Genomic DNA, 144179 nt, shown 5'->3' with positions numbered 1-144179 from the left:
GAGGCAACGCTGCCAGTATCTTGGGTACGCTGCCTCGATGTGCCGCGTTGGATTACAATGATTGTTTTTTGTAATTGTTTGTATTGAATTATGAAATTGATTGTTATTTAAATATAAACTAATATAACATTCGAAGTTTGTAAAAATTTAGCACTTAAGGAGGTAAAATAAATAAAGAATAAAAGTTTGTTTCCATACAAGTTCGTCATTTTTGAAGCTAGAACGATGAAACTTTTTCTTTGGGTTTTTAGGTTAGATTATTAACATTGTAGGCTATCCAAGGTCACTATATCACGCGGACGTTGTCTGGGGCACAGCTAGTATTATTATATATCTATGAAAATTTGCCACATCCATAGATCTGTGTTATACCACGGTTCATTGTTTAGATATCCAGTAAGCTATAACAAGTTAATAGTGCAAAAACACGTCGATTGTCGACTCCAGCGACTAATGGCCAGTCTTAAGCAATTTAGAAAGTTCTCTTTTTAACCATCACCGAATAGAGAGGAGAGTAAACCGTTACAATCTTTTTCTTCAGTATTTTTTACCCAAGTTACATGGTAGGGCAACTTTTTTGATACTTTTACAGTTTTTTATATATTTTTGAATTGTATGTTTTGACGTTCGGTTTTTTATATACCGATTTTTTTCGAATGTCATATTTCTTGTATTTTCGTTTTTGCTAATGAACTGAATATACATATTTTAACTCACCTAGAAACATGTCTCATATTAAACCAGATTAATACAGTCCTTCCATCACACCTACTTTCATATTTACAATACTATTAAAGATACAAATACATAAAAATCAAAACCTTGAATATTTCTGATAAAAACCATTGTCACCATATAACAAAAAAAACTTAACAAGTATTTCAATAAAATTTATCAATACCATCAAAGTGGTAACGCTTGCTTTTTGTAACGTTTGGTAATAATGAATGGGATCGCTTTGTGCAACGGTTGGACATGAGTTAACCGGTAACACGATAAGCTTTGACTGATTTCATGTATTCGTGTTACTGTTTGTGAATTGAATCCGAAATATTCAATATTGTTAAAAAATTCCAAACCTCCGTGTATATTTTTTATCGTATGCAGTCTAAGCTCTTAAACGTAAACTCAAATAGTGCATATATTCACTCTTAACTTTAAAGATAAGATTTTTGCATGAAAGAGTAATACACATCCATACTTACAAACTTCGACTTTATAATATTAATAAGATTAAGTTGATGCTTCAATTGCACTAGTGATAAACCATCTTCTTTACATGTCTTAGTTGACTGGATCATTCTATCTTCATTCTGTGTTCATATCTCATCTAAATATATTCAAATTCAAATTTAAAATTAAAAAAAAAAATATTCTTGTAGGACATTTTAGCCGCTTATGAACGTAATTTTTTTTATATTATAATTTTTTCCCTATCTATATAAACGGATTTAACTTTTTTAAGATACATATATTTGCGAAATTACTTTTAATAACTATTTATGTTAAATTTCATTTAAATTGAATAATCAAAAATTAGGGATTTTGTTAGCAATTTAAATGCAGTGCAAACATAATTCTCTACAAATTTTTAATGGACCATTTGCAAAGTGGTATAAATTCATTAATTTTTCTATACCAAATATACAAACCATATCGCGAACAAATTCCTCATAGTGTCCCATGAAAATGGAGTTGACAACCAGTTCTCAACACGTATATACGGCGTCATAGTGAATTAAATTCGTACATCACCTCGATTGAAACATTGAAATAACAAAATGTTTACTAAAAATATTATTCCTATCCGAAACAGAAGCATCATATACTACTTTAGAGTCCCTATGATCATTCTAATGATATGCGGCTTCAATTATAATGTATTCAGTTTGAGAAAGACTATTAAAAATTTAATTAAAATGTATACATTGATTCTAGTTGCCATCGTTATGTACGCTACAATAATTTGCTGTAACGATCAGGAAATATCTCAATTCTGGTCATTATTCGAGTACACATCATCCACAATTGTAGTTCTAGTCTTAAAAAATAATGTACATCCGTTTTTTAACAAATTACTAAAACTTGACCCATGTTTGCGTATAAATAAGACATACTACATCAGTTCAAGGAACAGGTTTATAATTATTATAATTGTTATATGGCTCATAAGGATCGTTTATACAGCATTTTATTGTGCTTCATACATATGTTATACATCTCTTGTGGCGTATTTGATCAATTTGTTTTCATTGTTGGCTCTCGATGCTAATCGCGTTTGGCGATTCGCTATCTACGATGAAATTAGACATCGATTGAAAACTCTACGAATGAGATTGCAAGAATACGACGCGAATTATTATTTGTACGTGCTGAATAAAAAAAGTGTAAAAGAGAACAAAATGAGATTCTGTTTGCAGTTGTATATAAATATAGCGGATACTATAGATGTAATGATACCGGAGTTGCACGCGTCTGTAAGTTATGTTTATTAATGATTTGAATACGTTTACTTTTTTAAGAATATTTTTTTTCTGCTATTCTATTCTATTTTAGAATAGAATAATACCTACATGAATAAAAATATTTTGATTTGATTTGATTAATTGTCATTATTCATGCATTTTTATCCCAGTTTAAGCCTGTAAACTAGGATAAAAACCCATGTAGGTCTATTACAGACTCTTATAATATGTCAAATCTACCGTCAGTTCGGTGTGCTTAGAGGTAAGAAACACTGTCAAAAAACTATTTTCTTATTATTTTCAAATGAGCTTGTACATGATTACAAAAATATAGATTCATTTTTAAATTCAATTAAGGAGAAATTCACTAAATTCTCCTTAATTGATTTTAAACTGATGGCCACTACCATCAGTATATGCTATTGCATTTTGGTAAAAGGAAATAATTTAAACATTGGCCGTAACCCGAACAGACAAATCCTCACAAGTAGCAACTGTTCACGAGTATGACGGATTATGTGTAATATAATTATATTTCCTTGTAGCTCTTCTGTAGCGTATTCTGTGGCGTACCAAAGCTCATAATAAACATGTATCACGTACTGCTGGTCATCGAGAATGATGTAAGTATTATATATTTCATTATTATACCTTCACGCCTGCTATCCTAGATAGAGTAGTCAGAGGTATTATAAATATATATATTATAATTCAGAGTTGGTTTGTTAACGGTGTTTCCATTACCAGTATAAAACTAAGTCGCTTCCGCTGTCTCTCCCCTTAGATCTTTTAAACTACGTAACGGATTTTAATGCAGTTTTAAGCAATAGATAAAGTGATTCAAGAGGAAGGTTTATATATATAATATATGTACGTCCGTATTAAAAAAGTTAAGAAGCCAAAAGATTTGTAATGCTCCCGTGCGAAGTCAGGGCGGGTAGCTAGCTGTAAATAAATAGACATTAACAAGGAAGAGGCATGCAACAATCATAGAATCGCTACGCACTCGTTCTTCTTCGTTCGTCTATCATATCATCAACAAGTAACACAGATCAAGGTCTTTTTATTAATTTCCAGTTGCCGTATGAATCACTCGGATTTATGCTAATACATATTTTCCAAATATCAATATTTCTATTCTCTCCATGCGTGGTGGCCGAGCTATACGTCTACGAGGTGGAGAAGATAAGGCTAATCTTGATGCATAGATTAATTCAGGAAGAAGGTAAGCTACAATAACATTTAAGGAAATAAAAAAAAACGTAAATTTATTTTAATTGAAAATTAAAATAATATTGATTTAATTTTCAATGAAAAAAAATTTGCTTAATGAAAGATATATCGTTACATGGTATAAAATAAAGTCGCTGTCGCTGTCTGTACCTATGTAAGCTTAAATATTTATAACTACGCAACGGATTTTGATTAAATAAGGTCATTTTCACCACTAGGCGATTGCTAGTTGTAATCTATATATGTATATATATAACTTAAAGGTGACTGACATAGTGATCTATCAACGCAAAGCCCAAACCACTGGATGGATCGGGCTGAAATTTGGCATGCAGGTAGATGTTAGGACGTAGGCATCCGCTAAGAAAGAATTTTGATTAATTCTATCCCCAAGGGGATAAAATAGGGGATGAAAGTTTGTATGAAACTTTGTCAATATTAAACCGATCGGGCTGAGACTTTGCATGCATAAATCTACTATGACGTAGGCATCAAAGAATTTTGATAAATTCCATCCCTAACGGGAAAATCACGCGAACGAAGCCGCGGGCAAAAGGTAGTGTAATATAAATTGGACTCCATTTTCCACAATCAGCCTCACATCTGAACCGTACCGTATGTGTAGAGCCCAGACTACTAAAGTAGCCAGCCAAGCTCCTCCCAGAAGCGCAGAAGTTTCCTGGTGTCTACACGGGCTTCACGGAGCGACCTCACCGATCTCTAGTTTATCTAATTTGTTTTTTTTTTTTCAGATGATAAAACCATTCGAGATATAGAGCTATTCCTCCATTATACAAGAGTAAGAAATTTCCGTTACAAAATCTGGAGGATGATTCCCGTTAATCTATCGTTTCCGTTGGAATTTATCAATTTATGTACCACCTATGTTATAGTTGTTGTTAATTTTACTCATTTGTATGGATAAATTATTAATATTATATAATTTTTGGAACTTGAGTTAGTTTAAGTAAAGTTTTCATAGAATTGGTATTTCATCAAACTTATGGCCGAATTGATGGTAAGTGGCAGCACTGGCTGCCGTCACCTATATATAGTACATCGACGAATGTATGTTCTCTTTACTTTTTTATCTGTAGTTATGTATATCTGTACATTATCGCATCCCTACCACTTATATTAATATAATAATAATTTATATTAATAAACAATTAAGCAATAATAACATTCTTTGTACAAGTTAAATAGAAATTATCATAATTAATTCAAGATTGGAATTAAAATTTCATTACTATAATTTAAAAGTTCAAAATATTACAATTCTTTTAAAACAAAGTATTCGTGTTCTTTTTTTGAAACCCTAAATCGTAAGAATTTGCGTGAAATTCTAACTAATCAACGATGTAGTAATAATAAATCTCAATACAATTCCTTAGAAAATTAAAAAACATAATGGATTTAAAATTCGAATTAGAATTCCATTAAATAATATAAAAATTCAAACGATTTGTTTTTTTTTTAAAGAAACTATTCGTGTTCTTTTTTTGAAAGCCTAAATAGTAAGAAATAGCGTGACATCGACAAGATAATAGTAACAAATCTTAGTACAAGTTTAATAGAAAATTAAAAATCATAAGTCATTCAAAATTCGAATTAGGATTCTACTACCATGATATAGAGTTTTTTTTCATATTCGTCCATCTCCTTTTCAATGATGGAACAGGCAAAGATCCTTAGAGCGTACAGCCTAATGATATAGTTTCTAAATTTTTGTTTTTTTTTAAGAAAGTATTCGTGTTTCTCTTTCGAAACCATAAATCCGTAGATAACAAAAGTTCTCATAGAAAACTCATTGAGTTATTGACAGCGTTTGAAGTGGGGAGTTTGATGAATCGACTGCACATCGCCGTAACGATTGTAAACTCCGAAACTTGAGAGCTTCTCAATTCATTGAATTATAAACCTCTTTGATATTTATACTGCTTATCCGATTAAAAAATTCTTGCGAGTTATTTTTTTTTATTATTTATATTAAAAAAATCTGGAGTTTGTCTGCATGTACCATTTGCAAATTATTAAATAGAATTAAACCATTATCAACATTTATAAAATGTGGTCTGTTAATGTTAATTTTTTTTCCAAGAAAAAAAAAACAAATTCATTAGCTTAGATTATAGATTAGATCCAACTATATATATTTTTTTAAATCGTATTATATTTTCAGCCAGTATCATATTTTGCTACAGAGTATAAACAAAGTGATTTTCTTTCATTTATACAACCTCAAACCCTTGCAATTGTAAAATATGATGGTTTCTTAAACAGTCATTAGTCAGTGTGTTTGTATGGTCGACAGATGAAGGGAGGGAGGCGGCGGAGCGAGAAGTCTTAATGTTACCTCTTATACGGTAATGATGGTATTGTAACTCATTAGGGATTGAAAGTGAACATGTCATTTTAAATGATTGCTCAGAAATGTAAAGCACCCGTTATACGATAAATAGACCGTTTTAATAAATTTCGTCTGAAACTTGGTCAGAATAAGAACTGTTGTAGTAATAAGAAAAACAGACTAGGTAAACGGAGAAAATATATTAATATAAACTACTGACAATTAGGAATAGAATGAAAGGAATTGAAGTATCAAAAACAAGAATGTAATATAAAAGAACTATAAATTTTAAATAGAAATTTAGAATATAAAATACATAACTGATTAGCCAGTTACAACAAGAACGAAATAATATAATTTTATGTAACAGACTTGATATATTATTTTTTATAGTATAATAAAAATTGCATTAAAAAAATATATACTATTAAATAAATGATTATAGATTTTTCCATAATACTATATTTTACTAACAATCTTAATTTTGGACACGTTGGTATATGGACGTATGTTTTTTTTTCATATCACTATAATGAAAACAAAATTAACAAAATAATTTATGGTAAATACTAAATACATTTTTCGTTTTTTTTTTAATATTGAAACCGATTATTTATAGCATAATAGTCGTTTTCTTTTGTATAATATATGCTTATATTTCTGTAAATAGCCCGCTAAGGGAAAATAAACAATCTAAAAATCCGTAGAATAAGCATCTTATGGATTCTTTATAGCAACATTAAATGTTGCAAGTAAATAAAAATATTCAATTACAATAACACAGTCGCTTTATATTCATACAACATTGTTTACCTGGCGTCGCTTGAGCAGCGCACTCAATATGTTGCTTTCAAAGATATTGAAACGTCTCAACTCTCAAGAGCAGTCGAGTCAAATACCGTTGTACGCGGAATGTCATTGTGATTTTATTGTATGAATTTTATATTAATTCCACTACTATGATTTTACGAAATATACCAAAATTTGCTATTCATTCATATTTGAAAACTGTGCTCGCGGTTTCACCAGCTTTTATAGACTACTAGCTGCCCGCGACTTCGTCCGCGTGGAATTTAACTTTATTTTTCTAAAATAAAAGTAGCCTAAGTTGTACGCAATTTTTTATACTCCAAGGTAATAAGGGTGATCTTATCCAGAAATAATTTATATGGCAAAAGAACGCCTGCCAAGTAAGCTAGCATAATATTGAAACTTTCTAATCCAAGATAATCTTTGATTGGAAAACCTTTTAAATTTACCTTTTTAATTATTGATTTTATTTATATTAGTAAAATCCTATTATTCCAATAATACTCCACTCTAATAATTATTATTTGCTACGTCATTGATAATTGAACCCTATTAACTCTAGACACAATGAACATTTTGGCTGCATAGATATACTCGTCGAAATTTTTGAATATCGAATCTTATATTTTAAAAGACTACCTATATGTGTAAATTTAAAAATGGAACGATATTTTGGCGGGATATCTGTTATTATGTTTGACAAATTACATTTGACGGCCTCGGTGGTCTAGGGGGTTAGCACACTGCTTTACTTCCGGTGGTCGCGGATTCAATTCCCCGCACAGTGCAAACATTTGTATTCATGAGTATAATTGTTTGTATCGGTCTGAATGTTTACTATGTATATTATGTATGTATTTACAAAAAAATATCTAAGTATTTATATCAGTTGTCTAGTACGCACAACACAAGTTCTCCTTACCGTGGGACTAGATGGCGTTTTGTTTGTCTAAGATAATTTTTTTCATTTATTTAATTGTAATTGCAATATATTATTTCCCTCATATTGCCGATACTACACTTTTTATATAGATTTATTACTTTTTATAATTTGCCATGTTTCAATCTCCGAAATGGCTGAACCGATTTTGACGGGCCTTTTTTGAGTAACTTAGGCTACTTTTATTTTAGAATATATTTTTATTTAAAAAAAAAAACTTATAGTTTTCACGTAGACGAAGTCGAACAGCTAGTAACAAATAAATGAAAGACTAAGAATCTAAATTCCTAACAAATCTGTTTAAAAAAAAAACGATTTCTCTATCAACGTAAACCCGTAGTAGCGAAGTTTCAATATACAATTTCTTCGGCAGCCCGTCAATATTTCAATAGTAAGAAAGTTCCGCGCTCGCATTAAGTGATTAGTCCCATTTGCGAATAACAGCTCCGAACTGGATTCAGTTCCGTTGCATTTGATTAATTTGAATAATTTATGAGACACAGTTCTGGTAAGTTAGCAGACATTTCGGTGTGATATGTTAGTATTGTTTAACATATACATATAAATACATGGGCATGTCTGCATGTACACTGTATAATGCAGTAGAGTAATCGTATGTCGAGTTAAGTGCGTAGCGGTTTCTATGTTGATTGTCGCATGCCCAATCCTTGTTAAAATCTACTTAAAACAACATTTATTTAAAAGAGCAACACACAAGTTTCTTGCTCATTCTTCTTGTGATGAATCTGCGTTTGGAATGAGCCGTAGAATAAAAAATTGACTATTCAAAAGTGCTTATATTGAGTTTATTTGAATAAAGATTATTTCTATTTCTATTTCTAGTGATATCCAAATTATAGAATAGAAAATCATTTATTCAAATAAACTTACGTTGTAGCACTTTTATATTTTCATCACAGGCAATTGTAAAATATAAAAAAAATCTATTAATGCTAAGATAGAACCACGACACTTCCGGTCTATAAGTAGGTAAACCTCTAAACAACAACGTCTTATGTACTCGTAATTTCACATATTCAAATTCAAAATATCTTTATTCATGTAGGTCTATTACAGACTCTTATGATATGTCAAATCTACCGTCAGTTCGGAATGATTCCGATATGAGAACTGACAAGAAACTCAACTCGTATTCTTTTCAAATAAATGTTGTACATGTTTACAATACTACAGATTCATTTTTAAATTCAAATTTGGGAGAATACAGTGACCACCAGCATATGGTATTGCAAAAGCACAAACATACAAATACACAAATTATAAGATATGCATACAGACTGACAATATAATCGGTATTGAGTCACAAACTCAGTTTATGACCACTATAACCCCATATAGATATCACCTGTCTGCCATTTGAGTTTACTACCATTTGCATTATGAGATAGTTCAGTTTATAATAAAACCTATTTATGCATCCTGATACTAGTATAAGTAACGAAATGAAATTATATTTATTCAATAGATGTTAAAAAATTAAAACACAACTCAATCATTGCAAGAATTACAAAAAATAAAAGAATAGAATAGAAAATCATTTATTCAAATAAACATTGCAACAATTTACAAAAATCTATAAAAAAAAAGTATTATACATTAATAGTAATAATATATTTATCCAATAATTACAAAATTTTCTCAACATTATTCACCGAGTCCAACTATTAATTTAGTCATATAATGATAAATGTTGTTAAATTATCCATAATATTTTTTTTATGGATGATAATGGAATGGATTTGTTTTAGAAAAAAATATTTTATTTTATAAAAATAAAGTTAAATTCCACGCGGACGAAGTAGCAAGTGCAGCTGGTATCAAAATATATAGCAATAAACTGATTTAATAAAGAAATGTAAGCACATCGTTAGTGAGTATCGTGTGTGGACACCATTAAACCGCGAAATGTATGACAATTCAATTTGTGCCCCAATCATATAGGATTACACGGTAATGGACAAAGAAATCCGACGATAGCTATGTTGGGGAACTTATTTTGTAAACTGTGCTCATAATACGATACTAAAATTGATTTAAAAACAAACAAACACTATTATTGAATTACAATATATGTACATTATTAAAAAAAAAAATCACGTAGGCCTATTACAGACTTTTATGTCAAATCTACCATCGGTTCGGAAATCTCAGGACAATTCACACAGCGCCATCTAGACCCAAGTTAGGCTAGCTAAAGCTCGTGTTATGGGTACTAGATAACTGATACATATACATAGATTTTATTTTTGTAAATACATACATATTATACATAGAAACACCCAGACCGATACAAACAATCTTACTCATGAATACAAATGTTTGTGCCGTGCGAGAAATCGAACCCGCGATCATCGGTCGTAAAGCGGTGTGCTACACCGCTAGACCACCGAGGTCGTAATGATTTCGAGATGAACAGAACTGACAAGAAACTCAGCTCGTGTTCTTTTCAAATAAATGTTGTACATGATTATAATAATAGAGATTCGTTTTAAATTCAAATTTAGGAGAATATAGTGACCACCAGCAAAAGCAAATAGTCTAATCAATATTCGTAACCAGAGCAGTCCAGTCCCCACAAGCAGCACCCGTTCACGAGTATGACGGAATATACGTATCTGTACTAATATAATTAGTGTAGTAATTTTATAAACGTGGTACTTTGTGCATGGATGGATGGATGAATGGATGTTTGTTACTATTTCATGCAAAAATGGATGGATTTTAATGAAACTTTACAATAATATAGTTTATACATCACAATAGTCTAGTATTATAGTCACTGTTTGAAGGGCCAGTCCCTTCAGTTCTGCTCTAATCACTATGACTGATTTCCTCTTATTAATTGTTTAACCAGTTGGTTATATATTCAATATTTTTTCTATTTGAGTATTTAATTGAATTAGTGCTACTTGGTGGTTTATATTCACACACTTAAACTTAAAAATGTAAAGTAATAATAAAATTATTTAAAAGAGATACACGCAAGTTTCTTGCTCATTCTTCTTGTGATGAGACTGCTTTCCGAATGAGCGGTAGATTAAAAAAAAGTAATGACTATTCAAAAGTGCTTCAATGTAAGTTTATTTGAATGAATGATTTTCTATTCTATTCTAATAATACAGACTATAAATTTCATGTGAGTGAAACCGCGAGTACAGTTAGTATAATAATAATAGCGGACAATCCACACAGCGCCATCTAGTTTCAACTTAAGAAGACCTTTTGTTACGGGTACTAGACAACTGTATTTATATATATAAAAAATATGTGTATAGGCAACACATATTTTTTATAAATACATACATAATATACATAGAAAGTACTCAGACCAATACAAAGAAACGTTTGTTAAAAATGTCTGTACATATAATTCTTATATGCTACACACTTTATTGCACAATAAATACATTTAAATTAACTAAAGATACACGATGCTTAAAAAATATATACATAAGATGTATAATTTCGGACTTATCCGTCCAGTGGTTTGAGCTGTGCGTTGATAGATCACTATGTCAGTCACGTTTGAGTTATATATATTTAGATATATTTTTTGTCAAATTGATTTATGTGCTACGAGGTTGCTATATACATATATACGTACTAGACAATTAAAAATAATACAAAAAAACAAACACATTATATAACTATAATATAATAACGTACCCCAATAAAACTGTTCTGTACATTATAACCACTTATATCAAACCATAAACCAGGGTTTTGTCCGGGCACCGGACTCGCGTAATAAAAAAAAACAGTTTTCTGTTATAGCTGTATAGGTATTCAACACGCCATGACGATGCGTGATTTTTTTATTGAAATACATTTTAATATAATAATAATAATAACAATTGGATATACAAAAAACACTTTACATCACCCTTCAAAAAGCTGCCATCTTAAATACCTGTCGTCAGTCACGTTTCTCGAGTTATATATATTATAACATACAGTTTTTGTCACAATAAGTGATTTACACACACTCTGCACTTACTTGGTTTCGGCCCGTAAGTCGTAGACAAACAAAACGTACTAGCCACGTCGATTAATAAACATAAGACAAAAATAATAATTTTTATTTGTATTATATATTACCAAAATGTTAAACGAGATGTAAAATATATATATATGGGTATAATAATAATAATAATATCTCAAGAAAGTTCACACAGCATAAACCGAGGTAAGCAGTAAATTGGGTACTAGACAACCGATATAAATACATGGATATTTTTTTTTGTTGTAATAATAAAAAAAAACACCCAGACCGTTTATCTGTTACAAATGTTTGTATATGTATTCAACACGCTATGACGATGCGTGATTTTTTTACTGAAATACATTATTGTCTATGTTTAGTTTTATGTCTCACTAGCTGTGCCCGCGGTTTCATCCGCGTTTATAGCCTATATGTTATTCTGATGTATAAGCTATATCACTGCAAAGTTTCATCAAAATCCGTTCAAAAGAAATAGGAGCCTGTTAGCGATTCGTGTCCTTGTTAATTTGTTATAATAATAATAATAATCTCAGGACAATTCACACAGCGCCATCTAGTCCCAAGGTAAGCTAGCTAAAGCTTTTGTTATGGGTCCTAGACAACTGATACAAATACACAGATTATTTTTTTTCGTAAATACATACATTACATACATAGAAGATACCCAGACCGATGCAAATAACTCATGAATACAAATGTTTGTGCCGTGCGAGAAATCGAACCCGCTACCATCGGACGTAAAGTCGTCTTGTGTTATATAGGTATTAACTTCAAATTTTCACTCATGAATACAAGTATCACGTCAAAACTGAACCTCTGATAAAGCTATGGACTAACCGCTGAACAACTGAGTTCGTTGAAATTCATCTGTCTTTTTTCTTTTTCTTTTTTGGTTTGGAGTTAGTATAAAAAAGCGGTAGAGTTATAGGATTTTCAATAAACTGAAATGATACAAGCACAGGCCGTTAACTATTCAGCATTTATAGAGGGCCGTTAACTCGGCCCAATCTGTTTAATTGCTGATGCATTTAATGGGTAATATATGGGATCCTATGTTTTAGAACTGGGATTTACTAGTTTCTGGTTTTATCCGGTATCCGCCATACTGTAATTAAAATGCCTTCAGGGTAACAGATTGAATTGCACTAAAATTATATTTACTAATAGGCAGGTACTATACGAAATGTAGATTTTCATAACATATTAAATGATTCTACAAAAATTTGTTTGTCGGTACGTTTGTCTTATCTATTACAGATGCGGAAAGTTTCTTTTGTAAGCTGTGTGTATATATATAACTAGCAATACCCGCGACTTCGTCCGCATGGAATTTAACTTCATTTTTCTAAAATAAAAGTAGCCTAAGTTACTCCTCATTACATTAGCTACCTGCCAATAAAAGTCCCGTCAAAATCGGTCCAGCTATTTCAGAGATTAACCGGAACAAACAGACCGACAGACAGACAGACAGACAAAAATTGTAAAAAATGTTATTTTGGTGTATGTACCGTACTTATATTCATATGTATGTAGTAAAAAACGGTTATTTCAATATTAGAAACAGACACTCCAATTTTATTTATATGTATAGATATTTTTATATTTATGTATCGTTTATTGGACAATGTAAAAATCTTCTATACATATACCGCAAAGTCATATTATAGTTTAAAATTGACAAGTTTCATATAAACTTTCATGTATTTTATTAATTAATATATAATTAAAATTAAGTGTAATAATAAATAAAAATTTCAGCCCGATCCGTTCAATGGTTTGGACTGTGCGTTGATAGATCACTATGTCAGTCACCTTTGAGTTATAATATTTAGATAGATCAGAATAATATATATTTATCACGATATAATCACATTTTGGTTTCTAACACACCGCTTTACGTATGGTCGCGGGTTCGAAAAAGGATAAACATTTGTATTCATGAAAGGATTGTTTGTGTCAAAATAAGTTTTTATTTTTAATATAATTTATAAAAAATATATATGTATTTTATCAGTTTTAGTACCCATTTACACAAGCTTTAGTGTGTTTTTGTGTAGATGGATATGCTGTGTGAATTGTCCTGAGATTATTATTACTATTTTTATCCAAAAATTCTCATCTCCCCTCTTAAGGAGAGGAGATGGCATTATTATTATTATATTATTATTATTATTATTATTATTATTATGTATTCAACACGCTATGACGATGCGTGATTTTTTTACTGAAATACATTATTATCTATGTTTAGTTTTATGTTATTCTGATGTATAAGCTATATCACTGTAAAGTTTGCGTGATTTTTTTATTGAAATATATTATTATTATTAAATATAATATATAGGCTATAAACTGCGAACACAGCTAGTATATGTATTATAAAGTTTTCAAAATAACATGCGCTAAAAACAACAGATGCAATAAAATCCACTAAGATGACCGTGATTCATGTAGTAGGTACGCAATCGCTGCTCCAGTACGCTGTAGTACGCTGTGATAAATAGCGTTCCCTTACTAGAAACCTCTCCTGCAGGTTGAATACTTGGTGATTTATCCGTTTTAATACCACTCTGACGGTACACATTTTGATATATCACCTACATGTGACTTTGCTTTAATGTTGCTACACGTTTATTAAGAAGCTGATATATAAATAAAAAACTTATTAAATATAATCCTATTAATATTATAAATGTCAATAAAAGTCCCGTCAAAATCGGTCCAGCCGTTTCAGAGGTTTGCGGGAACAAACAAACAGATAGATAAAAATGGTTAAAAATGTTTTTTTTTAACTAACTCTAATGCTGTTGGCCGTAGCTGGCCTTTACAGCTTCACCGGACGTTATGGGGCGAGTGCAGATGGCACTCCAAACCCGCGGAAGGACTTATGGAGCGGCTGAAGGCCAACTCCTGCCTGACGGATACGACTTTAGTCTAAGGGCATCACTAGGGGTTCGAACCTCGGCTCAGGTCGTCGTAATTTCGATCCCCGTTTGAATTGGACGGGGGATCGATCGGAGGGGTGTGTTATTTTGGTGTATGTGCCGTATTTATATGGTGTCTGAGATACAGGCTAGGCCTAGTGTAGACAGTACTGCACTGGACTTGATATTAAATAGTTTTATGAACTATTGTATATATTATATATGAATTAATATAGATATATATCCTTAGTTAAGTCCCTTTTGTATTTGTTTTTTTTTTGCACAATAAAGTTATTATTATTATTATATTCATATGAATGTAGTAAAAAACGGTTATTTCAATATTACAAACAGACACTCCAATTTTTTTTATATGTATAGATATGAAAATGTTTGTTTTTAATGTTTACATGTATATAGATAGGTAAATCGTTTTTGATTGTTAGTTGCCAGTACTTCCCAATTTGTGTAAACTGAACTGGATAGTAGGTAAAAATGTTAAAACAAAATACTGTTTATAAGCGACTAATGTCCTAAATGAATAAATTTTTAATTTATTTCTGACCAATATAAGTAGAAAACTCTGTAAAAGGTCGAGCAGTGAGAATAACCCAACAACTCAATAAAAAAAATTATCCTTCCAATCAGCATATACTTGTATTTCAAAAACAATGAAGAAGTCCCGAAGAGCCTGTGATCTTAATGCTAAACTTAAGGTGGCACTCGTTGAATTAAAGAAAACCCAAGACTTGAATAAAGTATTGTTAAAATAACATGATAGTGAAATAGAGATGAAATCTCTATTTGACAAATATGTGGCCCTGAAGGGGGAACTTGTAAACATTAATGTATTCTGTGAAGACCTACGCGTTGACGCATAGACTCGCTTGTTAATGAATATGATCACTGCAGGGACACATATGATAAATCTACAGCGTATCACTCACCTCGAGAGACACCTTAAGGAAGCTCAAGCACATAGTGAATCTATGTTGATTTATCAAACGTTTATAATAACACCTTGACCTGTATACAGAATTGTTATAATGTCACTTGTGACAAAAGTCTTTAATGTTGGTGACATAGTTTAACAAATACACCCACTCAAATAGTTGTACTAGTCAATTTAATTGTCAAGTGTCATAAATTAAAAAAATATATAAAAATAAACAAATTTAAAAAAGTCAGAAAAGTTAGTCTCATTAAATGTTTAAAATCTATAAATATTAGAAGACAAAAAAGACCTGTTACAAGAACTTCAAAATTGTAAAACAAATTTACATGATAAGGATTTAGAACAAAATAAATTAAACAGAAAATTCAAATGGTTTTATTATATAATTTAACAAATAAATATGGTGTGCTCAACATGAAATTAATAACTATAGTAAATCACTGGATAAATTAATAGAGTTGGGTACTTACAACATGGAGCTTCATATTGACAAGAAATGTTGTTGTGAGACACCTGAATCTCCTAAATCTTGTCAATATAGCCCTAATGGAAATAACAATGAATCAAATGAATGTATATAGTTTGGAATAATTTTAGACACTGCATATCGCGATTATTAAAATTTAATTCTTTTATATATGTTTTCTAAATAAGATTCATATATATATATATATATATATATGACGGCCTCGTTGGTCTAGCGGTTTAGTACTCCGCTTTATTTCTAATAGTCGCGGGTTCGATTCAGACACTCAAACATTTTTTTCGGGAGTATATATATATATGAAAATGTTGTGTGTTTTCATCCATAACATGTATGTATATAGATAAAAAAATCGTTTTTTATTGTTTAGTTGCCCATAACACAAGCTCTGCTACTTCTCAATTTGTGTGAACTGAACTGAGATATTATTATTATTATTAATGTTAAAACATAATATACAGTTTATTAAGCGACTAATGTCGGCAAATGAATAAATTTTATATTTTTTTTCAGACCAATATAAGTAGAAAACTCTGTAAAGATGGTCGAGCACCATCAGAATATAAAAAAAAATGTATAAACATGTATCTAGTTTATATATATATATTGTTAATAATAATAAGTAGCGTACTAGTAATTCTAACTTGAAGTGATGATCATTTTGACTACATACGCCTCGGTCCCCTCGTATTAAATGTTTACCATTATCATATATCCTGCACTCGCTTATAAAACACTCGTATTACGATTACCAAGGCTTCGTTAATCATCATAAAACCAGTTATTTCAAGATAACCCCGCCGACGTTAATTCACAATTAACCGTTAACAACTCGTCGCGTTACGGTTTAAATCTTTAATGTTGGCGATTAAAATTTCTCTAGTTTACGAGATATCGTGGGATTAATTAAAAATTGCTCATGCTATAGCATAGCTATCCTATCATAAGAGTCTGTAATAGAGCTACATGAAAATATATATTTAAACTTGAAATGTCGCTGCTTGCCATGGCTCAAAACATGTATTAATATTCTTTCTAGCTGTTCCTAGAATAAGAATTTTTCTAAAATAAAAGTAGCCTAAGTTACTCTTTATTATATCAGCTACCGAATAATAAAGAAAAGTCTAGTCAAAAAGAGTAACTTAATTTTGACTGGACCGATTTTGACGGGACAGACAGACAGATAAAAATTGTAAATAAAATATTTTGGTGTATGTATCGTATTTATATTCATATGCTGTAGTAAAAAACGGTTATTTCAATATTACAAACAGACACTCCAATTTTATTTACATGTATAGATTATCGTCTAATTACAGTTATCGCTAATAATATATGTATATATCTGAACAACTCACATAGCGCCATCTCGTCTAAATCTACGTAAATCTTGCTGTGGGTAACTAAAAACATGCTTCAATCACACTATTACACGCATTTATCCCCTGGTGTTTTGGCATCCATAGGCTACGGTAACCGTTTACCATCAGATGGGCCGTATGATTGTTTGCCAACGTAGTACAAAAATAAAAAAAAACTTAGTGACCAAAACTATTAAACTTATGAACACAATTATTTAGCTACACTACAAGTTTATATGAAGCAATCAAACCAACTACCGTCGAAATGTAAGACTATTTACTATTCACTGAACCATAAAAATATTTATAAAAATTCCGAAATAAAAAATTTATACACGTATACAAATACATTGTTTGTAACAATGTATTTGTATACGAACAAGCTTATAGGTTACAAAATAAATAAACTTTTACATCATCGTCTTGAGTCGAGATAAGCTTTACAATCTCATAACAACTTATAGCTACTCAGCCAGAAATCACCGAATAATATTTTACATTCAACAATTATAATAAAATGGCCCGCCGTCTGTTTATAAATACTTATTCGACACATCAAACTACGAACTCATTAGCACTAACACGTTGACTCGAGTTTACGTGCGCGTAAACGTTGCGCTAATCAGGGTTGGCAACCTTCAAATATTCTTCCCGTTATATTTTTTTTACCTAGAACCATTAACACAGCGACATCTAGTACCAAGCTAAGCAGATCTTGTGTTAAGGGTACTCGACAACTGATATAAATGCATAAATACATTTTTTTTGTAAATATATCAATAATGTGGACTAAAGAACCCATTGCTCACACTGTACTATGTCAGATCCCCTGGTAACTATTATGATATCTTTCTGATGAATTCGTCACAATAGGCTAAACGACCTGACGTTGTGCTCATCCTATTATCCTCCCCCTGTGCTCCGCCACCACATATGTACCATTAGCGCAGACGTGTCTACCATTCCATTCTCATCCATAAAAAAATACATAATATACATATGTACCACCATGACCAATACAAACAATCACACTCACATATACAATTGTTTGTACTGTGCGAGAAATCGAACCCGCGGCTATCGGAAGTAAAGCGTTGTCTAAAGAGTAAAAGACAGCCTCCGATAACAACTAGTCTACTCATATTTTTTTGTAGTACAAAATCTTCTAATTATTTAAATTATTAACCGGGTCTTAACACGAATAATTTTATGAACGCAGAATGAAGATTCTCGTTCATCTCTATAGGCCACTATGAAGAATGGTCTCGATTGAAATTAAAAAACATCCCAATTTCAACGAGAGGATGGCTAATCCTGCACCCGCATAAATAAATTCGCTCATAGAACGTTAAAATGCGCCTTAACATTATCATATAACGCGTCGAAGAAATAACTTGTACGCAGTAATGTTTTTGATAGGTTCTACTTGTAATGTGGCGAAAGATAAGGAGGGTAACTTAGATGGATCAGAAGTAAATGAATTAACAACTGTTCAAAGACATAAACTGATTTGTAAAGGGTCTTTTAGAAGCATGGTGATATAAACATATTAGGTATAAAGTGCCTAAAGAGGTTATTACATTATGAAATATATTTAAAATACAAGATATTGAATATTGTATTTCAAAAATCAATTAATCGTTTTTAGAAATGATAAATTAATATAGCTTTAAATATATACATTTTATAGATGGCAAATTAATATAGTTTCAAATATATGTTTTACAGATTCTAATATAGCTAAATATATATTTATTTGCTAAAGCGATTAAATATTTTTTTTTTAGTATATAAATTTTCAATTATAAATTTTACAGTATTTATGGTAGACCAATAAATAATAAAGACTTTTTTCGTCCAATGTTGTCTCTATTACCTTATTACTTTATTTGTGTGTATAAATTCTGATATAGTGTAATATTTGACAACAATACCCCTCTATTAAAAATAATATATGAATGTCGTCACTTCAATATAAAAGAAAATTAAAAATCTTTCAAATTTAGAACATTGTAAAGTTAGTTTTGTTAAAGTCGGCAATAAAATAAAATAAATTAAATTTAGAATATTATAAGGCTAGTTTTATTAAGATCGACAATTAAATAAAAATAATTTCAAATTTAGAACAATGTAAAGTTAGTTTTGTTATGGTCGTCAATTAAATAAAATAAAATAAAACATTTAAAATTTAGAACATGGTAAATTTAGTCCTGTTAAGATCGTCAATTAAATAAAAATAATATTTCAAATTTAGAACATTGTAAAGCTAGTTACACATTGTAAAACATCAAAATTAAACGAGAAATAAAATGGCGCGGTCGAAATGAGCGGTTCAAAGGCCAGTTCGCTTTGTGACGGTCACGCGTCGACGCCTCGCGTCACAACTTTGATGATATGCCTATTAAAATTTAATAATTCCATTCTCTTTGCCAAATGAGAGAGAATTCATCAAAGCAATGACACTTTTGATGTTTGAAATTAATTTCAGATTATACTTGTTAACTTTTGTTTGTATACCTAAAGTATTGTGTTATTAAAATGAGAAGGAATTTTATTATTTGTACACGTCTTTTATTCATCATAATCTAACGACAATAATAAAGAAATATCTATATGACGCGACATATTAATTAATTAATTAATAATAAAATAAAGTCTTAGACGTTACCTTAAAATGTTAACAGGAATAAATATTTCACTAGTTTTAGGAGAATTTGTATAATGATTACATTTAATTTTAATAACATATTGACGGCCTCGGCTGTCTAGCGGTTTGGCTCAACGCCTTATTTCCGGTGGTTGCGGGTTTGATTCCTGGTATGGTATAAATATTCGTATTCATAATTATGATTATTTGTATCGGTTTGGATATTTTCTATGTAATTATATTATGTATGTATTTAAAAAAAATATCTATGAACTGTATTAATCATCTAGTACCCATAATACAAGCTTTGCTTAGCTTGGGACTAGATGGCGTTGTGAGTTGTCCTGAGATATTATTGTTATTTCTATCATCTTCTAGCTATTTTTACGTGTAACCTTAACGCCAGATAAACAGACAGTTTTCGCCTTGTCACAATTTCACGTTTTATTATATTCATACATATATATCTACAATTATAGCCAAAAAACTATGGGATATATGGAAATATAACAAGGCAAATTAGCTCACTTTTCCATCATGTATAAAAGGTACAAAATAAATCACATATCTGAACACCGCATCCCCTGAAGGCGGTTAGTTTCCGAAAATACACAAAGAGAATTGAGTCTAGAAACTATGCTAATAATATTTTCACTAAAAAATACAATACTCTCGTATTACATCAAAGCTTTTCCTCGTCCAATACGTTTTGGATTTCGCCCAATGAAATACGAAAATTAAATTGCGCCTCCCTGGAGGGATCATTTTAAAGGTCTTCACGTGTCCAGTTTTTTCTTTTAAAATATCGTGTTTCATGTGTGCTCGGGGGTTTATGTTTGTCTTATTATTATCTATACGTATAAATAAAATTGGAGTGTCTGTTTGTAATATTGAAATAACAGTTTTTACTACATGCATATGAATATAAATACGCTACAGACACTAAAATATATTTTTTTTTACAATTTTTGTCTGTCTGTCTGTCTGCTTGTTCCGGCTAATCTCTGAAATGACTGGACCGATTTTGACGGAACTTTTTTTACAAGTAGCTGATTTAATAAGGAGTAACTTAGGCTACTTTTATTTCAGAAAAATACAGTTAAATTCCACGCGGACGAATTCGCGGGAACAGCTAGTGTCTTATATATTCTTACTGCTTTGCAGTTTCGCAGCGTAGGAAACCGTAGAAGCGCTGGGGTATTTCAAATGCTATATGGACCCAATTTACTAAATTATTCGATTTGTTAGATAGATATTTGTTTTGTTGACAAATTTCCAAAATGGTCTTCAAGTAATTTCTCTTCTCCAGCCAAATTGATGCACTTGTTTTTATTTAAGGAACGAAATATTAATGCTGACTGATATTGTAAACCTGATATTCTCTCCGTCAGACAAAGTGGTTTCTTTGTTTTTGTTAGAAACCAAATATTAATGTATACTGATATTTTGAATCTGAAAATTTGTAAATAAAATTATTGATTACAATAGAATACTCATCATAACCTAGTGGTATAGTAACTGATTATATTCGCATGGTTGTGATGGTATATTTGACATATCATAAGACTCTGTAATAGAGATATTTTGAAATTGTAATTGAAATTGAAATATCAATACGTATAAATAACTGGGAAATAAAGTTTTAGCTGAAAGAAAAAGATTTCAATTTAAAAATGAATCTGTATTATTGTAAACATGTACAACATTTATTTGAAAAGAATACAGGCTGAGTTTATTGTCAGTTCTCATCTCGAAATCGTTCCGAACTGATGGCAGATTTGACATATAATAAGAGTCTGTAATAGACCTACATGAATAAAGACATTTATGGTTGTTACTAAAAAACTTATGTATCTGACTGACTAAAATCAAATGAGGTTGAAACACCAACCACAATACAAAATTAAACTGAGAGATGTCAATACAATCTCTGCTAGGGTGGATTAACGTATTTCCAGCGAAATGGCAGGTGTTTTCTTTACCACATCAACAGTTCAAACATTGGACTACCAGATCTGGACTAACAGTCATTATGGTATATTATAATATATAGAATAGATGTAATAAATAATATAATGTTAATTAAAATTAAATTACTGAACAAGCCTTTGACTGGAATTGAATTGAATATTTCACCGTTTTCAGAAGATGAGCCAAGATTACTTGAGAATAGACAAGAAATTTGTTTAGTTCAAACTCAACATTTACTCAACATTTAAGTTTCAGATTTAGCATGAAGCTTGTGGGTTTTGTAATTATATAATGTAACGAAATCTTAAGAAAGACAGTCTATTTTTCAATGACATACACAGAACAAGATGTGACACAGGCAAAATAAACTAATATGGAAAAAATTCTAAAGATGACGTTACTGAATTTTGATATCACGATATCTTTTTTTATTATCTGGTGATCTTTTATCCTGAGAATAATAATATCATATCATCAATCTCTCATAACAATATACGAAATATACCATAGACAAAATCAAAACGTCCAGGTACATGCTAGAATGCATTTAAATAGAATATGTTTTCACACGACTTTATAAATTAGCATATGACAAGATTCATTGTTGCATTGATCCAGATGCATGCATGCAGAATGCAAGAATACGCCTAAATACATTTTCACACAACTTTGTTGGCATACGACAGGATTCAGCATTGTTACAATGATAAATACAATTTATATTATATTATTCATAATCTATAAACATATAGAACGTATATTCAACTCATTATATTATGTCCTTTGTTTACAAACAGCCTGTGAACAATACAACAGTTACAGGTCTAGCAAACCCTTTGCATTTTGGAACCAATTCAATCACATCGCAGGAATGAACAATAGGTCGTATCTTCTATGTCCCGACCAATGTAAATACTAAAAACATAGCTATACACCTTATTGCAATACAAATAGGATTGTAAATGGTGAGATTTTAAAGTTTATAACAGAAATTGGAGGTCTGTTCGAAGACAATTAACCTAACAAATCCGAGTGCTTGCAAATGGATTGGATTGCCTTGAAATGTACAGTCTCCATTATTGTATGGAGTCTGATGATATATATTTTACATATATGTCTTGAAAAGATAATATTTACTGATTTATTGATTTTTTTTTATTTTATTTATTCTTTATTGCACAGATAATACAAAGATATTATAATTTAGAGACAATGTGAGCAAAGGTGGACTTATCCCTAGAAGAGATCTCTTCCAGTCAACCTAAAACAGTGGGATATCTGTTGAGTGGTAATACCTGGTGCAAACAAAAAAAATGTCAATCGCTAGATGTTAATGTTAATAATATTATAATTTTTATTCTAGTCTCCCGATGACTGATGAGTTTTTGTGCAAAAGTTGAAACCTCTATTTTTCAAAGTTGGCCAAAATGTATTATTATTGAATGGTAAACAAATATCGGTCAAGTTCGTGGCGAATTTACTTATTTTACGTTTAGGACGTTTTATTACCACTAAAATGTCCTAAATAATACCTAACTATATCAATGTAATTTTTTGTCCGTAAGGAAATTTCAAGGCAATTTCCAGGGAAAATCAATACATAAAAAAAATTATTACAGCTTGTTACATTAGAGATTACCCCCTATAACCTCACAAATTTTATCTTTGAAATTTTATTATGAATAAAATTAATTACACAATAAATTGTACAACATACTAATACAATACTTGTAGATATAAGAATATTTCTAAAACACATTTTTATTCTAGAATATACTAGAAATTATATTATTTACCTTTCGATATTATCGAGGGTAAATGAACCTATAAAAATATATTAAACAAAACAATATTCTTTCAACAAAAACTTAACTGCAAGTAGCAATAACAAGAAGTCAAGATAAGTCTATAATGGTCATAATGAAACTATCTTCCGGATATTACTGTACGAAACTCGAGTTTCGGAGATAAAAGAACTGGGAAGCTGCGTTATTGTCACATTGGATAATCCTATTTGGCCTGAAGGTGTACTATTGTATTTGGATGCGATATTTAGATAATAATTGTCTTTTTTTATATTATATCACAAACACATTAGGAAAATAATGTTTATTAACGTGGTATGGTACATAAATATAAGTTAAGTTCGTGCCGATGACCCACCTAATGCCTTCATTTAACATTCCTTATATATACTCGCATAGTACATAGTAATAATAATTTCTAAGGACTATTCTAACAGCAAACCAGAGTCCCAAGCTAAGTAGAACTTGTGTTATGGGTACTAGACAACTGTTATAAATACATAGAAATAGTTTTTGTCTTTGTAAATAGACATATAATTACATTCGTCATACTCGTGAACGAGTCCTGCTTTTAGGGACTGGTCTGCTCTTATCATTACGACTGATTTAATCTTATTGTGTTTTTATATTTGAGTCTAAATAAATTAGTGCTGGTTGGTAGTTTGTATTCACACGTTTCGACTTGTAAAATGTGAACTTACAAGGATTGTTTAAAAGAGCAACACACAAGTTTCTTGCTTATTCTTCTTATGATGAGACAGCTTTCCGAATAAGCGGTAGATTTAAAAAAAAATTGTTGACTATTCAAAAGTGCTTACATTAAATTTATTTGAATAAATGATTTTCTATTCTATTCTATTGAAAATGTTATGAATTTCTATTATGAATAAAGAATCCGCGAACATCAGAAGGAAGGCGGTGTGCTAAATCACTAGACCACTACGACCCTCTGCCGATACATACTTGACCAGGATGGTAAGTACAAAAATAGTATAATTATATATCCTATCTTCTCTGTCTTATTAAAGTGGATCACTCCTCACTGATACATCGTTGTACTTGTTAAGGTTTACTCCAAATTACAGGCACAGAGACGTTATTATTGATCCACTCAGTGGCTCCTACAATAGGTCCGCAGAAGAACTGATCGTCATAGCCCGAAGATACTTTGGAATTTTTAGGACTGATGGCCATACAGAACCACAGCGGGGTCAACGCTCTCTCTGAAGGTTTACTCCAAATTAAAAAATAAATAGAAATAATCTTTATTCAAATAAACTTAAGGTTTGAATTAAAAAGGGAGATTAGAAAGATTATTTTGAACTACCTATGTCTACCTCTGTCTACGGTTTCATCCGCATTAAATTTATAGCCAATATGTTATTTTGATGCATAAGTTATATCACTGTAAAGTTTTATCAAAATCATATCATTTAGTGCGTGAAAGAGTAACAAACATACATCCATACTCACAGACTTTCGCGTTTATTAACTAGCTACTCAACACGGCTTTGCACGAGTGTACATGTATTATATATATGTAAACCTTCCTCTTGAATCACTCTATGTATAAAAAAAAGAAGGCTTCAAAATCCGTTATGTAGTTTTTAAGAGTTAAGCATACATAGGGACGGACAGACAGTGACAGCGACTTTATTTTATACTATGTAATGATAAAATAGTCATATGTTCATTATATCACTCCTACGGAATGAGTGATAGAATAAATATCATCACTAGAAAAAGAAACTTGCGTGTTGCTCTTTTAACTAACTATATTTATAAGAATTTAATTATGTATATAATAATAATAATAATCATCTCAGGACAATTCACACAGCGCCATCTAGACCCAAGTTAAGCTAGCTAAACCTTGTGTTATGGGTACTCGATAACTGATACAAATACATAGATATTTTTTTCGTAAATATATACATATGTATTATACATAGAAAACACCTAGACCGATACAAACAATCATACTCGTGAATACAAATGTTTGTTCCGTGCGAGGAATCGAACCCGCGACCATCGGATGTAAAGCGGTGTGCTAGACCGCTACATCACCGAGATCGTCAAATCATTTATATATTTAGAACCAATATAGTAATATTTTTCAATTAATAATCTCTTGTATAAATTATTCCAAAATTTTATCATTTTGTGTCGTATTGAATTTGTTACCCAATAAATGTATTCAATTTGCTCTCTACACGTTTTGTTATGTAGGTAATTTTGCAAGATGGATGCACATAGTGTAATTATGCTAAGTGCATCCGTATCTTGAACAAAAACGGGTGATTAATTGCAGTCAGTGTATCAGTCTAGACGGCGATTGTATTGAGAACGATAGCAAAATAGCGAAGTGATTCGGCAGTTTTGTAACAAACCGTATCTAAACTAATATTATATATAGGAAAGATTTTATTTCTGTTTGCAATTAATAAAATTAATAAACTCGGTAAATACTTGATGGATTTTACATGTTATTTAATATATGTGAAGGTATATGTTATTTCCTTTTTACATAAGCGCAATTGAATGTGCTGGTGAATTCTATATTCTCCCTAATTGAATTTAAAATTGAATGTTTTTTTATAATAATATACAAGGTCATTAGAAAAGAATAAGAGCTGAGTTTCTTATCAGTTATTCTTAGTTCGAAAGCAGTCCGAACTGGACGATAGATTGAACATATCATAAGTCATCATCTCAGCCCGGAAGACGTCCACTGCTGAACAAAGGCCTCCCCCAAAGATCTCCACGACGATCGGTCCTGCGCTGCTCGCATCCAATGCCTTCCAGCGATCTTGACCAGAGCCTTCCGGTCCGACCAGGACTTTACAACGGCCATCTGTCCTACGACATGTGCCCTGCTCATAGCCACTTCAGTTTTGCAATTCTTCGGGTTATGTCGGTCACTCTGGTTCTTCTGCGGATCGCCTCATTTCTGATTCGATCACGCGGAGAAACTTTAGCATAGCCCCTCCATCGCCCTCTGAGTGACTCTGAGCTTATTTATGAGGCTCATTGTTAGAGACCACATCTCTGTGCCATATGTCATCACTGGCAACACACATTGGTTGTAAACCTTCGTCTTGAGACACTGTGGTGATCTGGACGAAAAGATATATCGGAGCTATATAAAGATATATCATAAGAATAAATAACTCAAATAAATAAGATAGTGTGTAAAGTCTTCTTCATCATCAACGTCACTTCAAATGGAAGGGTTTCACCCTTCCATTTGAAGTCGGTTGTCATGCATCTATTGATCTCCATCAACCGTCATATTTCTGCATACTCTCACCCATCTTCTCTTCTGTGATCTTCTCTCTTTATTTCCAAAGTCTATCTATTCCAGTAAAATTATTAAATAGAAACTGTTTTTTTTATGGATGATAATGGAATGGTGCTCCTGCCTGCGCTAAAGGTTTACGCTTTTAGGGCACCAGCGCAGGATGATAAGATGAGCATGAGGTCAGGTCAGTTAGCCCATCGTGACAAATTCATCAGGAATTTATCACGATGGTTTCCAGGGGAAACCGCGTGGAGGTCAACCTGACATGGTACATTGCTAGTAATTGGGTGATGAGTCCACATTACTAATCATTACTAACCCTTCCCCCCCCAATAGAGACTGTTGTTTGTTCGTATATAGTTCAATCAGCAAGTTTGCAAACAATAACAAACTGAATTTAATTTATAAAATGTTGCTTTGTCAGGGGAAACCAATAAAATACAAAAACATAAAGGCTCGTTCGCACCGGGGACAGCATAGAAATCACTTGCATACTTCAATACAGTACAGTACAGTACAGTACAGTATAGTATGACAATTGAATAAGTGCGTTTTGCTCGTACCTCTGTAAACAGTATGTAAACGACGCTACTACAATCCAGTCAGTCCGTTTGTTTGCTTTTGGCAGCGGATTGGGTTTTAAACACACGGGTTTTTATTTCACTGAGCATTCTACATATCTTATTTATTAAGGGCGCTGAAACAGATGCAGTCGACGAACAAATCTAATTAAATATATTTGTAATCAACATGGATATACATCGGTTGTAATTGTAGAATATATCCCATTGAGTAATCAAAACTATGCTAAAAGAAGTTTTGTAATCAACATAGATATACATTGGTTGTAATTGTAGAATATAATATCCCTAGTAGTCAAAACTATGCTAAAAGAAGTTTCTTTTTTTATGGATGTTAATTTATTTATTTTAGTTATTTATTTAATCCAGGCTATTAATGGCCCTTCTTATAAATACCTTACAGACTAACATACATATGAAAGACATTAATGTTTAAGGCCGACAACGTACTTGCAATTCCCCTCGTGTTGCAAGTGCTCATGGGCGGCGGTAATCACTTACCATCAGGTGAGCCGCATGATCGTTTGTCCCATGTGTTATAAAAAAAAAATATAAAAATCTATATAAGTTGTCTGTGTGGTCACGGCACTGATGACTACCAACTGTCACGGTAGCACCGACACACCACACGCTTTGGCCAGTAGTCCTACTCGTACTAATATACAGGCCACAAACTCGCGTTATAACTCGATTCCAGCTGCTTCACCCTTAACGACTATGGTTTCTTGTGGGAACCGCGTGGAGGTCGACCTAACATGGTACATTGCTAGCAATGGGGATACTATACCCCATTACTAACAATTCCCAAAAAAAAGTAAATGACACCAAATTATTAATACTGTGATTAATTGTGATCTAGGTTAGTACCTATCTTAGTAAATTCATTGCTAGACACATTTCAATGCCGTATACTCCCAATAATAGATTCATCTGTATTCAACAAAGTTTTTTCTTTTACTTTCTTTTCGTGCGATTGGGATAAAATCGTTTGCAGTGTATTGTTTCGAGTCTTGATTTTGAATTTCATTAGTCCTACATGCTGGTAGAGTTGATCATAAAATTACTCCTTGTTATTCATGAAATGTTTTGACAAAATTGAATTTAACTTGTATTCTGCATCTATACTCCTAAACTCTTGTCTGACTCACTCTGTTGTAATAACCTAAGAGGTTATTGTAATCAAATATTTTTATACATACTGATTTTTTTACCAGAGATTTTTTAGGGATGATAATGGTTTGTTGCACTCGCCTGCGTTAACAGTTTACGCTGGTGGGGCACCAGTGGAGGATGAAAAGATGAGTATAAGAATAGAATAGAATAGAAAATCATTTATTCAAATAAACTTAATTTAAGCACTTTTGAATAGTCATAACAATTTGTTTTTTATCTACCACTCGTTCGGAAAGCTGTCTCATCACAAGAAGAACGAGCAACTTGTGTGTTGCTCTTTTAAATAATCCTTGTAAGTTTACATTTACAAGTCGAAACGTCTGAATACAAACTACCAACAAGCATTAATTTTTGGGTCAAATATAAAACACAATAAGATTAAATCAGTCGTAGTGATAAGAGCAGACCAGTCCCTACAAGCAGCACTCGTTTCACGAGTATGACGGATGAGCCAGCCATCACTGCGCTCGACCATATTTTCAGAGACTACAATGACCCGGCCCACCACGCCGCCACATGTCTGGACATTTTAGTGAGCATGACTACTCATTCCACACGACCACGTCACAGCTACAAAAATTACTATATGGTAGTTACAGTATTCGCACTTTACGATAGGTCAGGTCTGTTAGCCCATCGTGGCAAATTCACGAGAAATTTAACATCATCCAGGGGGAAACGCGTGGAGATCAACTTGACATGGCACATTACTAGCAATACTTTATTAATCCACATTACTAACAATCGTCGTGGAGATCTTTGGGGGGAGGCCTATGTCCAGAAGTGGACGTTTTCTGGGCTGCGCTGATGACGATGATGATAACTAACAATCTCCTTCAACCTCGTTTATCGGTCATTATATGTTACTCAGAGTTATAAATCAGTACAGAAAGTTTTATTATGCTGTCAACCATATTCGAACTCGAAACCTTTAGGGTAAATGTCATAATATAATAGTTAACCATTGAACCACCATCGTGATAAATTCCTGGTGTATTTGTCACGATGTGCTAACTGACCTGACCTCATGCTCATCTTATCATCCTCCACTGGTGCCACGCCAGCGTATACCGTTAGCGCAGGCGGGTGCACCATTCCATTATCATCCATTGATAATAAACACCTTGCAATACCCAAAATAACCAATAAAAAAAAATTACATAGATATCCCGAATCCAAAGTAATAACATGTATGAGAATGATATTTACTATAAAAAAAGTAACAAAATAATAAATATGAACCCCAACACCGTATAAAGCATTCGATCCATCATGTCAGCGAAACAAAATGTTTTCCAATATCACCCTAATGTTTAAAACATTTTCTCGGTATTGCTATCGTATAAAGGCGGATTTTTCAGTGTTGCCACACAATAAACTAGTGTCTTTTCATGGCTGACTGAGTAGGGCGCCATGTATGTTAGCTTTAACGTGTTTTTACAAATAAAAAAAAATATGCAGACATGTTTTATATCCGCTATTATATTTGCTATAAGTAAAATTGAAATATTATAATGGGACTTATCCGTAAACAAACTGTCCAGATTGCCAAAAAAATCATAGGAATTTATTTTATATTATTTAAATGATTTAAACGAAATATTTTCATGACGATCGGTTTAGTAGTTTTTGCGTGAATGCGTAACAAACATCCCTATTTTCACATTTATAATATTAAATTCAAATTCAAATTCAAAATATCTTTATTCATGTAGGTCTATTACAGACTCTTATGATATGTCAAATCTACCGTCAGTTCGGAATGATATCGACATGAGAAGAACTGACAAGAAACTCAGCTCGTATTTTTTTTCAAATAATAGTGGAACATGTTTATGATAAACACAGTTATTAAAATTCAAATTTGGGAGAATAGAGTGACCACCAGCATATGCTATCGCAAAGAACAAAAAATTTAATCAGTGTTCACAACCTGAACAGACCAGTCCCCACAAGCAGCACCCGTTCACGAGTATGACGGATGAGCCAGCCAACATTGCACTCAACCATATGAAAGGGAGCACATTGACCTGGCCCATCACGCCGCTACAAGATAGAACTTTATAGCGAGCATGATTGTTTCAATACTCCACTACGTCAATTATATTATTTACAGCATAGGCTGTTGCCGATCTAATGATTTTCACCCATTACAATATTAAATTTACATTATTTAATTTACAATATGTCATTACAAAATTTATAATAAGTTTCTTATTAAGGTAAATCCTTCTCTCAAATTCAAATTCAAAATATCTTTATTCATGTAGGTCTATTACAGACTCTTATGATATGTCAAATCTACCGTCAGTTCGGAATGACTACGAAATGAGAAGAACTGACAAGAAACTCAGCTCGTATTTTTTTTTTAAATAAATGTTATACATATTTACAATAATACAGATTCATTTAAATTCAAATTTGGGAGAATAGAGTGACCACCAGCATATGCTATTGCAAAAAAAAAATTCTAAACAGTGTTCGCAACCTGAACAGACCAGTCCCCACAAGCAGCACCCGTTCATAAGTATCTCTGTATATATAATCCGGATCTGTTTCTATATATAGATATATATATATCTATAGAGAATTCCAATAATATTACCCTAAGTCTGAGACCGTATATGCAACTATTGACTCAATACTAACAATAGTAGGCAGTATATTAGCGCATACTAATTGCTACGGGCTAATGATGTGATCACTGACTCGGAATCTATTAGTTCCCGAGTCATTACCATGTTTGTTATATACGTACCTTGTATTTATATATACAATAATTGTATTACAGTTGGAGTCCATGTAATCTATGTATAATACTTTATGGGCTGCAGCCCAATTGAGTGGATACAAAACGGCCCTCAATTTGTAAATAATAGGCGATATTTATATTAAAAAATCTATAATATTAAAAAAAAAATATTAGGGTTGTCAAAACCCTTTATTATCAACCCATGTATGTGGGCGTCCATCGAACGGAACAGGGAATTCTCTGTCCCTTGTTTTTGATCTGTGTATTTTTTTAGTTGAGTAATATAATTAGGTAGACCAGGGCCCCACAAATTCACAATCCGTCCCTGATTCCATGTAATTATGTATAATACATGGAAATGACCTAATTGAGTGGATAATACAATTAACGTGTAATTTGTAAGATAGTTTCCCGACTTGTATTGTAATTAAGTTGGACATATATATGTTAGTAAGGACCGTGGCGCAGTGGTTATCATCTCACCAATGTAGAGTTATATATGATGAGATGAGGTGTCGCTACAGAATTTATTGTTCACTAGCTGTTCCGGCGACTTGGAGTTTATTTTTCTAAAATAAAAGAAATTTTCAGCCATTTCAGATATTAGCCGAAACAAACAGACAGACAGACAAAAATTGTAAAAAGTGTTATTTTGGTGTATGTAGCAAAAAACGTTTATTTCAATATTACAAACAGACACTCGAATTTTATTTATATATGGTATAGATGAAAATAAAATAATAATAAAAAATAATACATAACTTTATCGGCTTTGAAAAAGGTCACTGTAAACAATAAATCCGCTTTGGAGTACCCATCATAAGTAGACAAATAAGAAGCTTATTTAAACCCTAACCCAAAACGTGGACCTTCAAAAATGAAATGAATACGATCACTTCCGTTTTCGTAACAAATCGTATCAAATCCCTTGATAGTATTAAACCTTTGACCGACCAGACGATTACCAATCATAACTTCATCGAATAGAGTTGATATTTCATTGATAGATAACAGTAAGGTATTTTCATAATATTTATTTGTCAACATGCCAAAATAGCCCTTTGATTTCTATAGATTGCGCCCTTCTTCATGCCAGAATACTTTCTGTGAAGGGAATAAAAAAGGGTGATATGGAATATCAATTTTGTTAAATTGGAGTTTCAGGTTACGTCGCAACGGTTGTCAAGTTATTAGAAACTGCTTTATATAATTACTAGCGACTCGCCCAGGCGTCGCTCGGGTGCAATGCTGATACTAAACCTAAATGCCGATACCACTGCACCTGTATGACCCAGCATAAATCTGTAACATCCTCAGAAATATTCAAATTCAAATTCAAAAATCATTTATTCATGTAGGACATTTTAGCCGCTTATGAACTCAAGTTTTTACATTATATATTTTTTTCCCTACCGTCCAGTTCGGTATATAGATCCAATTGAGAAGAACTGGCAAGAAACTCAATTGAATTACTTTTTTTTTTTAAATGCCAGTTTATTTAAATTGTATATTTATATAGGTGTCTATGTCTAACATTAAATGAAAATCCCGTGCATGAACAACTATTGCCATGCACGCTCGTCATTCAAGTAATCGTTTAGTGAGTAATAGGTCTTGCTCAGTAAATATGATTTAACAGATGTTTTGAATTTATTTAAGGGTAATTCCAATATATCCTTTGGTATCTTATTGTAAATTTTTATACCTATTCGCATAACAGACCTATTGACTTTTTTTAAACGATACTTGGGGACAGCAAGTTTGTCTTTAAATCTAGTATTAATATTATGAATATTGCTGATTTTTGGAAATAAGTCAAGATTTTTATGAACATATAGGATATTTGAATATATAAATTGAGAAGCAATGGTGAGAATATTTATTAAATTAAATTACATGCTTTGCAATGGCCATATTGATCTTTATTAAATGGACAAATTATTTAATGATCTTAATTGGATAAAAATTAACGCTGTATTGCTCAAAAGCACTTCGTAAACAAAACATTTTTCTCGTAAAATGTAAAGGATAAAAAATTGATATTGTAAGTTAACCTTAAGAGATAGACATATACCATCCTAGACTTTTTTGTTGACATTTTTAAGATGTACAATACTGTAGTACATTATTTTGATTTATCTTGTCGGGTTCAGCCAGCGTTTGCAATGTGAGGGCAAAAAAATGTGTGTATTTGCGAAATCACATTATAATAATAGTCTTTTTTTCCGAAAGTTGGGGTACATTTGCTGTTTTACAAAATGTCCCGCAACTCGGTGTGCCTTTTTTCTCCTCCAACTCCACTCTGCTCTCTCTCTGTTTTCCGTAACCCTGTTCGAGAACGGTTCCAGAGTCAGGTTGATATCATCTTTCCATCGTGTTATTTGGCGACCCTGTCTTACATCACATTAGGAACTTCTAAATTTATCAGTGTTTCTGTACAATATTATCCATGTATTATATATATAAACCTTCCTCTTGAAACACACTATTTATTTAAAAAAACCGCTTCAAAATCTGTTGCACAGTTTTAAAGATTTAAGTATACATAGAGACGAACAGACGGCGATAGCGACTCTGATTTATACTACATATGTAGTGATAGTGATGTAATGATGAAGTCAATTACTATGAGAGCATTATTGCCTTGTAGTTTAGTACTCTGAATTACGCTCGACAGCTCGTAAGTTCGAATTTGGTTGACATAAAAAAAATGTGTATCAATTTTTTAATGAGATAATAATGGAATCTTCAAAACATCGAAACATTAATATTATAAATATCATATTTGTATAATGTATGCAAATATAAACAACAACTTAAACGAATACATATAACTCAAAGATAGCAAACAAAGTCAGGCGTAACAGCTAATCTTTTGTTGCAGAAATAGCAACCCCATATTCGCTATGTCGATTTGGCAAATTGTTTCTAGAGAACAAATTCTTATTACATCTGAGTTTTCTTTCTTTCCTTTTCTTTCTTTTTAAATCCACCGGAGTTTCTCTCTCAAATATTTATAAATCAGTCGCTCGGGTATAAATCTGCGATGCAGTTTGTGTGTTAAGTGAAAATCCAAACTTATTTAGTCCGGTGTATATTTTGTACACGTATAACGTTTTGGTAAGTTCACAAAGAAGATTGTAAGGAACGTTTGCTAGTAAAATTGTTTTCTTTGATTCAACATTTTATTTTAATTTTTTAAACTGATATTTTGTGTTCTTTTCGTCCTGTGGTCTAGTGGTTGGGTTCGATTCTTCGCACGTTAATATTTGAATTCATGAGTATGATTGTTTGTATCGATCTGGGTGTTTTCTATGTAATTTATAATATAAGTAGCTACTCGCCCCGGCTTCGCCCGGGTGTACATGTATTATATATATAAACCTTCCTCTAAAATCACTCTATATATTAAAATAAACCGCTTCAAAATCCGTTGCGTAGTTTTAAAGATTTAAGCATACATAGGGACGGACAGACAGCGATAGCGAATTGGTGGTTTGTATTCACACACTTAAACTTAAAAATGTAAAGTAATAACAAAAATATTTAAAAGAGCAACACGCAAGTTTCTTGCTCGTTCTTCTTGTGATGAGACAGCTTTCCGAACGAGTGGTAGATTAAAAAATGTAATGACTATTCAAAAGTGCTTCAATGTAAGTTTATTTGAATAAATGATTTTCTATTCTTTTCTATTCTATTCTATTTTTTTATAATATGTAATGATATAATATTTCTGTACAGTTCACACAGCACCATCTAGTCCCCAAAACAACAAGATGACCGCTGTCATAGACCCCTGGGGGTCGATATAGACCACTTTGGGAATCACTGCTCTAAAGAAACTAATAGAATATTGTATAGGTATACATAATTGAACAAGAACAATCTTACTCCGGTACAGTTAGCATCAAAATTAAAGTCGCACGTGTAAAACCTAGAATTCAATTTGAAAATAGAACGTCGGAATAGAACAAAGGAGCTCTCGCTGTCAACAGCATTTCCTTTTGAAAATGGAATGCGGCGATCCGCGACCGTGTCCAATGACCGCCCGTCTGCGATGGAACGATTTTAAAATATACATGTACACTTGTAGAAAAAGGGAATTAGATTTTTTCATTGGACTGTACTTTTGTTCGGTAAGATGGCTTAATCAATTTATATTTTCTTGTAACTTACAGATGTATTACTTCCATTAAGTAATATGATGGCCTCAGAGGTCTAGTGGTTTAGCACACCGTCCTACTTCGGATGGTCGCGAGTTCGATTCCTCGCACGACACAAACGTTTGAATTCATGTTTATAATTTTTTTATCGGTCTGGATGTTTTCTATGTTTACTTAGCTGTGTTAGCGCTATCTAGTCCCAAGATAGCGCTGTGTGAAATTCTCCTGAGATATTATTTTTTTGCTTCATTTTATTTTGTTATTATTATTAGGTACCTTAATGTTTTTTTTTAATTGTGATTATTTCAAATAATATCTATACATGAGTTCTATAGTAACACTACTCATGCATAATACAAAACAAAGATCCTATTTTCCAATTACAATATTTGAGGTTACGTAAAAAAAAGACAAGTAGGTAAAAAACAACAGGTAGGCTCAGGCAGGCAGGTTAGGATTAATTCGTGGGTTCGATTTCTAGCACGGTACAAACATTTGTATTCATGAGTATGATTGTTTGTATCGGTCTGGGTGTTTTCTACGTATAATATGTATTTATTTACAAAAAAAATGTAACCATGTATTTATATCAGTTGTCTAGTACCCATAACACAAGCTCTACTTAGCTTGGGACTAGATGGCGCTGTGTAAAATGTCCTGAGAGATATTAATATTATAAATTCTTAATACTGCCCTGAATAAGACAGGATTAAAAAATGATAATAAATACTGAGCAACTTGAAGTAATGGAATTCGTAAAATAAAAAAAAAATAGCCGAGCGGGCGGCAAACATCAAACACTAATAATAGCAATATTTCAAAGTCTTGCTTTCAAAAGGAAACAATAAGTTTACGAGAGTGCATGAAAATGACTCGCGGCCATTTTCCCCCCCAAAGCAAGGGTTAAGCATTTAACCCTATTGGCGTTGACGTTAATTAATGTGCGCATTTCAAAGATTTTTCATTTGAAAAAATACAAATTCTTTGATGTGACTGTACCGATTCGAAACTAATGAAGGTGCTTATTGGATTTTTTCTTTGTTTAAAAATCAAAGGTTCTTTAATATTGTTCGATCGGATTTCATTTCAAGAGTTCCTATAGTCATTTTCCTATAGTTCCTTAGTTATTAGCACGCCAAATGAATGGCATTTTATATATTCAAATTCAAATTAATAAATCATTTATTCATATAGAACATTTTAGCTGCTCTCCGCCGTTTAACACGTCAAGTTTTTTGTAATTAATAGGGGTCAAAAGTGTCTCCAAATGGTTCGTGTAATATTACACTCGCCAGTTCACTTACTTGGCTTTGACACGCTACCGCATGTCTAGATTTTTTACCCTAACATTATTCTGCTTTCATATTTTACCTATACCTATATTTATTTGTTTAATATTGTCCAATCGGATTCTTTCATTTCAAGAGTTCCTTCATTATAATGGTCATATTAATGGTACATTGCATACTGAAATTCAAATTAAAAATCATATATTTATGTAGGACATTTAGCAGCTTATGAACGTAAAATTTTGTACTGGACGGTAGGGAAAAAATTAAAAATATAATATTTATAATTTTTTCTCAACCGTCCAGTTCAGTATATAGATCGAATTGAGAAGAATTGGCAAGAAACTCAATTGAATTTCTTACTTTTTTTTAAAAGCCATTTTATTTACAATGTATATTTATATATATCATATATATAAAGAGCAACACACAAGTTTCTTGCTCGTTCTTCTTGTGATGAGACAGCTTTCCGAACGAGTGGTAGATAAAAAAAAATTGTTATGACTATTCAAAAGTGCTTAAATTAAGTTTATTTGAATAAATGATTTTCTATTCTATTCTATTCTATTCTATTCTTATATAGGTGTCTATGTTTAACATTAAATGAAAATCCCGTGCATGAACAACCATTGCCATGCACGCTCGTCATTCAAATAATCGATTAGTGAGTAGGTTTTGCTCAGTAAATATGATTTAATAGATGTTTTGAATTTATTTAAGGGTAATTCCAGTATATCCTTTGGTATCTTATTGTAAATTTTTATACCCATTCCCATAAAAGACCAGAGATATCGTTTAGAAAAAGTCAATGATTTTTTTCTAAACGTTACTTAGGAATAGCAAAATCTAATCTTTCAATTTAGTATTAATGTTTTGAATATTTTAATTGTGTAATGCGTTTCCCTGGAGATCTAAGGCCAATAGGTTTCAGCGTGTGGGGATGAATTTTATTGCGACAGTCCTAACCAGTTCGCGCTAACCGATCAGTTAATCACCGATTGGACAATTTGGTTTATGGCTAACCAACATCATACATCTGATATTATTTACAATCCAATCACAATAACGATTGCATTGTGGTTTGTGAATTGATACGGTTTCATTTACATGCATTGCCACAATATACTCCACATATTGCCACAAATGTATTCACAGTTGTCACAATTTTGATGGTCTTCGTCTAGCGATTGAAATGCCGTGTTACTTACGATGGTCGCGGGTTCAATTCCTCGCACATTTATGACTATGATTGTATCGCTCTGGTTGGTTGTGTGTATTTACAAAATAATCCACATCTAGTTATTGCTCGTGTAAGAATTTATTTATGAGACAAGCACGATCGCCCAGGTGCTAGTACGAGTATCTTACGCATATGGCCCAATTCTTTAAGGATGGATCAGTGGCATTTTGTATGTAAGTTTACTCCAATTAGTAAACTTACATGAGCACCTACTTGAATTATTAGACAAGGGATGGGATGAAATATATCTTGACGGTATGGAATTAACCTGTGCGGTAACATGTCCGTCATTGGCACTCAATAACATTTAATTGACAGCTCAAGTGGGCACCGACTGAAGATGTGTGGAGTCATCTCGTACGTAGACATTATACAGGATGTTACCAAATTAATACGAATAATATCTGCTTCATTAATTCATTCATAATTTAATAGATACGCTCTTGTCGGTGGAGCTGTTGCCACTTTCCGCGATCTTTCATCGTGCTCTTTAATTCTTGAATTCTGGAAGAAGTAATAGAAGAAATATTTTTTTATTTTTTTTTTATTTTTACACTTTTTTGCACCAGTTACAGAAAATATTAATTACTATAAAAATATGTATAACACTGACGAGTACAAAAGGCGACCTTATCGCTAAGCAATCTCTTACAGGCAACCTTTAACCTCTAAATAAATATCTGTTTATTTAAACACAAATTACTAAATAAACATTATTATCCGGTGGTGTTGTTCCACAATGTGGTTGTGTGTGGCAAAAAGTTTCTAGAAAACCGCACTGTGGAGGACCGCCATTCATCCAGATGATCAGGATGGTATTTTAGTTTTTGGCGGGTGGTACGGTGGTGAAACTCAGCAGCTTCAGGTATTAATCTGAAAAATTCTCAGAAAACTCAGCGTGATAATGCACAGAGATGCAATTGCTCGCCGTAAAGCCAATGGACCGAGTCTGTCACAAAGACGTTGATTACAAATGATTCTGGCTTGCGGTTCTTAATGCAATCAAATGATGTAAATAGCTGATATTGTGGTGCTCCCGCCCAGAGATGATAAATTAAATAAAACATATATTAAATACTAGCTACTCGCCCGGCTTCGCACGGGTGTACATTTGTATTATATATATAAACCTTCCTCTTAAATCACGCTATCTATTAAAAAAAACCGCTTCAAAATCCATGGCATAACTTTGAAGATTTAAGCATAGGGACAGACAGCGACAGCGACTTTGTTTTATACAATGTAAATTTTCGGTGTCGGTCATATAAAACCTTCTTTTAAAATAAAGTACTAAAAGTAAAATAAAACGACGTACTCACGTTGACAAGTGGCATGGAGAGAGAAAAAATTTATTACAGAACAAACAAATATGTCTACCGACATTACACAACAGATTGGCTTGATATTGTAATTATATACTTTTAACACACCCACTATATCTAACAATATGGACATACAAAAAAAAATATTATAATCTCTGAATACCTAATACATCCAAAAACTTATAATGTTTCACAACACATAAAGGTGAATACATCAGCTGGCATTTCAGCTGTAGGCAAATATTTCACATTTACAATTTTATTTACTACACATTCTCTACAAAAGTGAAATTTAATGTCTATGTGTTTTGTACGCTTGTGAAACATTGGATTCATAGTTAGCTTTTGTGCACTCTGATTATCATTGAACAAATCAATGGCATACAAATTTTGTATATTTCATGTATTAAATTTCTCAAATAAATCAGCTTCTTTACATGCTTCTGTAATAGCCATATATTCGGCTTCACTACTAGACAAGGCTACAGTAGTTTGTTTTTTAGATTCCCAAGAAATTACACAACCAGACAAAGTGAAACAATATCCCGTATATGACCTCCTATCTATAACATTTGTACCCCAATCTGCATCTACATATCCTTCTAATATTGAATTTCCATCAGCACACTTCAAACCGTAATTTTTAGTAAATTTTAAATATCTCAATAGGCGCTTTACATATGCACAATGTTCTCTAGAATAGCAATTGTTAAATTGACTTAAAAATCCAACTGTATAAGTAATATCAGGTCTGGTTAGAACTTAAGTACATTAGACAACCAATAATTTGCTGATATGGAAATTTTCCAACATAGTTTTCATTATACATGGTTTCCATATTAATGGTTTGCATTGTATCATGTTAAATTTTTTGTAACACCTAAATATAATCATACTATTTCAATGTGATAGTTTTCTCATTTATTAACACTTACATTGACACCAAGACACTTTTTAATTTCGCCTAAAAAAGTTTGAAAAATATAATACTTTTTTTAAATATTCTGTTTCTTTACAATCATTCGAAAAAATATAAAAATCATCCACAAAGAACTGTAACAATAGTCCTCAAATTATTTCTAATTTTTTGTGTACATACATGGTTCTATCTTATCTCCTATAACCAATATTTATATATCTACTTTCCTGTAACATGCTCTCGAAGATTGTTTAAGTCCGTAGATTGCCTTTTTTAATTTAAGTACTTGACCCTCATGGGTCTGCTCGGAAAATCCTTCTGGCAACTAATCGCATAAAAATGGTTTCATCAAGAGCACCGTTCAGGAAGGCTGTAGTTACATCAAGGTGAGTAATGTCAAATCCTAACTTTACTGACAATGCAAATAGTAACCTCAATGTGTATGCCTCACAACAGGCGAAAAGGTTTCTGTATAGTCTATACCTTCAATTTGTGAAAAACCCTTAGCAACTAAACGTGCACGGAACCGAACTTTGTTATCACTATCATATTTTTTACGAAGCACCCACTTACACTGTACAACCCTACCATCTTGTGGACTATCAAAATTCCCATGCATCATTTTCTTTGAAACACTGTAGTTCTTCTTGCATGGCCAACATCCACTGTTTCTTTTCTGATCCATTTAAAGCATCATACAGTGTCAAACCTGCATCATCATCATTTTAATTGTACAAAGATTAATACCATATCTCTCTGGTGGTTTCCGTGTGCGTCTGGATCTGTACATTAAATCTTCATTTTCACACTGAAGTGTACTCTCTGAGTCTTCATAATCGCTTGGAATATATGTTTTATCATTGTCATCATCATAGAAATAATCATTTTCACTGTTGGAGCTATCTTCAAGACTAGATGTTGATTCAAAACTTGTTACCTTCTGTCCTTTTGTATTTGTTTAACCTCATCCCCCACTGAAGCAATATTCTGGTCTTGCACTTGAATCATACATTCAGAATTGATTTCTGGCTAATAATGACCACATCTCTACTTGTAAACACTGTTCTTGTTTCTGGGTTATAGACTCTGTATCCCTTTATGTTATCTGGGTATCCTGTAAGAATACATTTCACACATAATATATAACATTTCTTATCCCATTTCTTACGCTTTTGTTTAGCAACATGTACCATGACAGTGCTACCAAATATTCTAATATGACTGATATCTGGTTTTGTGCCAGTCCATAGTTCATATGGTGTGCTGTGTGTATTTAGCAGCCACAGTTCGATTCTGTAGGTATACTTATTGGTGGCCTCACCCCAAAATCTTTTCCCAGGTTTGCATCAAACAGTAGACATCTCGCTTTTTCTACGACTGTGCGATTAGATCTTTCACATAAACCATTTTGTTCTGGGGTGTATGGGTTGCTTTTCTGTAATATACCAGCACTGTTTAGGTAATCTTCAAATTCCTTATTGCAATACTCTAATCCATTATCACTTCTTATCACTTTTATTGTTCTTTTTGTTTGATTTTCCACCTGTGCTTTGAATATATCTTGAAATACTTCAGAGCCTCATTTTTGTGCAGAAAATAAACAAATGTTATGTCATTGTAGTCATCGACAAATAACAATAAATATCTTGCACCTCCTATCGATGTAGTCTCCATAGGGCCACAAATGTCTGTGTGCAAGATGTGTGGTTACTGCTTCTTTGGCCACTGCTTTTAAATGGTAAGCGACACTGTTTACCTTCACAACATGTTGTACAATAAGCCTTGCTTATTTCTACTTTTTCATCTAATGACATTCCCAAGACAGCATTTTTCATTTTATTTAAGTATTCCTGTTGACATGTCCTAATCTGCGATGCCATGTTACTCCTGACACAGCTGATGCAGCCAAATCGTGCCTGGGATACTAAGTTTACTTTGTATACCCCATTGACCAATACTAGCTGTAGCGACTATCTGTTTTTTTATTTAAACACAACATTTGTCTGTGAAATACACACTTATTTCTGGTTTTTTAATTAGTTGACTGACTGATAGTAGGTTGTGTGTGGTATAAGCATACGTCTTCTATCACGATGTCGTACTCACAATCATCAGTTGAAGTCGTTATTTTAACATTGCCAGAACACAATACTGTCATCTTCTCACTGTTCTACGACAATTCCTTTATTTTGTTCATATCTGGCATTCATAACCCAACTTTCGTTTGCTGTTAGGTGTACACTTGCCCCGGAGTCGATATACCAATCATTTTTGTTAAAATCTGAAAAATACTGCACTAAATGCGTTTGATTGCATTCTTTCTTTGTTTTTCTTATTTGCTGGATAATTTTCGTTATTCATGCACTGATTTTTGATGCAACTTGTTTACACCGGTAGCATTTCACCGCCTTGTTTGACTTTGACGTAACAGTAGTACTACCAACATCACAATTTTTCTTGGCCATAGACAAATTATTCTTATTTTGCTTTGCAATCAATGATGAAAAAGCACCGTTCATTTCATTCTCATTGTAATCTACTGACTCCATGTCTAATAATTTTGTCTTGATATTGTCTGCCGTAAAAATGCATTTCGATTAAATACATAGCAAAACGATCAGGCAATCCAGCCAACAACAATGACCCTGTCCACTCAAAATCCAAATCCTGTTCCATAATTTCTGCGCTGTATTTATAATCTGCGTCACATATGACGTCATAGAACTGCAATTATCTCGCCGATTGAAATCAAATTTCTCATACAAACTTATTCTCCGTGAAAAGCACTATCATCAAATAATTGCTGTAGTTTATAAAATTCTTTCGAATTTAACAGTTTTTACGTGGACATACAACGACGGGTCAATGGTCATAATCAACTTAGCTTTTGTTTTTTCGTCCTCCGCGCTTGATATTTCTTTTCCCGATTCTGGCTTGATACAATGTTTCATGCCTTCGAGAATTAGAAGTTTTCTGCTGCGAAACACCATTCAATAATTATAACGTCCCTTTAGTTTCGCAGACCGGCGTTTGTAGCCATTTTGACGAACAGTTTCTACACTTATACACTGCGATGATTAATACTATCAGCAATATCACAGTAACTCGCATTGAATACCGTTTTTAACACTATGCTTTATTTCATGTTGTTAAAAAACTCAATATCGCGATTCTATGAGTTATAGCCCATAACCTAAAATAAAACGGTGACGTCACGTTGACAAGTGGCATGGAGAGAGAAAAAATTTATTACAGAACAAACAAATATGTCTACCGACATTACACAACAGATGGCAGCACTTAGCATATTGTATAGATATACTTTTAACAAAAAGTAATATAGCAGTTTAATAACATCCTGTATATGGTTCACCTCACCACCTGTCAAGATGGTGTAGTCATTAATCATTGATACCGAGCTAGACTCGGTCTAGGTATCAAAATATAACACCTAAGCGCAGACCGGCGGAGATTGGTAGGTAGCACTAATGGGAAAACGATAAGCAATATCCGTAACTATATACAATCCTATGTACATGTTGGTCGTAATGGATTAATGGAGTTAAGCGACGTTTGGTGACGTCGAAAATTGGATGGGTGACCATGTACAGGACAGCTCTATGTACGTGTTGATCGTAATAGATTAATGAAGTTAAGCAACGTTTGGTGACGTCGAAAATTGGATGGGTGACCATGTACAGGACAGCTCTATGTACATGTTGGTCGTAATAGATTAATGAAGTTAAGCAACGTTTGGTGACGTCGAAAATTGGATGGGTTACCATGTACAGGACAGCTCTATGTACATGTTGGTCGTAATAGATTAATGAAGTTAAGCAACGTTTGGTGACGTCGAAAATTGGATGGGTGACCATGTACAGGACAGCTCTATGTACGTGTTGGTCGTAATAGATTAATGAAGTTAAGCAACGTTTGGTGACGTCGAAAATTGGATAGGTGACCATTTACAGGACAGCTCCATGTACATGTTGGTCGTAATAGATTAATGAAGTTAAGCAATGTTTGGTAACGTCGAAAATTGGATGGGAGAGCATGTACAGGACAGCTCTATATACATATTGATCGTAATAGATTAATGGAGTTAAGCAACGTTTGGTGACGTCAAAAATTGGATGGGTGAACATCTACAGGACGGCTCTATGTACATGTTGGTCGTAATAGATTAATGAAGTCAAGCAACGTTTGGTGACGTCAAAAATTGGATGGGTGACCATCTACAGGACAGCTCTATGTACATGTTGGTCGTAATAGATTAATGAACTCAAGCAACGTTTGGTGACGTCAAAAATTGGATGGGTGACCATCTACAAGACAGCTCTATGTACATATTGGTCGTAATATATTAATGGAGTTAAGCAACGTTTGGTGACGTCAAAAATTGGATGGGTGACCATCTACAGGACAGCTCTATGTACATGTTGGTCGTCATAGATTAATGGAGTTAAGCAACGTTTTGGTGACGTCGAAAATTAGATGGTTGACTATGGGTATATATGCATAATATATGTAATATAAATAAACAAATATTAACTTTAGAAATCTTACGGACTAAAGTAATATTTTTTTATATAATCTCATTAAAAATCTGAAGTTCTTACGTCTTGAAACTAAGAAAAAATCTAAACCTAAAATCCGACTCACACTTGACCCATTGTTATGACCTGTAAACAGTCAATTGAAAAATAAAAACAAATTGAAACTATTAAAACGCTACAGGGGTGCATTACGGTCTATCTAATGACCACGATCTGACCATAAATATGGTAACAACCCGCAGGTAAACTGCTGGTCCCTGCTGGGCTGTACGTAGTGGATGGTAGAAACGCGTGACTGTCGACTTTTGTGGTTCGCAATGAAAATAAAGTGCAACACAATGTATATATTTCCTTCTCGTTTCAATTACGTGATCTCTTTATGCCCGTACGGTCACGAGATCGTTTACGTTCATATTGTAAACTAGCTGCACATGCGACTTCGTCCGCGTAGATTTTAACTTTATTATTCTAAAATAAAATTAGCCTAAGTTACTCCTTATTACATCAGCTACCTGCCAAAAATGGTCCCATCAAAATCGGTCCAGCCATTTCAGAGATTAGCCGGAACAAATAAATAACAAACAAATAAATATGTTATTTTGGTGTATGTATATATACCGTATTTATATTCATATGCATGTAGTCAAAAACTGTTATTTCAATATTACAAACAGAAACTCCAATTTTATTTATATGTATAGATTATTGCTTTATATTCTGACTTAGAAAATTAAACCCAATTGTATGTGTGGTTATTAAATATAGACTTGTATAGTATGTGTACATATGTTGTTATTTTATTATATACTAACCACCCGCCGTTAGCTACTAATTAGCATGTTTTAAACACATAAACCTTCCTCTTGAATCACTCTATCTATTCCTAAAAACTGCATTAAAATCCATTTATTTTATACAATATAAAAAAATATATTGTTTTTTTTAGATGCACCACCTACCCTTTTCTTATCTTCATCTTATTTATCCACCCAAGGGGGTCTGGGAGAGATGTCTTAGAGATAAGATAGGGTGTATCGGTCAATGTACCATAGATGAACTAATCATTTTACATGGTCATCCATCTAATTTACGACGTCACCTAGCATCGCTTAACTTCATTAATATATTACGACCAATAAGAGTAACTGTACATAACGTTGTATGTACTATACATATATTTATTCAGTGAAATATATTTGTTTGTGTTGTTGTTTGTTTGTATCTTAACACGATTAGAAAGTAAATAAAGGTATTTACTTTTCTCGACGATCGACTAGGTTGCACTAGCCGAGGTCAAGGTCTGACTGGAGTAACAGCGATGTCAATGTAGATAGGTACCAGCAATTTTTAATTAGTACCGTCACTGGATTGTAAAATAAAAAATCACGTGAAAAGACAATTGATAAGAGGAAACCTAGTAGCTTAAGTTAATATGTAAGTGACGTACTTGTAGGACAAAAACAAAATAACAAAATTTAAAAAATAATAAAAAGATTAAAAATCTACCTCTACCTCGTTAGGAGAAATTAATTTAAACATCGAGTCATTTATTTGACATTACTAAAAAAGTTATAAGACAGATTTTTTTTTTAATTTTTCAAGTTATTTTTCATTAGGCATAATAACATACTGCCATATCTCGCAGTAATGTTTCAAGTAAATGAGAGAAGCTTTAATATTGTACATTTACATGGCGTCGTTACTATGACTGATGGTCGCGAACTGGCAGTTCAATTTGGTGTGAAGGAAATGTTGTAGGTGAACTTACCGAGTAGGGTGACCATACCAACGGATATTGTTGCAAACTCTTTGCACCTTTTTATACATTTATTTTTCTATCAATTTTGAATAATATAATGTATTTTGTTTATAGAACTGTCATATATTTATTGTCACCTTTTTGCCTTACAACTACCATCCTGATCATCTGGATGAATGGCGGTATTCCACAGTGCGATTTTCTAGAAAGTTTTATAAATGCCTTCCACAGTGCAAAACTTTTTGCACAAACACATTGTGGAATCACCTTCCAGCAATGGTATTTCCGAACCGATACGATATTGAAACCTTCAAGAAAAGAGCTTATTCCTTTTTAAAAGGCCGACAACGTATTTGCAATTTCCCTGGTGTTGCGGGTGCTCATGGGCGGCGGTAATCACTTACCATCAGGTGAGCCGCTTGCTCGTTTGTCCCCTGTGTTATAAAAACAAACAACTGTATCGCTGTAGGATCGCTGCATTTGCACTGTCCCCAATAACAGTGCACGCGGCACCAAATGCTTGATCAGCATCACGCCACATCGCGTCTTGCCTATAGGTGCATTTTGTTTTATATAAAGTAATTCATTACATGTTCTAACTTCGAACCACAAGTATTGTGTGTTCTACCGATTATACAACGGACTGTGTTCTGAGGAATTGTTCGACATGATGCCGACAGCCACCTTTTACCACCGCACCGCTCGCCATCGACAGGGAATTCATCCCCACACGCTGGAACCTAAATGGTCCTGAACAGTGCGGTTTCAGAGGAGTTTCCTCCCGCGTACACTTAGATTGTGGAATGAACTTCCTGCCGAGGTTTTCCCACGAGACTACAGCATGGGGTTTTTCAAGAAGGGTATATTAAGGTTTCTTAAGGGTCGGCAACGCGCACGTGGCACCACTGGTGTTTCAGGCGTCCATAGGCTACGGTAACCATTTACTATCAAATAAGCCGTATGCTTGATTGCCACCAACATAGTATAAAAAAAAATATCTTATATATAAAATTCTCGTGTCTCAGTTTTCGTTCCCATACTCCTCCGAAACGGCTTGACCGATTCTCATGAAATTTTGTGAGCGTATTGAGTAGGTCTGAGAATCGGCCAACATCTATTTTTCATCCCCTAAATGTTAGGGGTAGTCCACCCCAAATTTTTTTTTATTTTAAGGCAAAACAACGTTTGCCGGGATAGCTAGTATCTTATATTAATAAATCTATATTAAGAAAAAGGTTGGATTTTTTACAACCTCCGGCTGTAGAATCCATAATTCTCGTATCTTTATTATAAGTGTTTTCCATTTTCTATCCATTATTTGATTTATATCACGCATACAGTCCTTTCATTCTATCGCCCACATATATATTGTGGATTTGAATAACAAGACTGGCATGGAGACGCGTACTTTTGAATTTAGATACTTGTAAAATTTTGCAATGTTTACATAGACTTTTGAGTATAGAGAGAGTCCTATATTTTCTTTGTCATTATTTTATTCCTTTCTTGTTTTTTCTGCGCTGTAGTTATTTTAATTAATAATTCTATTCGGTTCTATTGTATATTATTACAAAAAATATATAATATAGCGTGGTAGAATAAAAAAAAAAGATGATATAACAATAATTATAATGCCCATACTCTACTACGTCATTTAGTCACAAGGTAAGCAGAGCTTGTGTTATAGGTAGACAACTGATATCAATACTTAGATATATATTTTTTGTAAAAGCATACATAATATACATAGAAAACACCCAGATCGATACAAACAATAATTTTTGTACTGCGCGATGAATCGAACCCGCGACCATCGGAAATAAAACGGTGAGCTAAACCGCTAGACCACAGTGGTCCCCACCGATATGATAAGTTTCTTTGAATAAAGATTATTTCTATTTATATAAAAATAATAGTCCTCAATTTCTCACGTAATATTATACACACCCTAGCAATATCAAAGCAAAAAACAGTACAATATTTATCCATTATAAGGATTGCATTCCGGTACACTCATAAATCAGCGCGGGCGGGTGACAAGCGAGTTTTTGACAAATGGCTGAACCACATGACGGGCGCGACAAATGGTGTGTGAAACTGAAGCCTCAGTGAATATGAGACGAGATCACGACACCCGGACACCAGGATATACCCGGATACACCCGGGTATACCCGGGTACACCCGGATACAAAACTATAAGTGTTACAGACTTCAAATTACTCGGAGATCACTGACAGCTCACTGATCATTGACAGACAGACAAACAGACAGGTGGACTAGTGGTAGTATGGTTTTGACAAATGGTTGAACCACATAACGGCCGCTACAAATGGTGTGTGAAACTGAAGCCTCAGTGAATATGAGACGAGATCACGACACCCGGACACCAGGTTATACCCGAATAAACCCGGGGGTACCCGGGTACACCCGGATATAAAATTAAAACTATTACAGACTTTAAATTACCCGGAGATCACTGACAGCTCTCTGATCACTGACAGCCCCGGTGGACTAATGGTGTAGCATACCGCTTTACTATCCGAAGGTCGCGGGTTCGATCCTCGCACGGCACACACATTTTGTATTCATGAGTATATTTTTATTGTTTGTATCGGTTTGGGTGTTTTCTATGTATATTATGTATATATCAAGAAACGTAATTAAGTATTTATATCAGTGTCTAGTACCCATAATACAAACTTTATTTAATTTGAGACTAGATGGCGCTGTGTGAATTATCCTGTGTTATTATTAATATGCCAGTATGGATTATGAGCAATTATAACATAAAAGATGTATTCCAAGCGTGAAGCCTCGCAGTATACAGCTAGTATATGCGTCCGTACTGTGGCCCCAACCGAAAATCAGCGCTGGAAACTATATTTCCAGCATTATGCTGAGCCGTGTACCACATTGACTCTGTTTTATAATGTGTAAATTATTCTTGTACTTCATATGTTATTACTATATAAAACAAGTTAACAAATTCTATTCTATTCTATTCTATTAACTTCATTTAATTTCGTTTCGTTTCACATCGATTCATTTCGTGACGTTTCGTTTCATTTATTTCATTTCGTTTCGATTCATTGTTATATCCTTCTAGAATAGAATGTGATATAACAATATAAAACAGTTGCATCAGATATCAAACACACTAGGCACTAATTACATGGACAATAATCCACAGATAATTAAGCGAGACCCGCCACTCAGATCTGTATCGATCTGTGAAATTATCTTAACAATGTAATTAGGTGCATTATGTACAACAATGTATTGACGATTTATTGGTAGATATTATATTGAGAGCGATTATGGAGTCACGCTTTGGTCTACGAATAATCAAGACTGATCTTTCGAAATTCAATGCCTGATTCAGATCTGATTCCTCGTTCAGAGGTGAAAATTATACTAGAATATACATAGACACCTATATAAATATACATTGTGAATAAACTGGCTTTTAAAAAAAAAGTAATTCAATTGAGTTTCTTGCCAGTTCTTCTCAATTGGATCTATATACCGAACTGGACGGTAGGGAAAAAAATAAAATTATAATGTAAAAATTTGACGTTCATAAGCGGCTAAAATGTCCTACATGAATAAATGATTTATTAATTTGAATTTGAATTTAAAAAAAAACGATGCTCACAGTTTAACCTCTTATTTTTATATAATATTTTAAACAATTTTATCAATATGTCTGTTATTTTATCAAAAATATTTTAATATAAATATCAAAAATAAATTCTGTAGATAAGGTCTACTACCTCACGTTCTATTAACAATCATACCAATACAAACAATCATACTCATGGATACAAACATTTATGCAGTGCGAGGAATCGAACTCGTGATCATTGGGAGTAATGCGATGTTTAAAACCGGTAAATCACCGAGTCCGTCAAAAAAATAAAGTGTATCTTACAGTCTATTTTTTTTAAGTTAAGTTTTTATATTCATTAAGTTTTCTCGCAAATTATGATAATGCGTAATAGAAAAATTCAAGCCAAAGATTTTCTATTTAAATTCAATAGGTCCGACACTATAAACAATAAAATCCAATTAAACTGAAAACTTAATCAAGCAGTCACAATTGAGTGTCCATTAACACATTAACGGAACCAATACATTACAACGGAATCCAATCTGCATACTTAATGAATGGTATACAATCTTTTTGTCACCGGACAATAGGGTTGCATGGTCACTATGTTCATTTGAAAGGGTTAAATAATTCACTATTAGGAGGACGTACAAATACACAATTATCTGAGCAAAGGGTCCTAAACTCCACTATTATTTGTATTGTTAACACATTGAAGGTTCTACAATGTGGTTGAGTTTAAAAAAGTTTCTTGAAGAACACACTGTGGCTGTCCACCATTCATTCAAATGATAGGGATAGTAATTTTTTCGCTCCGATTGATCCCCCGTCCAATTCAAACGGGGATCGAAATTACAACGACCTGAGCCGAGGTTCGAACCCCTAGCGGTGTTCTCAGACTAAAGTCGTATCCGTCAGACGGGAGTTAGCTTTCAGCCGCTCTATAAGTCCTTCCGCGGGTTTGGAGTGCCATTTGCACTCGCTCCTATCGTCCAACGAGCTTGTCAGCTACGGCCAACAGCTTTAGAGTAGATAAAAAAAAGGTATTTTAATTTATAGCAGGTAGTAGTACTACATAAAGCGCTAAGTTTCTAAGGACAATGTCTAGTACAAGATAAAGTGATGGACAAATTAAGGAGAAGCTGACTCCACTACCATGTGGTACACTGTAGGACATTTGACCCGCTTATGAACGTCAAATTTTTTTTATTATAATTTTTCCCTACCTACCTACTAGTTACAATACAGATTCAATTGAGAAGAACTGGCAAGAAACTCAATTTTTTTTAAATTTTTGTTTTAATCCAGATTATTTGCAATATTTATTTATATAAATAAATAAATATTAAACACTCACCGTGTTTCAAAATTCAAAAATCATTTATTCTTGTAAGACATTTGAGCGTCAAATTTTTTATATTATAATTTTTCCCTACCGTCCAGTTCAGTATATAGATTCAATTGAGAGGAACTGGCAATAAACTCATTTGAATTTCTTGTTTTTTAAAGTCAGTTTATCTATAATATATATTTATATAGGTGTCTATGTCTAACATTAAATGAAAATCCCGTGCATGAACAACTATTGCCGAACACGCTCGTCATTCAAGTAATCATTAAGTGAGGAGGCTTTGCTTGCTTACTTTGGTATTTTAAAAACTCTCTTTATTATAAACTAACTGTGCCCGCGACTTCCTCCGCGTGGAATTTGAATTTATTTTTCTAAAATAAAAGTAGCCTAAGTTACTCCTAATTACATTAGCTACCTGCCAAAAAAAAGTCCCGTTAAAATCGGTCCAACCATTTCAGAGATTAGCCAGAACAAACAGACAGAGTACAGTAAGGTATGTTACTTTGTTGTAAGTACCGTATTTATATTCATATGCATGTAGCAAAAAACTGTTATTTCAATATTACAGACACTCCAATTTTATTTATATGTATAGATTAGAAAATGTTTGTTTTTAATTTTTACATGTACATAAATAGATAAATCGTTTTTAATTGTTAGTACCAGTATTTAAATGTATAGATTTTATTATCAAAATTTTTTCTAACAGTTAATAAATCACCAATCATTAACACCGAATAAAAGAGTCGAAAGTAACAAATTAAATTCCCATTATTTTCCAGGCACGTAACCCTTGAAATGCGTGGCGGATTCAAACCGAGTTTATTGCACGGAAAATGGATAAAAAGGACCCAAACGGCCAAAAGTCTTGAACTGTCAAACTCAGAGTATGGTACAAGTTACAGACCTACATTGATTAAAAAAGCCATTACTTTTTTTTTATTTTAATTGCTTTGTTACCGTTGTTGATCATTGTAGTGTAAGAGCAATAGATTATCATATATTTCTTTGGTGAAATAAAATTAATTTAAAAAACTATGTATAATATGGGAATGAAAAACCAACTGAGCAATAAATTACGAATATATAAGTTTCAAGCTCGTAATTATTAATTTCTTAAATTACTATTACATTGTATTTATTGTACTGATAATAATAATAATAATAATTATTATTATTATTCGGAATTCTGTAACACAGGTTTTTCTAGCATAGATTCCGTGCTAGAACGTCCATTCTCTTATATTGTTATATTTACGGGATGTTCATTGTTAAAACAATTTTGTGAATACTAATAATGGAATGGAATAAATAAATGTTATTATTATCATTATTTACGGTATTGATACGGTATTGTCGCATTTTCTCAGCTTTTGCTGATTTTTTTTAGCCAAAACCATGTCTTATTTTTATTATTATTGGTATATGTGACGGTGGTCGCATAACAATGTATTTATTATAAACATATTTGACGGCTTAATAAAAAGTGATATCATAAATATCACTTTTTTTTGTATATAATTATTTGACTTTTACAAATTATTGCTAAAATGTAAAGTTACAACAATTATTTAAAAGAGCAATACGCAAGTTTACTTTTAATTCGTATTGCGATAAGCTTTCCGAATGCCTGAAAAAAACAAATATATATATATATATATATATGTATCTATTCAAAACTGCTTAAGTTTAAGTTTTATTTGAATAAAAGATTTTCTATTCTATTCTATATTACCAATGCCGTTGCGATTTAGCAATATATACATAGATCTTTATAAGAATCAAAATCTATTATGTGGTATAGAAGTAGTAAGCTGATCATCAGAAAAACAACATAACATCAGAAAAAAACAGATACTGGTTTGTTTTGTGTTATTAGAGACAAAATATATTATATGTGACACATAAGTATCTTATATTCAATAGAATTTAAAGCAATTAAACCAAAAAAAATACTAACATATGTCTTCACGAAGTATTTAAAAAATTTCCGCTAACTCTTATACATTATACCAAATTTAGCCCTCCAAGCAATTCGTAAGGAAATCAGTACGGAGGAAACACAAAAGCGGCAAAAATATCGCGTTGTCCGCCACAGAACACAGAACCCTCCAATGACCAGTTCCTGACGGTAAATTTAACTTTTTTCCGCGACAAAGGGCCGCTTTGCCCCTTTCGTTTGTCCATTGAATAATAACCCTATACGTGCTATTATGGCGAGGCGTTTTTGACCCTTCCACTTCTGAATTATTTATTATGTTGTACAATAATATCAATAAATCGATGTTTAAGCTACATTAGCTTTATTTATTAGGTAACAATCTTATGATATGTATAGCTTTTAACGAAATGTATATCCCTTTATTAAAGACATTTTTCTTAAGACATGATATGTGTTTTTTTTTATAACACAGGGGACAAACGAGCAAGCGGCTCACCTGATGGTAAGTGATTACCGCCGCCCATGAGCACCCGCAACACCAGGGGAATTGCAAGTACATTGTCGGCCTTTTAAAAAGGAATAAGCTCTTTTCTTGAAGGTTTCAATATCGTATCGGTTCGGAAATACCATTGCTGGAAGGTGATTCTATAATGTGGTTGTGCGAGGCAAAAAGTTTCTAGAAAACCGCACTGGAAGACCGCCATTCATCCAGATGATCAGGATGGCATTTCAGTTTCTGGCGGGTGGTACGGTGGTGAAACTCAGCAGCTGGTATTAATTCGAACAATTCCTCAGAACACTCCCCGTGATATATGCTGTAGAAAATGCACAGAGATGCAATATCACGCCGCAAAGCCAATGGGTCGAGTCTGTCACATAGACGTCTACATTATAAGTACCAATTTGACGCTTTTATCCAAAAAAGCAGGAGTTTCACTGACAGTTTCTTGGTAACTAAGCATTTTGGTATATAATTTCACTGTATTACCACAGATAACATAGTATTACTATACTATGGTTTGTTTATTTAATAATAGAAATATGACAGGCTTTAAAATTAATAGATTGTGGGGTAGAATCTCCTATTCCACCCCACAATCTTATCATTTATGCATCTCTTTCAGACAACGAAAGTTGATTTATATGTATAATATTATTATTATAGTCTTTATACAAATCGACTTTAAATATATTATTTCCTAAAACAAACATTAAACTTCAAAAACTTAAAAACGATATAATATATTATAGTATAGTATTTTGATCTTATTTGCTTTCTGCAGATCTGTTTGCCAATCGGCAAAGTCTTATAATATAAAAAAGTAGGTTTACATGTATAATACATGTACACCCGTGCGATGTTGGGTCGAGTTGCTAGTCTTATTATTAATATTATAAATGCGAAAGTTTGAGATGTTTGTTACTCTTTCACGCAGAAACTACTGAACGGATTTTGTTGAAACTTTACAGGTCTGTGTGTTATTCTGAAGTATAAGTTATATACTTCAGAATAACACACAGACCGTAAGTTACATGCGGGCGAATCCGTGGGCTCAGCTAGTGTTATATAATTTAAAAAAATATTATCGTAAACAAAAGTTCAAATTCTCTTTTTCAGTAACATTAATCATTCTATAGTGATGTAAAAGGAGGAGGTAATTAATATGTTCACGTCGAGGCGCCGCTATGAGACGCTTTTCGCAGCTTCTCTCTCATTAAGATGCCATTAGTATCCGTGAACATGAAGTTTTGTGGTGTTGGGGCTTGTATCATATTTTAGATGTAAGTATTCGAGAATGTTCTAACATTGTCGATAATACAATGAGAATCTCTTCTTCAGTCGTTCACTCTTGGCAGAGTGGTCGTGGCTTTCATGATGGTATATTTTGTGATATGGTATCGTTGTGGTCCTTGGCGAAAGAGCTCCTTACAATTTGCCTCCACCTGGTAATTATTTCATTTGTACTTATAATAATCTATAACCTCATATTCTAGAATTTTAATATATTTTAAATATGGGTTGATGAATTTATTTTTGAGGAAATGTTTTAATTTTGAAATCAGCTGCGTAATAATTATTTGTTTATAAATTTACTAGCTACTCGCCCCGGCTTCACACGGGTATACATGTATTATACATATAAACCTTCCTCTTGAACCACTCTATGTATTAAAACACCTGCTTTAAAATCTGTTGCGATTTAAGCATACATAGGGACGGACAGACAGCGACAACAACTTTATTTTATACTGTGTAATGATTTATTCCTATCGGTTTACAATCAAAAGGCTGAAAATTTGTGTTATTTCGAAGCACGAAATCGCAGACTCTGCTAGTCTACCACAAACTGTAGGTGTAAAATTTGCACAACAAAAGGCTATAAAGTGGAAACCATTCGGTACAGAAAATCCCAGTAATGAATACCCTCGAACACTGGTCCCATTTGCAAATACTCGTCAGCTTAATCTAGAGCTGCATTTTACGAGAGCTACAGCAATATCTGTCAATGTCCTTATCAATAAATTTGGGACGTTTATGCCCAACGACGTCGTTTGACGGTTTGAGGCGGGCGGTCTAATCCGCGGTCGATGGGACCCCATCTGTGTTGCAAGGGTTAAGTCGCGACAAATAGACCATTTGCAAATAATAAGACGCAATGAAAGAATAAATTAAGGGTACGGTTGGGGTTCGATTTGAACAGTACGGGTTACTTTAACTGAGTTAAGTTTTAATCAAATTAACAATGTTTTTTTGGAATTTAATTTATAGCAGGATGTATACTCGCTGTTGAGTATGACTTCGTCTGCATAGACAAAATAAAAAAAAAAAAAATTCAATTGAGTTTCTTGCCAGTTCTTCTCAATTGGATCTATATACCGAACTGGACGGTAGGGAAAAAATAAAATTATAATGTAAAAATTTGACGTTCATAAGCGGCTAAAATGTCCTACATGAATAAATGATTTTTGAATTTTGAATTTTTGAATTTTGAAATAGACTGTGTAAATTGTCCTGAGACATTATTATTATTATCACGTATAGAAATTTCTTCGTTCTTCTGAATATCAAACGTGTTTAAAATCCATTGTAATCAATTGTCTATACATATATAACTCAAAGGTGACTGACATAGTGATCTATTAAAGCACAGCCCAAACCACTGGACGGATCGGGCTCAAATTTGGCATGCAGGTAGATGTTATCACGTAGGCATCCGCTAAAAAAAGGTTTTGATTAATTCTACCCCCAAGGGAATAAAATAGGGGATGAAAGTTTATATGAAACTTTGTCAAATTTAAACCGATCGGGCTGAGACTTTGCATGCATAAAGCTACTATAACGTAGGCATCCCCTAAGAAAGGATTTTGATGAATTCCACCCCTAAGATGATAAATTAACGTGAGCGAAGCCGCAGGCAAAAGCTAGTAACCAATAAAATTTATGATTATGCTGTTTTAGACATTGATTCTTAATTCCAGTTAGATTACATATATTCCATACTTAGATTACATATTATATTATATTATATCATATTACATTATCAATATTTTTTATACTATAATGGTCGCAAATAAGCATATGGTTCTTCTAATGGTAAATGGTAACCCGTTACCCCTTGATTGTATTGTTTACAATTTTTATTAAAACCTTATTAAATATTAATTCACATCCTCAGCAATATACACCTCTATGGCGTAGCCTATAGCCTATCCTAAACCCCTCCACACGTCCTCTACCAGTCCACTCTAACTTCCTGTGCAAATACATCCCTCCATCGTCTTTCAGGTCGTCCGTGTTTCCGTATGTGTACCATTGGTATTCACTCTATTACTCGTTTAGTTCATCTTTTATAGTTCATTTTTTTTTAAAAAAAAAATGTTATGACTATTCAAAAGTCATTCAATGTAAGTTTATTTGAATAAATGATTTTCTATTCTATTCTATTCTATTCTATTTTTCCATTCATCAAATGTGTCCTGCCCACTGCTATTTCAGTTGTTTTATCAATATATTAATTTTGTTGACAGCCTCAGTAGTTTAGCGGTTTAGCACACCGCTTTACTTCCGATAGTCGCGGGTTTGATTCCTCGCACGGTGCAAATATTCAAGAGTATGATTGTTTATATCGGTCTGGCTATTGTCTATGTATATTACGTATATATTTACAAAAAAAAGTAAGTAAGTATTATCAGTTGACTAGTACCCATAACACAAGCTCTGATTACCATGGGACTACATGTCGCTGTGTAAATTGTCCAGGGTTGTTTATTATTATTATTCTCTTTCTTATAAATTTAATGTATATGTATATGCAATTATAAATCACTAAATAAATTAATTAATAACTTACGTGTTGCTAGTAATGATATTTTTTTTTTATAACATCATGGATAAACGAGCATGCGGCTCACCTGATGGTAAGTGATTACCGCCACCCATGAACACCCGCAACAGCAGAGGAATTGTAAGTACGTTGTCGGCCTTTTAAAAAGGAATAAGCTCTTTTCTTGAAGGTTTCAATATCGTATCGGTTCGGAAATACCATTGCTGGAAGGTGATTGTGCGAGGCGAAAAGTTTCTAGAAAACCGCACTGTGGAAGACCGCCATTTAATAAAAATAAATCGCAAACTCAAATCTACTCGTGCCATTTAACACCGAATGCAATTAACAGTAACAATTATGAGTCTTCATAAATCACTGTGCTGGCCACCCCGTCGGGAAAATGTCTTAAGATGCGCCTTACGAACGTCAATTAATATACATGGCGCCTACATCCGGTCTGAGATGACGACAGTTCCGGTTCAGCGATGGGCGGGAGCATCCGGTCTTTGTTAAACTTGTTAACAAGTACCTATTCTCTCTTTATATATACATACTTACAGTTATAACTAGTTAATGAAAAGTAAGTTAAGTTTATAATTCTGTTATTGTACAAATTTGTTTTTATTCCCTTATAGATAGATAGATAGATAGAAATATATTTATTTCTATCGCGTTTGATTTCATAGATTTAATCATTTTTAGTATGATATTTGGTTCCACTAATTTGAATTTAAACACAGAGGAATTGAAACGATTTAAAGCAAAGTGTATGGCGGCGCGGGTGAAATAAATATTGTTTGATTTTGATTTAAGTGGACTGTATCTAAATAATCTGACGGGTACGTGGATTGACACGATACACTGTTAGGTTGGTGATTGAGAACTGCTTGTGAGGATGGAACACAAAGAAAGACAGTTCTGGTAAGGAAGGAGGCACAGTACCTTTGAATTGTAGGTTGCAGTGCGGCGGCTATCGGTGTCTCCAGGTCCCAGCTACTTGCTTCACAACAATGGCACAAACACAATGGTCTTAAACACACTAGAGCGATGCGGTGGATTAAAATGTTTAGTAATTATCACGAATTACAAAAAAACTTGATCTTAAGCGCGATCAAGGCGGGAATTCAATGTCAACTTCAGCGTTCAATTTTACAGTGACGCGCGAGCGCGATATGTCACTTTCGATACAAGCGAATCTTCTCGCTCGCACTTAAAACAAAGGTATGTGCGGGAATAGGAGAGGATAAAAATTAGTGTAGTGCCAATCCTTAGAAAATTAACGTTTCGTACCACGCTAAATTATTTATTTGAACAAACTATTACTAATAATAATTATACAATGATAAACAAAAATATAATGTTATATGGCGCAACCATTTGTTTTTGAAGGGACGCCTTCAAAGTAAAAATAGAAACTTAACATAAACTACACCTTAACCTAGAACTCGTATTAACTAAAACTAATGTCTAGGTAAGGGGCACAGACGTACAACAGGGCGCAAATAAGAGCCGGTTGCAGTTTTTACACGAACAACTCGAATTACGCCGTCAGAAGCCGGAAAGACCTCTTCAATAACCCCTAAAGGCCAATGAAGTGGTGGCGCGTTTTCAGTACGTACAATTACAACAGTTCCGACAGTAATCTGATTGACGGGTGTATTCCATTTTTCGCGAGATTGTAATGTGTGCAGGTACTCCGCACTCCATCGCTTCCAGAACGTTTGCACTAATCTGTCTAATAATGCGTGGCGTGAAATCAAAGAACTGTCAGCTATTTCTGCGGCGGGCAAATATTTCAACGGAGTAAAATTTAAAATATGTGCGGGTGTTAATAATTTTGCGAAACGACAGATATAAACTACGCAGCGAAGAAGCTTGGACCAAGAAGAAAAGCGATTTGCCAGAGCGATGAAAACAGATTCTTCTGGCGGTGTACGAGTAACAAAGGAGAGTTTCTTCTCCTCAGGCGGGTCCATAACAGCAGAAGGATTGAAAGCGGTGACTGGCCATTCCGAAAAGGTGGATTTAGCCCACTGCGGGCCGTTGAACCATAGGGGGTAGTGAATTATTTGGGCAGGAGTAAGCCCTCGCGATAGACAGTCGGCTGGATTGTCCGAACCAGACACGTGATAAAAATTATGCGGTGAAAGCAGAGATTGAATTTTAGAAACTCTATTCGCGACAAAAGTATCCCACCTGTGGGGCGATGCGTGGATCCAACATAAAGCAACTGTTGAATCAGAAAATGCGTGTATTGCCTTAATTGGATAGCGGTTGTTAACAGCGGTAACAATATTTTTAATTAAATTAGCGAGCAAAAGCGCTGCGCAAAGTTCGAGTCGGGCCAACGACACGACTTTGCGGGGTGCAACCTTAGATTTTGCACTTATAAGATGCACAGTACTCACACCATCATTCTCGACGTGGAAGTACACAACAGCACCATAAGCCTTTTCACTAGCGTCTGCGAAGCCAATGATGTTCACCACACTGCGTTTTGTGATGTCAACATGGCGCGGTAATTTAATTTGATCTAGACTGGGGAGCTCATCCCTGAAACGTGACCATTGTCTGACGATAACTTCAGGGGGGCGTCGTCCCAATCGCAGTTGCATAACCATAACTCTTTGACAAGAAGTTTGGCAAATAATATAACGGGTGCTACGAAACCCATTACATCCCACAATCTTGCGACACAAGATAAAATGGTGCGTTTTGTACACTTTTCAGCGGGCGTGCAAATTTTTAAACTAAATAAATCTGAGCTAGGAGACCAGCACAGACCCAGAATTTTATGCGTATCAGACACGTCGAATTCTACGACCGACGAAAGTCGATGTGTTGACGGAATGGAATTTAAAACTACTTGCGAATTGCTCGTCCATTTGACAAGATCAAATTGTCCGGCCTTCATGAGTGAGATGATCTCAGCAGCTGTGACGATAGCCTCATCTTCACTATCTAGACAATATACTAAATCATCCATGTACAGACCGGTGTGAACCGCTTCCTTAGCTTTTGGGAACGATTCGCCTTCGTCGGTGGCTAACTGCTTAATAGTACGCAGTGCAAGAAACGGACTCGATTTGAGTCCAAAACAAACGCGATTAAACTGATAAACCTGGAGAGGTTCGTCAGGCGAAAATCTATACAATATGCGTTGAAATCTGCGGTCACTCTCTCTAATACGAATGCAAAGAAACATTTGCCTAATATCGGCAGAGAGAGCTACTGAAAATAATCTGAAGTTAACTATAATATCAAATAAATTGCGTTGTAAATTCTGTCCATTATAAAGAAGATCGTTGAGAGATACGGACGTGCTAGTTTTAGCGCTAGCATTGAGTACGACGCGCAATTTAGACGTGAGTTTATCTTTTCGAATAACTCCATGGTGCGGTATTATATACGAAGGAGCATTACTATCATCATTAACGGGTGCGGGTGAAATATAACTCTTATCTAAATACTCCGTAATGACGTCATCATAGGCTTGCTTGAGTTCAGGCGAAGCCTGCATTTTGCGTTCGAGACAAAAGAAACATTTCTCGGCTAATCGACGCGAGTCGCCAAGAGAATGTGCATTACCCTTGAAGGGAAGCGCGACGGTATAACGACCGTCGTCCTCGCGAGTGGTAGTGCCAGCATAAATAGCTTCACACTCCTTGTCGTCCGGGCTGAGAATCGGTGTAACATTCACCTCTTCCATTTCCCAGAATCTACATAGAACGGATTCCATCGTGGGTTCGGTAACACAACAATGCGCGGTGGTAGTGTAATTACAATTATCTAACATATTAGACACGGAAGTATCGGTATTTGATCTAGCGGGAGCTGAACCTACAATAACAAAGCCTAATACGGTCTCAATAGCATACGGCGAGACGTATGCGGGTTGACCTTTAACCTTACGGGACAATATTAAATGCGGGAAAATTGAGGCACCGATTAACATGTCAATGTTCCCAGGAGTAGCGTAACTATCATCGGCTAAAGGCAAATTTTTAAAATTTGAAAATAATGAAATATCGACACTAACAGTCGGTAAACGTTCGGTTATTTTATCTACAACTAAGGATTCCATATCAAATTTAATATTACGATTAAACCGTGAAAAGAATTTTATATGTACAGAACCCTGTGTGGCCTTTGTTGTCCCTCCTATACCTTTAATCGAAAAGGTTGTATTCTGTATACATTGCAATCCCAAGCGATTACAACAATCCCTAGTTACAAAATTACTTTGAGAAGCACTGTCCAATAATGCTCTAATATAATGTTCGTTACCGTCTCTATCGATCATTAAAACACGAGCGGTGGCTAACAATACGGTAGTAGGTACGCGAGGCATATTTTTATTAACATTGTCTGATAACGTGCATAATGCTACGTCTTCCGATGCGCGGGATACGACGGGTGTCGGCGGGGGTGAGTGCGGGGCGCGGTCCGTGCAAGGAGCCGGTCGGCCGCCGCCGCCGCCACCAACAGCGGGCTGCGTGTGCGACGAGTGCGACGATAGATCCACTGCGCGTGACGTAGTCGCTGTGACCGAACTACCACTGAGTATGTTCGCGGTGGAGGTGGCATTACTATGCTCAAAGTGGAGCATAGTATGATGTTTTGAGTCACATTTGTGACATCGACTATTTGAGTTACAATTAAATACACGGTGATTTTTACTTAGACAATTAATACAGTAAGAATTAGATTTAACAAATCGGAAACGATCATTAGGCGTTAAATTTCGAAAACCTGGACATTTATATAAATGTTCATGTTGTATGTTACACAATGAGCACTTAGGCTGCGGATTAGCGGTTGTAGTATAAGAGTATGTAGATTTATGTTGCATAACTTTCGATGCCGCATCCATACGACGATCGACAACTTTCTTAGTAACTTCTTGGTTGCTTGAAGAAGTGCGTTGCAATATTCTAATGTGATCGCGCACAAATGACACTAATGTATCGAAAGATGGGATGTCGGATCCCCGTTTATCTAGTTCGAAAGCGCGGGCGGTTTCGGAATCTAATTTCTTTAACGCTGTATACAAAAATATAAAATCCGAAAGATTATTAATTTTTAAGTTATTTAACGCGGATACTGAAGTTGCGAATTTATCGAGAAATTGTTCTAAATTATTTATATTTGATGAATGAAAGGGCTTCATTTCGAATATTTGATCTAGGTATGATGATGCGAGCAATCTCTTATCTTCATACTTACTAATTAAAGCATCTAAAATGACCTTATAATTTTCAGAACAAGGGTTTATACCGGCAAATACAGAACGAGCTTTACCTGTCAGTTTACCCATCAAATAATGTAATTTTTTTCCGAATCTGACAATCTAGGATTGTCATGAACTATGCTTTTGTAAGCTGTATAGAATAAAGACCAGGATCTCAGATCTCCTGAGTATTCCGGAATTGGTAGGGGGCAGACGAGGCCTGTCCTCATCCCTATTATGCTGATGATGTTTGACATCAGGCGGTACCTCTAGCGATCTTGCGGCTCGTTTTATACGGCAATACAAATCATCAAATGCCATGAGCGGTTGATAATTAATAACATATTTAGGATTCAATTTAGATTCTAAAGTATTTATTTTATCTAACATAGTTTCGAAATCCGAGCGTAATTTGTCAACTGTTTCGATCTCACACAAGAATGTTTCTCTTTCATATTCACTAGAAAGATTATGAGTCCTATCTGTAATACTTTGTATGCGAGAAAACATTAAATCCTTTTTAGCGAGTAACAGGGGTAACTGATTGACATCCGACATGATGAACAACCTATAAATACAAAAACTTGTTTGTACTAATAAATATATAAGAAAGCGGTGCGGTGGAGAACAGATAAATACCTACACAAGTTACGTGCGGTGCGGTGCAATGCGGTGCGATGCGGGCAACGAGAGCCGGCAGTACACAATGTACTTACAATTAAAATACGAAATAATAAACCACAACGTACTCGTGATAGGAATCTGTCAAATATTTATATTAAACAAAGCGATGTCTGTTTATTACAGCGTAAGCAATGTCTTGTTTATTACAGCGAACTAAATTCAAAGTCTATGCCGCTAACCTATTCAATAGTAGACCGGTAGAAAGCGATAATATTAAGCTATAATATCGTATGCGTCTCAGCCTACCCTAAGGGGGCCTGAGGATATCAATATGTAGGTAGATAGACTACCTACAATGGCGCGAAAGTAATTGATAACTACGAATATAAATGCGGTGACTACAAAAATAAAGTTGTTTTACCTATAGTTAGGTTAAAACAATGCGGGAGTATTACAACAAATCGTAAATACCTACTATTACTTACGATGCGAAATTGAGTTGACACGGAATTTGATATGAATCTATCAGGTAGTTGTACCTACATGTACCTACGAGATTCTAGAAACATCGATATAACGAAATAAAGAAAATGAGGTAGTAAAATACAAATTAATTGTATGCGTTTGTACGAAATATACATAGAAATAAAATATCTAGTGTGGTTTAACCAAATAATTACAATATTCGGCTCGAAATGGACCACTAAAATAATGGCGGCGCGGGTGAAATAAATATTGTTTGATTTTGATTTAAGTGGACTGTATCTAAATAATCTGACGGGTACGTGGATTGACACGATACACTGTTAGGTTGGTGATTGAGAACTGCTTGTGAGGATGGAACACAAAGAAAGACAGTTCTGGTAAGGAAGGAGGCACAGTACCTTTGAATTGTAGGTTGCAGTGCGGCGGCTATCGGTGTCTCCAGGTCCCAGCTACTTGCTTCACAACAATGGCACAAACACAATGGTCTTAAACACACTAGAGCGATGCGGTGGATTAAAATGTTTAGTAATTATCACGAATTACAAAAAAAAACTTGATCTTAAGCGCGATCAAGGCGGGAATTCAATGTCAACTTCAGCGTTCAATTTAACAGTGACGCGCGAGCGCGATATGTCACTTTCGATACAAGCGAATCTTCTCGCTCGCACTTAAAACAAAGGTATGTGCGGGAATAGGAGAGGATAAGGAATTAGTGTAGTGCCAATCCTTAGAAAATTAACGTTTCGTACCACGCTAAATTATTTATTTGAACAAACTATTACTAATAATAATTATACAATGATAAACAAAAATATAATGTTATATGGCGCAACCAGTGTAATAAATCAGAAATATCAGGAACATTATTATTAGGTAGGTCAAGAAAAAAGGCATTTATGGCATCTGGATCACGTAAATGAGGTGGCAGTTCTTTTTGTTACTAATCACACACAACATGTTTATAAGAATAGACAATACACAATACAACATAAGATTTATAAAATTGTGTTATTATGTGTGATCTGTAGCAATACACAAAGGTCGAAGCTCAGCGTGGAACATTGTTCAAGGAACAAAACACTGATTTTCAGCTTTAACCCATTTGAGGGTACGTGAAAATAATAATTAAAATAAATATAAAATAAAAAGAGCAATATTGGTGTCTGTCTGTGCGGTGTGTGTATAATAAAAATAATGTAAATAATGAAATACTAATATACCCTTCTTGACAATAGAACAAATTAATTAATTAATTTTAAAATAGTCCTTCATACACGGCATCTATATTATTATACAATAAAAATAAAGTAGATGTAAAAAAACAATTAAGTTTCTTGCCAGTTCATCTCAATTGAATCTGTATACTGAACTGGATGGTGGGAAAATATATAAAATTTACGTTTATAAGCGGCTAAAATAATTATTTTATTTTCATTAGTATTGATTTAAATAGATAAGACGTATAGCATATATTTCGCAAGTAAGGAAATAAATGCACACCCATCATCCGCCCCACGACTTACCGACGCAACACATCATTAATCTCTGATGTATGTGACATTTAATTACCTAAAACACCATATATTAAGCATTCTTCCTGTCCTCACCCTATATCAGATAGCACTACTTTGCAAATAAATATGTTGAGATATTAAACTTTACTGCCGTTGAATTAGAGTTCAAGATGAGGGTATTGTTGGTCCAGTAATTAATGTTGTCTTATTGCTTCACGCCTAAGATTTTATTGCTTCTCTCTTCTGTAATGTGTGCATTCGGTTTTCTTGAATGATTATGTAATAAAATATCTATTTATCTATTCATGTGACGGCCTCTATGGTTTAGTGGTTTACACCGTCTTACTTACGATGATCGTAGTTCGATTCCCTGTACGGTACAAATATTTGTATTCGTGAATATGATTTTTTGTATCGGTCTAAGTATTTTCTTTTACAAACAAAAATATTTACGTATTTATGTCAGTTGTCAAAAAATCAGAGAGACATATGCTCGATGGTAGGGGTACCCCATAAAGCATAAGCAGAATAAGAAAGAAGAAAAGCAATAGGTGTTGTTTGTTTGTTTTAGACATAGACACCTACATAAGTACACAATGTAAATAAACTGGCTTTAAAAAAAATCAATTGAGTATTTTACAGAGTATATTGCCAGTTTTTCTGAATGAAATATATTTACTAAAGTTACCATTACCGTCTAACTTAGCAAAAAGCTTATGTAGGACATTTTATACGTTCATAAACGGCTAAAATGCCCTACATACCGTTCATAATCGGGCTAAAATGGCCTATATGTACATGAGTAAATATTTTTTTTATATGAGTAATGATGATTTTTACAATGGTAATATAACGAAATTATATTCGCATTGTGCTGTGAATAAATTCCATACATTAGTCACTATGTATTCATTGTGGATGCTTTTAAGAACACAAAGGTGATCGCCAGACTGTGTAATGCCCTGTATTTGTAACCGAGTACTTACAATAGACTACGATTGCGACATATTTATATGACTGTCTACATTCTCTGTGTTTGAAAAATTGAAACTAAATCAAATATATAAATAATATATGTAGTATGAACAGTAATAGAATGTAAAAATCAACTGTAAGTGAATACAATAGAGCCTATATTTAAATGTATCATTAGTATGAACCGAGCTGGACTCATTACCTTGCCGTAAAACAGTTTTTAATAAAAACTAGCAAGGGCGGTAGTTTTGTTTCTTTGGTACTGGTAATGCCGTATGCTTAGTTTATTATGTACCCACTATAATTCTGCAAAATAAGGATTGTGAATTTGAATTTTGACTTATTCAGAAAACTGACCACTAGAAAAACGAGAAAAAAACTTGCGTGTTGTCCTTTTAAATAAGTCTAACTTTAAATTTTTAGATGGAATATGTGAATGCAAACTACCAACTACCCCCCGTCCTAAATGGAAAATAGAATCATAGAAATTTGCATGGCTGTGGACTATACCTTCTTAAATCTTTAAGAAGGTATAGTCCACAAATCATCTCGAGCTCAGTGTAGCGTCGCATGCAATGAAAAATATCCTTTGCACCGACATTCATATGATACAGACCGACAGGTACCTCGTGATAAATGTATTGGGGAGCGAATATGTGATCGTATCGATAGACAATAAAAAATCTATTAATATCTACTAACATTACAGTCATACATAGAATAAGAATAGAATAGAAAATCATTTATTCAAATAAACTTACATTGAAGCACTTTTGGTTAGGTCATCACATTTTTTTTAATCTACCGCTCATTCGGAAAACTGTCTCAAGGTCTCGAGCAAGAGACTTGTGTGTTGCTCTTTTAAATAATTTTATTCTTACTTTACAATTTAAGTTTAAGTATGTGAATACAAACTACCGATTAGCACTAATTCAATATTTAATTGATGAAATAGAAAAAATATTTCATTCAATAGAAACTGTAATAGCCGAAACTGTACATATTGTACTTTCTTCTTTTTCGGTATTGTATCCAAAACACTTAAAAATTATCAGCAAACACTAAATATTCATCCTAGTAAAACATACATACAAAATGCCACAACACTGAATACCTGCCGTATTATATAAGTTTAATTTCATTTCAATAAAATAAACGTACTAAACAAATGTATACATAAAAGAACAAGAGTAATTCCTGTACATGCTCCACGTTTCTACACATCCATTCCTGCAGAACAACCCTTTTCACCGTAGAACTCCGTGGCCAATCGTAAATTTATCTCACAAGCTATTAGTTCGATAAAATTCGACTAAAACGATAAATAAAGACGACTTTGACGGATGGCCAGTTTCCCTCGCAAAGAATACGCTAACCACGTTTATTTTGCTCCCGTATCATTATAAAAAAATATCTATACCTCTTATTGCAAAGGGAATAAAGTACATAATAATATGTATCATTTATAATCATTAGTAAATGTATGTTTGTATTATTTTTGTATCTGTGTCACTTGGGAGCGTTTTGTCCGAACTCTAGTTATTTACTAGCGCCCACTGAATAAAACATTTTGTGGAAGAAAGATGTTCGCAAATCGAATTGAGATAGGATGAGTTGTTGTGTTTGCGTGTAATAATCATAAATTATGTATTACATGCAAATTACTGATTGGATATGGTATATGGTGGAGTTATGGGTCTCCGGGAACAGCGTGGATGTATGGTTGGGACAATAATAGTAATCTCAGGACAATTCACACAGCGACATCTAGACCCAAGTTAAGCTAGCTAAAGCTTGTATTATGGGTACTGGATACAAATACATAGATTTTTTTTTTCGTAAATACATACATATTATACAAAAATATATATTTCCGTATTAATTAATAATCACAGCTAAGTAGTGTAGGATACCAAAAAAAAAATTTTGTTCTGGTTTCATTAAGGATAAACAGAACCTGCAAGTAGCTTCTACTGGTTCTAATTCTAGAAACTAAGATCTTGTTAGTAATTACTAATATTTATAATAGACCAAACTAAATATAATACCACGGACCGGTCAAACATATACCTATATATTGTTTTTACATTTAAAATAACGCATCTAATCCTAAACAAACGCTTCCCCAAGGCGAAAGCGGTGTAAGTCACAAATGACATGAAAATAAAAAGCGAAATGTTGGCCAATTACATTTTGTCCCGGAGCTACGGCGGCAAACATTTGTTTTGTGCGTTCGATTTCACGCATCACTCGTCATTGTTTGGTGACAGTCGCTGATTTTTTGATATTACACTCGTCGAGAAATATTACGGTCATTATTTTTTGTTTTACATTTTAAGTCAATATTACAGTATAGCGAGGATCTGGGGCATAACATATGTTTGATCCCATTGAAGTAATGTAATCAAGACTTGATTTATTTTGTTTACAATATATAAAAAATCCCTGGAAATGTGGTTAATTACCGCTGAATTTGTTACGATGGACTAACTAAGGCCGGCAACACACTTGCAATTTCCCTGGTGTTGCGGATGCTCATGGGCGGCGGTAATCACTTACCATCAGGTAAACCGCAGACTCGTTTGTCCTCTGTAGTATAAAAATAAACTGTTCTAACCTCATCTTATCATCATTCACTGACGTTCCGACAGAGTAAACAGATGCGAGGGCACCATATTATCATTCTTATAATAATGTACAGGTTCGAAAAATTCGTGCCGAATTTTTATTACCATATGCCAAAAATTGTATATTCCCTTCCAATTTCAACTATACAAACATTTCTAAAGAAATAAATCTCCATCGACAATCTTTTCATAGCTATATTCGAAGCTATAATCCGACAGAAATGGAATAATAAGTTACATATAGTTTTTTACTACTTTCGCTCTACAAATTCTGCCAACAAGGAACTCGGTAATGCACTCATGAACTCCGCATAAACAGGGATGTAAAGCAAACGTGTCATAAACAATATTAAATTCAGCAAGTTTCTCAGAGGAGCCGGTCTGATAATATTAGCGTCGTAAGTTCACTTCGACTTATAGAAGCAGACTTTTGCATTTGGCTGTATTACACTCCGATGTAGATTTTTCTAGAGTTAGCAATTATTTTTATTTAATTATTCGAATTTAATAGAAAATCATTCATTCGTATAAACTTATTTACTTATTATAAGAATTTTTGAATAGTCTTTGCTATCCTGCTTTTAATCTACCGCGGAAAGCTCATCATAAGGAGAATAAGCAAGAAACTTGCGTGTTTCTTTTTTATATAATCGTTGTAAACTTACATTTTGAATTCGAAAGGTACAAATACAAACTGCCAACTAACACTAATTTTTTAGGATCAGATATTAAATACACAATAAGATTAAATCAGTCATATGATTAGAGCTGATCAGTTATTGCTATTTAATGTTACAATAACCTACTAATTATAGTATAATTAGGTATATACTTTTACTTAAAAGATAACTAACTAACATTATTAACCAAAAACTAAAAACCTTAAAAAATATAATATAATAACTAAAATATATTATTTATACTTTAGGCAAGGTTCCGAAGATACTGGTAGTGTTCCCCCTTTGAATAGCTAGACTAAATCTTTGTCCGAGGTAGCCAGCTCTTCGGTCTCCTGTAATGTCGACTAACCTTTTTGCTATTTCCTTAAAAAGCCTTATTTAAAAGACTTTTATTGCTGTTTATTATATTTGAATGACATGAATATATAATAATACAGTGAAAAAACTGTATATCGTATCGCACACGAAAAAGCATTGAAACGCGTTTTTAAACGAATAACGTCTAAAATTCAACTTTGTTTATTCATAGCTCTTAGTTCATAATACGCTTCTCAAATCGAAAGATCGATTCCATGAAGTCGCAGTGTATTTCTGAATGCAAAATATATGATTTATGCATCGCACTTCGCAGTGAAATGCAAATGGCGAGCTCGACATATCTGACGTGTGTCATTTGCATATATTCCACGAATTTACTGTTACCCCTATAGAAGTTTTAATATGAAAATCTGATGCTATCGGCACGTCTCTGTTAGGTCTTAGAAATATACTGACGTTTCACTGACAAATTATTCAAGTTCCAGGCAATGTAATGTGAATTTAGATATTTGTTTATTAAAGTTTAACAATTACGTTAATTTATTTACTTCATTTGTAATACAAATGTTATTTATATTGCGGTCTGTAAATATATGTATACATATATATATGTAGGGATAATACACATAGGTGAAAACTGTGATTGTAACAGTCTATGCTGTAAATATTATATGTAAATGGTATTGTGGAGTAACTTGAAGCAATAATACTCGCTATAAAGTTCAAACTTGTGGCGGCGTGGTGGACTGGATCACTGTTTTTATATGCATATTTTTATTCATTCAGTAGGTCTGAGAATCGGCTACTATATATTTTTCATACCATTATAAGTTTTGTTCCACCTAATTTTTTTATTTTAGACATTTCTTTTTATTTTATTACCATTTGTCATTAACAAATACATACAAACCTAAATTTTCACTCGTCTATCATCAATCCCTATATTTTAATAGTGCTATTAGTACTTAAATATATATGCCAAAAATAAGTTTATCAGGACAGCTAGTAAAATGTATCTCTACTGAACTGTCAAACATCAAAAAAATCAAATAGTTTATATAAACAGAATAAAACCATCACCAAATCGTCTATAAAATCACGCAAAACTTTAACGAGTAATGCGATTAAATTTATTCAGATGTAGTAAACGACACATAAAAGAACGCGCTAAACAGTTATAGCACATAAAACTGTTTCCTAACTGAGCCGTGTTATGGCTACTAACCGTTTACGGTTAAAATTTTAATGGCGACACGTGAATGTTTTTTGAGATATCTGACTTACACCTCTTTGTTACAAATATACTTTTACATAAACAAGTAACTTTCATAGAATGACAGATGTTTTATTTGATGAATGAGTTGATGAATGAATTTTATTTGATGATGATGAAGTGATTTTTATGTAATCTATTTAAGTAATGTTTAGGTTTTATATGCTATGCTCAGAGTTACTCTGCGTGATCGAATCAGAAATGAGGAGATCCGCAGAAGAACCAGATTGACCGATATAGCCCGAAGAATTGCGACTCTGAAGTGGCAATGGGCAGGGCACATAGCTCGTAGGACAGATGGCCGTTGGGGCAGTAAAGTCCTCGAGTGGCGACCACGGACCGGAATACGCAGCGTGGGAAGGCCTCCAGCAAGGTGGACCGACGATCTGGTCAAGATCTGGAAGGCATTGGATGCGAGCAGCACAGGACCGATCGTCGTGGAGATCTTTGGGGGAGGCCTATGTCCAGCAGTGGACGTCTTCCGGGCTGCGATGATGATGATGATTAGGTTTTATATAATTCTCATTTAAATAAAAATTACGTAAACACCTTTCTTTGAACTCGAGTAATTCCTTTAATCCCAAATTTCAATACTATTCTATATGATATATATATAGATACGCCTCTTCCTTTAGGTACCTGACTTTCATTGTTGATTTGTATATATATTGTATATATATGTAATTGATTTAAGTAATGATCATATAAAGATAATTTTTTTTTTTATTAATTTAGTCATAACAAAACCTATTTACCTATATTAGGTAAAATTATAGGTTAGTCCTTTCCCACCACTGCCCATCAACCGCTTTCTGTTCTTACCTAATGGTTAGCTGGTCGAGAATGCCATATGGCATTAAGCTCGCCAAATTGTACAATTTTTAAAAGTGCAATAAAGAATAAATAAAAAATATTTTATGTGATTGACTTGGCAAACCAACTAAACTGACAGAAAATATTTACCGTCATTTAAATATATAAATAATCCAGTACCACTATACCATGGATAAGATATCATTGCAAATTCGAGTCACTATCCAGCGGATAAAAGGGCACAGTGATCACATGATCACGATGCTTCAAAAAGGCTACGGCGCGTCATCTTCGACAATCTCAGATAATCATAGCCGATTTTGACGGGACTTTCACTCGCAGATAGCTAACGTTATAAGAAGTAACTTATGGCACTTTTATTTTAGATATATTATTTATTTTAACGAACGAAGTCACGGACTAATCATCATCATTACATAATATAAAACAAATTCATTGCCGCTGTCTGTCCGTCTCTATATATGTTTAAACCTTTAAAACTACGCAACGGATTTTGAAGCGGTCTTTTTTTTAATTCTAAAGGAAGGTTAATATATATAATACATTAGCACCCGTGCGAATCCGAAGCGAGTAGCTAGTGAATAATAAAAGAATGTCAGTATTAAAGACCAAATATTGCGCCAAACGGTTTCTTTGAATAGATAGAGTAAAGTCAAGCCCGCAGTAAGCCAAGAGCAATATAAAGGTACATGAATACAAATGTTTGTATTCAAGAATTGAACCAACAGTCAATGGTAAATCAAATAATGTAATCAAAACACATGTGTGCTATTTAGTAAATTATCTATAAAATGATCTCTTTGCTCAAAACTTTTGTATATGATTCAATACTCACCAATATTTGTGCATAAAATATTATATTTATACACGAATTGCGTTTCAGTAACCCATCATAACGTAATCAACAGTGAATATTAAAATAAACTCTATGTCATTGAAATAGAGGTTATGTTTATTATAAATTGGTTTGGTTGATGTTATTGAATTCTCTTTGAGTGAGTTTACCTTTTGATGAATAGGACGTCTATATGTAAGTTGATAAATAACTGATAAAGTCCAGTAGCTAAAGGGGTATTATGAATTTGTGACCGACAGTTAGGCGACAGATTAAAATCAATAGTTAAGTATGTAATATTATCTTATCTGTGGTTAAGATGAGTCGAAATTCATATTGAACCTAATTCAAGTTAGAACAACTTAACCGATTGGAAGTTTTTTTATTTCGTTCACTTTAATTAATATATGGTTAGTTTAAAAGAAAGACGGAAAGACCCTAGTCTAATGAAGAGTTTCATTCATTCATTCATTCAACATTATTAGCGTTTTAGGTACGAGTATTTTTTTTCGGACTACTCTAATGCTGTATTATGAGGTATATAACTTTCCCATTGACATAGATAATGTAATAAACACTAAAGAAACTTATTCTAAATTTAGTAATGACATATTGTAATTTAAATAATGTAAATTAAATATTGTAATGGGTGTAAACTGTGATTGGTACAGTTTATGCTGTAAATAATATAAATGACGTAGTGGAGTAACTTGAAACAGTCATGCTCGCTATAAAGTTCAAACTTGTGGCGGCGTGGTGGGTCGGGTTGATGTGCTCCCTCTAATATAGTTGAGTGCTATGATGGCTGGCTCATCCGTCATACTCGCGAACGGGTGCTGCTTGTGGGGACTGGTCTGTTCAGGTTGCGAACACTGATTAGATTTTTTGTTTTTTTTTCAATAGCATATGCTGGTGGTCACTCTATTCTCCCAAATTTGAATTTAAATGAAATAGTATTATTGTAAATATGTACAACATTAAAAAAAGAATACGAGCTGAGTTTCTTGTCAGTTCTTCTCATATCGAAATCATTCCGAACTGACGGTAGATTTGACATATCATAAGAGTCTGTAATAGACCTACATAAATAAAGATATTTTGAATTTGAATTTGCTGTTTGCCGCTGCTGGCCTTTACAGCTTCACCGGACGATATAGGGCGATAACAGATGACACACCAAACCCTCGGAAGGACTTATCCAGCGGCTGAAGACTGACTCCCGCTGGTACCCTCAGACTACAGTCGTCTCACTAGGGTTCACTAGGTAGAGTATCACTAGGGTTTCGAACCTTGACTCAGGCCGTCATAATTTCGATCCCCGTTTGAATTGGACGAGGGATCGATTAGAGGTAGTAAGGTACAGATTGAAATTTAGTTCTTTTGTTTCTTAGTCAATTGTTTTAGACTCATTGTTTTTATAATCCCATAACTGCACCGTCTATGTATTTCGTTAGGTATCATACTAATATGATAAACGCGAAAGTTTGTGAACATGGACGTCATGTTTGTTACTCTTTCACGGAAAAACTACTGAACTGATTTTGATGAAACTTTACGGTATATATATAATGAACATTAGAATAACATATAGGCTACAAATTCCATGCGATTCAATACATTATATAAATATAGTGTACAATATAAAAACACATAGATAATTGATAACCCTTAATTGTCTTCGCATGACCGAGTAATAAATAGAAATCTCATAATAATGACATTGTCAAATAATCGTAGCCATAAATATAGGGTTCAAGTCGATAAATAATACCCACTTTGATTGATTATTCTGACTTTTTTATCCGACTGTATTTTGGGTTGTCTATACATTGCATTAGCGACTCTCAGCGTGAAGACATAAGGATTAAATTTGGTTGAGGATAAATGAGTATGATAAACTCATAGTGAATCGAAGATGCCCCATCTTCAATTCACTCTTCAGTACATTTGTCTGAATAAAACACAGGAAGAATGTTATTTTTCGTAATACGAAAGGCGATCTGTAATGTGTTTTTATTTAATTTTATTGAACGAAATAAAAGTAAATGATGGACCTCGGTGGGCTAGCGGTCTAGCACACCGCTTTACGTCCGATGGTCGCGGGTTCGATTCCTCGCACGGCACAAACATTTGTATTCATGAGTATGATTGTTTGTATCGGTCTGGGTGTTTTCTATGTATATTATGCATGTATTTACAAGGTACCTCGCGGCAGAACTAATTTATTAAACAAGGCGCCCATGACACTCGCACTGGCCACTCTCAATAAAATAGCAGAAACAACGGATTTGTTTGTGTGTAGTCTGTGTGAATTCACAAAAACAACATTGTATGTTATATGTTATGTTAACGAATATGTATAATATAGAATTAGATACACTATTGTATTGGGCTTAGGCCTGTAATAATAGTTGTGTAAGTAAATAAATAAATAAATAAATAAATAAATAAATTTACGAAAAAAAAATTATCTATGTATTTGTATCAGTTATCTAGTACCCATAACACAAGCTTTGGCTAGCTTAACTTGGGGCTATATGGCGCTGTGTGAATTGTCCTGAGATTATTATTATTATTATTTATTATTATTACTACCATCGTCCATAGAGTTAGTCTATAGTAATCATAGTCTATTGATTCTAGTACCATCGTAACACCGATTTACCTGGTTCCGACCATCCGAAGGCTCCTCGTATGATCTCAAACAGCATTAATGAAGCACACACAAGCTTGCACAAACATCGAACTACCCTCCGGCTGTAATTGGTTAAGTGCTAGACGGACCTGTTGGTTTGGAATAATGTATTGTAAACATTATGTGATGTAAGTAACGAATATTGAGAGGATTTTCAGATTAAGAAAAATATATTTTGATCGCTAGAAAAAAAATATAATTTTACTATATAATTATTTTTCAGTCGAGTGTAAGATTAATTTGAGAATTAGAAATAAAAATAATCTTTATTCAAATAAACTTAATATAAGTACTTTAAATAGACATTTTCTTTGATTCTACCACTTATTCGGAATGCAAACTCACAAGAAGAATGAGCTAGAAACTTACGTGTTGCTCTTTTATATAAGTGTTGCACAGAATTACAATTTTAATAATTTTATATGAATACGAACTGTCATATAGCATAGTTACCCAGTAAATGGTGTTGTTGGCTGTAACAATCTTTCATCATCTGCTTCGTCCTTATCCCATTTATTTGCGGTCGGCGTAATATGTTTTTCGCTTCCATTCATCCCTGTTCGCAGTCATCGCGTTATTTACTTCCTTTCTTACCAAATCATCTTTCACACAGTCCATCCATCTCTTTTTCGGCCTTCCTCTGCCCTTATAACCATCCAATTCATTTGTAACACCTTTCTTAAAATATTATCCTTATTCCTACGCATTACATGTCCATACCATGATAGACGATTACTCTTCAACCTCTCTGACGCCGGTGCCACTTTCATACTTCCTCTAATGTATTTATTCTTTATCTTATCCATTCTTGTCACACCACACATCCACCTCAACATTCTCATTTCAGTTGCATGCAGTCGTCTTTCATCCGTCGCCTTTACGCCTTTGTTTGTAACAATCTTTATTCGATATTAAAATTTTCATGTGGTCATTTCCTACCGTAACCTTCGTCCATCTAGGAATTTACTTCTGCATGTTCCTGCTCATCGTACGAGCTTCATTTCTAAATCTTTCACATATAAAATCCTATAAAATCCTGGAATGATTTACCTCTTGACATACATAAAATCCAACACTACCAAATTCATGTTTAAATCTAAATGACGCAGGAATATCTTTCCCTAAATCAGAATAATTCCTTCTCTAATGTTTAACAATTTTCTTACTGACGCATCTGAACATTCACTGTTGATTTGTATAGGTATATATTTAAGTGTATGTATATGTATGTATATGTACGAGTATATTTTTCATATTTATAAATATTGAGTGTATGTGTAATTATTTATTTAATATTATGTATTATATATAATTATGGACTAGTTTATAATCTTTGTTATTATTATTATTTTTTTAATTGTTATTTTATATGGTATACCTACATTTTTTTTATTATTATTATTTTTAATGCACTGCCCACATAGATCTCTGTTTGCCCAATGGTTGGACTGGGAGAAAATACTTCATGGTGTTAAGTCCGCCATATGCATCTATATTTGTGTATTTGTGCATAAAACATTTAATAAAATAAAAAAAGAATGTTCCGTATAGACACAAATATATAATAAAATTCTTTAGAAAAATATAATATATGAACTATAAAACTATGTGGCCAGTACGTCAGCAACTAATAGGTTACTTTAATTGCTTATTATGTTAAATATTTGGAAAATATAATAAAAGATAAATTTAGATAAACAGATACAAAAGGCGATCTTATCGATAAGCAATGTCTTCCAGAAAACCTTTGGGTAAAGAAAGTAAAGATAAGAAATAAGATAAATGATACATTTCCAATAAAAAATATAACAATATTTTTTAAATGCGTTCTTTACCTATAGTCGATTAGTTTGTAATTTTTTATTGTAATCTAAATTAGACATTAAAAAACCGGTTAATAACTTTTTATTAATAACTTTTTAATGTTCTAACATACATAATATCTGGAAGATATGTATTATAGGTATATCTTTTTTTATTAGAATAGAATAGAATAGAAAATTCTTTATTGAAATAAATATAAATATAAACACATACAATCATAAAACATATACACAAACCATACAGTAAAAATATACAGTCATACTTAATTTTTTAATCCATCGCTCATTCGAAAAGCAATCGTATCACAAGGAGATAGAGCAAAAGTCTTGCATGTTGCTCTTTTAAATAATTGTAACTTTACATTTTATAAAATACTAGCTACTCGCCCCGGCGTCGCACGGGTGTACATATATTATACATATAAAACTTCCTTTAGAGTCACTCTGTCTGTTGAAAGAAACCGCTTCAAAATTCGTTGCGTAGTTTTTAAGATTTAAGCGTATATATATAGGTACAGACAGCGACAGCGACTTTGTTTTATACTATATATTATAATGATTTGTTATACTACTGTCTATTCTTACACACTGTAAGTTCTATCAAAACTAAATCCGTAACTAAGATCTCCCATAAAACAAACAATAAAGTTAACGGTAAACCAACGTTATTACACGCACTAAATGAGACATTACATCTCACTGTACCTATATTAGTGGCTTATTTTATACGACATCCGTTATTAGTCATAATAAACCATACTGATGGGCCTACCGTTTCGTTTTATGGTATATTTTAATTAGATTTTGAACCGACTTGTAAAAGGAGGATCTTGTCAATACAACGGCATTATGTTACGCAATGTCTCGGCTATTAATAAACGAAGTTATCTTCTTTATGTAACCAAAAAAGTAATATTTCAATACATACATAATAATAATAATAATCTCAAGACAATTCACACAGCGCCATCTAGACCCAAGTTAAGCTAGTTAAAGCTTTTGTTACGGACACTATATTTCTATGTTGATTGTCGCATGCCTAATCCTTGTTAATATGTATTTAGTTTGAATAACATTTATTTCAAAGAGCAATATACAAGTTTCTTGCTCATTACATTACTGTTCATATTGTTTTTTATTATTTGAATAATAATTGCCCAGAGGTATTTTGAGTAAAAATTAATGAAAATAGATAGATGTTTGAACAGGACGTCTTTTATTGCAGAGCTTGTGTCGAAAATAAAATAAAAATGTAAAAGAACATCATTTTAATTCTATAAAAACTGCCAGTGATTCTCATTGTAGGTCCAACATTTTGGAAGAAATTGTTCACCGATAAAATCACCTTTTGTAACCGTTCATGCATATTTACGAGTTTTTTTTCAGTATTTGGTGCAATTAGTAGTATACAAAATTACTTTCACATATAGAAAACTTCACTATTAGTGAGCAACTAAATTGTTGCCACTATTAAATATTATTACATCTTCTATCAAAAGTTTCTTGCTTATTCTTCTTGTGATAATTTTGCATTCCGAATAAGCGGTAGAATAAAAAAAATTGACTATTCAAAAATGCTTATATTAATTTTATTTGAATGAAGATTATTTCTTTCTTTCTTTCTGTCTATTCGTTATTAAAACGAGGTATATATTTTTTTTAATTACAATTATAATCATACCTGTATGAAACATTTATATTAAATCTAATAATGCCTAATTTATAAAAATTACATAAAATATATGATAAGAGGCATGACATCTTCATCCTCTGAAATGGCAACGCATGAGTGGTATATAAGTGTCACATTTTTTTGATGACAACAATATTAAGTTTTATCAGAATAAAAAAAGAGCGTCCACCACCAATGACGTCATTATTTTTATACCATTCATGACGATTATATAAAAGATAATAAAGTGATGTCCATAGTGCTGTTCATGATTATCAGCGATGGCTATCGCTCATCAGGTAGACTGACCACTTATTTACCATTCAAATTATATAAAAGAGAAAAAAAGTGATGTCCATAGTGCTGTTCATGATTATCAGCGATGGTTATCGCTCACCATCAGGTAATCTGTCAGCTTATTTACCATTCAAATTAAATGAAAAATAAAAAATATTCATTATGGCACATTTGCTCAATTCCACTCACAATACCAAAATTTAACAATTACTCTGTTGAACCCAAAAAAATACAAATTAAAAGAAAATGTTTCGAGTAAACGACCGGCCATTTCCCACAGAATCGTTCTTAACCCTCCCATCGTCGACGTGACAAAACCACCCTGGGGTCTGTAAATTTCTTTTAAACACTTCTCATTATTCGCAATAGCCACATAACAGTTTAACCCTTCAATGCAGATGGGGTCTGATCAGGCGTGTTTTAGGATTGTTGTACAATAATAGCGATGTTTTTTTTATAGCTTGGACACATGTGACTTGGTTTGTTTAGCATTTGAGAAGGTCGTAACACTTCCAGTAGTGATGGTCAGGTTTTGCACTGAATATTTTTGGCATAAAAAGAAATATATATATAAATTTATTAAGCAATGCAATGGACTTAAGTAAAATAACACCTAGTTAGATAAAATGTGTAAGATAAATAATATTATAACATTTAGGTAGTATTTAGAATCAAAAATTCATGCTAAATGCTAAAAATGTAAAATTACATATTAGTAAAGGAAACAGGCAATTCTCTTTTTCGTTGAAAAAGCTTTCCGAATGTATATTAAAAATAATGTGACAGTTCAAAAAGTGCTTAAAGTTTAATGGAATAAAGAATCATCATCATCATCATCATCATCATCATCGCAGCCCGGAAGACGTCCACTGCTGGACATAGCCCCCTCCCTCGTCTTTGGAGGAATAATGAATATTTTTATTCTATTCTATATTATAAAGTTGTCAATTTTTTCTCACATAATAAGATTTGTAAAGAATACAGACGAATTAACAGATTAAAAGTACATGATATAATAACAATAATCTCAGAACAATTGACACAGCGCCATCTAGACCCAAGTTAAGCTAGCTAAAGCTTGTGTTATGCATACTAGATAACTGATACAAATACATTGATTTTTTTTTAATAAATACATACATAATATACGTAGATAACAAAAATGCTTATGCCGTGCGAGAAATCGAACCCGCGACCATCGCTAAGGCGGTGTGCTAAACCTCTAGACTACCGAGGTCATCATTTGTGCTGTAGGGTTTTTTATTTGTAATTTTAATCGCATGGTTATAGCAATGTATGGATAACAACCCTTATACACTTGTACATTACTCGTCAAAGGGCGTTACAGCCGCTGCACATTTTATAGTATTAGGTTTTGACAGATATTGTTATCTGTCACATAAAATACATTGAATATGGGTGATAGTGAGATTACTCGGAGATTACTCCGTTAATTGAAGTAAATATTCTATTCTCCATTAATTTAACAATAACAATAATCTCTTGACAATTCACACAGCGCCATCTAGACCCAAGTTAAAATACCTAAAGCTTGTGTTATAATAATAATAATAATAATAATAATAATCTCAGAACAATTCACACAGCGCCATCTAGACCCAAGTTAAGCTAGCTAAAGCTTGTGTTATGGGTCCTAGACAACTGATACAAATACATAGATATTTTTTTCGTAAATACATACATATTATACATAGAAAATACCCAGGATACAAACAATCATACTCATGAATACAAATGTTTGTGCCGTGCGAGGAATCGAACCCGCGACCATCGGTCGTAAAGCGGTAGACTGGACCGTTAGACCACCGAGGTCGTCGTTATAGGTTCTAAATAACAATAATAAATGGTTCTTTCTTTCTTTCTAAATAACTCATACGAATACATAGATTTTATTTCGTAAATACATTTACCAATTGTATTCACCCTATCCTGTTCCTTATCTTTGGCTCTGACCTGTTTAAATGTTTAACTGTATTGTTTTTAAATAACCAATTTAAATATAACTTTAATATTAAAGATAAATTCATGAGGTATCTATTATTGGGTTTACTAACTATGTAATACTATATATTGTCTATACATTGTGTAAGCTGTTTATTACCTGAAATAAATAAATTAATAAAAATACATACATCCAGAATACACCCAGACAAACAATCATACTCATGAATATTTTGGGTGATAGTGAGATTACTCGGATATACTCGGTTAATTGAAGTGAATATTCTATTCTGTATTTAATAATAATAATCTCATGACAATTCACACAGCGCCATCTAGAGCCAAGTTAAAATACCTAAAGCTTGTGTTATGGGTTCTAAATAACTGATACGAATACAAAGATTTTTTTTCCTAAAAACATTTACTAATTGTATTCACCCTATCCTGTTCCTTATCTTTGGCTCTGACCTGTTTAAATGTTTAACTGTATTGTTTTGAAATAACCAATCTTCACTTTAATAATAAAGATAAATTATGGGGGAAAGGGGATTGTTAGTAATGTGCATGTACCATGTCAGGTTGACCTCCACGCGGTTCCCCCTGGAAACCATCTTGATAAATCTTGGTGAATTTATCACGATGGGCTGACTGACCGGAGCTCATCCTTATCTTATCATCCTCCACTCGTTACTCCAGCGTAAACCGTTAGCGCAGGTGGGTGCACCATTCCATTATCATCCATAAAAAATAAATAAAGATAAATTCATGAGGTATCTATTATTGGGTTTACTAACTTTGTAATACTATATGTCTTTAAATTGTATAAGCAGTTGATTACCTAAAATAAATAAATAAATTAAAATACATACATATAGGATACACCCAGACATAAATAAATGGAATCTTTTTAGCGGTAACCGTTGAAATCGGTCCAGCCGTTTTAGAGATTAGCAAGAACAAACAGACAGACAGACTATAACACTTTTTTTATTGTAGATACCGTGTGTACTTTCTTACGCGTTTAGTAAAAAGCAATTTATTTGAAATTACAATTTTATTTATTTATATAGACAGACACAATACAGTAATATTATGCGAACACGCGACTTATAAGATTGCATCCATTGTGCTCAGTAGCAAGAACTACGGGCGGTCAACTAATTCAATTCTGAATATCGGATTAAAAATTACATCCACACCCTCTCACTTCAATCTAAACTCTACTTTAATATCTACAAATACGGTTCACATTGCTACGACGATTGTGTTTATTGTTATAATAAATAGAAGTAGGTATTAAAGAATGACACCAATTGCTTGTGCAATATTAGTTTTTAAAAAGCAATAAATAGAGTTCAAGATTAAATAATATATAAATATTAGTATGAATAATATCGAATGTAAAATTTGCTAACTAATCGAATGGACACGTGACGAATATGCTAGGGTTGTCAAATGTTTATTTTATTTTGTGGTATATTTTAAGATTTTTGTCTGCCTACAATTGATATACAAAATGTCATAGAATTAAATATAAGGTGTTATTATTATTAATTTATTTATTTAGATTTTTTACTCCATAAACCGCATTGTTTCAAAAGTAAGAATAACCAAGTATATAGTATATAATAGTAGATACAGTGTTGAGAACGTAATTCTTATAAAATATCAGTTAAGCAGAGCTTGTATTATAAAACTAATATAAATACATACATATTATACATATAAAATAACCTAGTTGATACGTAATATTATATAAACATCTTTGTTATTGAAATAAATTTATTATTATTATTACTACATAAAACACCTAGACCGAATAAATAAGCATACTCAATTATTAGTACCCTGCAAGGAATCGACCCAGCGACCATCCGAAGCACTAGCACTAAACTACCGAGGCCATTAAAAAAGAAGTAAGCATAATCACAATGTTGTGATGATACTACTTATTTCTTCATCATCTAGTAAAACACAATCCAACGGCGACACGGATACAAAATACCGAATGCATTTCAAAAACAAATATTATACTCATACGACATTAAGCTGAGTCAACAATAGCGACCCCTCCTCTAAATTGCAATTCATTTCCGTAAAATAAACATGTGAACACACACGGAATTGCAAATCGACCTGTTAATCTAATAAGTGGAGCCAGAGCGACACGGTTCATTTGCAAAAAAAATGTCGCGAGTTCTTTTTTCGACATTACCCTGCCCCAAGTTGTGACGTTGACAGATATAAAGACATTTCCCGTTAGTATTGTGTTATATCTCATCATATTTGAACAGATAATGCAGATTGCACGGTTTTGAAACATTCAGTAATTGAGGGTATATATTAAAAGTTTTTCTGTTTAGGGAAAATTTTAAGATGCTTTGTTATTTAAGTGTTAAATTAATTTCTTTTTCCGGCATTACACCCTGCTGGTGTTGACACTTTGAAATAGAATAGAATAGAAAATCATTTATTCAAATAAACTTAATTTAAGCACTTTTGAATAGTCATAACAATTTGTTTTTTATCTACCACTCGTTCGATAAGCTGTCTCATCACAAGAAAAACGAGCAAGAAACTTGTGTGTTGCTTTTTTAAATAATCCTTATAAGTTTACATTTACTTTAGTTTACAATCCTTGTTCCTTATAATCCTTGTAAGTATTTGCAATTGTATGTACAAGAAAGAGATTCGGTTTGTTATTTTATTGTTCTGTCGTAGCTAGGCAACGGTGTTGCGGCGCGATAAAAAATTCGCCACAAGTTTTTCTGTTAAGGGAAAATTTTAAGATGTTTTGTTTTTTAAGTGTTATATTCATTTTTTTCGGCATTAAACCCTACTGTTATATTCATTTTTTTTGGTCTAGCGGTCATTATACATTTATAATTATTATTTGTATCGGTCTACTGGTATTTACGAAAAAAAGGTTGACACTTTGAATAATAATATATTAATTATCCTCCACAAAAATATATACCTACATAATATAAAGTGAAGCAAAACCTTTGAGACATGTGAAATTCCTTGCTAAAATACAGATTTATGGAGAACAGTTGCCTGTGCCTGAGCCTGTACTAGGCATCCGAATAACCTGTACGACGAGTCACCAGGTCTCCCCACTAGATCTTACGAGCTAAGATTTATCTGTACATTTAATAGAGTGATACAGCTACTAAGTATATATAAAGATACGGAGAATATTATGTAGTGATAAATAATATATATATTTGAGGTATGTAAAAAATGTAAAAGTATCCTACAGAGAAAGAAACCGGTATGCTTGGGTCTAGCCGTACAATATAATAATTCTTAGGGTTGGTAAATTACATCTAAATACAGTATAAAATCTACAGTTTTAATAAATGTTTTGTTTTCGCTAGGTTATGTTATGGGGTGAATAGAAAATAAAAATAAATCAAATAAAAAATATATATAGGTACTATGTCTAACAGTAATTGGAAATCTCGTGCGTGAACAACTATTTCTACGCACTTTTGTCATTCAGGTAATCGTTTTGTTTGTAGTGGTTATAAATATATTTTTAAGATTATTTAAAAATTAATTTATCTTTCCTAGGTTATATGATATAATATAATAATAACACTATTTATTCCACAGAGAAAACGAATACAAACAGAAAAACAGTATGCTGGTCTATATAATAATAATGACCCTAGACAATTCACACAGCGCCATCTAGTCCCAAGCTAATCTCAGATCTTATGTAGTGGTTACTAGACAACTAATAATTATAAAATAATAAACTAATATAAATATTTATATACATTTTTTAAATAGTAAACTATTACTGCATTAGAACTCTAACTGTACAATATAAAAAAAATATATATACAACTTTTATTCTACAATACAACTAATGAAATAATAAAAAAATAATAAAAATAGAGAGATTTTACAAGAAAGATTGCCAGAAAAAAAAATCAAATGTGTTATAAAAAATTTTCTTTGTAAAAATTATTATAAAATTGATGAATTTATAAATGATAATAATGTTTTTGTAGAAAATATCTAACTTAAAATTCATAGCGCTGACAATGTTATGTGATTGAACAGAGATTAAGTGCGTAGCGGTTTCTATATTGATTGTCGCATGCCTAATCCTTGTTGTTAATTAAATATAAGTAAATCAAATATAAGTAATTCTTGTAATGTGTCTGCATTCCAAATGAGCGGTAGAATAAAAAAACTTGACTATTCAAAAGTGCTTATATTAAGTTTATTTGAATAAAGATTATTTCTATTTCTATTTCTAAAATAGAGAAATAGACGTTTATTATAGCAGAGCGCTGTGACAGAAGTGTTATAAAACAAAATGTATAAAAAGAACTCTCATATTTTAAATATGGATAAACGAATATACTAACTGCGAGTGACTCCTCATTGTAGGTCCAACAGAAATAAATATATAAATAAGTTTTAGAGTATAGAAATTTTCATAATATAATTATGTTTTATTTAAACCCTAACTTGTGCAGTCATTAACTAACAAAATGACGCGTCATTCAAATAAATTCCGCTACAGTTCACTTACAGTTAACTCGATTAACTAATCTAGTTAGTTGTTCAGTTAACCCTTTAACGCAGATGTAGTACTGAGCTATAAAATTTAATTTGCGGCTGGCTATTAAAACTTAAATTTGATTAGTGTAATATGCTATGTACTACAGTAATAGTACAGTAATAGTAGATATCAAATGTAGATAATAAACAAAGATTAAGATTTTTTATATCATCATCTGCTTCTTCCTTATCCCATTTATTTGTGGTCGGCGTAATATGGTTTTCTCTTCCATTCATCACTGTTCGCAGTCATTCCGTTATTTACTCCCTTTCTCACCATATCATCTTTCACACAGTCCATCCATCTCTCTTTCGGTCTTCCTCTACCCTTATAACCATCCACATTCATATGTAACACCGTCTTTAGGATATGATCTTCATTCCTACGCATTACATGCCCATACCACGATAGACGATTACTCTTTAACCTCTCCGACATCGGTACCACTTTCATACTTCCTCTGATGTATTCATTCTTTATCTTGTCTATCCTTGTCACACCACACATCCATCTATTATGTATGATAATGTAATGGTGCATCCGGCTGTGCATACGGTATACGCGGACGGGCAGCAGTGGAGGATGATAAGATAAGCATGAGGTCAGGTCAGTTTGCCCATGGTGATTAAATAATCACTGATTATTTAATCACCATGGTAGCAAATTCACCAGGAATTTAACATTAAGGTACACATTGTTCATTGCTAGCAATGTACAATGTCAACCTAAGATTAAGTAGTGTAAAGCGGCGTGATACATAGAAAACACCCAGACCGATACAATCAACCATACTCATGAAAACAAATGTTTGTACCGTGTGAGGAATCGAACCCGCGACCATGGGATGTAAAGCGGTGTGCTAGACCACTTTACCACCGAGGTAGTTCGATTCCTCGCACGGTACAAACATTTGTTTTCATGAGTATGGTTGATTGTATCCGTCTGGGTGTTTTCTATGTATAATATGTATGTATTTACGAAAAAAAAATTATCTATGTATTTATATCAGTTATGTAGTACCCATAACACAAGCTTCAGCTAGCTTAACTTGGGTTCAAATGGCGCTGTGTGAATTGTCTTGAGATTATTATTATTATTATTAAGTACTAAAATAAAATTTTTATTAGAGATGACAGCTTACTGTTACAGCGTTGTTACAGTTACAGTAGGCCATAAGTGATCACTCGGACAGCCTAACAGACTTTGTTTTTTTTTATACTAATTAGGTGATAAACAAGCATACGGCGTATCTAATAGTAAATGGTTACCATAGCCTATAGACGCCGGAGACACCAAGGATGTCACGTGCGAGTTGCCGCCCCTTAAGAAAATCTTAATATAATAACCCTTCTTGAAAAACTCCATACTGTAGACTCTCGAGTAAACCTCGGCAGGTAGTTCATTCCACAATCTTATAGACAGATTAATGTACGAGATTATCAAAACCTTAAAACTTGTGAAATAAAGAAACCGACTCTGTCTTCTGACTCCTGTCTCCTTTTATTGTTTGTTATTCTGAACACCCTATATAAACTAAACACTTTAAATACTGAATGTAGGCAATATATAGGCGCTAAATTATTGAACACTATTTTCTATACACCCTATATAAACTTAACACTTCAAATGCCGTATGTGGCCAAAAGTGTCCTTTGTTACAAAACACAAGCCGCAAGCCCGGCTCTACGTAATCGCAAGCGTGAAGTTTCAGAACTGCTGACGTCGCCTCACGTCTAATCCTACCGCACATTAACAGAGGTCTGCTCGCGACAGTACAATACTCGTACATACACGGCGGAATCACATTGCACAGTCTTGTAGACGGGCGACTTATGAAGTTACGATATTTTGTCGTTTTTGTCTCCAGAGCGTAGTTTTCCTTATAAGATCTTCTGTTAGAAAGATCGTACGCATTATTTAAATTGTTAACCGAGTTTTACCACGACTAATTTTATGGCAAATAAAAGTTATACCATAATATTATATAGATATTTACTAATAATTATTCGTGTTATACTCCAGTCAGTTCGTGACCACGGCTAGTGAAACCTAGTCGAAACGTCGGGATAGGTAAATACCTTTATTTGACAAAAGTGACAATTCCAGAAACAAACCATCGATTGAAAAAAGCCTACTGAATCTAGATAGGGATAACCTCAAAATAATGGTACGGACAATAACGGGTTACTGTTCCTTAAACAAACATCTGTACACAATAGGTTCTATAATCCTGGAGTGCGTAGCAGTAGCCACACAATGAAAACATATCCTCGGAACGGTCGAAAAGTTTATATCAGATTAAACTAAGGTCCAAAATCATTAGGACCCGAGATAAGCACTTTTGAATAGTCATATTTTCTATTCTACCACTCATATAGAACGCAGACTCATCACAAGAAGAACGAGCTAAAAAAACTTACTTCTTGCTCTCCTAAATAAATAAATACACTGTAACAAGTAGAAGGCATGCGATAATCAACATAGCAACCGCTACGCACTTATCCTTTGTGCGATCAGATAATATTGTCAGTGATATGATATTAACTTTAAACGGCATTTAGGTAAAACCAGTTTATCATTAAACTTTCATCAGTTTTATTTAGTAACACAAGCTCTACTTACCTTGGGACTACCCACTAAACAAGACGAAATGAACCCACTACCACTCAATGAACCGAATGACACGGAACAATAATCGCAATCGCAATAACAGTTACAATCCGGACTGAAACTTAACGTATTAAGTTGCGTCTAAGACCAGGGTCTTGCAACAGTTCATATTAAATTAAACTAAGGCCCAAAGTCATTAAGACCCGTCGAATGCATGCACGGTTAACGTTGGCAATTTGCACTGAGGTCAGTGTAGTAACGACTTTATTATATTAGTAACAATAATATTAATTTAAGTTTTGTAATTGAAGTATTAATAATAATATAATTAAAATACCTTTACGGTCAATTAATGTCAACTGCACTGAACGTAGATTCAATACCTGTGCAATATTTTTGCTCTAAGTAATGTTTCTACATCTATATATGTATATATATAACTCAAAGGTGACTGATATAGTGATCTATCAACGCACAGCCCAAACCACTGGACGGATCGGGCTGAAATTTGGCATGCAGGTAGATGTTATGACGTAAGCATCCGCTAAGAAAGGATTTTGATTAATTCTACCCCCAAGGGGATAAAATAGGGGATGAAAGTTTGTATGAAACTTTGTCAATTTTAAACCGATCGGGCTAAGACTTTGCATGCATAAAGCTACTATGACGTAGGCACCCCCTAAGAAAGGATTTTGATAAATTAACGTGAGCGAAGTCGCGGACAAAAACTAGTAATAGATAAAACCAGTTTGTTATTTTTTGTTTATTATTACATAAACTTATATTATTATGTATAACACAAGCTCTGCTTAGCTTTGGACTAGATGGCGCTGTCTGAATTGTCTTAGGTTATTATTATTATTACAAATATGGACGTACTATAAAAGTTTTATTGCGAATTGAAGTGTCGAGTTTATTTTAAGGATTTCCAACCGCATTTTGAAGGGAATAAAATTTTCAAACAAGCCGTATTGCAATCGGTAGCCGGTTTATTGGCCATACGGATCCATGGATTTATCACAAAAGTGCACTATCATGTACATGGAATGGTCGCTGAATAATAAAACACGATATCGGTTTTATGATTTCGTAATCCTGCAGCTTGAGAGGTTTGTATGGAAATCATTGGAGCTAAGATCGATGTGAAGCTATATATAAGAAGCTGTCAGTTATAAATGTACTAGCTACGCGCCTCGGCTTCGCACGCGTACATCTTATATATAAAATTCTCGTGTCACAGTTTTCGTTCCCATACTCCTACGAAACGGCTTGACAGATTCTCATGAAATTTTGTGAGCGTATTGAATAGGTCTGAGAATCGGCCAACATCTATTTTTCATCCCCCTAAATGTTAGGGGTAGTGCATCCCTAATTTTTTTTTTAATTTTAAGCAAAACAACATTTGCCGGGACAGTTAGTATATTATATAAATAAACCTTCCTCTTTAAGCACTCTATCTATTAAAAAAACTCACTTTTAAAGATTTAAGCGTACATAGGGACTTACAGAGATAGCGACTTTGTTCTATACTATGTAACTAGCTAATCGCCCCGGCTTCACCCGCTACTTGCCCCGGCTTCGCCCGGGTGTACATGTATTATACATATAAACCTTCCTTTTGACTCACTCTACCTATTAAAAAACCCACTTCAAAATCTGTTGCGTAGTTTTAAAGATTTAAGCATACATAGGGATGGACAGACAGCGACAGCGACTTTGTTTTATAATATGTAATGATGACAACCTTGGACAATTAACACCGCGCCATCTAGTCCCACGGTAAGCAGAGCTCGTAGTATGGCTACTAGACAACAAAAATACCAAAATTTTTTTTATACATACATAGTATATATATAGAAAACACCCAGACCGATACAAACATACTCATGAATACAAGTGTTTGCACCGTTCGAGGAATCGAACCCGCGACCGTCGGAAGTAAAGCGATAACCTCTAGACCACTAAGACCATTGAGACAATTGATTCACAGCTAGATTTTTTTAAACAGTAATCTCCGTGGCTCCTACTAGTTTTATATAAGTTATTTTTTAACATAGGAAATTTCGTCTTCTTTTGTACGAGGTACTACTATCTACTCATAAATACAATTTGTATTACGCAGGAATCGAACTCGCAACCTTCGAAGGTACAGTTAACACACTATACCACCACGACCGTATGTGTGTTTGTAAGTAATAAAGTCATAAACTATTCAAACACTAATAAAGTCATCAATTTCGTTCACTAAGTAACAGTAATAAACGTATACAAACGATACACGGACAGATGGACGGAACGACCAATTATATTCATATTAGTCACATATTGGATATTTTTGAAATGGATTCATATCGCTTGGTAGTTTTATTTAAATATAAAAATGGTAATAACCACTCTGCATTTAACATTTCTATATTGATTGCCATTACATGTGTAGATATGTATAGAGTCTGTACATCTATACATATAAATAAAATTGGAGTGTCTGTTTGTAATATTGAAACAACCGTTTTTTATTACATGCATATGAATATAAATACGGAATATGCACCAAAAAAACACTTATACCAAATACCAAAATAACATCGAAACCGTAAATTATAAAATTTATTAGAAAAGACAATTTACCAAAAACATCACTATAACACGCCTTAATGGATAAACGTGATGGTAATTAATGATGGCCAGGATTAATACAGCGAAGTCAAAAGGCGAATTATAAGTAAATCTAGAGATACAATGGGGGGACGCGAAATGAGAATGTCACGATGTAATCGGATGGTTGGTGGCCCTAGACAAGACGTTGATAAATAGTCCTCAATGCGTTGCGAATAACGATTGGTTTAAGTTACAAGCGATGCACTAAAAACTTCAGGATGAAAGGGATGGAGACAGGATGTAATACATTCAGAATAAGTTATTGTAGAGTGTAATTCTAGATAAATTTGTCTCAATGCATTGAGAATAATAATTGGTATAAGTTACAAGCGATGCACTAAAAACTTCAGGATGAATGGGATGGAGACAGGATGTAATAGATTCAGGATAAGTAATTGTAGAGTGTAATTCTAGATAAATTTGTCTCAATGCATTGAGAATAATAATTGGTATAAGTTAGAAGCGATGCACTAAAAACTTCAGGATGAATGGGATGGAGACAGGATGTAATAGATTCAGGATAAGTAATTGTAGAGTGTAATTCTAAATAAATTTGTCTCAATGCATTGAGAATAATAATTGGTATAAGTTACAAGCGATGCACTAAAAACTTCAGATTGAATGGGATGGAGACAGGATGTAATAGATTCAGGATAAGTAATTGTAGAGTGTAATTCTAGATAAATTTGTCTCAATGCATTGAGAATAATAATTGGTTTAAGTTACTAGCGATGCACTAAAAACTTCAGGATGAATGGGATGGAGACAGGATGTAATAGATTCAGGATAAGTAATTGTAGAGTGTCATTCTAGATAAATTTGTCTCAATGCATTGAGAATAATAATTGGTATAAGTTACAAGCGATGCACTAATAACTTCAGGATGAATGGGATGGAGACAGGATGTAATAGATTCAGGATAAGTAGTTGTAGAGTGTCATTCTAGATAAATTTGTCTCAATGCATTGAGAATAATAATTGGTATAAGTTACAAGCGATGCACTAATAACTTCAGGATGAATGGGATGGAGACAGGATGTAATAGATTCAGGATAAGTAGTTGTAGAGTGTCATTCTAGATAAATTTGTCTCAATGCATTGAGAATAATAATTGGTATAAGTTACAAGCGATGCACTAAAAACTTCAGGATGAATGGGATGGAGACAGGATGTAATAGATTCAGGATTAGTTATTGTAAAGTGTAATTCTAGATAAATTTGTCTCAATGCATTAAGAATAATAATTGGTATAGGTTACAAGCGATGCACTAAAAACTTCAGGATGAATGGGATGGAGACAGGATGTAATACATTCAGAATAAGTTATTGTAGAGTGTAATTCTAAATGAATCTGTCTCATGTATGTTGTATAATGTAGTGTATATTAATTAATATAAGCAACAAGCGTTGCACTAAAGTAACGTACTTCAGGATAGATGATCAAATCTCCAACCGGAAACAGGATGTAATAGAATAAGGATAAGTAATCATTTTGATTGTTTTATTGGTTGATTAATTTGAGTCAATGCATTGGGAATAACGATTGATAAGTAACAAACTATGGAGTAAATACTAGGGGATAAATTAAATGGAGATAGGATTTAAATAGGTTCAGAATAATAATTATAAAGTTGACGAATATGTTTGCAATGCGTTTTTAACAAAGATCTATGTACGTAACAAACGATGGAATAAAAACTTCAGGATAGATTAGATGGAGATAGGATGTACATCATAGAGAAGATGCGTATTTCTAGAGGTAAGGAAATTGTCTTCATACATTGTGACTAACGATCGGTATAAGTTAATTCAGATATCCATCCTGAAAAGGAAAGAGAGAAAGAGAGAGAAGGATATAGCAATTAAATAAATTCAGTGTAGGTAATTATAGAGTTAATAAATTTGTTCCATGTAACGTTATAAAGAGGTTATATTGCTTGTGATCATTACACAAAGAGTAATTTACCGTTTTAAAATGCTTTTTCCTATATAAAGTTACATTATCAAAGATTGACAAAAGCTGAGTTATTTTTTTATTACGAATCTCTAGAATTGATGCGCCGGTGCGTAATCAATATATTCACATACTATTAATTTGTTCATATAATATATATAGTGTTCACTTATTTGTTATTTATGTCTTCTTGTATGTAAGTTGTTATCGACGTAATATCGGCTCGTTAGCCATAGCTCCACGTCTTTACTCCGCGGCGCTTGCGCAGGGAATCCCTTCCCTCTTGCACACGGCGGTCCGTTAACGCTCGGCTCGAGACGATAGATAATAAACTGCTAGTGTTTCCACATACACTACAATATATATTATCAAAATTATGAAGCAGAATTAAGTTTCATTTTTTCGATGCAACTTTCCTAACTTGTACCACACAACAAGAAAGAGGAAAGAGATGTCTCGATAGCTAATAGGCTTAACAATAATTTTCCTGGATGCACTCTGCTTAATTGTTCTGCTTGTAGACTTATTACGTTACAATTTAGGCTTTAATTATTATGTACTAAAGTATTAATTAAGGTACTACTATTTCACAGGCTAGAAATTGACATTGTTTACCGGCGTAAACAATGTCAATGTAAAAATGTCAAATGGAAAGTATAGGTAAAATTAAATAATCTTACGTTTCGGCAAACGTAAGATTATTTAATTTTACCTATACTTTCCTTACGTAGCGATAGTTCGACCAATACTCTATTTCACTCACACGCAACCGCGCATCTCGTTCATTCATTTGTTAACTACCAATATAATAGGAACATAAGCGCGCGTTTTAATTTGCATAGCTGTCTCACTCACGCATACTCATCCCATATATGTCCTTCCTTGTCCTACTTCCTGAAACCATGTAACATGTCAACAAGAAGAAATAGTATTAATTCAAGTTCAAGTTCACCGCCGGCCGCCATCGCTAACGCTGCTCAATTTGCTATCCGCCTTTCCAAAACTATTATACAATAAAACGCATAAAGTGTGAATAAATCCGTAATGTGTTGTGTCTGTTGATCAATTGACATATAAAAATATTAGTCTTAGTGCTTCACCGACCTATTCACTCGAGACATATTGCTGACCTTACACTATTTCACAGCGATGCGGTAACGATGCTGCACGGTTGTCAATAACCTGTGTATTAAATAATAAATAAATAAATATACCTCGGTGGTATAGCGGTCTAGCACACCGCTTTACGTCCGATGGTCGCGGGTTCGATTCCTCGCACGGCGCAAACATTTGTATTCATGAGTATGATTGTTTGTATCGGTCTGGGTGTTTTCCATGTATAATATGTATGTATTTACGAAAAAAAATATCTATGTACTGTGTATTAAATAATAAATAAATAAATATACCTGAACAATTAACACAGCGCCATCTAGTCCCATGGTAAGCAAAGCTTGTGCTATGGGTACTAGACAACTAATATAAATACATACATAATATACATAGAATAAATACATCCAGACCGATACAAACAATCATACTCATGAACACAAATGTTTGCACCGTGCGAGGAATCGAGCCTGCTACCTTCAGAAATAAAGCGGTGTCTAAACTGCTTATCCACCGAGGTCGTCAATTGTAGTTTATGTTGTAAATTTTGTTAATTGTATTAAGTATTATAGATTTATTGATAATCTTTATTTGTTTGCTGTGAGTGTCGTTATATAGTATTATATATGATATATTATAGTTATATCTGGGTGTGCGTTCTGATTCATAATTCAATTTCATTTAATGTTAGACATAGACTAAATAAGTTTAAAAAAAAAATTCAGTTGACCTTTTGGTCATCTCAAAATCTGAATACTGAACTAGACGGTAGTGAAAAAATATTAATACAAAAATCTTGACGTTCATAAGCGGCTAATATATCCTATTTGAATAAATAACTTTTGATTTGATTTGTTTTGATAATACAAAATTCAATACCACTATATCTTTATACATATATAGACTTACAGACTCTTCTGATATGTCAAATCTACCGTCAGTTCGGAATGATTTCGAGATGAGAAGAACTGAACAGAAACTCAGCTCGTGTTCTTTTCAAACAAATGTTGTACATGTTTACAATAATACAGACTCATTTTTAAATTCATTTTTAATGACCACCAGATATCTCCATTCTACTATATTCTAGTTGTCTTACATACATATCTATCTTTTTCAATGGATTATTCTTACTTCATACAGAAACATCTATGTAGTGTCTCAGTCTTGTCAAATCTGCATCTTAACAGTTTTTTTAATAAGCTATCATTGCCTTGCCTTTATCTTTATTTGGTGTTGCTATGCATCTTAAACAAACTGTATTCCAATTTCATAAATGCGACAATACAGTGCAATTATAGGATATGGAGGGCATCAAGAATAACAACCAAGATCAAGAAGGATTACCAAAAGCAACACAATGTATATATAATATTAATCTTTGTCACTTTTTTTTTATTTATTAATATTTGACGGCTCTTGATACAAGTCCTTTTTAGCCCAACATAAAGTATAAAAACTTAAAATCGATTACAATTTCTTCGCAGTGTTGGAAATAAAATTATGTATTGCAGATGTCATATTTTTGCAGTGTTAGTATTGGTATTAATATTTATCTCTCCTTCTCCTTCTCTTATCCTCTCTCTCACACACACACAACACACACACACACGCACACACACACACAAACACACATACACATACACTTTGCAAGTAAATAATGATAAGCTTGTGTTATTACCTTATATAATTGTCTTTTTATAAATTAATTCCAAACATTGTGAATTGTAAGAGGAGGGAACTGGTACCTAAAATACAAGTTTCTACTTAGTTTAGGTACCGGGGAACAATTTAAATTGTAAATATTGGATGCAAAATAAAATTATTATTATTATAAAAAATGTCCTATGGGGTAAATGTCCCATAGGACATTTTAAAATAAATACAGCAACATGAACAAGCAGTTGAAAAATTCGCCAGCATTCAAACAAAACAGGGGCAAATGTCGGCCATTTTTAAATTGTGACGTTCAGACGGACTAATCGTTTTTAATATGCATATGAACATCTAATATTGAGCATTTATGCTAATGTATTTTTTGCTGTTTCAGCTAAATTTGCATTCATTTGAGACCGCGTTTCGGGACCCAATGTACCGTGTGATGCATAAATATTTTTCCAGGATCATTTTGCATGGAGCCCCCGGATCGCTCGATTTAAAACGCTTTGAGGAATTAAGGTGCTTTTTAATTTTTTATGTTTTAATTATGTAAATACATTCGCGAGCTTAATTCTGTATTGTTTTGATAAAAAAAAGATATCCAACATAGATATTTAATAATCCTTTGTTGTTATTCGTTGAATATGAATGTTTAATTGGTTAAAAAAAGCATTAAAGAAACTTATTATAAATTTTGTAATGACATATTGTAAATTAAATAATGTAAATTTAATATTGTAATGGGTGAAAACTGTGATCGGTACAGCCTATGCTGTAAATAATATAATTGACGTAGTGGAGTAACCTGAAACAGTCATGCTCGCTATAAAGTTCAAACTTGTGGCGGCGTGGTGGGCCGGGTCGATGTGCTCCCTCAAATATGGTTGAGTGCAATGATGGCTGGCTCATACGTCATGCTCGTGAACGGGTGCTGCTTGTAATAGACCAGTCCCCGGTCTATTCAGGTTGTGAACACAGATTAAATTTTTTGTTCTTTGCGATAGCATATGCTGGTGGTCACTCTATTCTCCCAAATTTGAATTTTAATGACTGTACATTATTATAAACATGTTCCACTATTATTTGAAAAAAATACGAGCTGAGTTTCTTGTCAGTTCTTCTCATCTCGATATCATTCCGAACTGACGGTAGATTTGACATAGCATAAGAGTCTGTAATAGACCTACATGAGTAAAGATATTTTGAATTGAATTTTAATTTCAAGCATAAGACCTTTATGAGTACTTTTGTCAGTCGAATGTTAATCTTGCCATTACATTCGTTATTTATTTTTTCTAAATGAAACTAAAATATTATTTAGTTTAAAAAAAGTAGCCTAAGTTACTCCTTATTACATCAACTACCCACCAAAAAGTCCCATCAAATTTGATCCAGCCATTTCAGAAATTAACCGGAACATAAACATATTGTTTTGGTGTATAACAATTTTATTTATATGTATAGATGATTACAAAAAATAATTGTAATAACTAAGGACAATTCACAGCGCCATCTAGTGCAAAGCTAAGCAGAGTTTGTGTTATGGGTACTAGATAACTGATACAAATAAATAGACACATTTTTTATAGACACGTAGATAATATGTACAGAAAGCACCCAGACTGATACGAACAATCATACTCATGAATACAAATGCAAACATTTCGGTTCGATTGTACGGGTTCGATTCCTCGCACTGTATTTGTACAGTGCGAGGAATCGAACCCGCGACCATTGGAAGTTTTACGGTGTAATAAACCGCTAAAGCACCGAGACCATAAAAATATAACCTACCCCTGCTACTTATACCTACCTCATTAGTTTCAACCACTTTACACATTTCCATTGACTAAGATCCCTTGACTCGCGTTACATTTTTAACACCCTAACCCTTCAACCCTTATATGCATCCCTATATCCTACTGACCTACTTGGGGTCGCTACCCTACTCCTTGAGAGTTTTTCAATTATTCAAAGTACACTTTACCCCAGGCTGTTGGGGTTGAAAAGAAATATAGTACACTGAGATAGTTTTAACTCTTTTCAGTTTTTTCCACTATAACTTCACGTTTTATTTTAACCTAAAGATTATCTTTGCCACATAAACTATGTAATTTATTAAAGAAAGTTCTTTAATTAGTAAAAATCACGGGATCTTACCACGTTTTATATTTATTTGCTGAGTTCCCGATATTTCGGTAGTGTTTCAACCACCATGATCACGGATAAACTGAAGAGCAGCGGGTAGATGGAAAATGAAATCTTTTTATGGGCAGACATATGCGTCTACCTTCACACGTCTTCGTTTGTTGCTACTACTGGAACTCGCTCGATATTCGTCTCGGCAAACTGTACTCACAGTATCTTTACGTACATTTAATACACTTTTTGATGATTAATACGATTTTTACTAATTATACGTATAAATAATGACCGCGTCAAGTTTAAAACAGTATATAAAGTTCTTTAAGCCATACAAATTACTTAACAAGGCTACTCGATGGATTTATAATATTTTGTTTAATTCCGTTACAATTAACAGGTGTGAGACTACGAATATTCGGTGTGGAAATCTGACCAATAATTTATGTCAGGCTTGTACGATGTTACTTTTAGCAAAATGCATGCTGAACTGGATTCATCTGTCGAACGGTTTCTAACCGAGTTTTTAATGTTATTCATCTCTGAAAATAATGACTCGCAGGCATAGGTAGGTGGAAATATTGTTAAAATAGCATGAGCCAGCTTCTTCAAACAGTTTTATGATCGACGACGTGCCCGAAATATTGTGTCGCGTGCCGTCAATGGTACGCGTGCCATTGGTTCGCCTACCCTGAGCTACGATAATTCAAACAGCGCTGGTCGCAGGCTGATCAGAGTTTGTGTTATGCGTACTAGATGACTAATACAAATAAATAGATATTTTTTTGTGTAAATTCCTATAAAATATACACAATAACACATGAACTGACCCAAGGAATGATATTCATGAATAAAAATATTTGCACCTTGCCAGGAATCGAATCGATTGGGCTGCTCTCAACAGAATTAACATTGCCATTTTATTTCATTAGTTTTCATTTATACTCTATGTAGGTACCATAATTGAACCTTACATTATTTATATAGTAACTAGCTACTCGCCCCGACTTCGCCCGGGTGTACATGTATTATACATATAAATCTTCCTCTTGAATCACTTTATCAATTAAAAAAAACCGCTTCAAAATCCGTTGCGTAGTTTAAAAGATTTAAGCACACATAGGGACGGACAGACGGCGACAGCCACTTTGTTTTATTTGTAATGATAAACACCCGTGCAAAATCAGGGTAAAAAACTAGTTTAAAATACAAAATATATATATACCGTATATAGTTTTACACGTGTCAGCGTTCAATATATTTGATGCGAAATTAAGCTCGCAATTTTATCCGTGCTATGGGAATTTGAACTTTATGCTTTCATCCGAAGGTTGAAGTTGTAAAATTGGATTACTGAAGTCCGTATTATGTGGATACAGAAGTCTTTGTTATCTGTAAACCTTGGGTGAATGTCAAGGGTAAAAGGTTTGTTCCACTTCGGACCACATTATTTGCTCCAATTATATATATTACTAGCTGTACTCGCGACTTCGTCCGCGTGGAATTTAACAAAAAAGTTGATTAGAGAATTTTTCTAAAATAAAAGTAGCCTAAGTTACTCCTTATTACATTAGCTACCTAGCAAAAGGTCCCGTCAAAATTGGACTGTATATTACTACTATACTGTATTTTATACGAATATTGAGCCTAAATAAATTAGTGCTGGTTGGTAGTTTGTATTCACACGTTTCGACTTGTAAAATGTGAACTTACAAGGATTGTTTAAAAGAGCAACACACAAGTTTCGTGCTTATTCTTCTTGTGATGAGACAGCTTTCCGAATAAGCGGTAGATTTAAAAAAATGTTGACTATTCAAAAGTGCTTAAATTAAGTTTATTTGAATAAATGATTTTCTATTCTATTCTATTGTCATTGTTGCTATGGTTTTGTTATTGTTTACTCCTCTTGCCTTCTATTACCATATTATTTCGTAACAAACTGTTGTTACGAAATATCACTACATAGTATAAAATAAAGTCGCTATCGCTGTCTGTCCGTCCCTATGTATGCTTAAATCTTTCAAACTACGCAACGGATACTGAAGCGGTTTTTTTAATAGATAGAGTGATTCAAGAGGAAGATTTATATATACATACAATACATGTACACCCGTGCGAAGCCGGGACAAGTAACTAGTAACATTATAAATCGAAAGTAACTCTGTTTGTCTGTCTATCTGTCTCGTTTTCACGCCAAAACTACTGAACCGATTTAAATGAAATTTGATACACAGATAGACTAGACCCTGAAAGGACATACGCTTTTTAATGCAAAAGCGGTTGTTATGGGTTGTAAGGGGACATTAAAGTTTGTATTTAACTATCGTCATTTTTAAAGCTAAAATCTTGAAAATTAAATTTTAGGCAGTTGATTATTTATAAATAAATGTGACAATCAAAGTTTGAAATAGGGGATGAAATTTTGTATGGAATATTGTTATTATTGAAGATAGAACGATGTACCTTTTTTCTTTGTCTTTTTTTTTATTTATTTTTTATTCTTCATTAATAATAATAATAATCTCAGGACAATTCACACAGCGCCATCTAGACCCAAGTTAAGCTAGCTAAAGCTTGTGTTATGGGTACTAGATGACTGATACATATACATAGATATTTCTTTTTGTTAATACATACATAATAATATTATACACATAAAACACCCAGACCGATACAAACAATCATACCATAAATACAAATGTTTGTGCCGTGCGGGGAATCGAACCCGCGACCATCGGTCGTAAAGCGGTGTGCTAGACGGTTAGACCAACGAGGTCGTCATTATTGCTCTTTTAAATAGAATAAAAGACTTAAATATATACAGAGTGTGCAAAGTTGGACTTATCTCTAAAAGAGATCTCTGCCAGTCAACCTACCAGTGAGGCATAGCTATTAGTGAGTGGGTTTTTTGAGTTAGATTATTGAATATTTTTTCATTATATTGCCAATGTCACTATAATCGCGGACGAAGTCGCAAGCGTAGCTAGTAGGCTATAAATTTCATACTAGTAAAACCGCGAGCAGCTATTGGTTCAATATCTTCAGCGCAGTGTGGAATAAACTCGTTCTGAGTGCAGGGCCAAGGTTGCAATAACATGTGGATATCTGGCGTAGAACAAGTTCAAGGTTTACAACTGCAATAGAAGGATTTCTATTGAGATCCACTGCGCATTACGAGTATCTATTGCAACTTTGTATAATGCGTTTCAAGTTTCAGCTCACACAGAGCTTACTCACACACACAATAGTCATGGTCACTAAAATGTCCAGACTTGTGGCGGCGTGGTGGGCCGGGTCATTGGGCTCCCTAAAATATGGTCGAGCGCGGTGATTCATTATTCTTCCGCAGCTTCGACGATGAGGACCCATCTCAATAGACTGGCCACTACTATTCTTCTGGAGAAGTAACTTCGATACACACGCGCACCGTTCAGGATGTCGATGGGGAATCAGCCACCTCCTCGGCCCCTGTTCTGATGGTATACCAGCCTATGCTAACAGTTTACGCTGGTGGTGGTGCCCCGCCCATTATTATAAGTTGAACATGAGGTCAGGTCAGTTCGCAATGTGGAAAATGCACCAGGATTTTAATAAAATAACCATCTCAGGGCTACGCCGTCGATGGGGAAGCAGCCGCCTCTGCAGTCCCCGCTGATGGTGTACCCGCATACGCTAATGGTTTAAGCTGGCGGGGCACCAGTGGAGAATGATTAGATGAGCATCAGGTCAGTTCAATTAGCCCTTCCTACCTAACCTAATCTAACGTAGCATATTTACCAGGAATTTATCACGATATTTTCAAGGGGAGCTGTCTGGTGATCAACCTGACACAGTCCCTTGCTACAATGGGATCATCAGTCCACATTGCTGACAATTCACTTCCTCCGTTTCTACTTCCCCCAATTGCTTGAGTTATAAATGATTCTGTTGGACGCTTCTGTTGAAGGATGAGGTATGAAGATTATAAAGTATGGAGACAGGAGTCCTTAGGAGTGGCAAAGTATGGAAAGCATCTAAATATATATAACTCAAAGGTGACTGACATAGTCATCAACGCACAGCCCAAACCACTTGGCGGATCGGACTGAAATGTGGCATGCAGGTAGATGTTATGACGTAGGCATCTGCTAAGAAAGGATTTTGATTAATTCTACCCCCAAGGGGATAAAATAGGGGATGAAAGTTTGTATGAAACTTTGTCAATTTTAAACCGATCGGGCTGAGACTTTGCATGCATAAAGCTACTATGATTTAGGCATCCCCTAAGAAAGGATTTTGATAAATTCCACCCCTAAGGGGATAAATTACCGCGAGCGAAGCCACGGACAAAAGCTAGTTTTTTTATATATTATGATTATGGAAAATTGTAACCCTCATCCATAGATGAACATGAACAGCACCGAGTCTATCACTTTATCATATCACACTCAGGGTATGCAAAATTTACTATTCCGAAGGACTAGGAGTCCTAAGTGAAATACTACACATAGACAGATTATACATAGTTAGTAACCCTGGTGGTCTAGCAGTTTAACACTCTGTTTTATATCCGATGGTCGCGGGTTCCATACCTCGCACGGTACAAACATTTGCCTTTATGAGAATTATTGTTTTGATCTGTGTATTCTATATTTTTTATTTATTTATTTTAGGTAATCAACAGTTTATACAATTTATAGTATTACATAGTATTTAGTAAAGCCAATAACAGATACCTCATGAATTTATCTTTAATATTAAAGTTATATTCTAATTGGTTATTTAAAAACAATACAGTTACACATTTAAACAGGTCAGAACCAAAGATAAAGAACAGGTAAGGGTGAATACAATTAGTAAATCACGTTACAATATAATGCATAAAGTCATCCATACGTACGTACTGTATGTATATATGTTATGTATGCGTTTACAAAAATATGTATTTGAGAAATTATGTATAAGAGGACAGAAGCGTCATGCCTACGTATCTTTTATTTCACCACCATATCTTATCCGTCAACAGGAATACATTGAAATAGGTAGGCCAAAGGTCGACTCAGATGACTGTAAAAAGTGAGATTCAGGTACCCACACTTTTTCGATTGGTTCTTTTAAGAGGCATCTTCTGAGTCTGCGCTTTTTTAATGCTCTACTTATTTACATTATTTTTCTTTTCCTTTCTCGTGTATGTATGTATGTATGTGTATATATATATGGATTTTATTTTATTAAATTTGTAAGTAGTATTCTTATTATTTATACTGCATTAATTTATATATATTTGCTTATTTTGTGTACCTATATATTTCATAGTGACGCGTATTATATATTGTACCTATTTCCACCATTCCACAATTCCTCTCAGTAACTCAAAGGTTGACTGGAAGAAATCCTTCTTTTGGTATAAGTCCTTTTATTGTACAATAAAGTATTATTATATTACCAAAACATGTTGGATTACGAATCCTTATCAAGTAATATATAAAATAGTGAGTGGACTGTATATATTGAAAAGAAATTAATTAATGGAAAAGGAATTAGAAATACGATTTCGATCTGAAAGAACGTCTTCCACACTCCGAACACTCCAAAGTAAGCAATGTAACACCAAACTTACTCACCTTTGCTCAGGAACGTCCCGATGTGTAGTACAGTTTAGTGGCCACGCACTCTTGAGTGTATATTTTCATTATATATTATGTTAAATAAATCATTAATTATCTTGTTTTATATAGTTAAAAAAAATTATATAGTTAAACACGATACGCTAAACAAACAAACAATTTTTTTTAGTATACCTTTAGTACGATTTATATATACATAATATACATAATCTATAATAAATCATAGATTATATGTTTATATCATCTGCTTCTTCCTTATCCCATTTATTTGAAGTCGGCATAATATGTTTTCTCTTCAAATAAAATGTATTTATTTGCCTAAAATATGGTATTACATAGTATAAAACAAAGTCGCTGTCCCTGTCTGTCCCTATGCATGCCTGGTACGTGATGATGCGGCTCGAATGCTCAGATGGTAGGTGATGTTGGCTTCAGCAGATTACGGGTTGTAGAAATGATAGATTTGCTTATAGTCTTCAATTTAATGGGTAAATACTGTGATAAATTACAATTTTGGTGGAGTGAACAAAAGTACGTTAGATCGATCGGTTGATTTTTTAAGTCTGTACGTTATTTTGCGTATTTAAAATTGGATGGGTATGCGGTCCAATCAGAACGCTCCCTTTGTATTGCGTTTTGTTACTGCTTGGTACGCGATAATGCTTAAATCTTTAAAACTACGCAACGGATTTTGAAGCGATTTTTTTAATAGATAGAGTGATTCAAGAGGACGTTACAATACATGTACACCAGAGCGAGTAGCTAGTAAATAATAAAATAATGTCAGTATTAAATAGTCCAGAATATTGCGTCATTGTATTGGTATGCAAAATATTAGTAATATACAATAGCATTGTTGAATTTACACATAAAAATGACATTATATGTCAAATATAGGTAGTTACACAATATAGGTTACATGTTTATGATAGGTATAATATACAGTTACAAAAACAAAGGAGATATATTAATATCAGAGAGATACCATCATAATTTCTGTACCCACATCACAAAGCCTGAAAAAAATCTCTTTAAAAATTCCTGCGTGTGTCATTTGACACATCTCATCTCTTTTTTGTTTTCATCGCGTTCATTTGCAAAATTACACGGAACCCTTAACAAATGGAACGACGGTCCACAATGCAGACGCTCTAATGTGTGTCCATCAGACCCCTAAACGGCACACGTCACTTCCCAATTACAAGCAATTAACAACACAATCCATATACAACTAAACCATTGCTGCTTTTCCACTAAACATAGATACCATACTTCAAACAGAAACAGTAATATATGCAAAACATAGTGATACTATTGCTCAGTTCGCAGATATGTTTGGTTGTAGAGAAAGGGCTCATGTCCAGAAATTATTGTTCAAATCCATCTCTGAACTCAATGACGTCATTGGACATCAATGACGTGGTGAGAGGGGATGAAAAGGGGTGAGAGGGGGTGAACAGGGGTGAAATGTAGGAATGTCGCCGCTACTGTGGACAGGGCGCTGTAGAATTGCATTGGCAGGTATTGTATTTCATGAAAGCCCTACAATGAATTCCCGTTGGGATTTCGTCGGCTTTCCCCGAAATTATAGTAGGTTTAATGATTTTGCTGTATTAATTAGTCAGTGGCCAACGTTAGGCATTTACTCCTTTATTTCCTAATTTATTTATAATTAAACTAACATTGAAAGTCCAATATATTATGTATTTAGACATAAAATCTTATCTTCTTCATTACATAGTATAAAACAAAGTCACTGTCGCTGTCTATCCGTCCCTATGTATGCTTAAATCTTTAACACTACACAACGGATTTTGAAGCGGTTTTTTTTAGTAGATAGAGTGATTCAAGGTTTATATATATAATACAAGTACACCCGTGCGAAGCCAGGGCGGGGTAGCTACTTATATATATATATATATATATATATATATATATATATATATATATAAGGTGACTCTTAACTCATCCCTTAGATATATCTTGTGTAGTCTAAAATCCATATTTAGTTCAGAGGGATAATATCCCTGCCCACCCCACATGTAAACGCGTGAAGGTACATGCAGTAATCCCGCGGGCGGCACACAACTGCACTGACCTAGTTTCACCCCATTTTTCTGTAATTACTCACCGCTGCTTTGTCGAGATCTCCCCGATGGGGGAAATTCTATGTTTGGGGTGACCGCAATGGCTATGGTATTCAATGCAGTTTTACTTCAATGTATATTTAAAAATCAAATAATATTACTAGTTACTACCCAGACTTATGTTCAAAAATTGTGGGTTCAAACTTGCCTAATACAAAAAAAAAAAAAAAACTTTACATTTCCGATGAATCTCCGGCGATGGAAACATCGATAACAAACCATACTAATCAGTAAGTCGACGGTAAGTAGACCCTCTGTTATATTACATTCAGACACCCACGAAATATAAGCTTGGTAATGTATATTATATCAAAATATAACATACTTGTGAAAGAAAAATAATCACAATACAGACCAATCCTGGGCTTCATCAAAATTTTTATATATTAGTTGTAAATACACACATAATATACATATAAAACACCCAGATCGATACAAACAATCATACTCATGAATACAAATGTATGTACCGTGCGAGGAATAGAACCGCGGACCGCAACCATCGTGCAGCGGTGTGCTAAACTGCTGGACCACCGACACAGTCGAAAAGAATAGTGTAGTTATTACTATATTACTTAAGATGTACCAGTTTTGTATTGCTGTAGCACACACGTGCAGGTTTACCCTTATTGAATTGTTATATTATACTTGTTATGTGATGTTATAATTAAGCATATACGAGTATGTGTGTAGTAGTACTAAGATACAAATAAAAAATATTATCTATCTATCTAAGTTGTTATATTTCTTATTTAACTAAAAGAAGAAAATAAAAAAAACTTAATTTTATGTAAAATTCAGTTATAATTTTCTATATTCAATTTTCTCTTTAGTCTGAATAATATTTTTCGTAATAATGATTTAGAATTACTGCGATTAAAAACAAAAATATAATTTTATTTCTGTTCGTAATATTGATTTATAATTAAGGCGATTAAAAACAATAATATAATTTTATTTCGGTTCGTAATTAAAAACAAAAATATAATTTTATTTCTGTTCGTAATATTGATTTAGAATTACTGTGATTAAAAACAAAAATATAATTTTATTTCTGTTCGTAATATTTATTTATAATTACAGCGATTAAAAACAAAAATATAATTTTATTTCTGTTCGTAATATTGATTTAGAATTACTATGATTAAAAACAAAAATATAATTTTATTTCTGTTCGTAATATTGGTTTAGATTTACCGCAGCAGTTCAAAGTTTTCGTAATCTGACAATACTTTGCATGGATCACCACCGTCACCTCACTGAGTCAGTAGTTACGTATAAACATATATACATACACTTTGAAATGATAATGGTAGGGGAGAAGTGCAGTGACTTGAAAATCATCACGCCTTTGTATTCTCTTGAGGGACATTGACCCTGTCATCAATGAATATATCTACTAGCTATATGTAGCGGCAATGTCCATATTTCTTTTTATACCGCATAGGTGGCAAATAAGCATACGGCCCATCTGATGGTAAACCGTAGCCTATGGAGGCCTGAAACACCAGGGGTGTCACGTGCTGGTTGCCGACCCTTAAGAAACCTTAATATACCCTTCTTGAAAAACCCTATGCTGTAGTTTCTCAAGAAAACCTCGTTTAAATTAAATTAAAAATTAAAATAAGCAAAACAAAAAAAAATAATGGAATGGTGCTCCCTCCTGCGCTAACGGTTCACCGTTAGCGCAGAAGGGAGCACCAGTGGAGGATAATAGGATGAGCATGAGGTCAGGTCAGTTAGCACATCAAGACAAATTGACCAGGAATTAATCATGATGATTTCCAGTTTATTATGTCTGTCTGCTTGTTTGTTCTTGCTAATCTCTGAAACGGCTGGACCAATTTTCATAAGACATTGCAGATAGATAATATTATAAGAAGTAACTTAGGCTACGTTTATTATAGATGTTTATTTTACTAAAAAAAATTAATTACACACGGACAAAGTCGCGGTTAGTTAGTAAATTGAAATGTATATTAACATCCTATTCCATGGACAGATCAAAGCCTTTTAGGAGACCAAGCCTATTATGCCTAGCGCATAGACGTGGAAGCCTAATTCAATAAACACCCTGTGTTAATTCCAAAGATATATATCAAGACTGGATGAGACCAATATCAATATAGAATGGTAACTAAAAGCTTACCAGATTTAAAATTGCAACACCTATAGGTATATACATCATGAATACTACATCGCCTTCTGTTCCGAATTTCAGTCTTACTTAAACGGGGATCGAAATTACGATGGCCTAAGCCGAGGTTCGAACCCCTAATTGTGCCCTCAGACAAAAGTCATATCCATCAAACCTAAGTGGTCTCGGACAGAGCGGTTTCAGAGGAACTTTCTCTCGCGTACTCTTAGATTCTGGAATGAACTACTTGCCGAGGTATTCTCGAGACACTACAGTTTGGGGTTTTTCAAGAAGGGTATATTAAGCTTTCTTGTGGGTCGGCAACTGCACGTGACACCCCTGGTGTATCTGGTGTTCATTCTCCAGGCCTTCAGCTGAACGGCTTTTAGTGCAGCTGCTCTATAAGCCGTTCCGTAGATTTAGAGTACTCCTCTGCGCTAAATCTTATTAAAATAAGAGTGAGCATCCAGTAAAGATATAGAGATATAGCTGGAGATCTTTGGGGGAGACCTTTGTTCAGCAGTGGACGTCTTCCGGGCTGAGATGATGATGTTGAGAGCTATAGAGATCTGCGAACAGCTTTGGAATAGTTGCAAATAATTTCAAAATTTTAAAGTCAATTGTAATTTCCAGCTTCACAAAATCTCTCAACCTCTTCCATCTCCACTATACACGTAACACGCGCCATTTTCCATTCAAATGAGTATACCCTTTGATCAAAGCCCGCCAAGTTTTGCATTGAAACATCAATATGTTTTTGACCACTGACCAGATCGCGGATAACAGACTAATTGAGCGTGCGTGAAACGGAACACGTCTCTTTGACGACTAATGCGTTGATTTTGTGCCCTTTAATGTCAGGGGGTGGCGTGATCTCTAAAGTGTTGTTTAATCTATTTACCATATCGATTTCATAATTTATGAGTCAATCAACAAAAGATATATATGAACGCTAGTTGTGCTCGCGGTTTCACACGCGTTAAATTTCATTTCATCATCAAGAAGACTACTTTTTAGCCTATGTGTTCTTCTGTTGCATAAGCTATATTACTATAAAGTTTCATCAAAACCCGTTCTATTTATTCTGCGACCAGTTTGGCTCACTTTCATCAGTGTCTTTGCTAAGCGAATGGGATATTTTTTTATTCTTTCCTTGTATAATTTTGTTTGTTTCAAAACATCTTGTTTAAAATTGTCAACCTCCAGATCTTGGTGTAGGTGTTCATTTGTAACATACCAAGGTGCGTCTATCTATCTATAATAGTCCAAATTCATCATTCATTCAAATCCAATATCACACAGTTTATAAATGTTGTCTCTCAGGTCTTGCCCTCAGACAGTTTTTATCTCCAGATAGGCAGGTTTGATGACAAAGAACAATTTATTATAACGTGTATTTTTTTTATAACACAGGGGACAAACGAGCATGCGGCTCACCTGATGGTAAGTGATTACCGCCGCCCATGAGCACCCGCAACACCAGGGAAATTTGCAAGTACGTTGTCGGCCTTTTAAAAAGAAATTAGCTCTTTTCTTGAAGGTTTCAATATCGTATCGGTTTGAAAATACCATTGCTGGAAGGTGATTCCATAATGTGGTTGTGCGAGGCAAAAAGTTTCTAGAAAACCTCACTGTGGAAGACCGCCATTCATCCAGATGATCAGGATGGTATTTCAGTTTCTGGCGGGTGGTACGGTGGTGAAACTTAGCAGCTGGTATAATAGTATATCGGAATAGATTCAGTTAAAATTGTAAAATATTACATTTCAATAATACTTACCTAAATATACAGACGATCCAGAACAGAGTTCTCTGGCAGTAGTACAGGGAGGGAAGACCACAGATAAACTGGTAACATGGATTGGACAAAGAAAGATTATATTTTAATAAAACTTACGTTTATCTATTATTTAAGATAAGGAAGAAGCAGACAAAGATGCCTTTTGTTTTTCGTCTTAAAAAAAAGAAGCAAAGCTGTGTCCTCCAGGTACTAATTTCCTTAAATTCTTCTACTACTTATTCATTCATGACGACCTCGGTGGTATAGCGATTGTCGGTTGGTCGCGGGTTCGATTCCTCGCACGGCACAAACATTTGTATTCATGAGTACGATTGTTTGTATCGGTCTGGGTGTTTTCTATGTATAATATGTATGTATTTACAAAAAAAAAATATCTATGTATATGTATCAGTTATCTAATACCCATAACACAAGCTTTAGCTAGCTTAACTTGGGTCTAGATGGCGCTGTGTGAATTGTCCTGAGATTATTATACATTCTACCAAATGTACGAATATAATAATTTCTCAATCAGACAAATATCGAACTCATTTACAACGGACTCTCTGTTGCCATAAAAAAGCTATTAAAATGCCAAAAGCGGAATTGCCAATCAATATACAATTAGTCGGAATACGAAACCGTCGCTTTATCTCGCCGGATCTCGTTACAATGTAACCTGTCCATTGATGTAACATAACAAGATTACGTACATACAGACAAAATAAAACTTGTTAACGGTATATCGGACATTATATTATTACTTATGAAGCAATATTTGAACGTGGTTGTAGTTGTTCTGTTTGTAGATTCTGATTAAATTGTTACCGGTGTTTCCATCAATGGACAATTGATTATGGAATGAAAATGAGATAATGGAAAGTTGTTTCGTCACGACTTGAACTGATATAATTAAACTATTGCCCTATATTAAGCATACCTTGAGGACTAACATATATAGAAAATATTTAATAGATTCCGCATTAAAAACATACATATAATCCTAAATTTCACCCTTCTACTATCAACCTCTAATTTTTAATAGCGATGATTTAAATGGCCAAAACAATGTTTGCCTTGTCAGCAATTATAAAATGATATAAAATAATCTTAAATTAACTCAAAGGTGACTGACATAGTGATCTATCAACGCACAGCCCAATCCACTGGACGGATCGGGCTGAAATTTGGCATGCAGGTAGATGTTATGACGTAGGCATCCGCTAAGAAAGGATTTTGATTAATTCTACCCCCAAAGGGATAAAATAGGGGATGAAACTTTGAAACCGATCGGATATTTGCATGCATAAAGGTATTGTAATATCCCCTAAGATTTTTATAAATTCCACCCGTAAGGGGATAAATTAACGTAAAAAATACATATTCTAATCATCCCCTATTTTATCCCCTTTGCGGTAGAATTAATCAAAATCCTTTCTTAGCTGATGCCTACGTCATAACATTTACCTGCATACCAAATTTCAGCCCTATCCGTTCAGTGGTTTGGGCTGTGAGTTGATAGATCCTACGTCAGTCACCTTTGAATTATATATATTTAGAACAATTAATTTAATTAGATATTATAATAATATAAATTACAAAATTATTATCTATATATTAATACATGAAGCCAAAACTTTGTACCCCTTTTTTACAAAAATTGCCCAGACCGAATTGTATGAAATTCCGCACACTTATAGTTGATACAGAGAAGGAGTGTAGAATACTAATATTTTTTTTATAATTTGTCCATGAAAATGCATTAAATGAATAAAAAAATTACACTCTACCATTATATTACACGACTACTACCAATGTCAATATTGTTATTTATCAAGTCAGCGAATCGAGGTTCGCTTCTATGCATCAAAGTAATCTATATATTAATACGCAAATATAATAAATATTGAAGGAAGTTTTCGTTAATAGAATAGTTAATAATAATCCTCATCCGTCATACTCGTGAACGGGTGCTGCTTGTGGGGTCTACGGTCTACTGGTCTGTTCTGGTTACGAACACTGACTAGATTTTGTTTTTTGCAATAGCATATGCTGGTGGTCACTCTATTCTCCCAAATTAGAATTTAAATAAATCTGTATTATTGTAAATATGTACAACACTTATTTAAAAAAAAAAAATACGAGCTGAGTTTCTTGTCAGTTCTTCTCATATCGAAATCATTCCGAACTGACGGTAGATTTGACATATCATAAGAGTCTGTAATAGACCTACATAAATAAAGATATTTTGAATTTTGAATTTGAATTTGAAAAATTTTTAAACTTAATTATGATCGAATTTCGGTCACTAGGCAACTACTAGTATTACTAATTGTACAACAATGTTAAATTATTAAGTTATGTTGTAATTGAACAATGTTGGTCATACTGTAATAGAATAGTTAATAATAATGTTTAAACTTAATCATGATCGAGTTTCGGTCACTAGGCAACTGCTAGTATTACTAATTGTACAACAATGTTAAATTATCAAGTTATGTTATAATTGAACAATGTTGATCATACTGTAATAGAATAGTATATAATATTTTTTTAACTTAATCATGTTCGAGTTTCGGTCACTAGGCAACTACTAGTATTACTAATTGTACAACAATGTTAAATTATTAAGTTATGTTGTAATTGAACAATGTTGATCATACTGTAATAGAATAGTATATAATATTTTTTTAACTTAATCATGTTCGAGTTTCGGTCATTAGGCAACTACTAGTATTACTAATTGTATAACAATGTTAAATTATTAAGTTATGTTGTAATTGAACAATGTTGATCATACTGTAATAGAATAGTATATAATATTTTTTTAACTTAATCATGATCGAGTTTCGGTCACTAGACAACTACTAGTATTGCTAATTGTACAACAATGTTAAATTATTAAGTTATGTTGTAATTGAACAATGTTGATCATACAGTAATAGAATAGTTAATAATAATGTTTAAACTTAATTGTGATCGAGTTTCGGTCACTAGGCAACTACTAGTATTACTAATTGTATAACAATGTTAAATTATTAAGTTATGTTGTAATTGAACAATGTTGATCATACTGTTGACAGTACAACTCATGTTGCAAACACTTCGCGCAATACGATTAAACCTGTCGCGAGCAATTTAGGCGTTTGATTGATATGCGCATTGGGTATACGCGTCACAGACAGTGGATTCTCTATAAGGGGAGTTACCTCATATTATGATACTGTCTTATTTACAGAATAGTTATGGGTTCGAACCCTGAACAATACTTACATTTGTATTAATGAGTATCAATATTTGTGTAGATCTCGGTGTTTTGTAGGTATTTATATGTATAAATAAATTTATAACATATTTATTGAGCAGGCCTAAATGATAACCTAAACGACAAACATGCATGGCAAATTTTATGATAATTTTCTTTTAATGTTTAACATAGACTCCTGTCTAAGTAAACAATATTAACAACAGGCTTTTAAAGAAAGACAGTTGAGTTTCTTGCCAGTTCTTCTTAATAATAATAATTTCTCGAAATCGATGAAAATGATATAACACCAGTCACACCAGGCACACAATAACTACACACACACTCACGCATACATACACGCGCACACACACATACACACACTCTGCACTTACTTGGTTTCGGCCCGTAAGTGTGGAGAAAACCAGCAATAGCTGAGAAAAAATAAAGAATAATAATATTAATAAATCCTTTTATTGCCAATATCAGTATAGTTACATAGTTACACATTTATACATATTTAATATGATTGGCAATAGGTACAAACTCAGCTATTGCTGGACTGATGGGCGTCCAGCGCTGGTTTTCAGTTTGTACCTACGCAGGCGTACCTAATCACACGTGTTAGAAAACTATACCACAACATAATGAAATAAAAATTTAACAAATTAATACATAAATAATAATAATATCCATATGGATACACACGTGACATGCATGCAATGCATGTGTATCTACCCAAAAACATTTTAATTGATTCTGCAAGAAATGAACTGTTCTAGAAATATTCAAGTATACGAAGATACCTTTCGTTAAACTTAAGCTAAGTTTCATTCAAATATGGCATATAACTGTAAATTTATAGAGCAATACATTTTAGTTCTCAATAGTAACAATACATTAAGATTGCTGCGGACAGAACATATTTTGTATCTGCGGTTTTCTTTGCAACTTTCAAAAACATCGTTAGTTTGTTACAACTGCTACAGCTACTTGCAGAAAAAATATATTAGTTATAGTGTACACTATATACGCTCCTACCTCTTTGGTCGTTTACAGCGCTATCTGTCGGTTTGTCACAGCCCCATTATTCCGGATAAACAAGTGTAACACCATTTACATGATGCCTTTGTGATTTGCATGCGCGTATTTGAATATTAAACAACCTCAATTGCTTTTACATTTAATCGATGGCGGATTTCATCGATGGCCAATTTACTGGATTAAAATGATGTTATGTAAATTTTAACTTTAGTGTTTAATATGAAATACAATTTGTGTAATATTATATCAATTTGTTTCTTGTAGTTGCGCTAATGTGTATACTCTATAATTTTGCAAAATACTAAAATAAGTTAGGGATCATTTACAAAAGACAAAAAAAGGCCTCGGTGGTCTAACGGTTTAGCACACTGCTTTGCTTCCGATGGTTGCGGGTTGGATTCCTCGCACGATGCAAACATTTGTATTCATAAGTATGATAGTTTGTAACGATCTGGATGTTCTCTATGTATACTGTGTATGTATTTATAAAAAAATATGAATATTTTTAATTTTTTTTTTTAATTATATACCTAACTTTGTGTAATTTATCCTGGGTTATTATTACAAAGAAAGAAAATATATCACAAGGGTTACAGAGCGCCATCTAGAAAAGTTTTTAAAAACTGATTAATAATAAATACATTTTTCATACATAATACATACACCAAAAATAACCTACACTAATATTAACAATCATACTCAGAAATACAAATTTTTGTATCATGCTGGAACCAATACCATGACCATTGGAAGTAAAGCAATGTGTTAAACCACTAAACCACTGAGCCAGTCGTATATACATAACGTCATACACATCACAGACCTGTTGTGAAGGGTTGCTACCCCCTGATGCTGAGTGAAAGGAGTTCCCTGATAAAATTGATGTTTACCTTTTGACATATTCAGTTATTCATAGAATTTTGATGTAAGTGGACTATCACGATCTGCGTACGCTTAAATTCCTTTCACTCTGAAATGGTAGGTAGTTTCAATTTACATAATATCTGAAATGGCTTCAACATTGGCATATTTTTATACAGTTAGTTACTCGCCCCGGCTTCGCATGGTACATGTATTATATACATAAACCTTCCTCTTGAATCACACTATCTATTTAAAAAAATCGGTTCCGTAGTTTTAAAGCTTTAAGCTTACATAGGGACAGACAGCGACAGCGACTTTGTATTATACTATGCTGGTTACGCCATTTATAACATTTTTATTGTTAACAATTATATATATTGTTATTTCGCTGGTCTGTTGTATTTGTAGTCAAGGTTTGTATATTTGTATTTCAGCGGGTAAGTATGTACCTGTAAAGTGGCGCGTCTGTCGCATCACTGCGAGTGGAATTGTGCATCTATTCACTTCGAAAACTCTCTGATTAGTACAATCAACCGCCGTGCACGCTGCTCAAGGTTAATCTCGAATTTAGACATTATTTTTGTGTCTTGTGCTTATATCATTGTGATCTGTGCGACAGCTGTTCAGAGGTGGTCTCCAGGAGTACGAGCCCAATATATTGCAGGTAATATAATCAGTCAGCGAATTAACATCATATTTCTGAACCAGCGACCGCGTCCTACCGCGTGGTGGTGAAACCTTATTTGCTATATTTTTCCGCAATTTCCTACCATATGTAATGATAAATCTTTTTAATATTTCCAATCAATTTATTTTTGTTGGACCAGCAATGTTTGTTAATGTGTAATGTCTGTTAAATTCTTATAATCACGCTAACCAATCGTGAATAATACGTGAATAATACCAATAAATAAAATTGCATTGTCTGTTTGTAATTTCAAATAAACAGCTTCTCAGTAAATGCATATGAAAGTATATGCGGTACTTGCATCAAAATATTAATTAAAAAAAAATATATCTATCTGTCTGTTTGTTCTTGTTAATTTCTAAAAATGTTGGACTAATTGTGAAGAACTTTTAATTGCTAAGATAGCTAATGTTATAAGGGGTAAATTAGGCTACTTTTAATGTTTGTGTGCCTGACTAGGTAGTGCGGCCTTAGGGGGTGAATGGGGCAATCGCCCGGTGCTTCCCGTAACAAAGAACCAATTTCCTTTCCTTCCTAACTTAGGCATTTAATAACTAATAAACAAAATATATATAATGTACAAATAAAAAGAAATGAACAGCAATAAAAAAAATGCAACATAAAAGGCAATATATTTTTCTTCAATCAGCGGAAAATTTCCATTAATTTGATATATGGATCAAAAAAAAACGACGGCCTCGGTGGTCTAGCGGTCCAGCATACCGCTTTACGACCAATGGCCGCGGGTTCGATTCCTCGCACGGCACAAACATTTGTATTCATGAGTATGATTGTTTGTATCGGTCTGGGTGTTTTCTATGTATTATATATGTATTGTATATGTATTTACGAAAATATCTATGTATTTGTATCAGTTGTCTGGTACCCATAACACAAGCTTTAGCTAGCTTAACTTGGGTCTAGATGGCGCTGTGTGAATTGACAAAAAAAAAACCTTTTCACGAAGGACAAAAAGCTTCGCAAAATGCTCTTATACCACCTTCTATCTTCTCTACGGCTGTATACTCAAGGTTATTACGTTTATATGTCCCATAAAAACTAATATAAATGCAGAAACTGTACAATAACAATGAGGTAGGTGACACAGATGTTGAGTATGACGACAGGCAGCGACCAGTCGATCGGCAGGATTTGGCATACTGTAAACTTAAACGGACGGGCTTCTATGTAGCGGATCAGTCTTAATACATTAGCTGATATTTTCTGATCTGAAATTAATGTATTTTATTTATTTTAATTCAGGAAACTGAATATCATTATCATTAACAGCATTACATAGTATAAAACAAAGTCGTTGTCCCTGTCTGTCCCTATGTATGCTTAAATCTTTAAAACTACGCAACGAATTTTGAAGCGGTTTTTTTAATAGATAGGAGATATAGATAGCTAGTAGCTAGCCGGGTCCAGTAGCTAGTGAATTATATATATAAACCTTCCATTATATAACCTATAAACCTTCAGACAGCGACATCGACTTTATACTATATAGTGATGTACACCCGTGCGAAGCCGGGGGAGCAACTAGTTACATAGTATAAAATAAAGTCGCTTTCGCTGTCTGTCTCTATGTATGCTTAAATCTTTAAAACTACGCAACGGATTTTGAAGTTATTTTTTTTAATAGATAGAATGTTTCAAGAGGAAGGTTTATATGTATAATACATGTACACTCGTGCTAATAGCCGGGGCGAGTAGCTAGTTACATAGTATAAAACAGTCGCTGTCTGTCTCTATGTATGCTTAAATCTTTAAAACTACGCAACGGATTTTGAAGTTATTTTTTTTTAATAGATAGAATGTTTCAAGAGGAAGGTTTATATGTATAATACATGTACACTCGTGCGAACCCGGGGCGAGTAACTAGTTATTTATATAAGAAACGTAATTATGACGGCCTCGGTACTCTAATGGTTCAACAATCATGCTAACCGTCATGTTATACATATAACCGTTATTTAACCGGCATAAATTTATCCGAAACAAATAATAATAATAATGTTAAATAACCTTGGACAATTAACACAGCGCCATCTAGTCACACGGTAAGCAGAGGTTGTTTTATGGCTATTAGTCAACTGATATTAATACTTAGATATTTTTTTAAATACATATGTACATAGAAAACACTCAGACCGATATAAACCATCATACTCATAAATAGAAAGAAAGAAAATTGTTTATTTGGTACACTGAAAATATTTATTAAAATTTAATTTACATTTTTATATTAATAATTAAATACAAATATACCGTGCAAGGAATCGAATCCGCGACCATCAGGCAAGGTGGTATTCTAAACCACTAGACTATCAAGGCCATCAAATATAATAATAACTAACTTTACAATTTTGCAATGTAAGTGTATATACCTTTCTCCTTTAGAAGCTTCTCTTCAAGAGTCATTTTCAGGTTATCGCAGTTTGAGGATAGTACTCCAGCAGCGTAAGCTGGTGCAAATAAGAATACAATAGATTGCAGTGTCGGTATGTATGTCACAATGATATCTCCGATACTTATAGTCCACTGAAAATAAAGAATAACACTTTTAAAGTATAATTTCATATTGAAGGATTCTTGAAAACTCATTTTTTTCTCTTCGACAAATTTTTATTTCACTATTTCAACACAGCATTTTCACAGACTATATACTACCATAGAATACAGACTACAGACTAATTACATTTTTGTTTTATAATATACTAACTGTAGGTACTCGTGACTTCGTCCGCGTGGACTTTAACTTTATTTTTCTAAAATAAAAGTAGCCTAAGTTATTCCTTATTACATTAGTTACCTGCCAAAAAAAGTCCCGTCAAAATCGGTACAGCCATTTCAGAGATTAGCCGGAACAAACAGACAGACAGACAAAAATTGTAAAAAAAGATGTACCGTATTTATATTCATATACATGTAGTAAAAAACGGTTATTATAATAATAATATATAATAATTAACAATTCACACAGCGCCATCAAGAGCCAAGTTAAGCTAGCTAAAGCTTGTGTTATGGGTACTAGATAACTGATACATATATGTACATAGATTTTTTTTGTAAATACATACATATTATACATAGAAAACACCCAGATATGATACAAAAATATATACTCATGAATACAAATGTTTGTGCCGTGCGAGGAATAATAATACCATCGGACGTAAAGCGGTGTGCTAATAGACCACCGAACTCGTCAATATTACAAACAGACACTTCAATTTTATTTATACGAGTATGTATATTTATATATTTTAATTAACTTAAACACATATGTAGAACTGGGATTGAAAGATAAAACTATTATTTATATGATACATAAATATATGTATATATATTAACACCTTGATACAGCTTTAAACACTTTAAAAATACCATTTACTTTATTTTATTCTTAACTAACTGTACCCGCATCTTCATCCGCGTGGAATAGACGATGAATGACGAATTTCCCTACAAACTTTCATCCCGTATTTTATAGTCATATTTATTTATATATATTTAATCAAAAACCTAAAAAATTATAATTTTGAAGCTTCCTGTAACCTATGTCCTTTTTGAGGGTGTAGACTATCTGTGTACCAAATTTCATTTAAATCGGTCGCTCACCGAGGCCGTCAAATATATACATATACATATATAACGGTACCCATTGAACCGCGTTACTAGTAACATTAATAAATAAACTCACCACATTAGTATGATTAATTATATGTACGTCTAGAAAGTAATAAACCGACAGCATCATACTTGGAACGCTAAAAGTAAGAGCTAAACCAATCTGCAACAAAAAAAATTTGAACTTTCAGTGTTCTCATTTTTTAAGTTGGATGTTATAATATATGTTCACAAAACATATTGTTAAATACGATATTAACTTACAAACGACCAGCTAATCACCTCGGTTTCGCTCAGTACATATACATATAAGCTTTGCTCTTGTATCACTCTATCTATAACTACAAACTGCATTAAAATCCGTTGCGTAGTTCAAAAGATCTAAGACAATAAACTTTGAAAGCGACTTTATTTTATACTAGCTTTTGCCCGCGGTTTCGCTCGCGTTAATTTATCCCCTTAGGGATGGAATTTATCAAAATCCTTTCTTAGGGGATGCCTACGTTATAGTAGGTTTATGCATGCAAAGTCTCATCCCTATCGGTTTAAATTGACAAAGTTTCATCCCCTGTTTTATCCCCTTGGGGATAGAATTAATCAAAATACCTTCTTAGCGGATGCCTACGTCATAACACCTACCTGCATGCCAAATTTCAGGCCGATCCGTCTAGTGGTTTGGGCTGTGCGTTGATAGGTCACTATGTCAGTCACCTTTGAGTTATATATATTTAAACTATGAGTATGTCATACTATACTTAGAAATCGTCCGGTGAAGCTGTAAAGTTGGCTTTCAGCCGCTCCATAAGTCCCTTCTCGGGTTTGGAGTGCCATCTACACTCGCCCCCTATCGTCCGGTGAAGCTGTAAAGGCCAGCTGCGGCCAACAGCATTAGAGTAGTCCGAAAAAAAAACTATATGAATGAAAAATAAGAATAATAAAATACACTTACTATGCATTTGCAGGTTTTCATTGCTTTCTCGGTCGATTCAATGATAGATATATATATATACTGATAATTAATTACGTCTGAATTATTATTACTCCTAATAAGTTGAGTGAAACTTTTAATTCTAGAATTAATGGAATAGAATAGAAAAAAATGCACCGCTAACGTTATATCTATACCTATTGTGAATAATACAAATATCGCCGCTCTAAACAACATAGTAATATAATGTTGATATAGTAATATATAGCCTACTATGTTAACCGAAACTGCATGTATTATAATATATATTATTGTGCATATTACTTTTATTTCAATGCGATATGAAGTACTATCAGCGTTCAGCGCTACATCTATATCAAGTAATTCATTTTGAAGAATATAAAAAGTGTTATTTCGAAAATATAAAAGTGTTATAACAAACGAGAAATACTCAAGTATATAAATGTGATCCCAAATTACATAGAATAGTTTTAATTCTCTTATTGGAGTTATATTTATATATATAAAATATGTAGCGCAACAATATAATATTGTATAACAATTTAGAAACCATTTTGTTTTTATATCCTTACTTTTTATAAAACCGAAGTTTAGGTTTAGTAATATGTGCAAGCATTTGAAAAATATGATTGTTGTTTTTGATATTGAATGACGTTTGAACTGTGATTGCGAAAGGAAGTTAATCTTAAGACGTTTTGGGGACATTTGTCTCTTTATATATGCAGTGGTGATATCGAAAATCACTTGCAATTTACGTAGGATATGCTGGCATTTGTAATACTTATATTTTTTTTAAAAACGGGGAAAAATGTTGGGCCCCTTGATACGACACGACGAACTAATTAACAACATTATTGAAGGAAAAATAGATGGAAAGAGAGGAAGGGGAAGACCGAGACACAGCTATATCAAGCAAGTTAAAGAAAAAGTTGGAGTCGTGTCGTATCAACAGCTAAAAGGACTGATGGAAGATCGTGGAAGGTGGCGGGAGCTCCACCGACAAGAGCACAGCTCTTAAATTATGAATGAATGAATATTTTTTTTATGTATTTTAGTTTACGTATTGACTACCACTGCAAACAAACAAAAGTGGCAATTCCGAACCATCGATTGACAAAACGCCTACTATATCTAGATAGACATAACCTCAAAATAATGATAGGGACAATAACGGGTCACTGTCCCGTAAACAAACTGTCGGGGCTGATTTGAAGCCGAAGAAACGGCTGCTCACGTAATCCTGGAGTGCTTGCAGTGGCCACAACGAAAACAAATCCTCGGAACGGTGAGGTCGCTCGTGAAGCCTGTGAAGATACTAGGAGTCTTCTGCGCTTTCGGGATGAGCTTGGCTGGCTACTTTAGTAGTCTGGCTCTACAGGTACAACGGCCCAAATGACAAGCTAATTGCAGGGACTGGAGTTCAATTTACATTTACATTTTTACATTTTATTTTATGTATTTCCTTTAGTAGTAATTAATTTCAGCATTTCGTTAGTCCATTGGTATCTTTAAAATAAACTAGCACTGGGAATATTTATTCTTTCTTGCTTTCTATATATCTTTCTCCTTTCCATTCTTCGTAAGACATAACTGTCTGTACAACATGAAATATTTTTGTGAAATGGCCTCATAATATAAATAGCATACCTTTAAGTGAATATTTTATTAATGATATTTGTATTTGCGTTTGGTAATTCATTACCATCTATATGATTATTGACGTTATTGTGTTTTTTTATGTTGTATATTGATTATTGATGTTTGCTTTGTCTATACATATAAATAAAATCTAAGTGTCTGTTTGTAATATTGAAATAACCGTTTTTTACTACATGCATAAGATTATAAATACGGTACATATACCAAAATAACGTTTTTTATAATTTTTATCTGTTTGTCTGACTGTTTGTTCCCGCTAATCTCTGAAATGGCTGGACCGATTTAGACGGAACTTTTTTAGGCAGGTACTTTTATTTTAGAAAATTGAAGTTAAATTCCACGCGAACGAAGTCGCGGGTACAGCTAGTCTTGAATATTCGATACAAGGACATTACACGCCATGCACGCTTTTCTTTTAAAAGTAAGCAATATTTCGTAAGAACTACTTTAAATGAGAAAAACTAAGTTTTGCTCTTTTAAATGTACTATAATAACACATCTACTATAAAATAAGTAATATTATTTAACAATAATTTATACTTATTATATAATTGTTTGCTTAGTAAGTATCTTGAATGTCCGATATGAACAAGGTAACCCACTCACTGAAATATTTCTAGCGGTGTCGTAAAGCGGTGTGGTAGACACACCGCTTTACGACCGATGGTCGCGCGTTCGATTCCTCGCACGGCACAAACATTTGTATTCATGAGTATGATTGTTTGTATCGGTCTGAGTGTTTCCTAATATGTATGTATTTAAAAAAAACTGCGTATATGTATCAATTATCTAGTACCCATAAAACAAGTATTTAAAAAATTATTTATTTATTCATTTATATACCTTTAAAGCACACAGTACAAAAGTATATTTGTTGTCACCATCAATTATATATATTATTATTATTACTATTTTTATCCAAAAATTCTCATCTCTCTTAAGGAGAGGAGATGGCAAAACAAGCACAGTTAGCTAGCTGCGGGCAGAATCTAACAGCACCGCTTTCTGCATCTTTCCCGGGAGTGAACCGCCCCGGTCCCAACCGTCTGAGATAGACTGGTTGGGATAAGACTGTGTGATTGGAATGATTTCGTGGACATCACCCCCCACATGAGATTATTATTATTCACCACGATATAAGGTATTTATTCATTTATATACGGCTTCATTCGCGAGGCCGTAAGCATGGAGTATTTTGGCACAGTCTGTGCACAAAAGTAACAACCCGTGTCTGAGTGACTCTCCGGGATGGCGACATGCCCGACAGATGTCCTCAGACATGTGCTTTCGGTAATTGTTCGTCTTAACCACCTGATCCTGTATTGCACAGACAAAACCCTCGGTCTCTCCGAAGAGATCACCGAACTGTAGCCAGTGCACGGAACGTACGGCCCGTGAAGGGCTATATATAATTCGGGTTTTCGCCATTATCCTTTGTCACATTCTATGACCTCTCTATGCAAACCCTCGTCTCTTTTCTCTCTTTTATTATTATTATAACAATAATATTATTTAACAACAAGTCTTTTCTATATGTTTCTCACCACGGTATGATCACATTGTACTCACATATGACCGTGGCTAGTGCATATTTGTTAAACCATCGTTACGGCGTTGCGTTAATGGATTTCGAGGGCAACATTGTTTTTGAATGCATCCAAACAAATGGAAATGGACATTTGCAATCAGCGCTTTTTATGGGGGATACTCTATAAGCTGCACTATTTGCTTTTGTTTGCTGTGTACATTGTTGCTGATTAGGGGTTATGGCGGAGTGCAGTAATCTGCTCTCGGGTGATAATAAGTTATGGACATTGCAGTTGTTCAGTTCACTTTTACAAAGTCATCGATCCCTTTTAAGTAAAAATACTTACAGTAAAGTTATTTAAAGTAAAGTATTAGGTGTAACCTATACTTTTATTTTTATTTAAAAAATATTATGTAAGAAAGAATATTAAATAAAGGTTATTATTATTATTATTATTATTACATTTTTATATCAAATAGGATCAACCGCCTTCTAGGAAGACAGTGCTATGTTACTTGTCTATTCATTCATTCATTCATAATTTAAGAGCGTCGCTCTTGTCGGTGGAGCTCTTACCTCTTTTCACGAGCTTCCATAATGCTCATTAAACCTTGATACGACACGACTCCAATTCTGTGATTCATTTGCTTGATGTAGCTGTGCCTTGGTCTTCCTCTCCCCTGTTTCCTTCTATCTTTCCCTCAATAATAACTTTCATAAATTCATCGTGCCGTATCAAGTGTCCTATCATTAGTAGTACTAGTATATTATAGGATTCAATCTCATGAGATGCATAATTCTAATCAAATCATTACATTCAAATCATAGTATAAAACAAAGTCGCTGTCGCCGTCTGTCCGTCCTTATGTATGCTTAAATCTTTAAAACTACGCAGCGGATTTTGAAGCGGTTTTTTTTTTAAATAGATACAGTGATTCAAGAGGAAGGTTTATATATATATATATATATAATACATGTTCATCCGTGCGAAGCCGAGGTGAGTGGCTAGTTAAATATATATTTTTTGTTAATTCTATAACTACGAAATATTCCCATAAAAGTACCTTTCCCTTAAATCCCTGTTACTTATATTTCAATTATCCCCACAAGTCTGGCCTCTCAAGCTCCTACAATATTATTTTATAACAACATTTTCAGATATTCCTGGCTTCAAACAAAGTTTCATACATGACATTGTATGTGTTCACGCACATCAATACGTAAGTAAATAAATACAGACTGATAATCATCATCAATCAAATCAATCATATTTATTATCAGTCTGCTGGACAGTAGACGTCTTCCGGGCTGCGATAGCCCGGAAGACGTCTACTGTCCAGCAGACTGATAATAAATATAGTAAAATAATAATAAATATAGTAAATTAATAATAATATCACGGGGAGTGTTCTGAGGAATTGCTCGTATTAATACCAGCTGCTGAATTTCACCACCGTACCGTGACTTTTATGCCATGGCATAAAAGTCATCTATTCGTGCAAGAGCGAACATGCGAGATGCACTACAAAAACACGGCAGTAAGCACTACAGAAATAATGTGTACCTCAATTTATTGTATACTAAAAACTTATTTAATAATATATATTGCCAGTATCTATGTGAGAAATTATTATCTGATTACACTAATAAATTAGTGCGTAGCGATTTCTATGTTGATTATCGCATGCCTTACTTGTTATACTGTAATTATTTATATAAAAAATCTATTCAAAAGAGCAACACACGAGTTTCTTACTCATTCTTCTTGTGATGAATCTGCATTCCGAATGAGTGGTAGAATCAAAATATGACCATTCAAAAGTGCTTGTAATGAGTTTATTTAAATAAGGATTATTTCTATTCTATTCTATTTCTATTCTATAGAAATAAGATTTTTCAATGCAGTCTTCAACGTGTCGTAAACTGTACAATAACGATGAGGTAGGTGACACAGATGTTGAGTATGACGACAGGCAGCGACCAGTCGATTGGCAGGATTTGGCATACTGTAAACTTGAATGGACGGGCTTCTATATAGCGGATCAGTCTTAATGTATCATCACATACTCTTGGATCTGAAAGTACAATAAATGACAACCTCGACCGTCGAGCGGATTAGCACGCCGCATTACTTCTGTTGGTTGGAGGTTCGATTCCTAGGACGGTACAAACATTTGTATTATATGGGGGTCTACTATGTGTATTATGTATGTATTTACAAAAAAAAAGTAAGTATCTAATTATATTTATAAGTCGTCTAAAACGCACAAAATAAGCTCTAGTTAGTTTTGGACTGGATTGAGATTTTCCCATCAGAGATCCCAATACATAGAGTACAAGTATGAATTCAAATGCCTGCATTGTACGAGGAATCGAACCCGCGGTCATTGAAAGTAAGGCGGAGTGCTAACCCACTAGACCATCGAGGCCAATATATGCAAGTAATTTGAAAGTAATAATAATTTATATACATGTTGGACTTTTACCTTTTTCTTTTAATAATTTATCTTCGAGAGTTAATATCAAAGTATCGCATTTCGAAGACAGCATCCCAGCAGAATATGCTGGAGCGAATAATATAATGACTGATTGCAGTATGGGCATGTACAACGTTAATAAACTGAAAAAATTCATCTAAAACAAGATTAATTATTTATTCAATCAAAATAATGTTATGAGTATTATAATAGTACTGAATGGACCTCGTAATATTAACGTTTCGTTCGATGGAAAAGAAGCTGCTAAAACTGTAAGCTACCATGAAATAGATTAAGAAAAAGATAAACAGATAGATAAAACTTTTATTTGCTTTAAATGAACACACACACAAGGTACAGTATAATGAAGAAAAAAGATGCAAAGTAAATACGCAACAACATTGGTCAGCACACGAATAAAAGAAACAAAATAAAATAAAAGAAACGAATAAGATTTGTAGACACTCAATTATTCAAAACACTAATCTTGTTTTAATTTTCATTTATAAATAGTGTAAATAATCTTCTAAATTAATTTAAATTCCAGGGACAGATGGCAATACAGATCGCTAATATGGCAACCTAGGATGGAACGCAGAAGCGTAGGCAGATCAACTGGCAGATCAAAAAGACGGAAGGATTGACCTGGACAAAATGCGCCGCAGGTCAAATAAAGTGCAAAGTTATGCAATTAATGCAATGGATTAATGGATGTTGAAAGAGAAGAGAGAGAAATTTCCCAGGGAGTATCACAAGAAACAGTATGCAGCTGTATCTGATCACCACGATGATATTTATTAATGTCCTACCTGGGATTGTATTCGTAGAGTTATCTACTTCTTGTTACACAGAAACAGTTATTTAAGTCATTTTACTGACCATAATTAGTAAAAATCACGGGCTCTTACCACGTTTAGTATTTATTTGCTGAGTTCCCGATATTTCGGCAGTGTTTCAACCGCCATGATCACGAGTAAACTGGTTACTAAATCAGGTTAATATAGTCCGTGATTTTTACTAATTAAAAGTATATCAAATGACCGCGTCAAATTTAAAACAGTATATTTTACTTACCGGTATCATAGTACTACTAGTTTTATCTTGCAGTGATTTCAGACCATGGTATACTGCAAGCATCATATTCGGCATATTACACGCAAGCGCTATTCCAATCTATAAAGAAAATGAAAGTTTTTTATGTAATTGCTATGACAAACAAATTGATGGTCCACCTGATGGTAAACGGTGGACGTCATTTATATCATGATAGTCTACAGTTGGTTCAATGTTTCATTTCGAATTATTCAAGGTTGCCAAACTAAACTTTTATTTGCATCGTAAAAGACATAAATCTGGTAACTTCTATCAATTTGGCTCTCTACCCTAATAGATTGTCGACATCCCAAAACGTAGTAAAAACTCTTTGCTACGTATAAATTTCCGTACGTTACATCTCGTAAGAAAAATGAATGAAGATAATGTTCTCGTTTATGGTACTAGACACCAAACAACTCGACATATCAAATTGACAACCCTAATCCTAGTCTGATATTACACCACCCTAGGGAGACAAAAGAGTGGTGACACATTGACTACTCCACGACTTCATGAAAAAATGGAAGTAGATACATATGAATAATATTAGAGGCACCATCTGTAGTAATAAACTAATTTAGATTTAACAAAAATTAAGCTTTAGTAAATCAAATATCACTTACCACATATTTGCTAGTTGTCATAGCTCTTTCAATTGCATCGATAAAAGTGATATATATACTTTGATAATCAATTACATTAGAAATATCGTTATCTTTAATGAACTTCACGAAAGTATTCGTCCGACAGAAAATAGAATAGAAACTGAAGAAAACAATTATTTGTGTCAAATCTACACTCCAAGTCATTATGTTAAATATAATGATTCTACAGATTGAATTAAAAGTGGGTTTATTAATAATTGTGTGGTATAGAAGAGGTAGAAATCTGAAGGAAGTAATCAATAGACTGGTAATAAAAATCTTCTTTTCCATGTGATAGGAGCTACTACTGATGTTGAAGACTCTATCGATAACGTGTAAATCTTTTTGAAGGACATAAAATGAATTGTTGCGAAATAACGATAGTATCACAACAAAAGATATATATTCCAATATATAGAAATGATCCCAAATTAAATACAACATTTCGTAGTCGTAGAAAGAAGCAGTGATGATACATAATATGTAGATTGCTAAACAGTGAATGAATTTGTAGAATTTGGCAACCCATTTCAATGTAGCAGATCTAATATCCACAAATCCAAAGTCCAAATTTAACAATATATATAAACACTTAAAGAATACAATTATAGATTTTGAAATTGGACAACGTTTGAATTGTGATTCCGAGAGAAAACTCATTTGTAGTTGTTGAGACATTGCTTTAAAACAGAAACTTTCTAGAAGTTTGGTCTCCGAATACTCAGCAATAGTCGTTCAAGCTATATCCGAACTCTATTCAAAGCCTGATGATGCGTCGTTCAGAGGTCTCAATGTGGGTGTAGACTCAATGACAGTCGGAATTAGGTTACCAACAGAGAAGGTCGTAACTCTTTTAGTAGCGATGGTCAATTTCCACATTCGATATTTGTAGTCTCACACATGCTAATGGTAACGAAATTAAATGAAACAATTTAAATTGATGGGTTGATCGATATGAAGATACATTGAGGAATGCTGTAATACTGACTAATTTAATTTAATAGGTATGGAAGTAGCTTTAGTTTCTTTGCTCAATGTAATCCATTAACACATTTCAGTTTCAACTTGACAAGGACATTAAGTAATAAATATAGCATACTAATTCGAAGTCACGACTTCGTTTACGTAACTCTGATGTCATTGATGTTCTAGCGGTATGGCACCTACTTCCGATGACCACAGGTTCTATTCCTCGCATTCATTCAATTCCTAACAAACATTTGTATTGATTATTATGATTGTTTGTATCGATCTGTAGGGCGCTGGGGTTGGTGCAGCCAACGATGGTATATTCATACGTATGTAGTAAAAATACTCCATACATATGAATACATACAGTACATACACCAAAATAATTTTTTTTACACGTTTTGTCGGTCTGTCTGTCTATTTATTCCGGTTAATCTCTGAAATGAATGGACAGAATTTGTTGGAATTTTCCTTGGCAGGTAACTGATGTAATAAGGCGTAACTTAAGCTTATTATATTTAAAAAAAAAAATTTATTTTAGAAAAATAAAATTACGAAGCATCTAGCACTAAATATATTTTTTATTTATGCACTATATACATTCGAAAATTGTACAATAACGATCAGATAAGTAAAGCAGACGTTCAGAATGATCACGGGTAATGTCCAGTCGATGCGCAGAACATTGCAAATTGTGAATTTGCACGGGCGAGCTTCGATGTACCGTACAAGTCTTAATATATCTGCAGATATCTTCTGATCTGAAACAATAATATCTTTACTTAAATTATTAACCGGGTTAGACCCGGTTAATAATTTAATAACGAATAATTTTATGGCAAATAAAGATATTTACCTCTCTCGACGGTTAATAATTTAAATAATGTATATTAAATGCGAAAGTTTAAAAATAATAATTTCTTTATAACGTCTGAGTAAATTAGAATCTCTTGTAAAATCTTCATGTAGTATATAAACGAAACTACACTGTCTGTACGCTTAGATCTTTTTAATTACGCAACAGATTTAAACGTAGTTCTCAGTAATAGATAGAGTGATTCAAAAGGAAGGTTTTTATGCATAATAAATGGTTGCATACTACAAAAAAGCCCTGAAAGTCGAAGATTGTTAGATGCATCAGTGTTTCGGGCGGGTCACTATTATCTATATGTTTTATATATAATATACATAGTTTAAAATTTTTGTATATATAATAATTTTATTTAAATAAAAAAAAACATTAGTCTGAAGTTTTTTGTAAATTTATATTCACTGGATTATAATATTTAATACTTACCCCTTTCGTCCATTAATTTATCTTCCAGAGTTAATTTCAGACTATCACATTCTGATGAAAGCATACCAGCAGAACAAGCTGGTGCAAGAAATGTAATAATACTCTGAACCATTGTTACGTGTGAAGACATGAAGTTGCTGAAAGTCATCTGGAATGATAACGATTTGTTATACTCCGCCTATAGTGCTGTCCTGGCGACTACACCTTGCCGGGTCAGGGTCTGGCTCGCTTGGAAGTGGGATAAGATAGATACCAAGTCAGTCTGTATTCACTCTCGGTCATAAACGGCTTCGAGCGTTGTTTAATTAAAATAAGTTTTTTTTTTAAACCCAAGGGAAATCCATTTAACATAATAATAATATGGCCATATAGTCTCAAGCTAAGCAGAGTTTGTATTAAACTGATCAATTCAAAACATCTGTTAAATCATATTTACTGAGCAAAGCCTAATAGTATTACTCACTTAAACGATTACTTGAATGACGAGCGTGCATGGCAATAGTTGTTCATGCACGGGATTTTCATTTAATGTTAGACATAGACACCTATATAAATATACATTGTAAATAAACTGGCCTTTAAAAAAAAGTAAGAAATTTAAATTCGCTACGTAACGACGACTTAAAAATCTAATCGATCTAGGCAATGAACTTTTATTCACTCAACCAAATTTGTAATCTTATATATAAAATTCTCGTATCACAATGTTAGTTACCACACACCTCCGATACGGCTTGACCGATTTTTATGAAATTTTATATGCATATTCAGTCTATACTATCTAATTTTCATATCACTATGTGCTAAGGGTTGTCCATGCCCAGAATTTTTTTATTTTTGGACATATATTTCTTATATTTTTTATAATGTGTTAATACAAAATACATACAACCCTAATTTTCATCAACATTATCAACACCTATTTTTTATAGCGATTTTAATTTAGGTATATGGCAAAACAACGTTTCCCGGTACAGGTAATTTTATAAGAATAATTTACCCAATAAATTGATCCTTGTAACCCTGTAATCTGCTGAAGCCATTATTACCAACCATATATTCATTCGAGCCGCATCATCATGTTCCAGTAAAATTAAAAGGTACTCAACTTCGAGAAATCCATATTAAAATACTTACTGGAACTGTGTTATTCTTCCCGTAGAATGTTATTAGAAGATAAAATAACGATAAAACTGCAGACGGTACAGTATGTACAATAGCTATTCCAAACTACAACAAAATATAAATATCTTAGCCCAAGAGCCCACGACTGCCAGACATACGTCATTTTAGTAAACGTGAAAGATCTTGTATGTGTGTCCCCAACACAGGTAAGAACGATCCCCAAACATGAAACCTGGATCGTGGTTCCTTTGGCAGGTAACAGGTAACAAAGGTGTAAAAAATTTCATATCAAATTCGTTATTTTAAGATGCTCCATTTTTTCACATATTGCTCGTAACAGTATTATAACTTGCTCTACTCGTTGTCGAACCACTACTATTTATAAAATAGTATAGTTTAGGGGGGTCCGGCGGGGGGTTGGAACCACACTAAGGGTCTGGCAACGAGCAGAGCAAGTTATAATAGTATAAGTATAATACTGTTACGAGCAATATGTGAAAAAATGGAGCATCTTAAAATAACGAATTTGATATGAAATTGTATACACCATTGTTACCCAATATACGGTTTCAATGAATCTGGTAGGATAAGGAACCAAGAAAACTGTCTGGCAATTTAGGAAACTCAGTTTAATAGTTCTCTCAATAATATATATAAAGTTCAGCTTTATTAAAATGACGTAAGTTTATTTCTAAAATAGTATAGTTTAGGGGGGTCCGGCGGGGGGTTGTAACCACACTAAGTGTCTGGCAATGAGCAGCGCAAGTTATAATAATGCTACGAACAATATATGAAAATATGGAGTTTCTTAAAATAACGAATTTGATATGAAATTTTTTACACCTTTGTTACCTGTTACCTGCCAAAGGAACCACGATCCAGGTTTCATGTTTGGGGATCGTTCTTACCTGTGTTGGGGACATACATACAAGAACTTTCACGTTTACTAAAATGACGTATGTCTGGCCGTCGAGGCTCTTGCTCTATCTGTATAAAATATAAACAGATTATTATATACTAGCTACTCGGCCTAGCTTCGCACGGGTGTACATGTATTATATATATATAAACCTTCCTCTTGAATTACTCTATCTATTACAAAAAAACCGCTTCAAAATCCGTTGCGTAGTTTTTAAGATTTAAGCATACATAGGGACAGACAGCGACAGCGACTTTGTTTTATACTATGTAATGATCATTATTTTAATACGTGAAACAAAATCTTAGTGGTGCTTTTTAAAAAATTGCACGGACGGAAAAGTATGAAATTTCTGCATAGACTTTAAACACTTATATATAGTTTACTATCTGTGCCGAGAGTCACCCTCATGAAATTTATAGCCTACTAGCTCTTCCCGCGACTTCGTCCGCGTGGAATAAAACTTTATTTTTCTAAAATAAAAGTAGCCTAAGTTACTCCTTATTACATCAGCTACCTGCCAAAAAAAATACCCGTCAAAATCGGTCCAGCCATTTCAGAGATTAGCCGGAACAAACAGACAGACAGACAGATAGTACATACTTACAAACTTTCGCGTTTAAAAGATCTTTTATATTTTTAGGTCTAGTCCAGAACTACGTATACCATTCAGTTACCGCTCTTTTATATGTTATTATTATTAAGTAATAATAATCTTTATTTACTGCTCACAAGGAAACCTACAATATTAAACAAAGTAACAAAAGTATGTATTTAATCATAGAATCTATTCCTTGTGAGAGTCTGGAGTCTGAACTAAGTCGAAACCTGCACTACAGATCTCCAGGCTCCCTCCGAGGACTTACTGTGTTATGTAAAAAATCTAATAAATATTTTTGTCAGATAAAGTTGTATAATTTGTCGCTAAGTGTGGTATATAATATAGTTAATTATATGCGTGTGTGTGTGTGTGAGTCTGCGTGAAACCTCTGTGTGTGTGTGTGTCTATAGGAGAGAGGGTGTGTAAAGAATTTAGATACTAACTATTATTATTAAGTATTTCACTCACCACTATTTTGCACGTTTTCATTGCTTTTTCCGTTGTGGCAACAATAGCCATATAAATGCGGTGATAAAAAATTATATCACTAATGTTGCTTCCTTTAATAAAACTATTGAATCTTTTCATTCTACAGTAAACAGAATAGCCGACAAAGAAGTGTACAAGTGACACAGTATCCAGACTCAACGTTAATGGAATAAACAATATCCTTCGGAACATACTAACGATGGAAGGCTCGGACAACAAAATATTATACATATAATACAATCTACTAAAGCTTATAATACAGAAAGTGAAAATCATTTTCTTTTCAATGGCATACGAAGCACTATCAATATTTAATTGAAAATCTACAGCTAATAAATCGTTTTGGAGATTATAAAATGTATTCTCGCAACAAGAGAGTACCACAATATAAAGAAAGTAATGGAAGATATATATCGTTTCCCAAATTATTACGACGACGATATCGTCATCGAGGGATTTAACTATGATCGTATATATTAAAGAAAACACAAAACAATACGTGAAAGTATAGGATTTTACAAGCCATTTAAATCTACAGGAACTACTATTCACAAAACCGTAATCCAAATTGAGGAATATGTATAAACACTTGAAGAATGTGTTCATTGATTTTGAAACTGTATGTTTAGATTGCAAATGTGAGAGACAATTTATTTTGAATGATTTCGATGACATTTTTTTATGTGAAGATATTTTTTTTATAGAGTGTGTGTAATGGATAGGACATACCTAGTTAGTACTGATGAATATATATATATATATATATATATATGTGGAATCGATTGTAAACTCAATTTCTAAATTACTCTATTTCATTAGTCGAATTAAACGTACATATAAGTTTTTCTTGCACGTTTATATGTTTATTCATACCATATCTTGGGACTGAATGAAAAACTAACGCAGTTTTTCTTGATCGATTAATCTGAAATTTTATACTGCCTAACGGTTTATTAATAAATTTTTATACAGTTCCGTAATTTTTGTTTTTGTAGCACAGTAGACAAACGAGCTTACGGCTCACCTGATGGTAAGTGATTACCGTCGCCCATGAGCACCCGCAACACCAGGGCAATTGTAAGTCCGTTGCCGGCCTTTTAAGAAGGAATAAGTTCTTTTCTTGAAGGTTTCAATATCGTATCGGTTCGGAAATACTATTGCGGGAAGGCGATTCCACAATGTGGTTGTGCGCGGCAAAATGTAATATGTGTTACAAATGAAATGATTTTCTGTTAAATATACGAAAAGTAAAATTCCGTCACTCTATATTAACAAGCTGATTTCACTACTGTGGTAAGCACCATCATACCCATGAATGTTTGCACCGTGCGAGGACCGAAGCTGCGACCATCGGAAGTAAAGCGGTGTGCTTAATCGCTAGACCATCTAGGCAGTCAGTCACTGTCATATATTAGTTGCTGGTTGATCTTATTGTACTTTTTATTATGGTCGAATTTAGTCCACTGTGTGACTATTAATTGTAATTAATATATTGATGATTGGGGATTGGGGATTGGGGCCCCCTAGTCTAGTCTAGTCCCTACTCCACTACCAAACGATAACCGATAGCTACTCTACTCTCGCCTGAAAATCAGTCTTAACAAACGCTTACCGACTATGGTCAATTTGTTTGTTTTTGTTAATCCATACATATAAATAAGATTGGAGTATCTGTTCGTAATATTGAAATAACCGTTTGTTACCACATGCATATGAATATAAATACGGTACACACACTAAAATAACACGTTTTACAATTTTGTGTCTGTCTGTCGGCTGGACCCATTTAGACGGGACTTTTTTTGGCAGGTAGCTGATGTAATAACTTAGGCTACTTTTATTTTAGAAAAATAAAGTTAATTTACACACGGACGACGTCGCGGGAACAGCTAGTTCTTTTATAAATGTCTAGCAAGAACTTGAACTCGTCGTCACATAACGACTTTTTGAAATTATTTTTGCCTGGTTTGTTTTGAAGGTAGGACATCCCCATATACCTCTATAAAGAGTCGTGTTCAAAAATGACTTTGTTTATCCAAATAAAATACATATTACTTTATTACTATGGCCATAGGGGTTCTATTATCCTAATGTGCCCAGGGCCTCTAATAGGCGAAAGACGGCCGTGCCAATACCCAAATCAATATCCAATCAGGTAAGCTTAATGAAGTGGTAGTCGTAAATCATACCATCGCAACAACCATATATTACCATAGTTGATATTGACAATGGACAGCGTCGCCATTTATCACCATAAATTACTGCAGACTTAACAGTAATTTCTAGGATCAGATGCAACATGCACTAGATACAGTTACTATAGCTTTACAAATTAACTTATATACAAACTCACTCATATATATCCAAGCTTCGTCAGTTGTGATGACATTTTGCCATTGATTCTTGTTTAATTTCTTATATAACTTCAGTGTGTGTTTACATCTTGTAAAAAACATTCAACCATGCCAACAACAATTGGAGAGATTCGTTTTGGCGACATTGTTGTTTTGACTATGTTTTTCTACTAGAGGGAGAAATACCCTTTCCAATGATACCTGATTTGTGACTCTGAGTTCAAATATCGCAAATTTACAACATGTTAAAGTCGGTCCACATCACTCTCTATCAACCTGTATATATGTATATTGTTTTGTTTTGGACAATTAACACAGCGCCATCTAGTCCCACGGTAAGCAGATCGTGTGTTATGAACACTAGAAAACTGATATTAAATATTTACATACTTTTTTGTGTAAATACATATATAATATACATAGAAACACCCAAACCGATACAAACAATCATAATCATGAAAACCTGTCTGTAATTATACAAAACTACAGGACACAGAACAGTTCGGAAAAGCAAATTGGTCCAGCCGTTTAGGAGTACTTATTTAACAAACACACGAAAGATAGAGATCAAGACGACGAGCAAAAGAAAACAGCACCGGTATGGACGTAGAATATTGTAATGACTTATGTCACATATGTAAAACAAAGTCGCTATCGCTGTCTGTCCGTCTCTATGTATGCTTAAATCTTTAAAAGTACGCAACGGATTTTGACGCGGTTTTTATTTAAAGATAGAGTGATTCTAGGGGAAGATTTATATATATAATATATGTACAACCGAGCGAAGCCAAGGCGAGTAGCTAGTAGACAATAAAAAAGGTTTATAAAACAGTTTCCAACAGTCGCACCCGTGTAGCATTTTGCTACACAATTATGTCCATGAGGACATACTCCATGAGGAGTAGGGCCTTTTTGTCCAGCTATTTCTTCACCGTGCCCCTAACTAACTAATATAGTGTTTATAAAAAATATAGACAATAAAAAAGGTTCCAAACAGTTTCCAACATACACATACAGAAGAGATATAGCAAAATTAAGATAATAATAGTATTTTAATATTTTTATTTAGTTTCTGTATCCGCGGTCTCAACCTGGAATTTATAGCCTAATGTGTTATTCTGATGAATAAGCTATATTACTGTAAAGTTCCATCAAAATCTGTTCATTAGGTTTTGCGTGAAAGAGTAACAAACATCTATCCATCCACACCTGACGGCCTCAGTGGTCTAGCTGTTTAGGACACCGCCTTACTTTCGATGGTCGCGGGTTCGATTCGTATTCCTGATTTGTATTCCTGAGTATGATTGTTAGTATCTGTCTGGGTGTATTCTATGTATAATATGTATGTATTTAGGAAAAAAATATACATATATTTATATATTTGTATCAGTTGTCTAGTACCCATAACACAAGCTCTAGATAGCTTAACTTGGGTTAGCGCTGTGTGAATTTTTTTAAGATTATTATTATCCCTAAGGTTGTCTTGAAAAAATTGCTTTTAGCAATAAGACCTTATTGTGATACATGTGTTCTTTGTTATATTGTTTGTGGGTCTTCGTTATTGAATGTTAAAAATAAAGTATATTTTATCTATCATATTTTTTTTTTAATTTTTTATACTCACAAACTTTCCTATTTATAATATTAGTAAGATCTACTGTACATACGTAAAATTCTCATCATCATCTGCTTCTTCCTTATCCCATTTATTTGGGGTCGGCGTAATATGTTTTTCTCTTCCATTCATCTCTGTTCGCAGTCATTCCGTTATTTACTCCCTTTCTCACCATATCATCTTTCACACAGTCCATCCATCTCTTTTTCGGTCTTCCTCTACCCTTATAACCATCCACATTCATATGTATTCACCGTCCTTAGGATACGTAAAATTCTATTATAACTTTTTTTTAACTTAAATTCCAATTGACTGCATCTAGTACAAGCATGTTTACTACCCCTAAATACCCTGTTTGTACCCTTACAGTTTCGATATTAATTTATTGCCACATACGTCGTTGCGGGGATTCCAACTTGACTAATTTGTAATTAATGTATGTTCGTCTGCTATTCGGATTTCTATAAGAAAATTATTCAATAGTTATTTGTTTATTGTTATTATTATCTGTTTATTGAAATATAGATGCGAAAAATAGTTCATTTTTTTAGAGTGAGGATTTTATAACTCTTACAGCTTCTGCATTTGCGCTTTCGGGTTACGCTCTCTTTAGCACAGAATGTTAAAAGTTATTGCAATTTTTGGTTGTATAGTTTATATATACACTAGCTACTCGCCCCGGCCTCGCACGTGTGTACATGTATTATATATATACCTTCCTCTACAATCACTCTATTTGTTTTAAAGATTTAAGCATACATAGGGACGGACAGACAGCGACAGCAACTTTATTTTATACTATACTAGCTACTCGCCCCGGCTTCGTCCGGGTGTACATATATTATACATATAAAACTTCCTCTAGAATCACTCTATCTATTTAAAACAAAATTCGCGTAGTTTTAAAGATTTAAGCATACATAGGGACAGACAGACAGCGACAGAAATTTATTACGTTACCGCCGGCCATTAGCACCCGCTAGATCAGGGGAATTGCAGGTACGTTGTCGGTTTTTAAAAAGGAATAAGCACTTTTCTTGAAGGTTTCAATATCGTATCGGTTCGGAAATACCATTGTTGGAAGGAAGGACGAGGAAGAATCAAATGATATACAACTGTAGCGAACTCCTTGATAGGTTTTTATACTATTTTTAAAGTTTATAATAATATTCTTTGACATATTCTTTATTGTTACTTTCTATTATATATCGCTGTCATACTAGTCGCATTTTATTTAATCTCCGTATTTTCCTCATTAAAACCTTCAGCACCTCTCACTCATCAGACACATTTGATACCTCCGCTTCAACAACTTTACAATAAAAATGCAAATTTCAATATTTTTTTTACGTAACTTACTAGCATTTTTTTAGGAACAACCAAAATATAAAGCGTAAGAAACAGGTGAATATAAACAATACCTAGGGGTCTTGCAATTACATCCTTAAAGAAAGGAATAAAAAAAATACAAGGGGAGGCCAGATAATCCTTCCGAACGGTCTTTTAGGATTTTATGCGTTCTTTATTGTTGCCCTTAAAATGGCTCAAATTTAACATCGCAGTAAAAGCAGATTATATTCATAACAGATAAAATATTTTAATGGTGACTTGTCGAGTTTTATTTGTTTGTGTAATCCGAATTATTGTTCTTAGACGATTTTACTACTTATTTTAGAGCCCGGAACGGAGTTGCGAATAATGAGTTATATCAGGACAGGCTTATTTGCGTAGGTACATAGGTTCGAGAACGCGCAATGTTGTTCCAAGTTACAGTTATTTTGTTCATTTGTTTTAATAATTTATTTATGAATTACAATAATTGAATTTTTTATTTATATGAAGGAAAATTTCAAACTCGTATGATTTATTTATTTTATTTATTAGTGGCAATAATTAAACTATATTAATTTTACAAATTACTAAGTATTTACTTTTAACATTATTAACTTTTTATTTACAATAATATTATTTTCTTGTTTAGTCAAATTACACTAACTTGTACCATAGCTTTACAGTAATATATTTTTTATGACACTATTGATGCAATGTTTTACAGGTATAATTATTGTATGGTTCTCATTTTTTAAGTAAATTATAAACCACGATTCCCTCAGATTTATGTATAACTGTTTATATTCGTCTTTAAAAGTAAATTTTATTTAATTTTACTATTCAATTTTATAAACGCTTTCTATTTATGACATTAGTTTAGACTATAGTTATAAACAGATAAACAGCCGATGTGATTGACTGAAACGTGATTAGAAAAAAACTCATTTCATTTTTACAACTGATCCCCTAACCCCCAATGATTTGAAAACGTCACTCTTGTAATCTCAAAATGATTGATGCTCACCATTGTATTATGAATGCCATTAAATTCCACTATAAATTGATCTATGCGTACAAACGAACTGTTCTTTTCGGGAGATCAGTTTATTTGGAAGTTACTTTTCGGTGGTATACCACATATCCATTATATTTTGACCTCTATTTTTTAGATGTACATATGTTATAAAAGGTCAATAGGTTTTTGTTATATATTGCGAGTTGTTTAATGAATAATTCATACAAATCCATACATACTATTTAGGCTGATACGATGTCGCATTATTCACAATTTGCGAATGATATCGTAATACGGTTTTGGATTTATTATCGTGTTATATTGCAAACTAACTTTATACCGCGGCGGTATATAAATTTCAGAAAAAAAAATCCCTAGACAGATCACACAACGCCATCTAGTCCCTAGTTATGGATACTAGACAACTAATACAAATACTAAGTATAATTTTTTGGTTCATATATACATATATAAAAATACTCAGACCGACACAAAAATCATACTCAATAATACTAGAAATAAATAACAAATCAACAAGTCCTAACTTAAGTACTGTAATAAAGTTGGCTAACGTCTCTCTCAGCTATCTTGCGTTCGGTCCTCATGCATTTAGAGATTCCGTCGAGATCTCTTTATCCTATCTTATAGAGGAGATGCTGCAATAAAAACTTTAACTTCACTCGGAAATATGGAGTCCTTACTTATTCCAGTACTCCATGAACATTTCAGATCAGAAACATGTTAGAAGTGAAAACTAAATTCAAGATTCAAAATATATTTATTCATGTAGGTCTATCACAGACTTATATGATATGATATCTCTAAATAAATTTTAGCTAATTTTATCAATTTGACAAAGAGGGGAAATTAAGGAGAAAATGGGAGTCGTGACGTACCAAAAGTTAAAGAGCATGATGGAAGATAGCGGAAAGTGGCAAGAGCTCCACCGACAAGTGCGTAGCTCTTAAGTTTATGAATGAATGCCATGTTATGAGCAACATTTATTTAATAACTAGTTTTTGCTCGCGGCTTTGCTCGCGTTAATTAATCCCTTTAGAGGTGAAATTTTAATCCTTTCTTAGAGGTTGCCTACGTCATAGTAGCTTTATGCATGCAAAATCTCAGCCCGATCTGTTTAAAATTGACAAAGTTTCATACAAACTTTCAAATCAAAATCCTTTCTTAGCGGATGCCTACGTCATAACATCTACCTGTATGCCAAATTTCAGCCCGATCCGTGGTTTGGGCTGTACGTTGATAAATCACTATGTCAGTCACCTTTGAGTTATATATATTTAGATTAGCTGTGCCCGCGGTTTAACTCGCGTTAAATTTCAATAACTAAAAAGCTAAGTTGCATTGTAATACCCTAGTTTTTATTTCACATATTATGTTCAAATTTGGAAGAAAGGTTTTATTTAAGTATCATAAAAAATAAAATATTTTAATGGTGACTTGTCGAGTTTTATTTGTTTGTGTAATCCGAATTATTGTTCTTAGACGATTTTACTACTAATTTTAGAGCCCGGAACGAAGTTGCGAATAAGTTATATCGAGACAAGCTTATTTGCGTAGGTATATAGGTTCGAGAACGCGCAATGTTGTTTCAAATTACAGTTATTTTGTTCATTTATTTCAATTATGACATATGCTGAACCGGTTGCCGCTTTTATTTAAGTATCCTTTAAATATCTTTTATGTAATGGCAGCAATAATTTATTCTTATTTTTAATCTCTTCTCGTTCAGTTTTAAGGTTGCCTCCTACTACTTCAAAAACGATCATTAAGATATTAAACTTAAATAACTTATACCCTAAAGGTCTTGAGTTCAAATTTCGCTAACGCCAAAGGAATGTATATATGAACTAGCTTTTGCCCGCGGTTTCGCTCGTGTTATATTATCCCCTTAGGGGTGGAATTTATCAAAATCCTTTATTAGGGGATGCCTACGTCATAGTAGATTTTTGCATGCAAAGTCTCTGCCCGATCGGTTTAAAATAGACAAAGTTTCATACAAACTTTCATCCCCTATTTTATCCCTTTGGGGGTAGAATTAATCAAAATCCTTTATGAGCGGATGCCTACGTCATAACATCTACCTGTATGCCAAATTTTAGCCCGATCCGTCCAGTGGTTTGGGCGGTGCGTTGATAGATCACTACGTCAGTCACCTTTGAGTTATATAAATTAAATAATAGTATATATATAAATATAGTAATAATAAGTCCAATATATATATATATATTGGATTTAGAACTAAATACAATAAAATACGGTTTCACTAACTGCCTAAATGCAGTCAGACTAACTTCACAAGCTAACGTAACGATATCTCGTGAAGTTTGTCTCAATAAGGGAACTCGTAGCAATTTGTACTAACTGCTCTGAGGAACTGAATACCGTTATCGGAAGCCGCTCGAGAATTGCTAATGTGTTACTCTCATCTTATACAGTCATTATATTACGAGGTATTCACTCATAAGTGTGTTTTTGAGTCAATTCGTCATACTCGTGAACGGGTGCTGCTTGTAAGGACTGGTCTGTTCATTGTTTTTTACTTTGTAGTCAGCTATTAAGGGTCATAAGTAGCGCAATAAAATAGGCTTTTAAGAATTGGGCTATCAAATGATTATTCATTTGATATTCTTAAAAGCCAGTACAGAAACTACTTTGGAATTTAAAATATCCATACTCCAATACTCCATATATTTAAAATTTCCATACTTGGAGTATTACATACTTTGGAATTTGGAAAAACTTATGTTTTTCCAAATTCCAGTAGTTTCTGTACGGACAAACAAACTCTATTTTAAGGTATTAGTATTTAATTATTACCGATTTAATTTGTTACTCAAGTAATTCATTTATTTATGTAAACTTTGCTATTTGGCTAAGCATTATTGAATAGACATATTTTTTTTATATTATCACTCAATCAGAACGCAGACTTATTACAAAAAGAATGAGCAAGAAATTTACGTTAAATAAATGTTGCTGAGAATTACATTTATGAAAATTTTGTGTGAATACAAAATCCCAAATAGCAAAGTGACATAAGTAAATAAATAGTGACTCGAGTGACAGTATTAATCAGTCAGTTATCAGAGCAGACCTTTACATATAGCAGTACCTCACGAGTATAAATAAATTACAAAAAAACCTTTATAAAAGAATATATTATTTACTTACTGATTTAATCAAATAAATGAGTGAATTAACGAGTACAAATAAATAAATTTAATAAATCTTTACAAACGAATAAATTATTTATTCTGATTTAATTAAATAAATTAATAAATTAACAAGTATAAATAAATAAATTAAAAAAAATCTTTATAAACGAATTTATTATTTATTTTCTGATTTAATCAAATAGATGAGTGAATTAATGAGTATAAATAAATAAATTTAAAAAATTTTTATATACGAATTTGTTATTTGTTTTCTGATTTAATCAAATAAATGAGTGAATTAATGAGTATAAATAAATAAATTTAAAAAAATCTTTATAAACGAATTTATTATTTATTTTCTGATTTAATCAAATAAATTAGTGAATTAACGAGTATAAATAAATAAATTTAATAAATCTTTATAAACGAATAGATTATTTATTTTTCGATTTAATCAAATAAATGAGTGAATTGACGAGTATAAATAAATAAATTTAATAAATCTTTATAAACGAATAGATTATTTATTCTCTGATTTAATCAAATAAATGAGTGAATTGACGAGTATAAATAAATAAATTAAAAGAAATCTTTATAAACCAATATATTATTTATTTTCCGATTTAATCAAATAAATGTGTGAATTGTATAATAATTATTAAGTATGTCACACAAATACTAAACAAAGACGCAGGCAATCTCAGGTCTAATGGAATGATTCGTAAAAGCTTGTATTGCAATGTACGGCCTTCCAGGTATCGTAGCACACGTTTTAGTTCACGATATCTCTTCTTATCTGAAATTATAACGAATACCATTTTATACAATACTAGTTCCTCGCCCCGGCTTCGCCTGGGTGTAACATGTATTATACCTATAAACCTTTCTATAGAATCACTCTATCTATTTAAAAAAAACCTCATCAAAATCTGTTGCGTAGTTTTAAAGAAAGCATAGGTACATAGGGACGGACAGACAGCGA

The 144179-nt window shown here is 33.3% G+C and overlaps 2 protein-coding genes across 2 annotated transcripts; one reads left to right on the top strand and one right to left on the bottom strand.

The window, feature by feature from the left end:
* The first annotated feature begins 1781 nt into the window (after window positions 1-1781).
* On the top strand, window positions 1782-4623 carry LOC131842374 (uncharacterized). Its single transcript, XM_059190915.1, has 4 exons — window positions 1782-2477; window positions 3011-3088; window positions 3543-3690; window positions 4451-4623. The coding sequence occupies exons 1-4, from the start codon at window positions 1782-1784 to the stop codon at window positions 4621-4623; spliced, it is 1095 nt and encodes a 364-aa protein (XP_059046898.1).
* Window positions 4624-59713: 55090 nt separating this feature from the next.
* LOC131842373 (uncharacterized) lies at window positions 59714-130686 on the bottom strand. The gene is made up of 7 exons (XM_059190914.1): window positions 130575-130686; window positions 129878-130038; window positions 127644-127742; window positions 118714-118867; window positions 62496-63296; window positions 60819-62243; window positions 59714-60717 (listed from the first exon to the last, which is right to left on the bottom strand). The coding sequence occupies exons 1-7, from the start codon at window positions 130684-130686 to the stop codon at window positions 59714-59716; spliced, it is 3756 nt and encodes a 1251-aa protein (XP_059046897.1).
* Window positions 130687-144179: the final 13493 nt, after the last annotated feature.

The sequence above is a fragment of the Achroia grisella genome, unplaced genomic scaffold (genome assembly GCF_030625045.1).
Source record: "Achroia grisella isolate CSIRO2021 unplaced genomic scaffold, CSIRO_AGI_Agris_v1 utg2167, whole genome shotgun sequence".
Lineage (NCBI taxonomy): Eukaryota > Metazoa > Arthropoda > Insecta > Lepidoptera > Pyralidae > Achroia > Achroia grisella.
This window is presented reverse-complemented; position numbering and strand designations above follow the sequence as displayed.

Coding starts and splice junctions, on each gene's coding strand:
- LOC131842374 (XM_059190915.1), top strand. CDS start 1,782: ATGTTTACTAAAAATATTATTCCTATCCGAAACAGAAGCATCATATAC. Junction 2,478..3,010: donor TACCGGAGTTGCACGCGTCT/GTAAGTTATGTT, acceptor ATTTCCTTGTAG/CTCTTCTGTAGCGTATTCTG. Junction 3,691..4,450: donor TAGATTAATTCAGGAAGAAG/GTAAGCTACAAT, acceptor TTTTTTTTTCAG/ATGATAAAACCATTCGAGAT.
- LOC131842373 (XM_059190914.1), bottom strand. CDS start 130,686: ATGGTTCAGAGTATTATTACATTTCTTGCACCAGCTTGTTCTGCTGGT. Junction 62,244..62,495: donor ATTGGACAGTGCTTCTCAAA/GTAATTTTGTAA, acceptor ATTTGCCTTTAG/CCGATGATAGTTACGCTACT. Junction 60,718..60,818: donor GAAGTTATCGTCAGACAATG/GTCACGTTTCAG, acceptor TTGGCTTCGCAG/ACGCTAGTGAAAAGGCTTAT.